Source organism: Pseudorasbora parva, chromosome 4 (genome assembly GCF_024679245.1).
Source record: "Pseudorasbora parva isolate DD20220531a chromosome 4, ASM2467924v1, whole genome shotgun sequence".
Lineage (NCBI taxonomy): Eukaryota > Metazoa > Chordata > Actinopteri > Cypriniformes > Gobionidae > Pseudorasbora > Pseudorasbora parva.
Genome location: NC_090175.1, coordinates 4,795,920 through 4,914,040, shown reverse-complemented (window position 1 = coordinate 4,914,040; position 118,121 = coordinate 4,795,920). Strand labels below are relative to the sequence as shown.

Here is a 118,121-nt window from a genome sequence, read left to right as displayed (position 1 = left end):
CTAAAATATAAAGCTTTTGCAACATTATAAAGTTATTTCTCAAAAAAAAAAAAAAACTTTCTATTCATCAAATAATTCTAAAAAAATGTTTTATACAACTGCTTTCAACATTGATAATAATCATTTATGCTTCTTGAGCAGTGAATCCTCAAATGAGAATGATTAGTGAAGGATCATGTGACTGAAGACTGGACCCTTACGAAACAAAAATATATTGCAATATATTCACATATATGGGATTTAATATTTATATTTTCCAATATATTGCAATATATTGAAAGCGGCAATCATTTGTATATTTTGCAATATATTGCTTGAATATATAATATATTTTATAATACCATCAATATATTATTCCATATATTAAAATATATTTCAAGAAAATATATTGGTAAATATATTTTCCTTTCGTAAGGGGAGTAATGATGATAAATGCAGCTTTGAGCACAGGAATAAATAACACTTTACTATATATTCACATAGAGAAGTTATTTTACATTTGAATAATGATGCGCAATATTACAGCTTTTGATTGTATTTTAATAACATAAATGCAGCATTGGTGAGCAAAAAAAATGTCTTTATTTTATTTTTTTAAATCATAACGTTCTCAAACTTTTGTTTGAGTATATCAACCTGGTCTCACAGAATTCCATAAAATGAACACGGACCCTTAACTCAAAAATCTGTGGTAGCTTCAAGGAATCGCCGAAAATTCTGTGATGGGTTCACGGAAGTGATGCCCATATAAGTCAATGACAGGCAGCATCCGTGGTCCACACACGGATTCCGAACACACATTTAATTATTTTCATTTGTAAAAGTAGACATGATTTTATGAATATTTATAGCTTACTTTTATATTTTGGAGCAACTTACTGCACTCCTACCATAAACCTACCCACTCTCAACAATATAAAACACGTAACAGGCAAATAAATGTACAGTCAAAGTTATTTTTTGCAAAAACGGACCAGAAACAGTATAGAAGTATTAACTCATGTTGCATTCCAAGTCTTCTGAAGTAATACGATATCTTCAAGTAGTTGATCTTAATGTTTTAATCGTTGAAATGAGGATTGTACTCCACACACGCACATGTTCATGATTCAAATGATACAAACAATTCATCAGCATGACGCGATCGGTCACGAGACACGAGAGCCAATGGCATTTTACAATCAAAGCTGACATAATGACGCAATTGGTTATGTGACACACGACAGCCAATGCTGTCAAAGCTGATGTGACGTTTCTTCCGGCGGCAATATTTGAAATGTATTAATATTCGGTGGATGGACTCGACGTTACTGATCGCTTTTGGGGATTTTCTTCACAGAAATCAATCGTTTGGCCTCGGAACACTTGGAATATTTGTAGTTTCTGAATAAATTGTGCCTGCAGTATCTGTGTATCTGCCTGTTATATCCTGTTTTTTTATAATACACAAATGGGTAGGTTTAGGGAAGGGATTGAGTTACGTGTTCAAAACGTGTATGAATAAAAAGAAAAAGAAATGTAAATAAATTATGCTGACTGAATCAAACTGATGAATATAAGGTGTTGGAACAGGGAATCCATGTGTGGACCACAGATGCTGCCTGTCATTGACTTACATAGGCATCACTTGCGTGAACCCATCACTGAATTTTCGGCGATTCCGTGAACCTACCACGGATTTTTTAGTTAAGGGTCCGTGATCATTTCACGGAAATCTGTGAGATCAGGTTGGTATATATAATTAAATGCTGACAACGAGTTTGGATCGCTATAGGTTGGCCTGTATGTTTGGGTACTATAGGGGGCCCAAGATCATATTCTTTCATAGGGCCCAAAATTGCTATTTTGCCTATTGCTAAATTGCCCCTGATTGAAAGTACAATGTTTTATATGCAATTAACTCATCTTCTGATAAAATTATATGTTAATTGTCTATATGCTATTTTATCAATTGTGAGGACTTGTTTCGTTTGTTCTATGGATGTATTTATGTGTTTGTTCCTAATCTATGTATTTATTCACTAACATAAATAATCTCTTCACTACAAAATAGTGTATTATATAGCAGGTATAGGATGAAACTATAATTTCTGGAACACCTTACATTTTGACCACATCCCGGGTATTCTGGGAGCTCATCTTGAGATTAACTAGTAAACTGCTTGAATATAGTTCCTGGTTCTGTGGTTTCAGATTAACCATCTACTGGTGCATGCATAAATAACACCCTTCTACAATCATTCTCCTCAGACTCAGGTGGAGGAACAGATAAGTTATTCATGATGCTGTCAATGGGAAAAATGTTTTTATGTCTTGAAAATTCACAATTATTCTATTTTCAAATAGGAAAGAGAAAACAACATAGTCCTATAGTGCATACCATGCCTTAGTTCCAGCTATGAAGATGCCTTCTTTATCAAGATAACTCAACATCCAACTTAAAAATGTGCAGGGACAATTAGCATAGATATCATGTTAGCTAAAATTCCATAGTAATGTAGAATGTAGAAATTCTCCCACAAAGGGAAACTCCCACTGCTAACCCGCAGGGTCAGACAGTGAAAAAAAAAAAATCAGCCCAGTCCTTGTGCATGTTCCTGAGCACCTGGACTTAAAGGATGGCGACCTGACCTGTAGCTCTGTGAACAAGATCTGCCAGGCACTGGACGGGTGCTTTGGGTCACCATGCCAGATGGAGGCGCTCTGAGGACACAGTTGCATTGCAACAGACCCCACTGAACCTTTTGGCCACCGCGCCATCGAGGGCAGAGAAGACAGAGGAAGTAACGGAGTGTCTGCGAAAAGTCAAGGGAGACTTCCATGAGCTGGTACCTTCCTAATGCAGCTCCAAGAAGGAAGGAACTGGAGGCAGGTGCTGATGGCTGTCCTCCCCCGGGAACTAACTGCCCTGCCTTGAACATTTGGGGCACAGTGGCGGATGCCAGTCGAGCCTCATGCTGCCCAGGAAAGCAATTCTGTCAGCTCTGGATCAGACCCAGGCAATGCTGCTACTCCAGAAGGAGGCAACACAGCTGAATCCTTATCTTCAGAGGACTCAAGCCCCAAATAAAAGCTCCACAGCTGTTTTTATATTTGAATATAAAGGGTGCAGCCCAAGTGTAACTCCTCCTGTTCGAAAATGGCCACTCCAAGACTCGAACCTGAGTCCGCCGGCATGAGAGCAGGACACTCTAAAAAGGAGGCTAAGGAGCTGGAGCTGTGGAGGGGGAGGAGCTGTGGAGAGGGATGAGCTGTGATGGGAAGGAGCTGTGGAGGGGGCGGTGCTGTGATGAGGAGGAGCTGTGATGGGGGATGAGCTCTGGAGGAGGAGCTGTGATGGGAGGAGCTGTGGTGGGGAGGAGCTGTGATGGGGAATATCTGTGGAGGGGGAGGAGCAGTGATGGGGAATGATCTGTGATGGGGAGGAGCTGTGATGGGGAATGATCTGTGATGGGGAGGAGCTGTGGAGGAGGAGCTGTGATGGGGGGTGAGCTGTGATGGGGAGGAGCTGTGGAGGGAGGGCTGTAGCACTGCAGAGATCATTGGGGAGTGACCTATGAGTTGTGCTTGTTCAAATTTTCAGGCTAAGTCAACGTTTTCTAAATACTCCCTACTATAGACAAAAGAGAACTGGAGCGCTGCTGGAATCCCTTTCACCCTCTGGTGCTCTTGGAAGGGTTAAATGTTGAAAACAAATTTGGAAAAAATCCAAGTCCAGGCACTCAATAGGATGCAAAAAGTAAAAAAGCCTTTAATGGTAGGGCTAAAACATTAAAACACCAACGCGTATCGGCCCATAGGCCTTCATCAGGGTGTTGGTAACAAACAGACAGGATCAAGCACTACTTAAAGTTGCATTGGTTTCAGGTGTGCTACTCTGGCACTTGCAACACAACTTTTTGCCACTAGAGGCAATAGTTCGGATACTGGCTAATGTCAAAAGTTAAACCATACAAATACAAGGAAAAATAAGAGATCTCCAAGTGGTAAAAATAGGAATGACACCAATACAAACATCTTGTGTACTCTATTCTCCCTACTATAGCTTTAAGTGAACCACAACATTACCACTTTATAATTCATGAAAACCAAGGAGTGGATTAGTTGCAAGATAGAATGAGATTTATCATTCTATTAGACATATGGCAATAAACTAGACTGACATTTGCAAGCAGCCATATCACCCTTTAGCTCAAGACTGGTTTCCCAATGAAGCTAAGCAGGGCTGAGTCTGGTCAGTACCTGGATGAGAGACCAACTGGGAAAACTACTACTAAGCTTCCACTGGTAGAGGTGTTAGTGAGGCCAGCAGGGGGCGCACACCCTGTGGTCTGTATGGGTCCTAACACCCCAGTATAGTGATGGGGACACTATACTGTCAAAGAGTACCGTCCTTCAGATGAGACGTTAAACTGAGATCCTGACTCTCGGTGGTCATTAAAAATCCCAGGATGTTCTTAGATAAAGAGTAGGGGTGTAACCCTGGCATCCTGGCCAAATTTGCCCATTGGCCCCTGTCCATCATGGCCTCCTAATAATCCCCCTATCCTGATTGGCTTCATCACTCTGTCTCCTCTCCACCATAAGCTTGTGTGTGGTGGGCGTTCTGGTTCAATATGGCTGCCGTCGCATCATCCAGGTGGATGCTGCACATTGGTGGTGGTTGAGGAGATTCCCCCCTTCTACAACCCCAAATCAGAAAAAGTTGGGACAGTATGGAATGTGCAAATAAAATAAAAAAGAAGTGATTTCTAAAATTACTTTGACTTGTATTTCATTGCAGACAATATGAATACAAAATATTTCATGTTTTGTCTGGTCAACTTCATGTCATTTGTAAATATGCATCCTTTCCTGTCATACAGACCTGCAACACATTTCAAAAAAAGTTGGGACAGTAAAGCATTTACCACTTTGTAATGTTGCCATTCCTTTTTACAACACTTAAAAGTCGTTTAGGGACTAAAGACACCAAGTGATGAAGTGTTTCAGGTGTAATTTTGTCCCATTCTTCCTGCAAACAAGTCTTAAGGTGGGCAACAGTACGGGGTCTTCGTTGTCGCATTTTGCACTTCAAAATGCACCACACATTCTCTATTGGAGACAGGTCGGGACTACAGGCAGGCCAGTCAAGTACCCGTACCCTCTTCCTCCGCAGCCAGGACTTTGTAATGTGTGCAGAATGTGGTTTTGCATTGTCTTGTTGAAATATGCATGGTCGTCCCTGGAAAAGATATCTTCTTGAAGGCAGCATATTATGCTACAAAATCTCTATGTAATTTTCAGCATTAATGGTGCCTTCACAGAAGTGCAAGTTACCTTTGCAAAGGGCACTGACACAACCCCATACCATGACAGACCCTGGCTTTTGGACTTGTTGCTGGTAACAGTCTGGATGATCCTTTTCTTCTTTGGTCTGGAGCACACGGCGTCCATTCCTCCCAAAAAATACCTGAAATACTGATTCATCTGACCACAGTACACATTTCCACTGTGTGATGGTCCATCCCAGATGCCTCCGAGCCCAGAGAAGTCGACAGCGCTTCTGGACACTGTTAACATAAGGCTTCCTTTTGGCACAGTACAGTTTTAACTGGCATTTGTGGATGTAACTACGTATTGTGGTACTTGACAAAGGTTTGCCAAAGTAGTCCTGAGCCCATGTGGTGATATCGCTTATAGATGAATGACGATTCTTGATGCAGTGCCGCCTGAGGGATCGGAGATCACGGTTGTTCAGCTTAGGCTTGCGGCCTTGTCCTTTACGCACTGAAATTCCTCCAGATTCCTTGAATCTTGTAATTATGTTATGCACTGTTGAATGTGAAATATCCAAATCTCTTCCTATCTTTCTTTGAGGAACATTGTTTTTAAACATTTCAATAATTTTCTCACGTATTTGTTGGCAAACTGGCGATCCTCGGCCCATCTTTGCTCCTAAAGGATTAGATCTTTCTTGGATGCTGCTTTTGTACCAAATCTGCTTTTGTTCCAAACCTGTTTCAAATCACATCATTATTTAACCCTTTTACCTCATTACTAGCCCTAAATTGCTCCTGTCCCAACTTTTTTTGAAATGTGTTGCAGGTCTGAATGACAGGAAAGGATGCATATTTACAAATGACATGAAGTTGACCAGACAAAACATGAAATATTTTGTGTTCATATTGTCTGCAATGAAATACAAGTCAAAGTACATTTAGAAATCACTACTTTCTTTTTTTATTTGCGTTTTCCAAACTGTCCCAACTTTTTCTGATTTTGGATTGTACATGTAAAGCGCTTTGAGTGTCTAGAAAAGCTCTATATAAATATAACAAATTATTATAATTAATTATATGAAACCTTACATTACCTTACATATGTGAATGTACTCAGTTACTAACGTAACATCGGTTTACTGCACAGTGTGATACTGTGATACTGCACAACCATAATAGTGGTGAGGCTTAAGACCCTGACATACTCCACAAGTATTAATGTCGTTCCACACCCGTAAGACCTCCATATGTGACATCAGTGGGTTAATTAGAATCTCTTGAAGCATCGAAAATACATTTTGGTCCAAAAATAACAAAAACTACGACTTTATTCAGCATTGTCTTCTCTTCTGGGTTTGTTTTCAATCCTCAAATAAAGATTCAAATGGTTATGAATCAGCGTATCGATTCATGATTTGAATCACCAATGTCACGTGATCCAAATCATGGATCAATACGCTTAAAATATCTTACACTGTGTCTGAAGATGAACGGAGGTCTTACGGGTGAGGAATGACATTAGGGTGAGGAGTTAATGACATAAATTTCCTTTTTGGGTGAACTAACCCTTTAAGGTCACTCCTGGTTTACCAATCAATTTGTCTTTATCAGTGATAAATCTGAAATAGTACTCATGTGAATCCTTCAGTGTCACATGTCTCAGTCTCTTTCTTGATCTGATGTTCAGTACGGTATGTATAAGTGCCTCTCATTATCACTGTGCCTCTCATTATCACTGTGCCTCTCATTATCACTGAGTCCTTTAGTGCACAGATGTGTGAAGGACTGTAAACACCAGAAACAGAATCACCAGCTGATGTCAGTGAGACAGTGACAGTTACACAGTTAACAGTGAAAAAAAAACCTCTATATTATATAAATAGAAATGTATTTTATTCTAAAATGTATAATGCCCATGGTTCACTCGTATCACTATGAATGGGCGTGGCCTTTGAATTGGGACACAGCTTTAACCTGAAATGCTATTCAAGCGTAAAAATACAACATTCAAAGGATAGGTTTCAGTTGACAGTATGTCAGTGTTATTGTAACAAACTTGGCTTGCAACTTTAGTAAACCAGTAGTCACTTAAAAGTTCAGGGAACTCTCAAGGCATGAATGAATAAGGGGAAAACTTTATCAATTATTGAAAGGAGACAGAGATAGCAATTAGCAGGTAACCCAACAAAGTATATTTATAACACTATTGTCAAATCAGAAAAATCAACACTTATCCGAGGGACCATGATCATTTAATCCATGCGTGAGAAGCATTGTCCATATGTGTGAGTCCTTAGTCCTTGAGCCCCAAAAATGAATCAAGATGTTTAGGAATAATGGTAATAATCCACCAAAAGTGTTTTTTTTTTGTTTATTTGTTTTTGCCAGCCCCAGAATGTCTCTACACCAAGCATAAAAGTCCCACATACAAAAGACAGAGAACTTCCATTTGAATCATACCTATACATTTTTTTTACAGTATTTCATTCTCCTTCACCTTTGTATAATAAAGTATGGGAACACCTAATATAGCAGTGTCACATTATTCAAATGTGACTTTGGCCACTCGTACCTTTTCCATGACTTAAACCAGTCTAAACGAGCAGGGGAATAAAACCACTGATTCACGCAACATAAGCTTAATACGTCAAAAACATAAGCTTGTTGGATAAACTTGCAAACTACTTTAATCACTATATTAACTATTTCCCGGCCAAAAGCGGAATTTTCCAGGTTTCCATGTTTTCACTGTCAGACACTAGGGGGTGCTGTTACGCATCTTCTGAATAAATACTGAATCTCCTGATCAAAACACACTGTTGTTTAAAAGAAGAGGGTCAGCTTTATTGCATGCTCAGATATTCATAAATACTAAATATTATATGGGCTATAACATTTTTCAAAAATCTTGGCGGTGGCTGGCAACAAAAAATAAAAAAATAAAAGCACTGGCAGGGAAAGATTTAATAGTTCTATTATGTTTTTTTTTGTTTGTTTTTTTTTTTTTAATGCAGGGCATATCATTTTCTTTTTTTACCCAAAAAAGTATCATGTAAGTTGCTCTATATTAAGGACTTATTTATTGAAATGTTCTTCAGAAAAACAGTAAGATTGCGAGATCCAAGTAATTTTCTGTAGTATTATGATCATTATATTAATGATATTTTCTCTAGCAATCTCTTATTGTAATGCTCTTTAATATTTATGCTTCTATGCTGATGTTCTGAATGTCAGAAAAGTGTAAAACTGAACAACTACAGCTTTGTTTGTCTGCCTTTTATTGGAAACAATACTGGTACTGTACATCATATAAATGTTTTTTTTTCTCCAAAATTTACTACGTTTATACAGTGAGCGAGTACATCATGAATCCATCTTCCAAAATGTGCTTTTGTTTAAGTTACATTGTGCACCTATTAAAAAAGTCTAAATGAAATAAACTTTATAAATGATATAAAGAAAAAAACACTTCACTGATTACACAATGTTACATCAATTCATTAACCTTTTTCATCTTTGTTAATTCATCTACAAAATGATCTTCACACGACGTCATTAACTGTCAATCATCCAGGGCCCCCCGCCCACAAAGAGATCCATAAAGGCTGCCATACATTTAATGTGTTTCCAAAACACTATGGCCTCTTCTTGTTAGCCTGATTAAAAGAAAAAAAAAGAAAGTTAAATCAGTTATGAAATATGTCAATAAAAATCATCAAGAACACACATGAGGAAAAGACAGATAGGTGAGTTTTTCTCTCTATCTAGTGAGTATTCTTACGTGCTGGAAGATTTTCATACACAGATGAGTCCAGTTCAGGTTTATTACCATCAGAGCCGAGTTGAGCAGCCTAGGGACAATAACAAATAAAAATAAATAGGAGTGTGTTATTTATATTCCCATATACTGACATTGAGGAGTGTTTAATTTCTTCTAAATATGTAGGAAATCCTCAGTTAAAACACTTACTAGGGGTGTAACGATATATTGTGATATAGAAAATGTGATGATGTGTATCATTGATGGAAACAATATGATTTGCGATATAGAGTTGTTTTATTCAAAGCTCAACTTGCTATAGTAGGCCTATTTATAAGGTATAAAACAACCAAATACAAATTTACAAATTTGCCACAAATGTAAACTCTGTCATCATGTACTCACCATCATATTGCTTTTCGTTTAGCTTCCAAACACAAATGAAGATATTGAGGGATTTATGTCCCTTCATTTAAAGTCCATTATTCCTCTCAAACGGAAAATACTGCGTAAGTAAAGTTCATTTAAAGCTTAACTTTCAGTAATTATAGACAGTGTAACTATAAAGTAAGTATAACTACATGCGTGATGCGCGGAAACCACATGAGTGAGTAAATGCAGAATTAAAATTTTTGGATGTGCTCCACATTTACAGTTTGAGAGCGGTCATTTTGACACGCTTTCTTGCGATCAGAACTGTGACGGAGTACATTGATCATCTGAAGCGCACGCGGTGCAGGAGTCTAAGCGAAAACATCATTTAAAGCAGCACTCCTTGGTGAAAGTGCAAACATTATTTAAATCACCAGATCACGTTTAGTTTTAGTAGTATGATTGTTCAAAGCATTTTAGATGGTTTATTCTTATACTGTATGTATAGAGCATTAATAGTGGGGCAGGCAGGGCGAGATGAGCTTCAGGAATGAATGATTCCTTCATTGAAAGCGTGAGTAATGAGTGAGGGGGAATTTTTATTTTATTTTACATGTGATTATTACATTGAACGACTATATATAATGTTGAATATAATGTACTATATAATGCAATGGCGGGATATTTGTAAGTCATAATAATAATAATAATAATAATAATAATAATAAAAGAGTAAAAAAAAAAAAAAAAAAAAAAACGTCATGTTGGCTAACTCTTACCGTTAAATTCTCATACACAGATTCATTCAATTCAACATCACAAGCTTGGCGTCTGTCATGATGAGGAACCATCTTTGCCATTTAAGAAAAACAGAATAGAGAGAAAATTAATAATGTCTGTAAACAACTCACTAAATACAGTCACAACTATATTCAGCCTATTTAATCTTTTAGATACCAGTTCATTTACCTGATCAGTAAACTACTGAAAACAACATTACTTTTCTCACCTGAGTCTCCCGTGTGTTATTTCTCTTTTTCATCCACATGCTTCCCCTTTAAAGACAATGATTTGACACAATTACAACCAATCAGAATGTATTTGATGTTTCATACACAGTTACAGTCTTGTTCAAAATAATAGCAGTACAATGTGACTAACCAGAATAATCAAGGTTTTTAGTATATTTTTTATTGCTACGTGGCAAACAAGTTACCAGTAGGTTCAGTAGATTGTCAGAAAACAAACAAGACCCAGCATTCATGATATGCACGCTCTTAAGGCTGTGCAATTGGGCAATTAGTTGAAAGGGGTGTGTTCAAAAAAATAGCAGTGTCTACCTTTGACTGTACAAACTCAAAACTATTTTGTACAAACATTTTTTTTTTTTTTTTCTGGGATTTAGCAATCCTGTGAATCACTAAACTAATATTTAGTTGTATGACCACAGTTTTTTAAAACTGCTTGACATCTGTGTGGCATGGAGTCAACCAACTTGTGGCACTCCATGATTTTTTAACAACATTCCACAATTCATTCACATTTCTTGGTTTTGCTTCAGAAACAGCGTTTTTGATATCACCCCACAAGTTCTCAATTGGATTAAGGTCTGGAGATTGGGCTGGCCACTCCATAACATTAATTTTGTTGGTTTGGAACCAAGACTTTGCCCGTTTACTAGTGTGATTTGGGTCATTGTCTTGTTGAAACAACAGTTTCAAGGGCATGTCCTCTTCAGCATAGGGCAACATGACCTCTTCAAGTATTTTAACATATGCAAACTGATCCATGATCCCTGGTATGCGATAAATAGGCCCAACACCATAGTAGGAGAAACATGCCCATATCATGATGCTTGCACCTCCATGCTTCACTGTCTTCACTGTGTACTGTGGCTTGAATTCAGAGTTTGGGGGTCGTCTCACAAACTGCCTGTGGCCCTTGGACCCAAAAAGAACAATTTTACTCTCATCAGTCCACAAAATGTTCCTCCATTTCTCTTTAGGCCAGTTGATGTGTTCTTTGGCAAATTGTAACCTCTTCTGCACATGCCTTTTTTTTAACAGAGGGACTTTGCGGGGGATTCTTGAAAATAGATTAGCTTCACACAGACGTCTTCTAACGGTCACAGTACTTACAGGTAACTCCAGACTGTCTTTGATCATCCTGGAGGTGATCATTGGCTGAGCCTTTGCCATTCTGGTTATTCTTCTATCCATTTTGATGGTTGTCTTCCGTTTTCTTCCACGTCTCTCTGGTTTTGCTCTCCATTTTAAGGCATTGGAGATAATTTTAGCTGAACAGCCTATCATTTTTTACACCTCTTTATAGGTTTTCCCCTCTCTAATCAACTTTTTAATCAGAGTACGCTGTTCTTCTGAACAATGTCTTGAACGACCCATTTTCCTCAGCTTTCAAATGCATGTTCAACAAGTGTTGGCTTCATCCTTAAATAGGGGCCACCTGATTCACACCTGTTTCTTCACAAAATTGATGACCTCAGTGATTGAATGCCACACTGCTATTTTTTTTTAACACACCCCTTTCAACTAATTCAACTAATTGCCCAATTGCACAGCCTTAAGAGCGTGCATATCATGAATGCTGGGTCTCATTTGTTTTCTGAGAATCTACTGAACCTACTGGTAACTTGTTTGCCACGTAGCAATAAAAAATATACTAAAAACCTTGATTATTCTGGTTACATTGTACTGCTATTATTTTGAACAAGACTGTATGATTTCGAACCAATGAGATTTCCTCTCAAGGGAACTCGCGCTGCGCCGATTGGCACTGTGGGAACGCTCTGCATGATTCTGGCGTTAAGCATGCGTGAAATCAGACCAATGGTGAGATGAGACGTCAGAGGCAGGTAATGCCATGAGCCAGGAGCTTTAAAGCCAGTCAAACAGACCAGCGCTAGCTTCTGTGCCTTTAGCAAGCGCTCTGTGGATGTTTTTGACTTAGATTGTGGATTACCCTCAAACATGGATCCAGCGGAAGAGATCAAGGTATCTGTAGTATTGAGGATTACACCTCTCAGTTTTGTGCTCTGGCCAATCGAGTAAATTGGAAGGATACTGTTTTAAAGGACTTTTATGCTCATAAATTAAATTAACCCATGAACTCATTCATGCCACAAGGTCAAAATGACCTGACTTTAGAACAATTTATAGATCATGCTGTATTATTGTCTTGTTCCTCCTACACAGTTGGTGAAGTAGAGGAAGATTCTACCCCCGAGCCTGTGTCCTCGGACAAGATGGCTGCTCAGCCTGTGTCTTTGGAAAAGATGTCTCCTGTCCCGAGTCCAGAGATGAATCCGTCCCCTGTCCCGAGTCCAGAGAGGACTCCGTCTTCTGTCCCGAGTCCAGAGAGGACTTTGTCTCCTGTCCTGAGTCCAGAGAGGAATCCGTCTCCTGTCCAGAGTCCAGAGAGGACTCCATCTTCTGTCCAGAGTCCAAAGAGGACTCCGTCTTCTGTCCAGAGTCCAGAGAGGACTCTGTCTTCTGTCCCGAGTCCAGAGAGGACTCCGTCCACTGTCCCGATTCTAGAGAGGACTCTGTCTCCTGTCCCGAGTCCAGAGATGAATCCATCCCCTGTCCCGAGTCCAGAGAGGACACCGTCTCCTGTCCCGAGTCCAGAGAGTACTCCGTTTCCTGTCCCGAGTCCAGAGAGGACTCCATCCCCTGCCCCGAGTCCAGAGAGGACTCAGTTTCCTGTCCCGAGTCCAGAGAGTACTCCGTTTCCTGTCCCGAGTCCAGAGAGGACTCCATCCCCTGCCCCGAGTCCAGAGAGGACACCGTCTCCTGTCCCGAGTCCAGAGAGTACTCCGTTTCCTGTCCCGAGTCCAGAGAGGACTCCATCCCCTGCCCCGAGTCCAGAGAGGACTCCATCCCCTGCCCCGAGTCCAGAGAGGACACCGTCTCCTGTTCCGAGTCCAGAGAGTACTCCGTTTCCTGTCCAGAGTCCAGAGAGGACTCCATCCCCTGCCCCGAGTCCAGAGAGGACTCCATCCCCTGCCCCGAGTCCAGAGAGGACACCGTCTCCTGTTCCGAGTCCAGAGAGTACTCCGTTTCCTGTCCAGAGTCCAGAGAGGACTCCATCCCCTGCCCCGAGTCCAGAGAGGACACCGTCTCCTGTCCCGAGTCCAGAGAGGACTCTGTTTCCTGTCCCGAGTCCAGAGAGGACTCCATCCCCTGTCCTGAGTCCTGAGAGGACTCCGTCTCCTGTCCCGAATACTTGAATACTTTTGCACGCAAAAACAAACAAAAATAACTTTATTCAATTATTTTGTTCTAGCCTGTGAAGGTTACCTACACAGTTTACGCAACAGTGTAGCAGAGCATTTTCTACGGCAGCCGATGCTGTTCATGTGAGCACCACGAAGCATGTGTGTTATGAAGACAGAGCTGGCCAATGTAAACTGTGTAGGAGACTGGAACAGGCTACAGCAAAATTGTTGAATACAGTTGCAATTGTTTTTTGTTTTTTCGCTCAAAAAGTTGCTTTGTAACATTATTTGTAATCACATGGACTATTTTAACAATGTCTTCACTACCTTTCTGGGCATTGAAAGTAATTTATTTGCTATCTATAGGGGGGTCAGAAAGCTCTCTAACTCTGCATTCTCTAATGGCGACGATAAATCTACCTCAACAAAAAGCTGATAACGGTAGGCCTATAATCAACATAATATCTTAAATGGAAAACGTAATATTTTTCGTGTAGAGATTAATGACAATGAAAAAAATAAGAATTAATAGGCTATATTGCTTTTTAACACATTGTGTTTAAAGCCAGTATTTGATGTTCACAGATTACTGATTTGTACTGTGTTCGGACCTAAGACAGTTATTGGGCCTATGTAATCTTATTGATAGTATTATTATAATTATGGCTTAAACAACAACTGTATAAGAATGATGCATCTTTTTTATAACAGGCTTTGAAAATTTGTGAATATATTAGTGTGGCAATCAGGCGATGGACTGTGAGAGCGGGCCAGTGGCGAGTGATCATGAGCACCAGCTGCGTGCCACACCGGTCTAGTCTCACGGCAGAGTGACGGGAACATAAAAGGAGAAGCGAGGGCAGTGTAAGACGAGAGAGGACCAGGCCTGGACTATACGTTGAGTTTTGTTTGTGCTTAGTTATGTGTGTGCAGGCAGTCGTCCGTGAGGGGCTGCCCGCGTTTTACTTTCGTTTTGTGTATTTATTTGATTAAAAGTTGTTGAATGTTCACCGGTTCCCACCTCCTTGCTTCCCAAATTTATGAACTTTTTTACAATTACCTTGAAATTTAATTTTGATGTGGTATGAAGTTTATTAGTAGCCTAATTTTCAAAAACATTTTCATTGGGTTCTCAATCCTCATACGCTCGTCAGTGATGTCACACGTGTGGTGATGTGGTTATTTCATTATGATATTATAGGGAATTACATTTGTTGTAGGTCCTGATATTAATTTAATAATAATACTAGCCCTCAAATAACAATAATAATTAAATTGATTAAATGGCAAAATGAGCCGATTATCGTCTTGATAATATCGTCGCCATCGATACACGATACTATCGTCTATCGGCACAACCCTACTGCCAGTTCTTAAATACGCACTTTAATGATGAGCTTGCTTACTCAACCATTGATATGCTTTTTTTAGATTAAGTTATTATAGACAACTAATCTATTAGCACAAATTCACAACCTTCAAAGTCACTCATTCAACTATATAGTGCTATAGACACATATCCTACCAAATCAGCATCATGATGATCACTGCAGCTCCACAAACCACTCCAATGGATATGTATAATATCACCAGACGTCCTAAAACCAAGATAAACAAATAAAACATCAGAAAAAATTAGTTGCTTCACTGTAATAAGTAGTAATATAAATATATGAGCTGTTCTACCTTTAACAGTCACAGTTACAGCATCTGATCTCTGAGATCCATGTTGATTGTGAGCCTGACAGTAGAAGCGTCCACTCTGTAGTGCACTGAAACTCTGTCCAGATCCAACAGCTGAGGCTTCATTCTCCTTAAACCAGCTGAAGTTCAGAGCAGGAGGGTTTGAATCACTGCTGCAGCTCAGAGTCACTGAATCTCCCTCCACTATTACACCAGATCCACTCATCAACACTGAGACGCTCCTGGGAGGGTCTAAAAACAATCACCAAATTATTTCACTTAATTTATTTTTAAAATTACTAATATGAACTGAAATGTTCAAAACAGAGAATTAGCATCTAGTTTTATAATAAAACTCACACATGACGTTTAGAGTCACAGCATCAGAGTATTTCTCTCCATGTTCATTGATGGACTTGCACTTGTATTCTCCACTGTCGTCAGAGCTGATCTTTGAGATGCTGTAGATTCTTCCAGACCCTACAATCGTTCCTCCTTTAAACCAGCTGAAGTTCTGAGCAGGAGGGTTTGAATCACTGCTGCAGCTCAGAGTCACTGAATCTCCCTCCACTATTACACCAGATGGACTGATGGACACTGAGACGCTCCTGGGTGGGTCTAAAAAGGACAAATAAACCTTAAATCATCTTATTCAAACACAATCTCTTTTTTTTATATAAAGAAAAAATTAATCTGTACTCACACATGACATTGAGATGAACACCAGGCGATGTGTGAGTGTGTCCGTGTACAGCACAGCTATATCTGCCTGCATCCTCTCTTCTGACTGACTGCAGCAGGAGTTCATTGTTTCCGTCTCTTCTCTCAGTTAATGGCTGTGAGTTTCTGGACCAGATGAATGTTGCTCTGTCAGTCAGAGTGCAGCTGCTTTTACATGTCAGACGGACTGAATCTCCCTCTGTCACTCTCTCAGGAGACTCCACCTGAAGATCTGAACACAACACACACATTATATCTAGTGCTGCTGTCATACACTGATTATTATTCAACATAATGCACAGAAGAAGAGATAAACCTCATCAAACTCACCTGTGACAGTAAGAGTCACTCCTGGAATACCAATCCATTTATCTTCATCAGTGATGAATCTGAAATAGTACTTGTGTGAATCCTTCAGTGTCACATGACTCAGTCTGACGGTGCAGTTCTGCTGTTTATCTCCCAGATACTGAAGCCTCTGACTGTATTCAGGGTCCTCAGACAGATCTGGAAACTCGTCATTATATTTTACCAGTTTGTTTGTCCAGAACACTTTCATGATCTGATGTCCAGTAGGGTATGTATTAGAGCATCTCATTATCACTGTTGAGTCCTTTAGTGCACATATGTGTGAAGGACTGTAACTCACACCCCAACCAGCACTAGAAACCCCTGAAACACAGAATTCATCAAACTTTAAATGTTTTTGTGGCGAGTGGGCTCGGTCTAGCAAGGTCTGTGATGGGAGAGAGAACTGGAGAATGAGCTGTAAGTGGGTCAAGTGCAAATAATAAACACGTCTCTCATTGCAGTAATTGGCATGGGGAGACATAATAAAGCCACCAGGAACTGAGGGCCAGGGAGAGATACATACACATAGTAAGATATTTTGCTAAATATAAAGATCCTGCCAGAAGAATTGTGTGATAACTTTATGACGTTGTAAACTCCACCTGTTTGGCCCAACGTAGGAATCCAAAAGCTGGTCGAAGGAACAATGCGTGTTCGTCTTTTCAGGCGCTTCTATAAAGGACAATATGTAATTTATTAAAGTGTGAAGATCCAATTTTAAATCTGACTCCATGTTTTAATTTAATCTGACTCTAATTGTATGTAGTTTCCTTGAGTTTGTTACGTTTATAAATTACGGCTGATCGTATGATTAGTTGTGATTTAATTTAGATCTTTGATCTCTCTGAGTATCTCTACTTCTCACTATCTTCGTTCATCAAGGGACCCGATATCTCTTAGAGATATGTTTCGCGAATTACATTCTCAAACACAGACGGGCCAGTTCTGATATTAGTCAGAGGATTGTAGAGTGAATATTTTACCTTTAAGTGGTTGGGCCTGCTTACTCATCTTAAAGCGTATGGGGAATAATAATCACAGGAACTGCAACTTACTAATACAGTAATAGTTAGAAATCAGAATATCCCTAATGCTGTGCGCTATGCTCCAGTCATTGAGTCCTACGGTTTGATCTATCCCGAGACAACGCCTGCGGAAATACCAGACTCCGATTGATCCATACTAAAAGAAGCGGCCTTAGAATAATACAAGATTAATCAAAGTTAATGTTTATTTAGCCAGGCAAAATCATCAAAATATAGTCAAATTAAAAGACAATTATACACAACTGATCAGCGTACAATATTACTCAAGTATGAAATAGTATAAACATAGTTTCAAAGAGTCATCATTTTACCTGGCTTATAGAAACACACGGGAACAGTGTGGGAAGATCTGGATACAGATGCTTCCCTGAGCGGTTTGCTCCTTTCCCTTAAATACTCCCCCAGATCAAAGAACACTAAACATTTAGCACCCAAATATTTATGCAGATCTTGGTTCTTTCCTCAGACCCAAATGGTCCCACCTGTCCTTGAGGCCTGACAGCAAATGTTTTTTAAAAGATCTTTATGAGCATCTCCTACACCAGAGGAACAAACCCGGTTGTCCTTCTTTTACGACCTGTTTTACTAGAGCTGGAATGTCACCAGTTCCACTGATGTGAGAATGAAACCTGTTTACCAATCACACCAAAAGTATTTATATTGACCATACAGAAACAGCTTGTGGCAGTATCTGTGATATTTGCATGTGACCCAGAGGGTGAGAGGGTCATATCTCGGCAGGGGTGAGGAAATAGGATTGGGCCAGGTGCAGTCTTGTTTTCTCTTGTATTTAGAGAGTGAAGTTTTATTGTCTTTATTACAGCTTTAATCCCTTGAGTTTGTTCTCAGGTGAAATCCATTCTTACAATGTCTTTATCATCTCAGTGAGCTATTATGAGCTTTTACGTGTCCTAGTTTATTGCGTGAGTAAATAAAACACACAAACGCCTGTAGACTCTCAATACAGCCTTGCATTTATTCCATAACTCACAATGCCCCCTTGTGGGTGGAAACAGTATCTAGGGTTCAAACTATGTAAAACATTGTTATGTGATTTCACTACATAATTATCCCACATTACACATGTCCAATAAGTTTAATTTGGCTTTTACTGATGTTTCAGTGTGGATGAGAAACTTTTGGAAACGTTAGTGTGGACGGAGAGAAAACATTTAAAATCTATCCAGATTAATGTAGACGTAGCCTGGGACTCTAATGACACAAACACAGAGAGGAACTGCTAATTAAACCGATGAGTTTGCAAAGAGAGTTTGATTATTGCTTTATGTTTTGTGTGATGTGAACACAGTTTGTTTAATGACTTAAAGATAAATAAAAGAGCACTTATGAGTCCCAGAAAGCCGACCCGTGTCTTGCTCCCCAGATAACAATTTCTGGTTCTCAGAACATTCCCAGAACAGACAACCTAACGTTTTCTATTAGTTAGCTAGGAAAGTTTTATTTACGTAAATAGAACGTTCCCTGTTGGATGGAGAACGTTCCCCTAACCTCTTAACTCTGATATAATTTACGCTGCTGTACGTTAGTAATCGCCCAGCAATTCCCGTATCCCATATGGTATAAGCGGCATATGAAGACCAATATATGGATGCTTACAATCAGTAGCCTATTAAAAACCATGTATTGTTTTGAACTTATTTAATCAATAGAAATAATACAAGCACATAAACCTTCATATGGATGACTAAATAAGATTGAATTTATGCATTATGTAAAATTTCGTAACTTCTATCACTGACACTGTACCACAACCAGGTCTTACGTTTAAGTGCAAAATAACAATGACATCAACACAATATGGGGTTTTAAAATAATTATTACTGTAACTGGGATAACACTGCATTCTTTTCTTACCACTGAATTAATGGGACATACCCTTCTCTCTTTTGGTCAATAAACAATAACTTCTTGGTTAACATCATGTTGTCTTCAATTAATGAGTCAAATCTCTCTGAAATCATGATTTACAGTCATATATTTATTAATTATAACTAGGGCCGGGACTCGATTAAAAAAAAAATCTAATTAATTAGTGGCTTTGTAATTAATTAATCGAAATTAATCGCATTTTAATTGCATATAAATATTTGACCTGGAACAATGAGAAGTAATTTTTCACATGGATTTTTAGTATTCCATTGAATAATTACTCAATACATAAGCTTAATCAACAAAATATTGTTTATTTATTTCAGTCCAGCAGACCAGTGCATGTTTGCCAGTTTAGCAAAAGCATATTTGTGATATTTGAGGCTCGATGTGCCGCGGTGATACGCAAATTCCTTGTTATATAGCTTGCACACACCCATGCTCTTGACGACACTTCCATCCTTTCGTTTTTTTAAACAAAATTTCCCATCCACGGGGCCAAGCAAAGTGGTCTCATCAGCTTCTTCGTTCATGTGTTGTTGTCGTGACTCGTGAGGTGAGCGCTAGTTGGTGTTCCAGTATAATCGGTCCGTCGAAACTCATTCATTGAAAAACGTTCCGCGGTGCAAAAATAAGTGTGGTTAAAATTATGTTAGTTATTTTTTTGCGTAATTAATTAACGCGTTAAAGTCCCGTAGTTAATTAATCTTAATTAACGCGTTAAAGTCCCGGCCCTAATTATAACATATTCAATAAAGATCGGTAAACTATAATGCAATTCAGTTGGCAAAAACAAAATGACTTTAAATTATGCGAGTGCGGGTCTTTCTGTGGAAGTCAGAAGAAAGCACGTGCTGGAGAAGCGAGTGCAGACCAGAAGTGTGCAGTAACAAAATATACAAATAACCCCAAAATAACCTGCAGAGAACGTTTTTTTGTTCCCCGCAAAAATAACTAAACAGGAACCATGTGGGAATATTAGGGGAATTTTATGTGTTTACTGGGTCATCTCGCATTGAACATTTTTACAGTTGTTTTATTAGTTACTGACTATTGAAAACATATTTTTACAGCAACTCATTACGGGAAATACAGGTCCTTTTTAGAAAATTAGCATATCATGATAAAGTTCATTATTTTCCATAATATAATGATAAAAATTAAACTTTCATATATTTTAGATTCATTGCACACCAACTGAAATATTTCAGGTCTTTTATTGTTTTAATACTGATGATTTTGGCATACAGCTCACGAAAACCCCAAAATCTAAAAAAAATAGCATATTTCATCCGACCAATAAAAGAAAAGTGTTTTTAATACAAAAAAGTCAACCTTCAAATAATTATGTTCAGTTCTGCACTCAATACTTGGTCGGGAATGACTGCTTCAATGCGGCGTGGCATGGAGGCGATCAGCCTGTGGCTCTGCTGAGGTGTTCTGGAGGCCCAGGATGCTTCGATAGCGGCCTTAAGCTCATTCAGACTGTTGGGTCTTGCGTCTCTCAACTTTCTCTTCACAATATCCCACAGATTCTCTATGAGGTTCAGGTCAGGAGAGTTGGCAGGCCAATTGAGCACAGTAATACCATGGTCAGTAAACCATTTACCAGTGGTTTTGGCACTGTGAGCAGGTGCCAGGTCGTGCTGAAAAACCAAATCTTCATCTTCATAAAGCTTTTCAGCAGATGGAAGCATGAAGTGCTCCAAAATCTCCTGATAGCTAGCATTGACCCTGCCCTTGATAAAACACAATGGACCAACACCAGCAGCTGACATGGCACCGCAGACCGTCACTGACTGTGGGTACTTGACACTGGACTTCAGGCATTTTGGCATTTCCTTCTCCCCAGTCTTCCTCCAGACTCTGGCACCTTGATTTCCGAATGACATGCAAAATTTGCTTTCATCCGAAAAAAGTACTATGGACCACTGAGCAACAGTCCAGTGCTGCTTCTCTGAAGCCCAAAAGTGGCTTGACCTGGGGAATGCGGCACCTGTAGCCCATTCCCTGCACATGCCTGTGCACTGTAGCTCTGGATGTTTCTAATCCAGACTCAGTCAACTGCTTCCACAGGTCCCCCAAAGTCTGGTCCAGTCACCTCTTCTCGTTGTACAGCGTTTTTTGCCACACTTTTTTTTCTTCCCACAGACTTCCCACTGAGGTACCTTGATACAGCACTCTGGGAACAGCCTATTCGTTCAGAAATGTCTTTCTGTGTCTCACCCTCTCGCTTGAGGGTGTCAGTGATGGCCTTCTGGACAGCAGTCAGGTCGGCAGTCTTACCCATGATTGCGGTTTTGAGTAATGAACCAGGCTGGGAGTTTTTAAAAGCCTCAGGAATCTTTTGCAGGTGTTTAGAGTTAATTAGTTGATTCAGATGATTCGGTTAATAGCTCATTTAGAGAACCTTTTCATGATATGCTAATTTTTTTAGACTTTTTTTGAGATTTTTGAGAAAATTTGGGGTGTTCGTGAGCTGTATGCCAAAATCATCAGTATTAAAACAATAAAAGACCTAAAATATTTCAGTTGGTGTGCAATGAATCTAAAATATATGAAAGTTTAATTTTTATCATTACATTATAGAAAATAATTAACTTAATCACAATATGCTATTTTTTTTAGAAGGACCTGTATAAGCTCATCTTTTCAGACTCTATTGAGTGATAAATGATCTCAGTGTAAATTACTTCATTAACTTTGATGGCTTCATTAACTTTGATGGAGGATGTTGCAGAAATAAACACAGAAACACTAACTCACATCCTCATTCAGACTATAAACCCCTGAAAAGTTCACACTAGTCAAATTAGCATGTGCTTAAATGCTCTTCCTGAGCATTTCTGACTCGCATTGACTCACCGTGAATCATGAGCAGAACGATCAGAGGAAGAGGAGGAGCCATTCTGATCACTATTCGTCACTATCAACACCTACAACAAATGTACAGTGGATTATTTTTCAGTTTTAATGTTGGATGAAACATAATAAACACTACTTTATTTATTCAAGAAAATAACAGCAATAGTCATGTTTTCACTGCATGAGTTTGTAACTGTCCAACATCTTTGCTCATCCCCTTATGATTGACAGCACATTATAGACAGTAAAACGGTGCCAGAATGATGGATTTTATTTTCACGCTGAAAAAATAGTATATAGTAAAACAGTAAAACAGTAAATACTTTGAGGCTAGTTGTCACTCTCTGGTGAATATTGGGTGGCACGCACATGAGCTGTGTGTCAGCCTGGCCTGCAGCACCACCCGAATGGATATTGCGCACGATATTACAGGGCTATCGTCTGCAGCTTGCTATGAGCCCCCCACGTTTCAGTAGCGTTCTCTTTTCTGACACAGAGGAAAGCATGGCCCACGTCCTGAAGGAGAAAATCTCCTCTCTTCTAAACAAAGGTTCGATTCAGGTGGTACTCCACAATCTGATAAACCAGGGTTTCCATTCGTGTTATTTCCTGGTCCCAAAGAAGGATGGTTCCCTCCAACTTATTCTGGACCTCAGGGTATTGAACAAACATTTGAGGAAATACATATTCAGAATGTTAACCCGTGGTTTGCTCGCCCATGTCAAAACGGAACGACTGGTTCACAACGGTCGTTCTGAAAGGTGCTTTTTTCCACATAAGCATTTATCCACCACACTTGAAGTTTCTTCGTTTCGCCTATCTAGGCATTTGTTATGAATTCATGGTGCTTCCATTTGGGCAAAAATGAAGCCCCTAAACTTTCTGTTTGCGTTTGGAAGCAGGCTTCACTCCCCTGAGAATGTCTGGTCTACGGATCCTTACATACATAGACGAATGGCTCATCATAGCCGATTAGAGGGAAAAGGTGTTGCAGGACACCTCCCATGTGCTTGCGCACATCCCATATCTGGGCTTCGAGGTGAATGTGAAAAACGTCTCAGGTTACGTATGTAACCCTAGTTCCCTGAGGGAACGAGACGCTGCGTCGAAACGCTATGAGAACGCCTCTGCGTTAATGCGTCGTGAAGCGCCTGTAGAACCATTCCATCGGAAAAAAGATCGATCGTCGGCGTGATGACGTCATCGACCGGAAGCTATAAAACGTCCGTGAAAACAAACAGGAACTAACTTCTGATAAAGCCTGAAGTAAGTGATCACGGACACGCCGGGAGTATGGCAAAGCGACGCAGCGTCTCGTTCCCTCAGGGAACTAGGGTTACATACGTAACCTGAGACGTTCCCTTTCGGGGAACTCGAGCTGCGTCGAAACGCTGTGAGAACGCTTATACCCACATCGCCATAGGACCAAGTGTCTCGTATGTGTGAAGCCGAAGCGCACACGGTTACGAGAGTACCTGTGCCCCTACTGTAGATGCCAGGTCTAGTTCATAGAACCTGACGAAGGTAGAAGGAGACGACCATCCGGCCGCGTTGCAAATATCGTGGAGGGAAGCCCCCGACAAGAGTGCTTTAGAAGCAGCCATACCCCTGGTTGAGTGCGCCCGGACAGCCAGAGGAGATGGCTGCCCGGTAGCTTCATAAGCAAGTGAGATGGCCTCGACCACCCACTTGCTCATCCTCTGCTTGGATACTGGAGCCCCCTTCTTAGGGGGTCCAAAGCAAACAAACAATTGTTCTGATTTTCTCCACAGGGCAGCTCTGTGGACATAAGTATCCAGTGCCCTCACAGGGCACAGCAGATTTAACCTTTCCTGGTCTGACGTCATAAATGGAGGAGGACAGAAGGCTTGTAGAGTGATGGGGCCCCGTGGGCTCGTAGGAACCTTGGGGACATAACCCGGCCTGGGATGCAGAAATGCTTTCACCATCCCTGGCGCAAACTCTAGACATGAGGGCCCTACTGACAGGGACTGAATATCTCCTATCCTTTTAAGAGATGAAATGGCCAAAAGGAAGATAGTTTTTAAGGTGAGGAACTTATCCGAAACCTCCTCCAGAGGTTCGAACGGAGGTCCGGACAAGCCCCTCAAAACAATGGCCAAGTCCCATGCTGGGACCCTCGAGTGCATAACTGGCCTCAACCTTAATGTGCCACGAAGGAAGCGTGTAATTAGAGGGTGTCTTCCCAAAGACACTCCACTGCAAGGGACGTGGAAGGCACCCAAGGCCGCCACGTACACCTTAAGTGTGGAGGGGGTCAACCCTGCAGAGAACCTCTCCTGCAGGAACTCCAGCACTGTACCAACCGGGCAGTTAACTGGATCCCACTGGCGTTCTCTGCACCAAGCTGAGAAAAGTCTCCATTTCAAAGCGTACAGCTTCCTTGTGGACGGAGCTCTGGAGTGTAGGATGGTCTCCACGACCTCGGTCGAGAGACCTTCCTCTATGAGCCTAGCCCCCTCAGAGGCCAGGCCCACAGTTTCCACATCTCCGGGCGTGGGTGCAGGAATCTCCCGCCCGCCTGAGAGAGTAGATCCCTCCTGATCGGAATCTCCATTGGAGAGCCTACCAGGAGAGATATTAGGTCCGAAAACCATACTCGGGTCGGCCAGTTCGGAGCCACTAGAAGTACCTGGGCCCCGTCCCGGCGTACCCTCTCCAGAACTCCTGGAAGCAAGACAATCGGGGGGAAGGCGTACAGAGGCAGCCTCGGCCACTCCTGTACCATGGCATCCAGCCCCAGCGGGGCCGGATGGGTCAGAGAAAACCACTGCGGGCAGTGAGAATTCTCCGCCGAAGCGAACAGGTCTATCTCTGCCTTCCCATAAACCTTCCAAAGGAGCTCCACCACCTCTGGGTGGAGTCTCCAGTCCCCGGGCCTCGGCCCCTGCTTTGACAGGCTGTCTGCTTCCTGATTCAGGGCCCCCGGGATATATACTGCCCTGATTGACAGCAATTTCCCTTGGGCCCACAGGAGGATCCGATGTGCCAATTTGTCCAACGGACGAGACCTCAGACCCCCCTGGTGATTTATATAGGCCACCACGGACGTGTTGTCTGTTCTGACTAGTACATGGTGGCCCCTGAGGTCGGGCAGGAACTGTTTCAATGCAAGAAACACTGCGAGCATCTCTAGCCGATTTATGTGCCAGTGCCGCTGATGTTCCTGCCATAGACCCTGGGATGAGCGACCACTCATGGTCGCCCCCCAGCCCGTGAGAGAGGCGTCTGTCGTTAGCGTTACGCGACGAACATGAGCCCCCAACACGGGACCCTGAGATAAAAACCCCGGGTTTTTCCACATGACCAGAGCACGTAGGCATCGCCGCGTGACTTTGATCGTGCGGAGCGGATTTCCCCTCGGGGAGAACCCTTTTGTTTTGAGCCACCACTGCAGTGGCCTCATGTACAGTAGGCCAAAAGGTATCACGTTGGACGCTGCTGCCATGAGACCTAACAGTTTCTGGAACCGTTTCACAGTGACGGCTCGGCCTAGCTTCTGTTCTTTGGCGGCTGCCAGGATCGATGCTATGCGTGTTGGCGATAATTGCGCCCGCATAATTACCGAATCCCAGTTCACACCTAGAAAAGTGGTTCTCTGAGCCGGAGAAAGCACACTCTTCTTGGCGTTCAGCCTCAACCCCAGCTTCGACATATGGGCGAGAACAGCATCTCGATGCTGAACCGCCATCTGCTCTGTATTCGCTAGAATCAGCCAGTCGTCGATATAGTTCAGTATGCGGATGCCCTGTAGACGCAGCGGCGCCAGAGCTGCATCCACACACTTGGTGAACGTGCGGGGTGACAGTGCTAGACCGAAGGGAAGTACACGATATTGGTATGCCTCTCCCCCGAAGGCAAACCTCAGGAACTTCCTGTGATGTGGAAGGATGGAGACATGAAAATACGCATCTTTGAGGTCTATGGTGACAAACCAATCCTCCGATCTGACCTGCGCTACAATCTGTCTGAGTGTAAGCATCTTGAATTTGAGCTTGGCCACCGAGCGATTCAATAGCCGCAGATCTAATATCGGGCGTAAGCCCCCATCCTTCTTCGGCACGATGAAGTAACGGCTGTAAAAGCCAGACTCCCTGCTGGGAGGGGAAACCCTCTCTATAGCCCCTTTTTGCAGGAGTGTCTCTACTTCCTGTGCCATTACCAGAGCCTGCTCCGGGCCCACCTCTGTAGGTAGGACACCGCAGAAAGGAGGTGGCCGACTCTTGAATTGAATGGCGTACCCCCTTTCTACTATCTGCAGGACCCAACGAGATATATTTGATAGACGTTTCCATTCGTCTAGAAAATCTACTAAGGGAACCAGCCTCTCGAGGCTGGCCTCTGGTGTATTTTGAGCAGCAAATACAGTGCCCTGAAGCGGCGGACCGGCAGGGAACGACTGACTTGACTGCTCGGGGACCCCCCGGAGGGGGTGCGGACCACCCTCGGGTGGCCCGCGGAGACCGACTGCGCCCCGGCATTGCGGCGGGGTTGGCAGCGCGGCCCCCCGAGGGTGCCGTAGGGAAGCGGGTACCGTTAGCAGGGGTAAACACCGCTTCCCTATGGGGGGAACCACCCTCAGCGTCCTGACGCTTCTGGCGTCAGGAACGCTTCGACGAGGCCTTCTTGGCGATCAGGACTGTCCGCAGATCAGCCCTGCCCCTCGAAGGCCTCGCCTGAGAGCGCCGCCCCTCGTCCCCGCGCTGAGGGGGAGCGGCGACGCTCTGCTTTTGTTGTGACCTGTGAGCGGAGCTCGTACTCGGCTTGGGCTGCCTGATGTCAGCGGCAGCCCCAGGGACCTGGACCCGGAGAGGGAGAAACTGCTTTAGCGCCGCAGCTTGTTTCTTTGACTCCTGGAACCTCTCGGTGACAGTATGTACTGCGTCACCGAAGAGGCCACCAGGAGACAGCGGCGCGTCGAGCAGGAAGCTTTTCTCCCTCTCCTTGATTTCAGTGGGGTTGAGCCATAAATGTCTCTCCGTAGCCACCAATGCTGCCATAGAGCGGCCAACACATCTGGCCGTCTCTTTGGTGGCCCGGAGAGTTAGATCAGCTGCTGTTCTTAGCTCATTTATGACATCACCCCCCACTTCATCACGTCCATCTAAGTCCCTGAGCAGGTCAGCCTGATAAGCCTGCATTATAGCCATGGTATGCAGGCATGCAGCAGCCTGACCTGCCGCCGAGTACGCTTTGCCCACCATTGCCGACGTTGTCTTTAATGGTCTGGTGGGCAAAGTCGGGGCCTTAAGGGACGATGCCGAGGAAGGCGAGAGATGGCTCACGAGCGTCTCTTCTACCTTTGGCATCGCCCCATAACCGTAGTGCTTCAGCCCCATGATGTTACTGTAGACCGAAGTCTGTGGGCTGAACACACGGTATGATGCCGGTCTCCTCCATGATGTTGCCACCTCGGTGTGCAAATCATGGAAGAATGGCAGGCCCCGCCGCTGAGGTTCTGAAGCGCGAGCGGGCAGGAATCTTTCATCTAACTTGCTAGATCTTTTTCTTCCTGCCTCAGATCTCTCTACGGGCCAGTCAATATTTAATCTGGCCACGGCTCGCGTTAGAACCTCAACGAGCTCCTCACTCGCAGGGGACTGAAGTGGCGAATCTTCAGTCGCGATGCTCTCAACGTCCACCTCCTCGGAGCTGGATAGTTGGAGCACCGGCGGCTCTCTCGGGGGGGAAGAAACCGCAATGCGTGCTTCCAAGCCCCGAGAAGAACCGCTGGATGGAGCAGGTGAGGGCAGAGATAAGGCAGCGCCCGTCTCAAACCCCTCTGCAACATCCAATTGTGAACCCCACGACTGCAGCCTCCGCTCTGCCTCGGCAGCAGCGGGACCAGAGCCGCGGGGAACACGAGCCGAGGCACCCTCCTCGAAGAGTGCCCGGCGGGAGCGCAGCGTTCTCAGTGGCATACGCTCACAGTGCTCGCAAGCAGCCCCCTCGAGGGCTGCCTGGGCATGCTGCGCTCCCAAGCAGGCAACACAAAGAGAGTGTGTATCCCCACTCGTGATGTAGCGTGGGCAGGGATGAACACACCTCTTAAAGTTACTGCTTTCACTCGCCATTTCTCTATCTATTTATTTTCTCTTTTTTGTAAATATAAGGAATATTTAACAAAGGGTGGAAAAACTCTTTCAATAGACAGACAAAAACACCAAATAGACAGACAGGTTCACACAGATCGCTTGCTGAAGGCTCAGAAGCTAGTTCCTGTTTGTTTTCACGGACGTTTTATAGCTTCCGGTCGATGACGTCATCACGCCGACGATCGATCTTTTTTCCGATGGAATGGTTCTACAGGCGCTTCACGACGCATTAACGCAGAGGCGTTCTCACAGCGTTTCGACGCAGCTCGAGTTCCCCGAAAGGGAAAGCAATTTTACACCCAGTCAGAGGGTGATCTTCCTGGGCACGGAGCTGAACTCTCATGGAGCTGAACTCTCTCTCAAGAGCGCATTCTCTCTCTGATGAACTGTCTGTCACAGTTCAGAGAGGGGGGAGAGGGTGCAATATCACACGTCTCAGGCTACAGGGTCTAATGGCTTTAGCTATCCAGTTTTTGCTACTAGGACTCCTGAGGATGAGGGCGTTCATGAAATAGGTTTTGTCACTACATTTCAGCCCGTTACATGATCTTTGCCACTCTGTAACAGTGATGCGCACCTGCACTGCCGCTCTACGTCACTGGAAGAGCGCAGACTTTTGCGCACAGGGTACCCCCTTGGGGACTGAAAGAATCCAAAATAATCAAAGATATTTTGATATTTTTCTTTGAACAAAGACATTTGTTTTACTGTCTTCCACCCCCCTCTCTCTTATCAGTGGGGCTGTTTGGGATTCCTAAAGACAAAGAGATGTTGAGGGCCTGTAGGCCAAATGGTCCCACACCTGTAGTACAGTGGGGGAAGTCTGGTCTGACTGGTCAGTTTGAATGTCTCAGGGTTTCAGTCACATGGTCAAGGGATGTATAAAAGAAGATTGCAACAGTTGCTCGGGGGTCTTTTTTCTGGGTCTTCTTCCTCTGAAGGTCTTTTCTTTTTCTCTGGCTGTCTCTTCTAGGGCCTTCTTTGGCTCTTCTCTTGACTCTCTCTTTCTATCTTTCTATCTCTATTTATCTCTCTCTATCTCTCAGGTAACATTCTATACATGCTGGGTACGATTAATGGTATAAGTTTTATCATCTCATTCATCTATTTTGTAACTATTTTAAGTGTAACCATAACCGGATTTTGTCATTAAATTCTTTCAATTATAAATGATTTGCTAACTAGTTTTGGTTTGGTATTGACTTTGAAGTGCTCCCTATTGCAATACAATATAGTCACATTAAAGCAACGCTCTCCCACATATTTTGCTATTGTAACTGCGCTTATTTCCGTCGTTGGTATAAGTTGCAGTGGGTGGTTATAGACAAGAAATGTACAGTTTTCTACCATCACGCTGATAACGTTTCTTTAGTCGTTCGGCAACCCTGCAGTCAGAACCACCGTAGGCGATCCACCCTTACAGATGGTGCCGAAACCCGGGATCCCTTGCAGTGAATTTTCTGAAATTCATCAGAATGAGGACATTTTTCCACAATTGATCTTGTGTTTGGATTAAAGCTGGCCTTCTGACTAAGGATTGGGTAAGTCTGTTTTCATTGTTTATGAATTGCATGAAACAGAACTTCATCCAAGAAGAAGGTTTTAAACAGCTTCAATAGTCCCATTACTGTACAATCCGAGAATATTCAGAATATCACCTCGGGATGGAAGGGAACATTTTTGATAAAAGTGAGATATTGTTTGCTATATGGAGTGAAAAAGTTGAGCCTACCTTGTCCAAACTTAAGAAAGAGGATATTGGAATCAACAGTTCAGATGATGAAATGCTTAGATGGTGGGACATAATTGGCAAACACAAAAAGAAATCAAAATATGGTGAAATAATTGAGGCTTTAAACTTCATAAGTTGTAAAAGGCTACATAATGTTGTGACACCATTTCTATTATCAAGTCTAGAGGCTAAATGTAAAGCAATTGATTCTAAAAATGCTGAAGCAGAAAAGTCTGAGGCAAAGATTCAATATCTTCAAGCACAGCTTGATAAATTACTAGCTGATCAGTTAGCCCTGACTGAGAAGTGTAAAAATCACAAGGAGACCATTGCAGATCTCAAGGCTAAGCTAATAGCTAAAAAGTCCATCTCCAAAACGCTTAACAGCGATGGGACTAAAACGCATGTTCGATCTAATGAATCTGAAACGTTTAGTTCAGAAAATGCATGTGCAACTCAAGGAAGTTTGCCTATTTCAGTTCTTAAGGTGATGCAGCACTGCAATAGCGCAGAGTCATGTACCAGTACGCTTCGTGTTCAAGCATTAGAGAGTCATAAAAATCCTCCAACTCCAGGAGAACATAGCAGACAAACCTATGGCAAAGAGAACAGGTTTTGCAGTTCCTGTCAGAAAATAGGCCATTCAGAGGTAAAATGCTGGTCACTGGGCCGAGGTCGACCTCCACCTTACTTTCAGAAAGATAGGAAATTCCTTTCTAAGGGCAAAGATCATCGCTCATTTGCAGGTAAAACTCTCAGTGAGTTAACCGCATTGTTCATGCAAGGGCTTCAACTATTAACCTCACTGGCTAGTGGGCTAGCAGCCTAAAAGCAGTGAGTTTAATAGTTAAACATCCAAATTGCAATGATCCTGTTTGTATTTTCAAATTTGTAATTGTATTAACGCATTGTGCGCATTGAAAACACATTATAGTTGTTTGTGTTAATAAATACACATAGACTGGTTAAGTTTATTCTTTAAAACACATGATTGCTTTACTGTAAGTGTTCTATGAAACACTTAGGATAAAGGTTGTAGATGCTATGCATTCTAGGCCACGTATCTTGTGAAAATTGGAATAACTTTAGTACTTGAATTGTAAAGCAATTTTAAGTTTCATGTGTTTCTATGTTGAATTTGTTTGTCTCCTAAGTGGAAAACTCTGCTATTTTTCATATAGCTGAAGTAAAACCATGTACAGGAGCATAGAATTGCCATTTTGGCTACAGTGTAATTTACAATTGCATTAACCATGAAAATGTTTTCATCACAGCAGGATTCAGTCACTCTGACGTTTGCACTTTATCATGCTCCTTAACACAAACAGTGGTGGGGGATATGTTGAGCCAACCACACCTCACTCACATTCTCAGCTGGCTGCCTGTTCAACAGGACCAAATTTACATCACAATTGTGAACCCTCCTCACCATGTTTGGGGCATGATTCACACATAGCCACAGCTAAATGCATTCACATAGATTTGATCTTCACACACAAAGTCAAATCTATATCTGCCTCATAAAAAATGATTTACATCTAGACTGTATTATAACTGTGAATTTCTTCCAGTTATTGTTTGTTTTGTTTTTCTTTGATTTACTAATTCAGTTCGTTTTTTTGTCTCACCAAGTTAAATATCAAAATTTACGTTAGTATTTCTCATTCTTACCTAAGTGCAAGCATTTATTTTATCATTGTATTGTAACAATGAATTGGATTTGAAACATTTCTGAAACTTATATGATTATGTGTATTTTGTCCATTTGACTTGCAACAATGTTTTTGATTTTGAACTTTTTTGATTATTTGAATTTTGTCCACTTGATTTGGAACAATGTTTTAGGACATCCATTCAACTGAATCTCTGTATTTGGTTACACTGAATACTTTGTTGATACTCTTCATGAAAAAAGGGTTTAAAACCAGCAATGATTGTTGTTTTGTTATAATGCAATTTATTTTTAATGTTTCCAGAAACAATGTAAGAGCTTGTGAGATCTTCTTTTATTCTCAACCTTGACCACTTTATTAAGTATATTGATTTAATGGCTTATTGCCAGAGACCATTTGAATCTGACCATATCAAACTTCTGACCAATGACAAATGCCATGTATGCTTTTGCTCTTTGTTGTGCTATATGTTCTTTTAATCACAGGATCCCTGCTGGACAAGTTCACATCCTGTGTCCTCAGGAAGAGGGACAAGCGTTTGCTCTAACCTTCAGTGACTGTTCTCTCGAGGTGTGAGGTATTCAATGGACGTTTTGCATATCAAAGAAGGATGCAACACCATTTGATGGAGCCTTCCCTTTGCAGGACTGCAATGAGAACAAAGACCGAACTGGCAAACTGCTTTTGGAACATTTCTGGACGACAAGTCTGAAGATGACATCTACACACAACTGGAAGAATGTCTTTGTGTTCTGTGTCACCTCTGGACACTTTATGAGCGTGGCCAAAGGTGCCATGGGAGGACTGAAAGAATCCAAAATAATCAAAGATATTTTGATATTTTTCTTTGAACAAAGACATTTGTTTTACTGTCTTCCACCCCCCTCTCTCTTATCAGTGGGGCTGTTTGGGATTCCTAAAGACAAAGAGATGTTGAGGGCCTGTAGGCCAAATGGTCCCACACCTGTAGTACAGTGGGGGAAGTCTGGTCTGACTGGTCAGTTTGAATGTCTCAGGGTTTCAGTCACATGGTCAAGGGATGTATAAAAGAAGATTGCAACAGTTGCTCGGGGGTCTTTTTTCTGGGTCTTCTTCCTCTGAAGGTCTTTTCTTTTTCTCTGGCTGTCTCTTCTAGGGCCTTCTTTGGCTCTTCTCTTGACTCTCTCTTTCTATCTTTCTATCTCTATTTATCTCTCTCTATCTCTCAGGTAACATTCTATACATGCTGGGTACGATTAATGGTATAAGTTTTATCATCTCATTCATCTATTTTGTAACTATTTTAAGTGTAACCATAACCGGATTTTGTCATTAAATTCTTTCAATTATAAATGATTTGCTAACTAGTTTTGGTTTGGTATTGACTTTGAAGTGCTCCCTATTGCAATACAATATAGTCACATTAAAGCAACGCTCTCCCACATATTTTGCTATTGTAACTGCGCTTATTTCCGTCGTTGGTATAAGTTGCAGTGGGTGGTTATAGACAAGAAATGTACAGTTTTCTACCATCACGCTGATAACGTTTCTTTAGTCGTTCGGCAACCCTGCAGTCAGAACCACCGTAGGCGATCCACCCTTACAGGACTGTTATGTTGCGTAAAGTTGTGACGACGGACGCGTCCCTGCCACCCACGAGGGCAGAACTGTGAAAGGTTGTGACCAAGCAAACTACATTCAGAACACATCAATTATTTGGGGCTACTGACCATTTGGAAGGCTCTGAATCATTTTCTGCCTCGTCTGCAGGGACATCATGTGATCATACGCTGCGACAATACCATGGCAGTGGCTCATATCAGTCATCAAAGCAGCGTGCGCTAGCAGAAGTGTCATGTCCTAGCTTACAAGCTTTTAGTATGGACTGAGGATTCTGACCAGAGTCGTGGATCTTCTATCGAGGGGGAACCTGCTCTTCGGAGATTGGTGCCTCCACCCTCAGATAGTAGACATGATATGGATGAGACTCAGACTGGCGTCCGTAGATCTGTTCGCCTCATGCAAAAACAGAAAACAGCCATTGTCCTATGTTCTTCTCACTAATGGACTTGGACGTGTCCCTTGAGGTGGACACACTGGCCCACCCGTGTCCCAGAGTGCTGCTGTATGCCTTTCCTCCCCTGTGCCTGATAATTCTCACACTGGCCAGGGTGAGAGAGGGGGGCCTTTCTCTCATCCTGATAGCACCTAGTTGGCCCAAAACCGTGGCTGGCAGAAATAATCCCTCTGTTATATGTCCAGCCGTGATTCCTCCCCCTCCGCACAGACCTATTGTCTTAAGCGACCGGGGAGATTTATCACCCACACCAGGACAGGGTACCTAAGCATGTTATGGCTTCCCCATGTGCGTGGTCATATCAGTGCTCAGTTGCTGATATCTTGTGTTTCCTCCAAGACCTTATGGATAAGGTCAGGCGCCCATCGCTCGTTGCCAGTCATTAGGAGAACGGAGAAGCACATCAGTCAGAGAAGGAGCTCGAATCGCAAGTAAGTCTTTCCGAAATACTCTGTATTTGCTGTATTGCTTGGTGTATTAATTACTAGAAGGAAGATACATTTCGATTTTGCACTTATTTCTTCTATTCATAACTTTATTCCAGGAACTATTTACAATTGCACTTTAACCAGGGCAGTTGGAAGCGTGCTGTACTCAATTGTCAGCCGTTATCAAATAATGATTGGTGGCTTTTAGCACAGGTAGTGAGTGATAGTTTGGTTTCGATTTGAGTCATTGGCAGCCTGTTGCGTTGATTAATCTTTGGGATAATTATAAACGCGTCCACACCTGTTCTCACTCAATAGTGATCAGTGTGTATTTAATAAGCGTGTCAGCGCTGTCGCGGTAGCGTCAGCGGGAGCGTTCAGCCCTTGTGTTCAGCCGCCTTGTGTAACGAACACCGAGAACGCACTTAAGTATTTATTTCTCTATCCTCTTTTTCCTTCTCTCCAATCTCACAATGTGCTTTCAACACATACCCGCTATCTCTAACCCACGCTCCACTATCAGACACAGACAGCAGCGCAACACTGCTAATCTGCGTCCAATTCCTTCCTCTACTAATATCCCTCCCTCCTTTTCTCTGGGTCTATGGAATTGTCAGTCAGCTGTAAACAAAGCTGACTTCATTCCAGCCTTTGCCACTCATTCCAATCTGAATATCTTGGCCTTGACTGAGACCTGGATCCGTCCAGAAGACTCAGCAACTCCTGCTGCTCTCTCTAATAATTTATCTTTCTCACACACCCCTCGCCACACTGGCAGAGGTGGAGGCACAGGTTTTCTTATCACAAACAATTGGAAATACTCAACCCACACCTCTCTCTGTAATAACAACTCATTTGAATACCATGCTATTACAGTTACAGCTCCTGCTAAAATCCATCTTGTAGTCATCTACCCCAGGTCAATTGGGCACCTTTGTTGAGGAACTAGATGTGCTGCTATCCTCATTCCATGAGAGTAAGTATCAATCTCTGCTCATTTCCTTCTCACATGATGTCCACACAGCTAAATCCTCATATTTCCACAACAAAATCAACAGCACCTAAGACTCTCGCACGCTTTTCAGAACTTTCAACTCTCTCCTCTGTCCCCCTCCACCACCTCTCTCTCTGCAGACGACCTTGCCCATTTTTACACAGATAAAACCACACTCATCAGCAGTCAGTTCACACCTCCACACACACACAATTTTGAATCAGCCACATCCACAGCTAAACATCTTCTCTCCTCCTTCTCTACACTCACTGAGGATGAAGTATCTAAACTTCTCCTCTCCAGCCATGACACTACCTGCCCTCTAGATCCCATCCCCTCACATCTCCTACAAGCCATCTCCCCTACACTCTTACCAACACTTACACACATCATCAACACATCTCTCTGCACCGGCATCTTCCCTACCACATTCAAGCAGGCTCGGGTAACCCCACTGCTTAAAAAACCCACATTAGACACATCACTTGTAGAGAACTACAGACCTGTTTCTCTCCTACCATTCATTGCAAAAACACTTGAAAGAGTTGTGTTCAACCAGGTCTCATCTTTCCTCTCACAGTCTAATCAACTGGACGTAAACCAGTCAGGTTTCAAAAAGGGCCACTCAACTAAGACAGCATTATTGTCAGTTACTGAAGCCCTGCGGCTGGCTAAAGCTGCATCCAAATCATCAGTCCTCATCCTCCTTGATCTGTCTGCTGCCTTTGACACTGTGAATCATCAGATTCTTCTGTCCACCCTCTCATCACTGGGCATCACAGGGACTCCGCTCCACTGGTTTGAGTCCTATCTCACAGGTAGGTCTTTTAAGGTTTCCTGTAGAGGAGAGGTATCCAAAACACATCAACTGACCACGGGGGTTCCTCAGGACTCAGTGCTTGGACCTCTCCTCTTCTCCATTTACACCACATCATTGGGACCCATCATTCAGGCACATGGCCTCTCATATCATTGCTATGCTGATGACACACAGCTTTACCTCTCATTTCAACCAGATGATCCTACAGTAGCTGCACGAATCTCAAGCTGTCTGGTGGACATCTCGGCATGGATGAAAAAACATCACTTGCAGCTCAATCTAGCAAAGACTGAGCTACTCGTCGTCTTCCCTGCTTATCCCACCATACAACACGATTTTACCATCCAGCTAGGTTCATCTTTGATTACTCCTTCAGGGTCGGTCAGAAATCTTGGAGTAATCTTTGATGACCAGCTGTCCTTCAAAGACCACATCTCAAAGACAGCTCGGTCATGCAGGTTTGCATTGCACAACATCAGGAAAATCAGACCGTTCCTTACGGAGCATGCAACACAGCTTCTTGTCCAAGCCCTGGTCATTTCTAGACTTGACTATTGCAATGCGCTTCTGGCTGGACTTCCATCTTGTGCAATCAAACCGCTGCAAATGATCCAGAATGCTGCGGCACATCTTGTATTCAATGAGCCCAACATGGCTCATGTCACACCTCTATTCATCTCTCTGCATTGGCTACCACTCGCTGCCCGAATCAAATTCAAAGCTCTGACTCTTGCTTATGGATCTTCCACAAGCTCAGCACCCGCATACCTCGACTCACTCCTACGAGTCTACACCCCCACCAGAAGCCTTCGCTCAGCTTATGAGCGAAGGTTTGTGGTACCATCACAGAGAGGCATGAAATCCCTCTCTAGAACTTTTTCTTTCATTGTTCCTGGTTGGTGGATCGATCTTCCATCCTCCATACGCATGACAGAATCACTCGCTTCATTCAAAAGACAGGTAAATACTCATCTCTTCCATGAGCACTTAATCTTACATTAAAAAAAAAACCTCTTCCTCCTCTATTTCTCCATTCTTCTTCCCTTTTCTGGTTTTTGCTACTCTGAGCAGTATTCAAATCTTGAATTTGGGAAAAATTCTTATTTGATACTCAACAGATGTTACAATATACTATGACACTGAATTATTTTAATCTAAGGCAGATTTAACTATTTGTAACCAGGATACGAAACCACTTTAACTTTTGACCTTAAACCTCATAATCTATTTGTGACAACTAGCCCCTTTCTCCCCATTACACATTTGAATCTAAAGATCGATCAGTAAACGATGCTCTTACCTGTTTCTCCAACACTCATACCAGTGACAAATGAACAGAATGAAACCAGCAGTGGGCTCAATGTGGTTAACAGCTTATATTTAACAAAAGGAAATGACACCTCACCTAGTGCTCATATAGCAGAATCACAGTTTAAACAAGGCAACATCAGAGATGACATTAGACTAAAGTAATACAAGTTAAACTGGTGAAAATGAAATCTAGGGTCAAGAAAATAATTGCTTGTGCATTTGATAAACCACAACTTAGAGATCTTCTAAGATTTGTATTCTCACAGTGGCCTTGTGTCTCATCTCTAATGTCTCTTCAGTCAACACGTGAGATCATGTGACATACCACCATTTTCATACAATCTGACACTTGTCTCTACGGTGACCCCTGCTGGTCACAACAGTGTAAATGCAACAAAACCCCAGGCCAAACATGCATAAAATGCCTTTTACAAATATATTGCAAATGTTTTATTGAAAGCAGGGGTGTACCTAAGGGGGGAAAAGTTAGGACGATTCTAAGGACCCATGAACTTTTGGGACCCCCAGAGGTCGGTTTTATTAGTAGTAACAGTACTAATGAAATATAAATTGTAAATGTATTATCTACCAGAGTAACAAATAAAACAAAATGATGTCTTATTTCTGCATTTCTGGCAAAAATATATTTCCCCCCCATTTACTGAATGGTTCCGTCCTGTTATGCGTAGCCACAATCACTGAGTGAGCTCAGATGGTAAACTGTCAAATTAGAGATGTCTCCAGTCATCAAAAGGCTATAGCGACAGCTATTCTATGGGTTACGTTTTTCACCACTGAAAATAAAAAGAATGTAATTTTGTTTTTTGTAAATTTTACTCATTTTTACTCATATCACAGCTGCTGTGCGTGAATTCCAGCGCAACACTTCAGTTAACAGACACAAAGTGCAAGATGAGATGTGTAAGTTAGTTAACTAAACAGCTGTGTTACTATAGAAGTTAAACGAGTGACAGAAACAATCAAATTGCAAAGCCTGTATCAACCAAAGCTCAGCTTTGAGAAGGGGAATATGCAGGTCAGGAAGAAGGAGAAGGTGATGGAGATGAGAAGCAGCTATTGTGATATTTAACACGGATAGGCATACTACCGGTCAAAGGTTTGAGAACGGTATTGTAAAATGTTTTGTAAGAAGTATCTTCTGCTCACCAAGGCTACATTTATTTGATCAAAAATACAGCAAAAATGATATTCTTGAGTTATATATATATATATATATATATATATATATATATATATATATATATATATATTCTATTTGAATACATTTAAAAAATATATTTTATTCCTGTGTTCAAAGCTGATTTTATCCTCATTGCTCCCGTCTCAAGAGTCACATACTCCTTCAGAAATCATTCTAATATGAGGATTTGATGATCAACAAACATTTATGATTATTATCCGTGTTGAAAACAGTTTTCTCAGGATCATTTAATGAACAGAAAGTTCAAAATAACAGCATCTATCTGAAATATAAAGCTTTTGCAACATTATAAAGTTCTTTCTCAAAAAAAAAAAAAACATTCTATTCATCAAATAATCCTAAAATCTAAATCTTTGGTTTTAATGAGAAAATAATTATACACAGCGGATCTATGTATTTATTCACTAACATAAATACTCTCTGCGCTACAAAATAGTGTATTATATAACAGGTATAGGATGAAACTATCATTTCTGGAACACCTTACATTTTGACCACATGCCGGGTATTCTGGGAGCTCATGTTGAGATTAACTAGTAAGCTGCTTGAATATAGTTCCTGGTTCTGTTGTCTCCGATGAACAATCTACTGTTGCACGCGTAAATAACACCCGTCTACAATCATTCTCCTCAGGTGGAGGAACAGATAAGTTAATCATGATGCTTCCAATGGGAAAAATGTTTTCATGTCCTGAAAATTCACAATTATTCTGTTTTCAAATAGGAAAGAGAAAACAACATAGTCCTATAGTGCAAACCATGCCTTAGTTCCAGCTATGAAGATGCCCTCTTTATCAAGATAACTCAACATCCAACTTAAAAATGTGCAGGTACAATTAGCATGGATATCATGTTAGCTAAAATTCCATAGTAATGTAGAATGTAGAAATTATCCCACAAAGGGAAACCCCCACTGCTAACCCGCAGGGTCAGACAGTGAAAAAAAATCAGCCCAGTCCTTGTGCATTTCCAAGCCAGGCATTGGACGGGTGCTTTGGGTCACCATGCCAGATGGAGGCGCTCTGAGGACACAGTTGCATTGCAACAGACCCCACTGAACCTTTTGGCCACCGCTCCATCGAGGGCAGAGAAGGCAGAGGAAGTCACAGAGTGTCTACAAAAGTCAAGGGGTACTTCTGGTACCTTCCTAATGCAGCTCCAGGAAGGAAAGAAATGGAGGCAGGTGCTGATGGCTGTCCTCCCCCAGGAACTAATTGCCCCGCCTTGAACATTTGGGGCACAGTGGCGGATGCCAGTCGAGCCTCATGCTCTCAGCTGCCCAGGAAAGCAAGTCTGTCAGCTCTGGATCAGACCCAGGCAATGCTGCTACTCCAGAAGGAGGCAGCACAGCCGAATCCTTATCTCCAGAGGACTCGAGCCCCCAAATAAAAGCGCCACAGCTGTTTTAATATTTGAATATAAAGGGTTCAGCCCAAGTGTAACTCCACCTGTTTGAAATGGCCACTCCAAGCTAGACTCGAACCTGGGTCCGCCGGCATGAGAGCAGGACACTCTAAAAAGGAGGCTAAGGAGCTGGAGCTGTGGTGAGGGATGAGCTGTGATGGGGAGGAGCTGTGGATGGGGAGGGGCTGTGGAGGGGGAGGAGCTGTGATGGGGAGGAGCTGTGATGGGGGAATAGCTGTGGAGGGGGAGGAGCAGTGTTGGGGGAGGAGCTGTGATGGAGTAATATCTGTGGAGGGGGAGGAGCAGGGATGGGGGATGAGCTGTGATGGGGAAGATCAGTGTTGGGGAGGAGCTTTGGAGGGGGAGGTGCTGTGGAGGGGGAGGGGCTGTGGAGGAGGAGCTGTGATGGGGAGGAGCTGTGGAGGGGTAGGGACTGTGGAGGGGGAGCTGTGGAGGGGGAGGTGCTGTGGATGGGGAGGGGCTGTGGAGGGGTAGGGACTGTGGAGGGGGAGCTGTGGAGGGGGAGGTGCTGTGGATGGGGAGGAGCTGTGGAGGGGTAGGGACTGTGGAGGGGGAGCTGTGGAGGGGGAGGTGCTGTGGATGGGGAGGAGCTGTGGAGGGGTAGGGACTGTGGAGGGGGAGCTGTGGAGGGGGAGGTGCTGTGGATGGGGAGGGGCTGTGGAGGAGGAGCTGTGATGGGGAGGAGCTGTGGAGGGGAAGGGACTGTGGAGGGGGAGCTGTGGAGGAGGAGCTGTAATGGGGAGGACCTGTGGGGGGGTGGAGCTGTGATGGGGAGGGGCTGTGGAGGGAGGGCTGTAGCACTGCAGAGAGCATGGGGGAGTGACCTGTGAGTTGAGCTTGTTCAAATTTTCAGGCTAAATCAACGTTTTATAAAAACTCCCTACTATAGCTTTAAGTGAACCACAACATTACCACTTTATAACTCATGAAAACCAAGGAGTGGATTAGTTGCAAGATGGAATTGGATTTATCATTCTATTAGACATATGGCAATAAACTAGACTGACATTTGCAAGCAGCCATATCACCCTTTAGCCCAAGACTGGTTTCCCAATGAAGCTAAGCAGGGCTGAGTTTGGTCAGTACCTGGATGAGAGTCCAACTGGGAAAACTACTCAAAGCTTCTGCTGGTAGAGGTGTTCGTGAGGCCAGCAGGGGGCGCTCACCCCGTGGTCTGTATGGGTCCTAACACGCCAGTATAGTGATGGGGACACTATACTGTCAAAGAGCACCGTCCTTCAGATGAGATGTTAAACTGAGGTCCTGACTCTCGGTGGTCATTAAAAATCCCAGGATTTTCTCCGATAAAGAGTAGCCGGTGTAACCCCGGAATCCTGGCAAAATTTGCCCACTGGCCCCTGTCTATCATGGCCTCCTAATCATTCCCATATAATGATTGGCTTTATCATTTCTCCTCTCCACCAATCAGCTGGTGTGTGGTGGGCGTTCTGGCGCAATATGGCTGCCGTCGCATCATCCAGGTGGATGCTGCACACTGGTGGTGGCTGAGGAGATTCCCCCCTTCTATATGTAAAGCGCTTTGAGTGTCTAGAAAAGCGCTATATAAATGTAACAAATTATTATAATTAATTATATGAAACCTTACATTACCTATCATATGTGAATGTACTCAGTTACTAACGTAACATCGGTTTACTGCACAGTGTGATACTGTGATACTGCACAGCCATAATAGTGGTGAGGCTTAAGACCCTGACATACTCCACAAGTATTAATGTCGTTCCACACCCGTAAGACCTCCATATGTGACATCAGTGGGTTAATTAGAATCTCTTGAAGCATCGAAAATACATTTTGGTCCAAAAATAACAAAAACTACGACTTTATTCAGCATTGTCTTCTCTTCTGGGTTTGTTTTCAATCCTCAAATAAAGATTCAAATGGTTATGAATCAGCGTATCGATTCATGATTTGAATCACCAATGTCACGTGATCCAAATCATGGATCAATACGCTTAAAATATCTTACACTGTGTCTGAAGATGATTTAATGGCATAAATTTCCTTTTTGGGTGAACTAACCCTTTAAGGTCACTCCTGGTTTACCAATCAATTTGTCTTTATCAGTGATAAATCTGAAATAGTGCTCATGTGAATCCTTCAGTGTCACATGACTCAGTCAGACGGAAAACTTTATCAATTATTGAAAGGAGACAGAGATAGCCATTAGCAGGTAACCCAACAAAGTTTATTGATAACACTATTGTCAAATCAGAAAAATCAACACTTATCCGAGGGTCCATGATCATTTAATCCATGCGTGAGAAGCATTGTCCATATGTGTGAGTCCTTAGTCCTTGAGCCTTAAAAATGAATCAAGATGTTTAGGAATAATGGTAATCATCCACCAAAAGTTTTTTTTTTTTTTTTGCCAACCCCAGGATGTCTCTACACCAAGCATAAAAGTCCCACATTCAAAAAAAGACAGAGAACTATCCATTGAATCACACCTATACATTTTGTCCAGTATTTCATTCTCCTTCACCTTTGTACAATAAAGGATGGGAATACCTAATATAGCAGTGTCACATTTTTCAAATGTGACTTTGGCCAGTCATACCTTTTCCATGAATTAAACGAGCAGGGGAATAAAACCACTGATTCACGCAACATTACAAGCTTATTACGTCAAAAACATTTGTATTTATTTTTTATTTTACCTTTATTTTACCAGGAAAGTCCCATTGAGTTACAATAACTCTTCTTCCAGGGAGTCCTGGCCAAGGCTAGCGGCCAAAAGTTTCAAGAACATAAAATATACAAAAAAGACAAGACATAAATTACACAATACATAATACATAATACACAATACACAATACATCACTGATCTCATGCACTACACAACATAAGCTTGTTGGATAAACTTGCGAACTACTTTAATAACTATATTAACTATTTCCCGGCCAAAAGCAGAATTTTCCAGGTTTCTATGTTTTCACTGTCAGACACTAGGGGGTGCTGTTACGCATCTTCTGAATAAATACTGAATCTCATGATCAAAACACACTGTTGTTTAAAAGAAGAAGGTCAGCTCTATTGCATGCTCAGATATTCATAAATACAAAATATTATATGGGCTATAACATTTTTCAAAAATCCTGGCGGTGGCTGGCAATAAAAAAGAAAAGAAAAAAAAAAAGCCCTGGCAAGAGTTAATAGTTCAATTTTTATGATTTTAAAAAAAAATGCAGGGCATATAATTTTTCTTTTTTACCCAAAAAATGATCATGTAAGTTACTCTATATTAAGGACTTATTTATTGAAATGTTCTTCAGAAAAACAGGAAGATTGCGAGATGCAAGTAATTTTCTGTAGTATTATGATCATTATATTAATGATATTTTCTCTAGCAACCTCTTAATGCAATGCTCTTTACTATTTATGCTGCTATGCTGATGTTTTGAATGTCAGAAAAGTGTAAAACTGAACAACTAGAGCTTTGTCTGCCTTTCATTGGAAACATTACTGGTACTGTACATCTTTTTTTTCTCTCCAAAATTTACTAAATTTATACAATGAGCGAGTACATCATGAATCCATCTTCCAAAATGTGTTTTTGTTTAAGTTACATAGTGCACCTATTAAAAAAATCGAAATGAAATAAGCTTTATAAATGATATAAAGCATAAAGAAAAAACACTTCAGTGATTACACAATGTTACATCAATTCATTAAAGGGATAGTTCACTTTGAAATATTTTTTTTATATGTTTTAGCTTACCTCATGGGCATCCGAGATGTAGGAGAATTTGTTTCCCCAGTATTTTCAATTTTGAACATTTTAGGTCAAACCGTTCTTGTCTGTGCCTCACATAATACAGGTCTATGGTCACCACCTCAAAGAGCATACACAGAGAAGTCCAAATTAAACAATCCCCCATCGTAAGTACACACTGATGTTTACACAAAACAGTTGTCTGTTAATATATCGAAATCTTCTTCCATTGCAATGTTCTGTACGTCTAAATATGTTTAGATCTTCACAGTGAAAGGTAACACTTCCCAAATTTCTGTGTAAACAATGAGAGACGTACACGTGCGAGAGATCCACTTCCGGCGCTTTCCGCGCTTGCGCAGACTAAAGCCAGAACGCGTGAATGTCACAACAGGAAACACGCATGCGCGCCCTCGGATCAGTCGGACGTAGTGGTGTACAGGAGGTAAAAATGATATAAAGACTGTTCTTTTTCTCACACAAACTGCTCGTTTCGTGTCTTAAGCCATCAGTGTGTACTTACGGTGGGGGATAGTTTAATTTGGACTTCTCTGTGTATGCTCTTTGAGGTGGTGACCATAGACCTGCATTATGTGAGGCACAGACAAGAACGGTTTGACCTAAAATGTTCAAAATTGAAATTACTGGGGAAACAAATACTCCTACATCTCGGGTGCCCATGAGGTAAGCTAAAACATATAAAAAATTAATTTCAAAGTGAACTATCCCTTTAACCTTTTGCATCTTTGTTAATTCATCTAGAAAATGATCTTCACATGACTTCAGTCATAAACTGTCAGTCATCCAGGGCTCTGCCCACAAAGAGATCCATAAAGGCTGCCATCCAAAGAGATCTGTTAGCCTGATTTAAAAAAAAAGAAAGTTAAATCAGTTATGAAATATGTCTATAAAAGCATCAAGAACACACATGAGGAAAATACAGATAGGTGGGTTTTTAGTGAGTATCTAGTGAGTATTCTTACGTGCTGGAAGATTTTCATACACAGACGAGTCCAGTACAGGTTTATTACCATAAGAGCAGAGTTGAGCAGCCTAGGTTCAAAAAAAAATTAAAATTAAACAAACTGATTTTCATTTTCATTTTCCCTCCATTTAAAGTCCATTATTCCTCTCAAACGGAAAGTACTGCGTAAGTAAAGTTAATTTACAGCTTAACTTTCAGTAATTATAGTGTAACTATAAAGTAAGTATGTGTAGGTATAAGGGAACAATAATGTCTACTCCAAATCCAAGTCTTCTGAAGAGACACGAACGATGGCTTATGATGAACAGATTTACGACACACATACTGTAGGAAACACAAACGTTCAGATGATGGCGTGATGCGTGGAAACCACATGAGTGAGTAAATGCAGAATTAAAATATTTGGATGTGCTCCACATTTCCAGTTTGAGAGTTTTGGTCTTTCTTGCGATCAGAACTGTGACAGAGTACATTGATCATCTGAAGCGCGCGCGGTGCCGGAATGACAATCCCCAAAGGCTAAGCGAAAGCATCATTTAAGTCAGCACTCCTTGGTGAAAGCGCAAACATTATTTAAATCACCAGATCACGTTTAGTTTTAGTGGTATGATTGTTCAAAGCATTTTAGATGGTTTATTCGTATACTGTATGTAGAGAGCATTAATAGTGGGGCAGGCAGGGCGAGATGAGCTTCAGGAATGAATGCTGCCTACATTGAAAGCGTGAGTAATGGGTGAGGGAGGAAATTTTTAATTTTACAGTGATTATTATATTGAACGACTATATATATAATGTTGAATATAATGTACAATGATGCAATGTGGGGATATTTTTAAGTCCTAATAATAATAATAATAATAATAATAATAATAATAATAATAATATTTTAATAAAAATAAAAGAGTAAAAAAAAAAAAAAAACCATGTTGGCTAACTCTTACCGTTAAATTCTCATACACAGATTCATTCAATTCAACATCACAAGCTTGGCGTCTGTCATGATGAGGAACCATCTTTGCCATTTAAGAAAAAACAGAATAGAGAGAAAATTAATAATGTCTGTAAACAACTCACTAAATACAGTCACAACTATATTCAGCCTATTTAATCTTTTAGATACCAGTTCATTTACCTGATCAGTAAAGTACTGAAAACAACATTATTTTTCTCACCTGAGTCTCCCGTGTGTTATTTCTCTTTTTCATCCACCTGCTTCCGCTTTAAAGACAATGATTTGACACAATTACAACCTATCAGAATGTATTTGATGTTTCATACACAGTTATGATTTCGAACCAATCAGATTACTTTTCAAGGGAACTCGCGCTGCGCCGATTGGTACTGTGGGAACGCTCTGCATGATTGTGGCCTGAAGCACGTGTGAAATCAGACCAATGGTGAGATGAGACGTCAGAGGCAGGTAATGCCATGAGCCAGGAGCTTTAAAGCCAGTCAAACAGACCAGCGCTAGCTTCTGTGCCTTTAGCAAGCGCTCTGTGGATGTTTTTGACTTAGATTGTGGATTACCCTCAAACATGGATCCAGCGGAAGAGATCAAGGTATCTGTAGTATTGAGGATTACACCTCTCAGTTTTGTGCTCTGGCCAATCGAGTAAATTGGAAGGATACTGTTTTAAAGGACTTTTATACTCATAAATTAAATCAACCCATGAACTCATTCATGCCACAAGGTCAAAATGACCTGCCTTTAGAACAATTTATAGATCATGCTGTATTATTGTCTGGTTCCTCCTACACAGTTGGTGAAGTAGAGGAAGATTCTACCCCCGAGCCTGTGTCCTCGGACAAGATGGCTGCTGAGCCTGTGTCTTTGGAAAAGAGGGCTGCCATTCCAGAGTCCTCTGCCAAGATGGCCACCGCCACGCTGAGTCCTCTGCCAAGATGGCTGCCGCCATGCCAGAGCCTGTCCCCAAGAGAGAATTTCCCTTTCTCGTACCTGAACCTGTGTCTGTTGACTCAGTCTCCAGCCCGAATACTTTTAATTTTTTTAAAATACAAGAATAATTTTTGCACTCAAAAACAAACAAAAATAACTTTATTCAATAATTTTGTTCTAGCCTGTGAAGGTTACCTACACAGTTTACGCAAAACAGTGTATCAGAGTATTTTCTACGGCAGCCGATGCTGTTCATGTGAGCACCACGACGCATGCGTGTTATGATGGAGCTGGCCAATGTAAACTGTGTAGGAGACTGGAACAGGCTACAGCAAAATTGTTGAATAAAGTAGTATTTTTTTTTTTTTTTTCGCACAAAAAGTTGCTTTGTAACATTATTTGTAATCACATGGACTATTTTAACAATGTCTTTACTACCTTTCTGGGCATTGAAAGTAATTTATTTGTAATCTATAGAGGGGTCAGAGAGCTCCTAAGTCTGCATTCTCTAATGGCGACGATAAATCTACCTCAACAAAAAGCTGATAACAGTAGGCCTATAATCAACATAATATCTTAAATGGAAAACGTAATATTTTTCGTGTAGATATTAATGACAGTGAAAAAAATAAGAATCAATAGACTATATTGCTTGTTAAACACATTGTGTTTAAAGTCAGTATTTGAAGCTCCTGTTGATGTTCACAGATTACTGATTTGTACTGTGTTCGGACCTAAGGCAGTTATTGGGCCTATGTAATCTTATTGATAGTATTATTATAATTATGGCTTAAACAACAACTGTATAAGAATGATGCATCTTTTTTTATAATAAGCTTTGAAAATTTGAGAATAGATTACTGTGGCAATCAGGCGATGGACCGTGAGAGCGGGCCAGTGGCGAGTGATCATGAGCACCAGCTGCGTGCCACACCGGTCTAGTCTCACGGCAGAGTGACGAGAACATAAAAGGAGGAGCGAAGGCAGTGTAAGACGAGAGAGGACCAGGCCTGGACTATACGTTGAGTTTTGTTTGTGCTTAGTTATGTGTGTGCAGGCAGTCGTCCGTGAAGGGTTGCCCGCGTTTTACTTTCGTTTTGTGTATTTATTTGATTAAAAGTTGGTGAATGTTCACCGGTTCCCGCCTCCTTGCTTCCCAAATTTATGAACTTTATTACAATTACCTTGCAATTTAATTCTGATGTGGTATGTAGTTTATTAGTAGCCTAATTTTCAAAAACATTTTCATTGGGTCCTCAATCCTCATACGCTCGTCAGTGATGTCACACGTGTGGTTATTTCGTTATGAGATTGTAGGTCCTAATATTAATTTAATAATAATACTAGCCTTAAAATAACAATAATAATTAAATCAATTAAATGGCAAAATGAGCCAATTATCGTCTTGATAATATCGTCGCCATTGATACACGATACTATCGTCTATCGGCACAACCCTACTGCCAGTTCTCAAATACGCACTTTAATGATGAGCTTGCTTACTCAACCATTGATATGCTTTTTTTAGATTAAATGATTATAGACAACTAATCTATTAGCACAAATTCACAACCTTCTAAGTCACTCATTCAACCATATAGTACTATAGACACATATCCTACCAAATCAGCATCATGATGATCACTGCAGCTCCACAAACCACTCCAATGGATATGTATAATATCACCAGACGTCCTAAAAGACAAATGAATAAAACGTCAGAAACGTCAGAGAGTTGCTTCACTTTAATAAGTAGTAATATAAATATATGAGCTGCTCTACCTTTCACAGTCACAGTTACAGCGTCTGATCTCTGAGATCCATGTTGATTGTGAGCCTGACAGTAGAAGCGTCCACTCTGTAGTGCACTGAAACTCTGTCCAGATCCAACAGCTGAGGTTTCATTCTCCTTAAACCAGCTGAAGTTCAGAGCAGGAGGGTTTGAATCACTGCTGCAGCTCAGAGTCACTGAATCTCCCTCCACTATTACACCAGATCCATTCATCAACACTGAGACGCTCCTGGGAGGGTCTAATAACAATCACCAAATTATTTAAGAACTTTTACTATTTTTTTTTTTATTAATTACTAATATGAACATAATTTATCAAAACAGGTAATTAGCATATTATGTGTTTTAATAAACTCACACATGACGTTTAAAGTCACAGTATCAGAGTATTTCTCTCCATGTTCATTGATGGACTTGCACTTGTATTCTCCACTGTCATCAGAGATGATGCTTGAGATGCTGTAGATTCTTCCAGATCCTGCAATCGTTCCTCCTTTAAACCAGCTGAAGTTCAGAGCAGGAGGGTTTGAATCACTGCTGCAGCTCAGAGTCACTGAATCTCCCTCCACTATTACACCAGATGGACCGATGGACACTGAGACGCTCCTGGGAGGGTCTAATAACAATCACCAAATTATTTCACTTAATTTATTTTAAAAATTACTAATATGAACTGAAATGTTCAAAACAGGTAATTAGCATATTATGTGTTTTAATAAACTCACACATGACGTTTAAAGTCACAGTATCAGAGTATTTCTCTCCATGTTCATTGATGGACTTGCACTTGTAGTCTCCACTGTCATCAGAGCTGATCTTTGAGATGCTGTAGATTCTTCCAGACCCTACAATCGTTCCTCCTTTAAACCAGCTGAAGTTCAGAGCAGGAGGGTTTGAATCACTGCTGCAGCTCAGAGTCACTGAATCTCCCTCCACTATTACACCAGATGGACTGATGGACACTGAGACGCTCCTGGGAGGGTCTAAAAAAAGAAAGAAAAAAACAAACAAACCGTTAAATCATCTCATTCAAGATCAAGGTTCAAGACTATTTTAACAATGTCTACCTTTCTGGGCCTCGAAAGTGGTAATTTATTTGCTGTCTATAGAGGGGTCAGAAAGCTCTCTAACTCTGCATTCTCTCATGAAGACAATAAATCTACCTCAACAAAAGCTGAGAAAGGTAGGCCTATAATCAACAAAATATCGTAATTATGTGTCGCAAATGAGAGTATGGCCACACTGTGTCAGCCCTGTGTGACAGAGCTTATGTGAGCATCAAGTTGAGAAGCATTGGATTAAAGGCAGTAGGGGTGTAATGATATATATCGTTTAAACAATGTATCGCGATATAAAAATGTGATGATGTGTATCGCTGATGGAAACAATATGATTTGCGATATAGAGTTGTTTTATTCAAAGCTCAACTTGCTATAGTAGACCTTTTTATAAGGTATAACTCAACCAAATACAAATTTACATGTAGGCTACCACAAATGTAAACTATGTCATCATGTACTCACCATCATGTCGTTTTTCGTTAAACTTCCAAACACAAATTCCTCTCAAACTTAAAAGATCCCCCCTCCCCCCCAAAAAATGTCATAAAGGCATTGTCAAAATAACTAATCGAGTGTCTAATCCAAATCCAAGTCTTCTGAAGAGACACAAAGGATGGCTTATGATGAACAGATTTGCAACGACACACATACTGTAGTAGACACAAACGTTCAGATGATGGCGTGATGCACAGAAACAACACGTGAGAGAGTAAATGCAGACTTAAAATTTTTGTATGAGCTAAACATTTACAGTTTGAGAGCGGTCATTTTGACACGCTTTCTTGCGATTAGAACTGAGACAGATTGCGGTCCCGGTGACGGAATGATAAAGCATTTTAGGTTTATTTTTATATGTATAGTGCATTAATAGCGGGAGAGATAATGCCTGTATTGAAAGCACAAATAATGGGTGAGGAAAAAAATAAATAATAATAATAATCATAATAATAATCATAATCATAATACACAAATAAAAATAAAATGTAAAAAAATAAAATAATTTTTTTTGAATAAAATATTGGGATACATATCATATCATGAGTTCAGATAGTAATATATACCGAATCGTCACACAAGTGTATCGTTACACCCCTAAAAGACGATTATCGTTATTAAGTGATTATCAGCGGGTTCCAACTAGTGGCTGATCATTTGGCGCAATATTCGCTGTTGGTTGTATTGCCATAATTTTAGTGATTTAGCCTCACTATACGTGCATTCAGTTTACCAGCAAGTATATTTATTGTTCATCACCATGGCAACTGTGTGCGCATCCATTATGAACACACTTCTCCTGTGTGAAAAGTATCACACATTGAGGAGGCATGACTGCAAGAAAAGCTTGATGTGTGCTGGTAACAATGCATTATTTAATATAATTTCCAGAGACAGAAATTGTTGTTAACTTTTTCTGCTGTAATTCTCTGCAGTGTGCAATCTTTACACTGTCCGAGCGCTGCTCATGCAGTTGACTCGTCACTGTTCCTAAAACACCACATTATTGAGATACCTATGGTTGAGAACATCTTTTTGTGTGTGTGTGTGTGTGTGTGTGTGTGTGTGTGTGTGTGTGTGTGTGTGTGTGTGTGTGTGCATGTGCGTGGTGTGTGTATCGTTAGACAGAATCGCAGCAAAATCCCAATTGCACTTCGGGAAAAGCAGAAAATATTTTACCATGATGTTGAGGAGATATTATTTGGAAATATGCAAATAAAAGCAGCTAGAAAGGGGCTATTAGGTAGCTTAGAATATGGTAAGGAAAATATTTTAGCATTGTAGAATTGCTTCGAGCAGCGTGTGGAGCCGTGTTTACAGCGTGAGTTGGCAGGGCGAACTGCCAGAACTGCCAGAATGCTGATAAACTGTCAATGACCAGAGGTCTGCTGCATATAAACCTATTTTTGCTGATTAGCTGAGTATCTTCACTTGTGTCCATTATCTCAATGAGATACTCCTGATCCTTGTTAATAAAACATAATTTAAAAAGAACTAATTAATCTGTACTCACACATGACATTGAGATGAACACCAGGCGATGTGTGAGTGTGTCCGTGTACAGCACAGCTATATCTGCCTGCATCCTCTCTTCTGACTGACTGCAGCAGGAGTTCATTGTTTCCGTCTCTTCTCTCAGTTAATGGCTGTGAGTTTCTGGACCAGATGAATGTTGCTCTGTCAGTCAGAGTGCAGCTGCTTTTACATGTCAGACGGACTGAATCTCCCTCTGTCACTCTCTCAGGAGACTCCACCTGAAGATCTGAACACAACACACACATTATATCTAGTGCTGCTGTCATACACTGATTATTATTCAACATAATGCACAGAAGAAGAGATAAACCTCATCAAACTCACCTGTTACAGTAAGAGTCACTCCTGGATAACCAATCCATTTTCCATCTGTTATATTAGTGATGAATCTGAAATAGTACTCGTGTGAATCCTTCAGTGTCACATGACTCAGTCTGACGGTGCAGTTCTGCTGTTTATCTCCCAGATACTGAAGCCTCTGACTGTATTCAGGGTCCTCAGACAGATCTGGAGGCTCTTCACCCCATTCAATAGGGCCTTTGGTCCAGAACACTTTCATGATCTGATGTCCAGTAGGGTATGTATAAGAGCATCTCATTATCACTGTTGAGTCCTTTAGTGCACAGATGTGTGAAGGACTGTAACTCACACCCCAACCAGCACTAGAAACCCCTGAAACACAGAATTCATCAAACTTTAAATGTTTTTGTGGCGAGTGGGCTCGGTCTAGCAAGGTCTGTGATGGGAGAGAGAACTGGAGAATGAGCTGTAAGTGGGTCAAGTGCAAATGATAAACACGTCTCTCATTGCAGTAATTGGCATGGGGAGACATAATAAAGCCACCAGGAACTGAGGGCCAGGGAGAGATACATACACATAGTGAGATATTTTGCTAAATAAAATGATCCTGCCAGAAGAATTGTGTGATAACTTTATGACGTCTTTTTCATATCAGTGAGCTTTTATGAGCTTTTACGTGTCGTGTGTCCTAGTTTATTGCAGTAAACAAAACACACAAACGCCTGTAGACTCTCAATACAGCCTTGCAGGGTCTCCATCCCTGATGAAGACCAATTTGGGTCGAAACATGTTGGCTCTTGTATTTTAAAATGACTTAAGCCATACCAAATAAAGGCTTTTTAATTATTTCCTTATCCTTCACTTAACTGAGTGCCTTGGACCTGCCTTTTTTGCCATTTGACTTTTCCCTTTCCCAAGAGCACAGATTATAGACTATTTAACTCCACCAGAGCGCCGGGTTGAATCTGTTACAGCCTTGCATTTATTCCATGACTCACAATTCCGATCACATAAATGCGTATAAATAGTACGACTGTGCAATGCCGTGGAATGTATACACCAAAACTCATTTTGGCATGCATACGATACGCTGTTTTTCGAGTGCATATGATACGCACTTTATAGCGTATATATGACACGCTCTCTTGGGTAGGTTTAGGGTAGTGGGGTGGGGGGTTCGTATGTATAATACGCCATTGAGTCATATCATATGCACGCCAAAATGAGTTTTTCCGTATACATTCCACGACATTGCACACTCGTACTATTTATACGCATTTTTCGTGAGATCCGGCTGGTGGAAACAGTATCCAGGGTTCAAACTATGTAAAGCATTGTTATGAATTTCACTACATAATTATCCCACATTACACATGCGCAATAAGTTTAATTTGGCTTTTACTGATGTTTCAGTGTGGATGATAAACTTTTGGAAACGTTAGTGTGGACAAAGAGAAAACATTTCAAATCTATCCAGATTAATGTAGATGTAGCCTGGAACTATAATGACACAAACACAGAGAGGAACTGCTAATTAAACCGATGAGTTTGCAAAGAGAGTTTGATTATTGCTTTATGTTTTGTGTGATGTGAACACAGTTTGTTTAATGACTTAAAGATAAATAAAAGAGCACTTATGAGTCCCAGAAAGCCGACCCCATGTCTTGCTCCCCAGTTAACAATTTCTGGTTCTCAGAACGTTCCCAGAACAGACAACCTAACGTTTTCTATTAGTTAGCTAGGAAAGTTTTATTTACGTAAATAGAACATTCCCTGTTGGATGGAGAACGCTCCTCTAACCTCTTAACTCTGATATCATTTACGCTGCTGTACGTTAGTAATCGCCCAGCAATTCCCGTATCCCATATGGTATAAGCGGCATATGAAGACCAATATATGGATGCTTATAATCAGTTGCCTACTACAAACCATGTCTTGTTTTGAACTTATTTAATCAATAGAAATAATACAAGCACATAAACCTTCATATGGATGATTAAATAAGATTAATGCATAAAGAATTTATGCATTAATATGTACGATTTTGTAACTTCTATTACTGACACTGTACCACAACCAGGTCTTACATTTAAGTGCCAAATAACAAGGACATCAACACAGTATGGGGTTTTAAAATAATTATTACTGTAACTGGGATAACACGGCATTAATGTCTTACCACTGAATTAATGGGACATACCCTTCTCTCTTTTGGTCAGTAAACAATAACTTATTGGTTAACATCATGTAGTCTTCAATTAATGAGTCAAATATCTCTGAATTTTTTTTGAATTATAACATATTCAAAAAAGATCGATAGACTATAATGTAATTCAGTCAGTAAAAACAAAATGACAATTAATTTTTAAATTATGCGAGTGCGGGTCTTTCTGTGGAAGTCAGAAGAAAGCACGTGCTGGAGAAGTGAGTGCAGACCAGAAGTGTGCAGTAACGAATTATACAAATAACCCCAAAATAACCTGCAGGGAACGTTTTTATTTGTTTCCCCAGAAAAATAACTAAACAGGAACCATATGGGAATATTAGGGCAATTTTCTGTGTTTACTGGATCATCTCACATTGAACATTGTTACAGTTGTTTTATTATAGTTACTGACTATTGAAAACTTCATATTTTTACAGCGACTCATTACGGGAAATATAAGGTCATCTTTTCAGAATCTATTGAGTGATAAATGATCTCAGTGTAAATGACTTCATTAACTTTGATGGAGGATGTTACAGAAATATACACAGAAACACTAACTCACATCTTCATTCTGACTATAACCCCTAAAAAGTTCACACTAGTCAAATTAGCATGTGCTTAAATGCTCTACGCAAAACTTCCTGAGCATTACTGACTCGCATTGACTCACCGTGAATCATGAGCAGAATGATCAGAGGAAGAGGAGGAGCCATTCTGACGTCACTATCAACACCTACAACAAATGTACAGTGGATTATTTTTCAGTTTTAACGTTGGATAAAACATAATAAACACTACTTTATTTATTCAAGAAAATTGCAGCAATAGTCATGTTTTCACTGCATGAGATTGTAACTGTCCAACATCTTTGCTCATCCCCTTATGATTGACAGCACATTATAGACAGTAAAATGCTGCCAGAATGATGGCTTTTATTTTCACACTGAAAAAATAGTATATAGTAAAACAGTAAATACTTTGAGGCTAGTTGTCACTCTCTGGTGAGTATTTCTAATGGCAGGTTAATTTTTTTAAGCCACTTCCTGTATAGAGACACTTTAATATACATTTTGCATAAGTGGATTTTTATCGTTCGTGACCACCATACAAAAGACTGCAAGAGAAAACATATTTGTGCCTATTATACTTCTGATTTTCAACCATATAGTTACTGAGACACAGCCCTGTGACAACTATACCTAACCAATCTCCCATAAATCCTGTGTTCCCCTCACTCATAATAAATGCCTCGGCCCCAGTGTTTCCCAGAAAACAAAACACACACAAAAACATATCACATATCAAAAACAATATATCTAAAAAATCAAAAGAATTTGTCACAGAGAGATACCCTCTCTCTGCAGGGAAATAACTTTTCTTTGCAAAGAGTGGACGTAGTTGTGACCTGCGCGTCGTCCCTAGTTTCCCCACTAGAGGGCGCTATTGCATCACAAATATGTGGTATTTGTGCCGCGGGCAGCAGTGGCTCAATGGTTCATGTAGGTTGTCTACAAACCAGAAGGTTGGTGGTTCAATCCCCGGTTCCACCTGACCAAGTGTCGAAGTGTCCATGAGCAAGACACCTAACCCCAGCTGCTCCCGACGAGCTGGATGGCACCTTACATGGCTGACATCGCCGTCGGTGTATGAATGGGTGAATGTGAGGCAAAATGTAAAGCGCTTTGGATAAAAGCGCTATATAAATGCAGTCCATTTACAAATAAGCCAGTTAGGCATGCTCGAAGCCAGCACGGCTCGGGTGGGCATGAGCTGTGTGTCAGCCTGGCTTACTGCAGCACCACCCGAATGGATATTGCGCATGATATTACAGGGCTATCGTCTGCAGCTTGCTATGATACCCCCACGTTTCAGCAGCGTTCTCTTTTCTGACAGAGGATTCAGAGAATTTAGGTTGTACTCCACAATTGGATAAACCAGGGTTTCCATTACCGTTCTGAACACATCGGTCGTTCTGAAAGATTCTTTTTTCCACATAAGCATTTATACATCACACCGGAAGTTTCTTCGTTTCGCCTATCGAGGCATTTGTTACGGATTCACGGTGCTTCCGTTCGGGCAAAAATTAAGCCCCCAAACTTTCTGCTTGCATGTGGAAGCGGGCTTCACTCCCCTGAGAATGTCTGGTCTACGGGTCCTGACATACATAGATGATTGGCTCATCATAGCCGATTCGAGGGAAAAGGTGTTGCTTGCGCACATCCCATCTCTGGGCTTCGGGGTGAGTGTGAAAAAAAGCTATTTTACACCCAGTCAGAAGGTGATCTTCCTGGGCATGGAGCTGAGTCTCCATGCGAGCGTGTCTCTCTCAAGAGCGCGTTCTCTCTCTGATGAACTGTCTGTCACAGTTCAGAGGGGGGGGGCGAGGGTGCGATATCCCACATGTCTCAGGCTACAGGATCTTATGGCTTTAGCTATCCAGTTTTTGCCACTAGGACTCCTGAGGATGAGGGTGTTCATGAAATGGGTTTTGTCACTACATTTCAGCCCGTAACACGATCTTTGCCGCTCTGTAAAAGTAATGTGCACCTGCGCTGCAGATCTACGTCACTGGAAGAGCGCAGAATTTTACGCACAGGGTACCCCCTTGGGGCCTGTTATGTTGCAGAAAGTCATGACGATGGACGCGTCCCTAACAGGCTGGGGATTGGCAGGCAACGGTTGTGACCAAGCAAACTACGTTCAGAGCACATAAATTATTTAGGACTTCTGACCATTTGGAAGGCTCTGAATCATTTTCATTTTCAATGAATTTCAAATGAATTCATTTTCAGCGTCATGTCCTACTTACAAGCTTTTAGTATGGACTGAGGATTCTGACCAGAGTCGTGGATCTTCTATCGAGGGGGAACCTGCTCTTCGGAGATTGGCACCTCCACCCTCAGATAGTAGACATAATGACTTGGACTTTACAAAGTCAAAGTCATTATGTCTACTATCTGAGGGTGGAGGTGCCAATCTCCGAAGAGCAGGTTCCCCCTCGATAGAAGATCCTTTCCTCCCCTGTGCCTGATAATTCTCACGCTGGCCAGGGTGAGAGAGGGGGGCCTTTCTCTCATCCTGATAACACCTAGGTGGCCCAAAACACTGTGGCTGGCAGAAATAATCCCTCTGTTATATGCTTAGCCGTGATGCCTCCCCCTCCGCACAGACCTACTGTCTTAAGCGAACGGGGAGATTTATCACCCACACCCGGACAGGGTAGCTCTTGGCCTGTGAGAAGATGAACCTAAGCGTGTGTATAGTGTGGTGGCTACTATACAGAATGCCAGGGCTGTTTCTACATGGTCCTTGTATGGCTGTAAGTGGCAGATGTTTGATGAGTGGTGTGATTGGGCGGGGTCTCACTTCATATCAGTGCTCAGTTGCTGATATCTTGTGTTTCCTCCAAGACTTTATGGATAAGGGCAGGTCTTTTTCCACTATTAAGGTCTATCTGGCAGCTATCTCTGCTTATCATGTGGGTTTTGAGGGCTCAATGATTGGGCAGCATTCTCTAATCCGCAGATTTATGAAGGGCGGCCGTCACTTGTTGCCAGTCATTAGGAGAGCGGTCCCTGAATGGGACCTCTCCATGGTGCTGGAAGCTCTGTCTCAATTCCCTTTTGAGCCACTGGGGAATATTCCCTTTAAGTCGCTGTCCTTCAAAACAGCCTTGCTCTTGGCCTTGGCGTCAGCCAAACGTGTCAAAATCTCTCTGTCCACCCCTTGTGCATCAAATTTTCTGTGGGTGGAGATAAGGTTTTTTCCAAGCCTAATCCAGCCTTTATGCCGAAATGTTTCCCTGTGTTCACATCGGAGGTGTTGGAGCTGTCCGCTTTTCACCCTCCGCCCTTTTCCTCCACGGAGGATTATCCATATATGAAGCATTGTCCATATGAGTCCTTAGTCCTTGAGCCCCAAAAATGAATCAAAATGTTCAGGAATAATGGTAATAATCCACCATGCTCCCTTCCCAAAACCTGGCTTCGCCATTTCTACAACAGAAGGCCGTCCTGTTCCAAGGGGCTCTCCTGTCAAAATAGAAGTCAATTTTCCCAACCCCAGGATGTTTTTACACCGAGCATAAAAGTCCCACATACAAAAGACAGAGAACTTCCAATTGAATCATACCCATACATTTTTTACAGTATTTCATTTTCCTTCACATTTGTATAATAAAGTATGGGAATACCTAATATAGCAGTGTCACATTATTCAAATGTGACTTTGGCCAGTCGTACCTTTTCCATGACTTAAACCACCCAGATAGCATGGTGACATTGATTCAATGTTGAAATTCCATCAGAATCATCATTTTGGTTGAGGTTGAAATTTCAATGCTAAGTAACATTGGATCAATGTTGAAAATTCAATGCTAACACCATACTGGACCAATGTTGAAAATTCACTGCTAAATAATATTGGATCAATGTTGATAATTCCATGCTTTTCAGTGTTGAAAAGACAAACATTGAATCAATGCTGATGTTTGGTCATCTTAATTCTCCACCGGTGAGGCTTACGGTCAATCTATCTGTCACATTATTCAACATGTTAAGGCAAGTCCAAATCAATTGGGTACATTTGTGTGAATGTGAGCACATTTATTATCCTCAAAGGATACGATGAGTACACCAACGAGTATGTGGATTAACAAAGAATACATAAATGTAAATTTTGTAATTGTAAGCCTTTCTTTAACCTTTTTCTGGAAGAGTTCAAATTGTACGTGTGTTTGATGTCTGACTCTTCCAATAAGAAAGCTGTAAAAACTGAATCTTTTTAAAAGGTATATTATTTTCCTGCTTACTGGCATGTTGTCATTCTGTGTTTCATGTTATTATAATAAAAAATGCAAAAAACAAATAAAAACAAAGAACTTCTACCATAAATTTAGTCTATCAGTTTTAAATAAATAAAAATGTAGCCTATTATTATTATTTAAATCATGTAGAATGTACATGTATGTAACCCAGGTGGGTTATTAATATTCCGTATAGGTTTATTAATATCTTATTTCTGAGAATATTACAGAAATAGTTAATTCTAAGTGAGAGGAATTATTATTGATTAAACTATATTCTTATTTATTCAGAGAGTTCAATTATAGGATTTATAAGTAATATAGTGTGTTGAATGTGAAGAAGAATATAACTGGGTTATGTTGCTTTAAGAATAATGAGGGAGATTAAAGTTTGTCTGTAATGTACTTTGGTGAAAACGTGCTTTTGCCTAGCAAGCTTCTACTTCTTTATTTTCATTGGCTGTTGCTCTGTGTTTATCCCGCCGCCTTAGACAGAGGGGATTCTGATTGGACGAGAGCAGGTTAGAGGGGGAGAGGGAGGTTATTCTGGAGGAGAAAAAGAACGAGAGCTAGGCGGATCGCGGCTGACGAGTGTGTTCTGATCGCTGAAGTGGAAAATGTAATATTATATAAGTGCTGCATAAGTGTTTAATCTGTGCATTTATTCATCTCAGACTTTCAAACAAGCGATTGTGAAGTGTTTACAAGTTACTCCGTACAGGAGTTCGTGCAGGTGTTCATTTAGTAGTGATGACCGTAGCGTTATGTAAATGCGTCGGACTCGCTGTCAGTTTTATGTGATGGTACTGCACGTTTAGTTGTATCTGACCAGAGTGAAGAGGACACTGATTTCGCTGGACTGAGTGTGAGCGTTCTAGATCGGCTGAGATCTGGATTTCATCTGCTGCTGTCAAAGGAAAACAATGGTGAGCTGATGCGTCATGTAGGAGCCAGTGTGTTCATGTGTGCTCGCGCGGGGAGGAAGAGCTGCTAATCTGTGGAGTTCGCTGACTGAGGAATTCAGGTGATCTTATTTTATTTTATTTGCTCTGTAATAGAGTGAAGAGGCCATTTGTTGTTTCTAGGCCACAGCGCACTCAAGCAACGGTACAGGCCTGCAACGAGGGGTTGGGTGGTGACTAGAACATAGTGTGTGTGTGTGTGTGTGTGTGTGTGGGTAAGTGCGCGCGCGCGTGTATACAAGTGTTCACTAAAAAGGTAGCTTACAGTGTGTTATTTCTACCAAAAAGTTAAAATGAGTATTGAGAAGTGTTATTTCTGATTTAAGTGAGGTAACTAAAAAACGTTATTCTGTTATTTTATCTATTTCATTCTATTTGAATAATAAAGAGTGATTTAATTCACTTAAAGTTACAGAGTAAAATTGAATGGGATTTTGGTGTTTTGTCTGAAAGAGAAAATAAGTACTAAACGACCAGAGGTGATTTACCACTAAAGTTTATTAATCGTTGAAGATTCAATACCAGTGATTTCCTTTATTTAACATTTCTTTTATTGTGTGTGAATAAATATTATTGTTTTGATTATACTTAAACAATTTGTGTTGCTTGAAGTCATTAGGAGAGACACAGTCTTAGACTAAAGGGAAAGAATAACATTATTGCATAGTTGCACGTCGAGAGACACATTTAAAGGATCCGGAGCGTCGCTTGGGTTACACTCAGAGCATAGGGGGCGCTACACATTTTGGGGGCTCGTCCGGGATAGATTATTCTTTTCCTGAGATCCTGTTGAAGATTTTAGAGGACTAAAGAAGTTGTTACTTACTTTTTTCAAGCTTGAAAATGGATTTCAAGGATGATGCACTTTTGGCTGCTGAACTTACAGAGTGGGGTAAGGAAGCTTTGATTGATGAGAATCATGCTATCATGTTAATGGGAGTACCAGCAACAACGGATGTGGCATGTATTGAAACCGCAGTCCAAACCATAAAAGCTGTTGGCAGAGTTAGAGTAAGAGATTCCAAAAAGGGGAAAACTCCAGGTACTGTGATGGTATTATGTGAATGCCGTGAAGTAATTGATTCATCTCGCATACCAGCTGAGTTGCTGAGACCTGATGGTGAAGATCCATGGAGAGTTGTTGTAGCATCGGCTGATGTTCATGCTTCTGATTTCGCAGAGAAGTTGGAAAAATTTCTTCGTGAGGAAGGAAAATCCATGAGTGATTTGGGATCATTGTTCCGTTCGTCTGGGTCGAATGCTTCGTCGCCTGAGTCTATCATTCGTGCTGTTGGTGATCTGCTGGAGAAGACTAAACCTTCTGGAGATTCAAATGCTTACAGAAGATTGAGGATGTTCTCTGGTATCATTCCTATTCCAAATGGAGAAGAGAGTTTTGAGAATTGGTTGGAACAGGCCAGAATGATGACATCTGAATGTGAGTGTTCAGAGAAAGAAAAGAGAAGAAGAATTCTGGAGAGTCTGAAAGGTCCTGCTTTTGATATTGTGAAAGTGGTGAGATTTTCAAGTCCTGAGGCTAGTGCTGAAGAGTTCTTGGAGGCACTGGATAATACTTTTGGATCATCTGAATCAGGTGAAGACCTTTACTTTGCATTCAGATTGCTGAGACAATTCCCTAAAGAAATGCTGTCTGATTTCCTGACACGATTGGAGAAGTCGTTGACGAAAGTTGTGCAGAAAGGAGGATTGATGTCACAGTCAATGGATAAAGTGAGACTTGAACAACTTATTAGAGGGGCTTCTACTGATTCTGACCTGATGTTGTTACAACTGCGCCTAAGAGAAAGGAAAGCTAGACCTCCTGGTTTCTTGGAGTTGTTGAATGAGATAAAGACAGCTGAAGAGAATGAGTTTGCAAGACGTAGGATTGGAATGCCAGTGAAATCATTGAATCTGAAAACTGATTGTGAGGTGGATTCAGAAGTGGTGAAGAAGTTAAGAGCTGAACTTCACGATCTGAAATCGAAAATGAGAAAAGATTCTTCTAAAGGGCCTGCTGATTCCATGAGGACTGATTCTGTTGCAGAGAAGCAGGAGAAGAAAAGAGAGAATACTCATGAAGACACTGAGGTGGAAGAGTTGAAGATGCAGATTCAAAAGTTAAACAAACGTCTGGAAGTAATGAGCATAACCACAACTGCTGAGCAGATGCAGACAAAGAGGCTGAATTATAGAGAAGTGCCTTTGCGAAGAAATACTGAGAAAAGGTTGCAGCCTAAGGAGGATTTCTTCTGTTACCGTTGTGGTGAAGACGGCCATATTGCCACTAAGTGCAGAGCACCAGAGAATACTGGAAAAGTGATTCAAAAGCTGGTGAGATCACTCCATAGAGCTAAAGCTGAAGTGAGCAAAACAAAGGATGATTCCACTGTTTCCAGGGGCCCAGATTGTTTCTCAAAGAAGGGAACTACTGAAGGCAGTGAGAAGTATTGTGTGCCGAGAGGTCTTGTGGGTCCAGTTTCCACAATTTCAGTTGAAGTGAATGGATGTTCATGCAGAGCCCTGCTTGACAGTGGGTCGCAAGTTACCATTGTCTTTGAGTATTTTCATGAGAAACATTTGTCAAATGTTCCAATTCAACCATTGAGTGGATTGTCGATTTGGGGATTGAGTGCTAGTACTTATCCATACAAGGGATATATTCTGTTGGATGTGTCATTTCCTGAGTCGTTCACAGGAGTGAAGGAAACCGTGCCTGTATTAGCGCTGGTGTGTCCAGAACCTAAGGGTCCGAAACAGGTTCCTGTTATCATCGGAACTAATGCAAGTTTCTTCCAAAGACTAATTTCATTGGGACAGGAGTCAGAAGTTTCTGATACTGTACAGTCCTTGAGGATACAGTCAAAAGTTTCCATACCTTGTATTGAAAAGCTGCCGAGGAAGGAAGAAGTGACTGACTGTGTGGAAGGGAGTGTAACGTGGATGTCCTGGAGAGCTGAAGATACCTCAGAATGGTGAAAAGTATGCTGAGTGTAAAGTGGAACTGAAGAAACAGACTAGAGAAGACATTCTGATTGTGGAAGCCACTGAGGAGAACCAGTTACCTGCTGGAGTGTTTGTTCCTTCGTCTGTCTTGCATTCATCTGATGTGGATGTGGATAGTTTCAAGTTGCTGGTGTGTAATGAGACTGGGAAAGATATAGCTATTTCTGAAGGAACAGTGATGGCGAATGTGTTTCATACGGATACTGTAACTGTGATGCAAAGAGAACAGAACTCTGTGACAAAGTTGGATCCAAATATCTTTAACTTTGGTGATTCTCCAATACCGAGTAACTGGGAAGGAAGATTGAGAAAGAGGTTGTCTGAGCGTGGGAATGTGTTTTCCATATCTGAGTGGGACGTGGGGAAAGCGAAGGATGTTACTCATACTATCAGACTGAAAGATAGTACCCCTTTCCGAGAGAGGTCGAGGCGGATTGCTACAGCTGACATAGATGATGTGCGTCGTCATCTGAAGGATCTGTTGGCTGCAGGAGTTATTAAGGAGTCAAGGAGTCCTTATGCCTCGCCCATAGTCATAGCGCGAAAGAAGAATGGAGCTATCAGAATGTGCATTGACTATAGAACTCTGAACTCCAGAACTGTACCTGACCAGTACACAACGCCGAGGATAGAAGATGCTTTGGATTGTCTGACAGGAAGTAGGTGGTTTTCAGTGTTGGATTTGAGAAGTGGATACTATCAAATTGAAATGGCTTCTGAGGATAAGGAGAAGACCGCATTCATTTGTCCTCTTGGATTCTACCAATTTGAACGTATGCCTCAGGGGATATCTGGAGCTCCTGCGACGTTTCAGAGATTGATGGAGAGAGCAGTTGGAGACATGAACTTACTACAAGTGATTGTGTACTTGGATGATCTGATTGTTTTCGGAAGAACATTGGAGGAACATGAAGAGAGACTGATGAAAGTGCTTGATAGATTGGAGGAGTTTGGGCTAAAATTATCAGTTGATAAGTGTCAATTCTGTCAACCGTCTGTCAAGTATGTGGGACATATTGTGAGTGCGGAAGGTGTAACACCAGATCCAGAGAAGGTGAAGGCTGTGAAGGAGTGGAAGATACCTCATGATCTGAAGTCCTTGAGATCATTTCTTGGATTTTGCGGATTTTATCGCAGATTTGTCAAGAATTACTCCAAGATCGTAAGGCCTTTAACAGAATTAACCAAAGGGTATGCACCTGTGAGGGGTAAAAAGAAGGTGGAGAAGAAAGGGAAATACTTCCAAGAGAAGGAATCTTTTGGAGAGAGGTGGACTGATGAATGCACGGAAGCATTTCATTCTATTATCAAGTGTTTGACTCATGCACCTGTACTGGCATATGCTGATCCATCTAAGCCGTATATACTGCATGTGGATGCTAGCCTAAAAGGGCTGGGAGCAGTCTTGAATCAAGAGTACCCAGAGGGGTTGAGACCAATTGCATTCGCAAGTAGGAAGCTGAGTGAGACAGAACAACGATATCCCATTCATCAGTTGGAGTTCCTGGCGCTGAAATGGTCGATTGTTGACAAATTCCACGACTACTTGTATGGAATGAAATTCACCGTAAGGACTGACAACAATCCCCTTACATATGTTCTAACAAGTGCAAAACTTAATGCAACTGGACATAGATGGTTGAGTGCATTAGCCACGTATGATTTTAACCTACAGTATAAGGCTGGAAGTCAGAACGTGGATGCAGATGTACTGTCGCGTTATCCTGTGGATAAATGTGGAACTGCCAACTGGATGGATATTCCTAGATCAGGGGTTAAAGCTATTTGTGGACGTGTGAAGAGTAATTACTGGTCTGAAGAAGGGGATGACAGACTGGTAGATCAGTTGGGTGTTGGAGTTGAAAGTGTTCCAGAACTGTATGTTTGCCCAATTCGTTTGAACACTAATGAGGGAGATTCTTTGACTAACCAGGAGTTGAGATTGGCACAGGTGGAAGATCCGGTCATTGGTCCAGTGATGGAAGATGTGGAGTGTGGAAAGTGTCTGAAAACAACAAAGAGTTCAGACGTGTTGGAGACTTTGTTGAGGAAACAAGGGAAGAAGTTGGTTATTCGTAATCATCTGTTGTGCAGAGTGACACAGAATTCTCTTGGAGGAGAGAAAGTACAGTTGGTGTTGCCTGGAAAGTACAGACAGGAAGTCTTGAATTCTTTACATGATGAGTCGGGTCATCTGGGTATTGAGAGAACGACGGAGCTGTGCAAGGACAGATTCTACTGGCCGCATATGTCCGTGGAAGTGGAAAGATATGTGAAGAATTGTGGGAGGTGTATTGTGAGGAAGACATTGCCGCAAAGATCTGCATACTTGAATCATATTTCAAGCAGTGGACCGATGGATCTTGTTTGCATTGATTTCCTATCAATTGAGCCAGATGTGAGAGGAGTATCAAATGTTCTTGTAGTAACTGATCACTTTTCACGTTATGCCCAAGCGTATCCTGCAAGAGATCAGAAGGCACTGACAGTTGCAAAGATTCTAGTGGAGAAGTTTTTCGTTCATTACGGATTACCTGCTAGGATACACTCAGACCAGGGTCGAGACTTTGAGAGCCGACTGATCAAAGAGTTGCTTGGAATTCTGGGGATAAGAAAGTCTCGTACATCACCATATCATCCTCAGGGAGATCCGCAACCGGAACGTTTTAATAGAACGTTGTTATCCATGCTGGGGACCCTTGATGCTTCTAAGAAGGAGAGATGGAGTCAGAGTGTGAGTCAGATGGTGCATGCGTATAACTGCACGAAGAGTGAAGTTACTGGATTTTCTCCTTACTATCTCATGTTTGGGAGGGAGGCTCGTCTTCCAATTGATGTACGCTTTGGGAATGCTGGAGATGGAACGAGAGGAGAAAAGCATGTGAAGTATGTAGAGAGAATGAAAGAGGATTTGAGAAATGCCTTTGATTTATCATTGCAGAATGCACAGAAAACGGAGCAGAGGAACAAAAGACTCTATGATCAGAGAGTGAAGTTCCGTGAGCTTGACGAAGGAGACTGTGTGCTGGTGAAGAATCTTGCTACAACTGGGAAGCAAAAGTTGAGAGATAAGTGGGGTTCAGTACCTTACCTTGTTCTGGAGAAGCTGGAGAACTTGCCTGTGTACAGGGTGAAGCCGAAGACTGGAACAGGAGGGGTGAGAACTTTGCACAGAGATCATTTGTTGCCGATTGGTGAGGGAGTGAGAATTAACTTACCTTCTGAGAGGGAGGACAGTTCACGCCGTGTGGTGACCAGATCTAAAACTGTGGAAAGAAGACAGAAGAAAGTAGTGAATCATGAAAGAGAGAATCGTGAATCAGTGGACTTGCATTCTGAGAGTGATGACAGTAGTGATTGTGTGTATTATCCAGTGGGAAGGACTGTGAACCTTGAAAGACTGTCTTTTCCATCAACTGAGAGGGAAAACATACAGAGTCCTACTAGGTCTCGAGAGGATGCTGATCAGGTGGACGTGATTGGAGGAGAGGAGTCTGAGGCTCAAATGGAGGAGAACATTGAGGATTCAGTTTCTGAAGAGGAAAGAATGGAAACTGTGAATGCTGCGAGGGGAGAAGAGGAACTTGAAAGAGTGAGGAATTATCCGAAGAGGATGATTAAACCAGTTCAGAAGTTGAGTTATGATGAACTTGGAAAGTCTTCTGACAGGCCTTTGACTATCGTGTATAGAGGGATGGTTGTGAGGATTCAAGAGCCTTCTAAGAAGAAGAGTGCTTGCAGAACATTGTGGTGTCATCCAATGGCCGCATGTGAACGCTGTGTTCAGCAGAAGATGTATCCAAAGTCTGAAGTATTACTACATTTTTAGTAAAAGACTCATGAGGACATGAGTAATTTAGTAGGGGGAGAGTGTAACCCAGGTGGGTTATTAATATTCCGTATAGGTTTATTAATATCTTATTTCTGAGAATATTACAGAAATAGTTAATTCTAAGTGAGAGGAATTATTATTGATTAAACTATATTCTTATTTATTCAGAGAGTTCAATTATAGGATTTATAAGTAATATAGTGTGTTGAATGTGAAGAAGAATATAACTGGGTTATGTTGCTTTAAGAATAATGAGGGAGATTAAAGTTTGTCTGTAATGTACTTTGGTGAAAACGTGCTTTTGCCTAGCAAGCTTCTACTTCTTTATTTTCATTGGCTGTTGCTCTGTGTTTATCCCGCCGCCTTAGACAGAGGGGATTCTGATTGGACGAGAGCAGGTTAGAGGGGGAGAGGGAGGTTATTCTGGAGGAGAAAAAGAACGAGAGCTAGGCGGATCGCGGCTGACGAGTGTGTTCTGATCGCTGAAGTGGAAAATGTAATATTATATAAGTGCTGCATAAGTGTTTAATCTGTGCATTTATTCATCTCAGACTTTCAAACAAGCGATTGTGAAGTGTTTACAAGTTACTCCGTACAGGAGTTCGTGCAGGTGTTCATTTAGTAGTGATGACCGTAGCGTTATGTAAATGCGTCGGACTCGCTGTCAGTTTTATGTGATGGTACTGCACGTTTAGTTGTATCTGACCAGAGTGAAGAGGACACTGATTTCGCTGGACTGAGTGTGAGCGTTCTAGATCGGCTGAGATCTGGATTTCATCTGCTGCTGTCAAAGGAAAACAATGGTGAGCTGATGCGTCATGTAGGAGCCAGTGTGTTCATGTGTGCTCGCGCGGGGAGGAAGAGCTGCTAATCTGTGGAGTTCGCTGACTGAGGAATTCAGGTGATCTTATTTTATTTTATTTGCTCTGTAATAGAGTGAAGAGGCCATTTGTTGTTTCTAGGCCACAGCGCACTCAAGCAACGGTACAGGCCTGCAACGAGGGGTTGGGTGGTGACTAGAACATAGTGTGTGTGTGTGTGGGTAAGTGCGCGCGCGCGTGTATACAAGTGTTCACTAAAAAGGTAGCTTACAGTGTGTTATTTCTACCAAAAAGTTAAAATGAGTATTGAGAAGTGTTATTTCTGATTTAAGTGAGGTAACTAAAAAACGTTATTCTGTTATTTTATCTATTTCATTCTATTTGAATAATAAAGAGTGATTTAATTCACTTAAAGTTACAGAGTAAAATTGAATGGGATTTTGGTGTTTTGTCTGAAAGAGAAAATAAGTACTAAACGACCAGAGGTGATTTACCACTAAAGTTTATTAATCGTTGAAGATTCAATACCAGTGATTTCCTTTATTTAACATTTCTTTTATTGTGTGTGAATAAATATTATTGTTTTGATTATACTTAAACAATTTGTGTTGCTTGAAGTCATTAGGAGAGACACAGTCTTAGACTAAAGGGAAAGAATAACATTATTGCATAGTTGCACGTCGAGAGACACATTTAAAGGATCCGGAGCGTCGCTTGGGTTACACTCAGAGCATAGGGGGCGCTACATGTATTTCATTATTTATCTAAAGAATACAGAGTTAATAAAGAATTTAGAATATGTCCCTACCTATCGAATGCGCCACAATCCAATCCAGCAGGTGGCGGTAATGCACCTTCAAGACATCCACCAATCAGATCAAAGCAAGCGCAGCTGAACAGACTTCAATCGCGAAAAAGAGACACAGGACGACCATGCTTTTTAGAGGTAAGTAGGCCTACAAAAATATATTTATACAATTCATCTCAATTTTATTATTTTATTTTATTTATATTATTTTATTATTTAGTATTTTTATTCATCTTTATGTTTTACAACTTGTGTGCTTCTGAGAGTTTTAGTGAACTGCAATGTTAATAATAGTCACATGAGCGCCCTCGTAAGTTACACAACCAACGGCCAGGATAATATTAATACATTGAGTTTCAGTTTGTTTTTCACCAAACCATATCATATTTGTATTCATTTTTTTTCTTAAGATTGGCATACACTATGAATTGCGTCCGAATTCTGACTCGTGCAACTCTTTTTTTTTTTTGGTCGTGCATCGTTTGTTGTGAGGTGTTCATCTATTTTATGAGATGATTTTTGTATTAAGATGATTCATCTGTGCGTGCAACGAGTAAAATTAATGTGCGGCGCGGATCCACAAACGTATCTTACTCGGTGCACGCACAGATGAATCATTTTGAATCATCCCATATTCGTCCAGTGTATAAACGAGAGGCGATCGGAAGGTTAGATGGATTTCTGGCTTGTCAGTAATTGTGTTCACCACTCGTGAGAGTATCTCACAGCTGAAGCAGAACTAGAACTGATTGACCTGTTAGCGCGGTGAGGGGAAATACAATCAGTTCATAACTGCTTCAGCTGTACGATATCATCACGAGAGCAGATCACAATGGCTGTGTCCCAATTCAGGGGCTGCATCCTCCTAAGGCCGCATTTGAAGGCCGATTGCGTCACCGCAGAGCGACGAGGCTGTCCCAATTCGAAGGAGCCTTCTAATGCGGCCTGCCGTCAGTGTTGCCAAGTCCGCGGTTTTCACGCCGAATTGGGCTACTTTTATGTTGTTGTTGCGGGTAAAAAAATATTTCCACGGGTTGATTTTTAACCCTGTAAGTACGATTTCGTCGCTCCACCATCCCCAAACGCACATATTCAGGGGAGAATTTGGCCGTTCAATGGAGAAAATTGCATTGGGAGTTTTGGGTTAGTTTTGTTGCAGAGACCTGGCAACCCTATCTCCCCGGAACGCAAAGGATAGAACGGATTCTTCGCAGCCTAGCCCATCCCACGGCAGAGGAATACAAATATAAATGTAAGTATTGTGTTTTAATTTACTTAAATAACCAACCAAACGTGTTAAAAACCTGGGGTCTTTATTTCTTAACGTCAACTTGAAGCCTGCGTTACCACTGAGGCTTTATCCTTAGGTGATCTGATGTAACGTTAATATTTTGTTTTGTTTTATGGAGCAGTTAGCAGACAGCTTTATTAAAATAAGGGCAGCAAATTAGTATTTATTTACCCGGCCGAAAAACTCGGCCAGTGTGGATTGACACTGATCACTGATCACTCTGTCGGGGTTAATTCTGCGATAACAACAGGCTGGGTGTACATTATCCTTTACTTATAGCCCTCCTTATCCAGTTGATAACAATAGTCTATCATTAAAGCTTTGTCTACAAATGTTTTAACCAAATTTGAGTATCTAGAAATATGATTTCTGGAGTATTTTGTATACATGTATAATACATGTATACAAAATGTATAGCTGCATCATATATTTAAAATTCCACCCCTGCCTTGCAGGTATACAAAAAAAATTGGGACAACTAAAATAAAAATACATGTATGCAAGTTAATAGACACATCTTTGCTGACATATATTGCTGTTGTGTTTGTTGTTTTTAACAGGAATGTTTATTTTCTCTGCATTAGGATTGCAAGTGTCCTGGGACAGGTGAGGGAGTGAAAAACTTGGCCATGGTTTGTCCTCATTAATGACGTGTTGGGACAGGCATTCTAACCCTCCTGTCCTCATGGCCTTCACCCCTGAGGACCACGGGCGTCGCTAGGCCCATTTCAGAGGGACTTCATTTTTTATTTGTAAATAAAAAGTTATTTCTCTGCATTGTTTATTTTTGTAATGCAATTTTTTTTTTAATGAAACCAATAAATTGTTTACATATTTGTCATGCAAGTTTTTTAAATGAAATAAATTATTCTGTTGGCTACATTTTTGTCATGTCAATTAATTTGTAAATGAAACAAATTGTTCTAAAAAAAATATTTACAGTACTTGTTTACAAGTATTTACAAGATAAGTTACGTTTAAGATGGGAAAAACTAAATAAAATGTTAAATGAACTGTACATAAAAAATAATGGAAGAAAGGGTTTTATGTAGACTTTTATTGAGCAGGGTGGAGACCCTGGATGGGCTGCACAATAGAGACCCTGGTATAGCAGCGGGACATCATCTTGGATCAGCGGATATTTCCACCTGTCCAACAGGTTTGCAGTGCTGACTCAGTCGACTGCTGCCATGTCGCTTAGATGTTTTCAGAAAGAGTGATGAATAAATTAAATGAACTTACATCCTCAAAATCAAACCATAACATATTTTAACATGCATAACTGTTCTATGAGCTGAACTCTGCAGAACAGCGGCCCTCCAGGACCAATGGTTCCTATCCCGGATCTTGAGACTATTTTAGTGTATTTTATTTTTGGATTCTATAATGTTCATATTTTTTAAACAATATCAAAATCTTATATCCATGTATATAAAGTCAGTTTTTCATTGAACTACAATATTTGCCGCTGAGATGAAGTTTAAACTCAAATACAGAGTAAATACATTTTTTGTTGCAGCATTTGTAATGTTTAGCAACTGTGACAGCTGCCGTTGAAGAGTAGCAGTAACAAACTGAACTGCCTAACAACAAAACAACTAAAGATGTTCACTTCCGTCCATTTATGTACATAATAAAGAGTATAAACTATATAAACTCGCATGTTGGTTACATATTAGTCGACATTTGAATATTTATTGCATTTTTTATTTATTTATCATTAGATAAGGCTACTGGAGTAAATTGAATCCCAATGCTTACGTTCCATTTATGTGTAATCTGGCTTTCTTTAAAAAAAAAAATCTGACGTCGCGGCGCGCAATGAATTCTGGGGTTGGCAAGGCTGCGAAGCATCCATCCGAGTATCCTTCGTTTCACGGGAAAAGAAGGACGCATTTGCAGGCGTTATTTTGAAGGAGCCTTCGAAGGACCTTTGAATTGGGACAGCCTTCGTCGCGCCGCGGTGACGCAATCCGCTATACCTTCCACTGTAAACAAGTCTCGGTGCGTCCTTTGAAGGCCGCGTCGGCCGCGCACTTCGAAGGACACAGCCTTCAGAGGACGCAGCCCTTGAATTGGGACACAGCTAATTAGATCCTTACAGTTTAATCTTTAATGCAGCAAGAAAAAAGAAAAGAGTGAGATCTTTAAGTTCTGTAGGCAGCTATATCATTATCAAACTACAGAAATTTAGTTAACAGTTGTGCCTCCAATTCGTGTTGTAAAATGGAAAAAAAATCTCTTCCAAACCACCATGTAGCCTATCCAGCTCCTCTTTTATTTTCTTAATTTAACTACTTGGTCATTCATTTACTTGTTTCATTTTCACACTTTATTTATTTACTATTAAATACAATAATATTATTAGATAAAACACCGGATATAGTCACTTTGCTCTTTCATTCATTGTGTGACTGCTGGTCCTTTAAAGTCTATACTAAAATGCATTAAATAGTCCTGAATTTAATGTTACTGTGTTTTAACTGGGATATCAAGATTTTGATAAAATTTAAAGTTTCACTTCATTTTGTAGTAGGCTATATTTGTAATGTATAATTAATCACATTTCCAAATATTTACTAACTTCTTGTTGTTTTAGATGCTGTGAATGCTGATAATAAGAGGCATCAGGGTTTATCTTTGCTGGGACGGTGCAGAACTGGCTCCATTACAACCTGAAAGGCTTCGGGGCATTGCTCCTGGTGGAACCCCCTGAGTTTGGAGTATTTTATTCTTTCTTCTACCTTCTTTCTTTCAGTAGTACTGTGTCATTTCTGTATTTATTGGCAAGTTTACATTTGTATTTACTTCCATTTTGCAGATGCACGTTGTCATGTTTTTCCAGGCTCTTCTCATTTGTGTTATAAATTCAGATGTAATTGTTTTAAGTCAATGTAAGATTTCCTGTTGTAACTGTGGGGGCATAAATAAATACATTTGCATGTAAACTGAAGGATGGTGTTTACTTTGAGTGACTTTTTGATGCAAAATCATATCAACTGCAGCCACACATGGTCTCTGATTAAAATGAATAAAATAAAGAGACAAATTAACTGGCATAGAATCCTGCTGTACATAAAGCAAGATTGATCTATTTTTCATTGTTGAAATAACATTATTTCACGGTGCAAACCTGATGAAAAATCAACATTCTCAACATTGAGATCTCAACATTGATTCAATGATATTTTAGTTGATGCATTAACATTGATTCAACGCTGATTCACTGTTTGTCTGCTATCTGGGCAGTCTAAACGAGCAGGGGAAAAAAAACACTGATTCAGGCAACATACGTTTAATACGTCAAAAACATAAGCTTTTTGGATAAACTTGCAAACTACTTTAATCACTTTATTAACTCTTTCCCGGCCAAAAAACTGAATTTTCCAGTTCCCTCTCTGGGAACTCGAGCTGCGTCGAAACGCTGTGAGAATGCCTCTGCGTGATTGCGTCGTGAAGCGTGTGTCGAACCAGTCCAATCGGAAGACGGAATGTCATAGGTGGGTGACGTCATAGACCGGAAACTATAAAGCATCCGCGAACACAAACAGAAACTAGCTTCTGTGCCTTCAGCAAGCGATCTGTGTGAATCTGTCTGTCTATTTGGTGTTTTTGTCTGTCTATTGAGAGAAATTTTCCACCTTTGTTAAATAGATATACACATATATTAGAACATAAAAGAAAAAAGAGAAAATGGCGAGTGTGTTCATCCCTGCCCTCGCTACATCACGGGTGGGGATAAACACTTGATGTGTGTTGTATGTTTGGGAGCGCAGCACGCTCAGGCAGCCCTCGAGGGGGCTGCTTGCGAGCACTGTGAGCGGCTACCGTTGAGAACGCTTCGCTCCCGCCTGGCACTCTTTGAGGAGGGTGCCTCGGCTCGTGTTCCTCGCGGCTCAGGTCCTGCTGTTGCTGAGGCAGAGCAGCGGCTTCAGTCATGGGGTTCACATATGGACCTTACAGAGGGGTTTGAGACGGGCACAGCCTTTTCTCAGCCCTCACCTGTAAGATCCAGTGCCTCGTCTCGGGGTTTGCAAGCCCGCCCTGCGGTTTCTTCCTCCCCGTGCAGGGCACCGGTGCTCCAACTATCCAGCTCTGAGGACGTGGACGTTGAGAGCATCGCGACTGAAGACTCGCCACTTCAGTCACCCGCTGGTGAGGAGCTAGTTGAGGTGCTCATGAGAGCAGTGGCCAGGTTAAAAATCGACTGGCCGGCAGAAAGATCAGAATCCCATCATAAGCGCAGCAAATTAGATGAGTGATTCCTGCCCTCTCGTGCAGCAGAGCCTCAACGTCGGGGCTTGCCGTTCTTCCCCGATCTGCACACCGAGGTGTCTAGATCATGGAAGAAGCCGGCATCACCACCATTACCGCACTTCCCTACAGAGAGACTGGGAGGCGGGGCGGCGCTGGCAGACGAGGCCTTCGAGGGGAAGGGCTGATCTGAGGACAGTCCTTATCGCCAAGAAGGCCTCGTCGAAAAAGTCCTGACGCCAGACGGGTCAGGACGCTGAGGGTGATCCCCTCCGTAGGAAGACGGTGCTTACCTCTGCACATGGTACCCGTCTTCCTTCGGTGCCCTCAGGGGACCACGCTGCCAACCCTGCCGCAATGCCGGGGTGCAGACGGTCTCCGCGGGCCAGCCAAGGGTGGTCCGCTCCCTCTTCGGGGGGCTTCCGAGCAGTCAAGTCAGGCGTTCAAGTCAGACACGCATAGCATCAATCCTATTGGCGGTGAAAGAACCGAAGCTAGACCGACCTGTCACTGTGAAGCAGTTCCAGAAACTGTTAGTCCTCATGGCAGCTGCGTCCATCGTAATACCTTTTAGCCTGCTGAATATGAGGCCGCTGCAGTGGTGGCTCAGAACCAAGGGGTTCTCCCCGAGAGGGGAATCCACTCCGCACGATCAAAGTCACGCGGCGATGCCTTCGTGCTCTGGTCATGTGGAAAGATCCTGGGTTTCTGTCCCAGGGACCTGTGTTAGGGGCTCATGTTCGTCGCGTCACGCTAACAACAGATGCATCTCTCACGGGGTGGGGGGCGACCATGAATGGTCACTCGTCCCAAGGTCTATGGCAGGAACATCAGCGGCTATAGCACATAAATCGGCTAGAGATGCTGGCTATGTTTCTTGCATTGAAACATTTCCTGCCAGACCTCAGGGGCCATCATGTGTTGGTAAGATCAGACAACACTTCGGTGGTCACCTATATAAACCATCAGGGGGTCTGAGGTCTCGCCCCTTGTACAAGTTGGCACGTCAGACGTTGGCACGTCAAATCACGTCAGATTTGGGGCACTTTTTGCGTTTCTTTACCTCTTCTTGACGGATAGCTTCCTGTACTCCTAAGTTGCTTTGGATAAAACATCTGCTAAATGCATAAATGTAAATGTAAGGACTTATTTACTGAAATATTGTTCAGAAAAACAGTAAGATTGCAAGTGTAATTTTATGTAGTATTATAATCATTATAATAATAATCTTTTCTCTAGCAATCTCTTAATGTAATGCTCTTTAATATTTATGCTGCTATGCTGATGTTTTGAATGTCAGAAAAGTGTAAAACTGAACAACTAGAGCTTTATTTGTCTGCCTTTAATTCCACCATGTAACTTTTTTTGTTGAAAATTTACTACATTTATACAATGAGCAAGTACATCATGAATCCATCTTCCAAAATGTGTTTTAAGTTACATAGTGCACCTGTAAAAATAATCAAAAATCTAAATGAAATAAGCTTCATACGTGATATAAAGCATAAAGAAATATACACTTCAGTGATTACACAATGCTACATCAATTCATTAACCTTTTGCATCTTTGTTCATTCATCTTTAAAATTATGTTCAAATGACTTCAGTCATAAACCGTCAATCATCCAGGGCTCCGCCCACAAAGAGATGCATAAAGGCTGCCATATATTCCATTTGGCTCCGGAAAACGGTCTCCGAAAAATTACCTGATCTGTGACTCATGATCCGTAATGTGATCCGAACCGAGTTTTGTGATCCGTTACACCCCTAACTAAAACACACCTTAAAGTTTTGTCTATCAAAAACCAATGAACATCATCATTATTACTCAGGGAAAAACGTGTGACATGTGCCCCAAACCTTGAGTTCACAATTCAAGTTCTCAATTCAGATCTACTTCATTACATACATAATTTGTGTGTCCTAATGTATGTCTCTGTGGTGTTACTGTTTATTTGATACTCAACAGATGTTACAATATACAATGACACTGAATTATTTTAATCTAAGGCAGATTGTAACCAGGATACGAAACCACTAAATTTTGACCTTAAGCCTCATAGTCTATTTGCGACAACTAGCCCCTTTCTCCCCATTACACATTTGAATCAAAAGATCGATCAGTAAACGATGCTCTTACCTGTTTCTCCAACACTCATACCAGTGATAAATGAACAGGATGAAACCAGCAGTGGGTTTAATGTGGTCAACAGCTTATATTTAACAAAAGGAAATGACACCTCACCTAGTGCTCATATAGCAGAAGCACCGTTTAAACAAGACAACATCAGAGATGACATTAGACTAAAGTAATACAAGTTAAACTGGTGAAACTTTATGTCAGTCTGTAGAGATGCTCATGAGCATGCATATATTAACCTGTTCCTATACGGCCAAGAAAATAATTGCTCATGCATTTGATAAACCACAACTAAGGTTTTATTTAAAATATACATGTGATTATACGGTATGAGGTCCAACAGTGTCATAATCATTTACGAAGGATTTTAAATGTATGATAAGACATAAACATTTTGAACTGCACTGTCATTCAGACACAAAGGGGCATCAAGATTCAGAGTATGAATCTCAACAATGATGACAATCAAAAGCTTCATGCTGCAATGCATGCTGGTTACCTAGTCTCTGTGCAGTGAGTGCACTTTGACTTCACATTGTGGCCATAGTATGAGCTCACAGTGAGCGTTTTAGCTCGCTCTGACCTTATATTGTGACCACATCCCGAGTATCCTGAGAGCTAATTTTGAAAAAGAAAAAAGAGAAAATGGCGAGTGTGTTCATCCCTGCCCTCGCTACATCACGGGTGGGGATACACACTTGATGTGTGTTGTATGTTTGGGAGCGCAGCACGCTCAGGCAGCCCTCGAGGGGGCTGCTTGCGAGCACTGTGAGCGGCTACCGTTGAGAACGCTTCGCTCCCGCCTGGCACTCTTTGAGGAGGGTGCCTCGGCTCGTGTTCCTCGCGGCTCAGGTCCTGCTGTTGCTGAGGCAGAGCGGCGGCTTCAGTCATGGGGTTCACATATGGACCTTACAGAGGGGTTTGAGACGGGCACAGCCTTTTCTCAGCCCTCACCTGTAAGATCCAGTGCCTCGTCTCGGGGTTTGCAAGCCCGCCCTGCGGTTTCTTCCTCCCCGTGCAGGGCACCGGTGCTCCAACTATCCAGCTCTGAGGAGGTGGACGTTGAGAGCATCGCGACTGAAGACTCGCCACTTCAGTCACCCGCTGGTGAGGAGCTAGTTGAGGTGCTCATGAGAGCAGTGGCCAGGTTAAAAATCGACTGGCCGGCAGAAAGATCAGAATCCCATCATAAGCGCAGCAAATTAGATGAGCGATTCCTGCCCTCTCGTGCAGCAGAGCCTCAACGTCGGGGCTTGCCGTTCTTCCCCGATCTGCACACCGAGGTGTCTAGATCATGGAAGAAGCCGGCATCACCACCATTACCGCACTTCCCTACAGAGAGACTGGGAGGCGGGGCGGCGCTGGCAGACGAGGCCTTCGAGGGGAAGGGCTGATCTGAGGACAGTCCTTATCGCCAAGAAGGCCTCGTCGAAAAAGTCCTGACGCCAGACGGGTCAGGACGCTGAGGGTGATCCCCTCCGTAGGAAGACGGTGCTTACCTCTGCACATGGTACCCGTCTTTCTTCGGTGCCCTCAGGGGACCACGCTGCCAACCCTGCCGCAATGCCGGGGTGCAGACGGTCTCCGCGGGCCAGCCAAGGGTGGTCCGCTCCCTCTTCGGGGGGCTTCCGAGCAGTCAAGTCAGGCGTTCCCTGCCAGTTTCGCCACTTCAGGGCACTGCACTTGCTGTTCAAAGTACACCAGAGGCCAGCCTCGATAGAGGAAACGTCTATTGAATATATCTCATTGGGTCCTGCAGATAGTAGAAAGGGGGTACGCGATTCAGTTCAGAAGGCGGTCACCTCCTTTCAGCAGTGTCTTATCTACAGAGGTGGGCTCGGAGCAGGCTCTGGTTATGGCACAAGTAGTCTTCTGCAAAAGGGGGCTATAGAAAGGGTTCCTCCTCCCAGCAGGGAGTCTGGGTTTTACAGCCGTTACTTCATTGTACCAAAGAAGGATGGAGGGTTGCGCCCGATACTAGATCTGCATCTCTTAAATCGCTCTGTAGCAAAGCTCAAGTTCAAGATGCTTACACTCAGACAGATCGTGTCACAGATCAGATCCGAGGATTGGTTTGTGACCATAGATCTCAAAGACGCGTATTTCCATGTTTCCATCCTTCCACATCACAGGAAGTTTCTGAGGTTTGCTTTCGGGGGAGAGGCATACCAATATCGAGTACTTCCCTTTGGTCTAGCACTGTCACCCCGCACCTTCACGAAGTGTGTGGATGCAGCTCTGACGCCGTTGCGTCTGCAGGGCATCCGCATACTCAATTACATCGACGATTGGTTGATTTTGGCTCAATCAGAGCAGATGGCGGTTCAGCATTGAGATGCTGTTCTCGCACACATGTCGAGGTTGGGGTTGAGACTAAACGCAAAGAAAAGTGTGATTTCTCCGGCTCAGAGAACCACCTTTCTAGGCGGGATATGGGATTCTGTAATTATGCGGGTGCAATTATCGCCGACACGCATAGCATCAATCCTATTGGCGGTGAAAGAACCGAAGCTAGACCGACCTGTCACTGTGAAGCAGTTCCAGAAACTGTTAGTCCTCATGGCAGCTGCGTCCATCGTAATACCTTTTAGCCTGCTGAATATGAGGCCGCTGCAGTGGTGGCTCAGAACCAAGGGGTTCTCCCCGAGAGGGGAATCCACTCCGCACGATCAAAGTCACGCGGCGATGCCTTCGTGCTCTGGTCATGTGGAAAGATCCTGGGTTTCTGTCCCAGGGACCTGTGTTAGGGGCTCATGTTCGTCGCGTCACGCTAACAACAGATGCATCTCTCACGGGGTGGGGGGCGACCATGAATGGTCACTCGTCCCAAGGTCTATGGCAGGAACATCAGCGGCTATAGCACATAAATCGGCTAGAGATGCTGGCTATGTTTCTTGCATTGAAACATTTCCTGCCAGACCTCAGGGGCCATCATGTGTTGGTAAGATCAGACAACACTTCGGTGGTCACCTATATAAACCATCAGGGGGTCTGAGGTCTCGCCCCTTGTACAAGTTGGCACGTCAGACGTTGGCACGTCAAATCACGTCAGATTTGGGGCACTTTTTGCGTTTCTTTACCTCTTCTTGACGGATAGCTTCCTGTACTCCTAAGTTGCTTTGGATAAAACATCTGCTAAATGCATAAATGTAAATGTAAGGACTTATTTACTGAAATATTGTTCAGAAAAACAGTAAGATTGCGAGTGTAATTTTATGTAGTATTATAATCATTATAATAATAATCTTTTCTCTAGCAATCTCTTAATGTAATGCTCTTTAATATTTATGCTGCTATGCTGATGTTTTGAATGTCAGAAAAGTGTAAAACTGAACAACTAGAGCTTTATTTGTCTGCCTTTAATTCCACCATGTAACTTTTTTTGTTGAAAATTTACTACATTTATACAATGAGCAAGTACATCATGAATCCATCTTCCAAAATGTGTTTTAAGTTACATAGTGCACCTGTAAAAATAATCAAAAATCTAAATGAAATAAGCTTCATACGTGATATAAAGCATAAAGAAATATACACTTCAGTGATTACACAATGCTACATCAATTCATTAACCTTTTGCATCTTTGTTCATTCATCTTTAAAATTATGTTCAAATGACTTCAGTCATAAACCGTCAATCATCCAGGGCTCCGCCCACAAAGAGATGCATAAAGGCTGCCATATATTCCATTTGGCTCCGGAAAACGGTCTCCGAAAAATTACCTGATCTGTGACTCATGATCCGTAATGTGATCCGAACCGAGTTTTGTGATCCGTTACACCCCTAACTAAAACACACCTTAAAGTTTTGTCTATCAAAAACCAATGAACATCATCATTATTACTCAGGGAAAAACGTGTGACACGTGCCCCAAACCTTGAGTTCACAATTCAAGTTCTCAATTCAGATCTACTTCATTACATACATAATTTGTGTGTCCTAATGTATGTCTCTGTGGTGTTACTGTTTATTTGATACTCAACAGATGTTACAATATACAATGACACTGAATTATTTTAATCTAAGGCAGATTGTAACCAGGATACGAAACCACTAACTTTTGACCTTAAGCCTCATAGTCTATTTGCGACAACTAGCCCCTTTCTCCCCATTACACATTTGAATCTAAAGATCGATCAGTAAACGATGCTCTTACCTGTTTCTCCAACACTCATACCAGTGACAAATGAACAGGATGAAACCAGCAGTGGGTTTAATGTGGTCAACAGCTTATATTTAACAAAAGGAAATGACACCACACCTAGTGCTCATATAGCAGAAGCACCGTTTAAACAAGACAACATCAGAGATGACATTAGACTAAAGTAATACTTAAAAGTTAAACTGGTGAAACTTTATGTCAGTCTGTAGAGATGCTCATGAGCATGCATATATTAACCTGTTCCTATACGGCCAAGAAAATAATTGCTCATGCATTTGATAAACCACCAGTGTTATGACCAGTGTCATAATCATTTACGAAGGATTTTAAATGTATGATAAGACATAAACATTTTGAACTGCACTGTCATTCAGACACAAAGGGGCATCAAGATTCAGAGTATGAATCTCAACAATGATGACAATCAAAAACTTCATGCTGCAATGCATGCTGGTTACCTAGTCTCTGTGCAGTGAGTGCACTTTGACTTCACATTGTGGCCATAGTATGAGCTCACAGTGAGCGTTTTAGCTTGCTCTGACCTTATATTGTGACCACATCCCGAGTATCCTGAGAGCTAATTTTGAGATCAAATTGTTGACTGGGTAAGCTGCTTGATTATAGTTCCTGGTTCTGTTGTCTCAGATGAGCCATCTGCTGGTGCACAAGTAAATAACACCCGTCTACAATCATTCTCTTCAGACACAGGTTTAGACACAGATAAGTTATTAATCACAATGCTTCCCAGGGGGAAAATGTTTTCATATCTGGAAAATTCACAGTTATTTCATTTTCAAAGAGGAAAGAGGAAACTACATAATTGTATAGAGCAAACAATGCCTTAGTTCCATCTTCAAAGGACTCAACAGCCACACTTAAAAATGTGCAGGTACAAGTATAGCATGGACTTCATGTTAGCTTAAATCCCACATATCTGCAATGTGTCGTTCCTGGTCGTGCCGGTTCCTGGACCACACATGTGGACATTCCCTAATCTAGGGAACGCACAGTGACCATTGCCCATATAGCGAGGTCGGTGGCAGTGTGCAACTTTTACCGAAAATGCTTATAGTTCCCCTACCCTCGTGATGGAATCAAGCGCAGTCAGGAATTTAAGCTCAGTTGACTGCAGTGGTTCGAAGGGGGCTCTATGCAATACTGTTTGCACCAATGAGAGATCCCAAGAGGGTACAGGGTGAGGGCAAGGAGGATTAGCTTCTCCAGGATTTAGCGTTTAGTCAAGATCCTCTGAATGTCTCAAATGTACCTGCAGTGGGGCAGCAAGGAGGAGGGCAAGAACCTGACCTGGAAGGCACAGTGTCCTGGAGTGGGGTCTAAGTATGTGGTGCAACACTTACCTGGCTCCACGGTTGGGAAGGTGGTGTGTGAGAAAGCATATTGCCCTCAAACAGCATACTGCTGCTGCTGGCGATAGAAGAGAGGGATGAGAGTTTTAAGGCATAACGTTACACACTGCCATCCACGTTGTCTTGGGACCCAGAGACATAGCAAACTGGTCTTTTATTGATAATTTGGGTACGATCGCCTGTCTCAGGGATGCTTGCTCCTGAGTTTTCCACCTGATTTGGTGGGGGCCATGATGGCCTGCACTGCACCCCTTGGCGGCCCCACCACCAAGAGTAGTGAGGTGGAAGCAGGCATCAGACCTGTTTCAGGCAGAAACATGATCTGCTAACCTCTTCTGGGAAGAACAGCACTGGGACAGGGTGCTGAGAACTGAGATATCAATTATCCATTGGATATGGAACTGTAATGCAGCCAAGATCTGCTGGAACTGCTTTAGCCATGTGATTCCCTGAAAATAATTGCACACCTGAGAACATTCGTCAACCAATCGGATTCAAGCATTCAACAGCCCTGTGGTATAAACCAATTTATTTATTCAAAAATTAATTTATTTGTATATCTACACTGAGCATAGGTTTACACTGACACAAACAACAACAACAATCAATTAAAGGGGGGGGTGAAATGCTGTTTCATGCATACTGAGCTTTTTACACTGTTAAAGACTTGGATTCCCATCCTAAACATAGACAAAGTTTCAAAAACTAATGTTGGACGTTTGATGGAGTATTTCTGTGTCAAAAATACTCCTTCCGGTTTCTCACAAGTTTCGGCGAGTTTTTTTCGAATATGGGTCTACTTGACGTTAATAAGAGCGGAAGGTCCTTGTATGGGCTGTACGGGCTCTTCTCCCGGTAGGGTGCGCGCGCGCGTGACTAGAGCACGCTGTAAACAGTCTCTCAGGTGCAGATCCAGTCGTCCGTGAACACTTATGTGGCGCCGCGCTTATCTTTATTCCTATGGGTGACGTCGAGCGACTTCAACGCTTCAGCACAGCATTCCGGGAAGGCAGCGCCGCATTTGAACCGATTTGAACGCAGAAATGATGGGAAGCTTCACAACATCGTTTCAGTTGCGTCTCAAAATGTATTTACACGCCACTGCTGTCAGGACTTTACCAAATCATACCAAAGAAGTGTGTTTTTGACGGAGCAGTCCCAGCGAAGCTTCGGTCCTGCTTTGGAAGCAGCAGGTGAGTTAACTTAAACTGCTTCAAATGTCTCTGCTTTTGGCTACAGACGCATGAGTAAACATCAGTAAACGACACGATCGCGTGCTTCGTCATTCAAATGCGCTAACTGTTAACGGTTACTCCATTGTTGTTCTCTGTATAACGTTACAGTATTCTGACGTGCAAAACCGTTTTGCTTGCTACTTCTAAGGTCTAGTCCCATACAATAGTCCATAAACCCAATCATGTCCTCATACACTGCGAGTAAACACACAGAAATGTGGAGAGGCCATTAAATACAGTAACTTACATACCACAGAGACGGACGTCCTGATGTTGCCGTTTCTCCTGTTCAATTTATTTCTCCCTCAGATTTGATTGTGGATCATTATCTGTATTAGCTGAGATAGATGGATTTCTCCACGCTTGAGGACGTCACCGCTTTGTGCGCTTGTCATTCTTTAGCTCCGCCCACACGATACGCCTCCAGGCGCTCGGTTTTTTCCGGAAAGACTCGGTACAGCCTATATTTCTTTTATAAATATGATAAAACTAAAGACTTTTCGGAGATATGAAGGATGCAATACTACTCTATAGGTACTCAAGATTGACATGAGATTGACTGAAACTGAGTGTTTCACCCCCCCTTTAAATTAATAAACAATAAGCTTTAACTATAAGAAATTACAATCAAACAAGTCAAAAATATAATATTCAAGATGGAATTATTTGCCAGCCACAAGCCTTTGACTGCTACTTATCCATTGTCACATTTGTTCAGTCTTTTCAAAATCCTCCAAAAAATCCTCATCAGACTCTCTTGTCAATCATCCAAGGCTCCACTCATTTGAAGACTCTAAAATATTTTAGAGTGCTATCCTCCACTACAGCCTATTTCTGTTTGCCTGAGACAAAAATTTGATGCATTTACGAAGTTTAGCCATTTTGAAATGTTAAAAAGGCACATATCATAGTCTTTAGTGATGAGAGAAGACTGACAAAGTAGGACATTTAATAGCACAAGACTATCTTTCAATGAGAAGAGCTGGGTACTTACGGGTAAATTCTCATAAATTGTAACATTCTCATACAGAGGGATGTCCATTTCAAGAGCATTCATGTATGGATGAAAGGCCTTAATGGAAGAACGATAGAAGAAAACATGAGAACCAAGATAAAAAATAAAAAATAAAAAAAACTAGCTTTGGAATTATTGTAGGCTAGAAGAAAATAAGGAACACTTACCACATTATCATGCCCATGTGAGATCTGCCTATTATCAGAGTTCATATTTATGCCATTAGAATTGTTTGTGGGAGACTGAGAGGAAGAAAAATATGAGAAATCCATGAGTGCTGTGATCATTTTAGTTCATGTTCAGTGTGGCAAACCTGTATTTGCATCCATACTGTAGCAAAACTGACTGACCTTGGACTGCAGTCTATCTCTCTTCATATAGCTGCGTAAAAATAAAACATATTCCATTAAAACAACATACTATTAAACTACATAACTAAATACAAAAAGTCACTTTAGACTCTTACCAGGTTAGTAGCACAATGATGACAGCAGCTACAACTCCACAAAGAGATACTACAACCACTGTGTGATATGTCTTCCAATATTGTACTGGGACAAGAGAAAAAAAGATAAAGATAAATTCATAAGTTTACTTAAATTTCAAAAGAGGAATACAAGCACATGAGCCGCTCTACCTTTAACAGTCACAGTTACAGCGTCTGATCTCTGAGATCCATGTTGATTGTGAGCCTGACAGTAGAAGCGTCCACTCTGTAGAGCTCTGAAACTCTGTCCAGATCCAACAGCTGAGGCTTCATTCTCCTTAAACCAGCTGAAGTTCAGAGCAGGAGGGTTTGAATCACTGCTGCAGCTCAGAGTCACTGAATCTCCCTCCACTATTACACCAGATCCACTCATCAACACTGAGACGCTCCTGGGAGGATCTAATAACAATCACCAAATTATTTAAGAACTCTTACTCATTTTATTAAATTACTAGTATGAACATATTGTATCAAAACAGAGAATTTGCATCTTATGTTTTATAATAAACTCACACATGACGTTTAGAGTCACAGCACCAGAGTATTTAACTCCATGTTCATTGATGGACTTGCACTTGTATTCTCCACTGTAGTCAGAGCTGATCTTTGAGATGCTGTAGATTCTTCCAGATCCTACAAACTTTCTTCCTTTATACCAGCTGAAGTTCTGAGCAGGAGGGTTTGAATCACTGCTGCAGCTCAGAGTCACTGAATCTCCCTCCACTATTACACCAGATGGACTGATGGACACTGAGACGCTCCTGGGTGGGTCTAAAGGTTCAGTATATACAATTAAAATAATTGATGAAAACAATCATATTTGTCTTTGAAACTTTTACAAAATCGAATTCTCCATTGTGATACGTGATATATGATATTAAATGATACATTTTTTGTCGTTTTTCCCTTTTCCATTGTTGCACTTTGAGAGTCTTCAAAATGAAAAGTGCGTTATAAATAAAATCAATTATTATTATTATTATATGATATGATATACGTGAATACACTGACTCGAGAGGTCAAAATATGAATGAATCTGTACTCACACGTGACATTGAGATAAACATCAGGCGATGTGTGAGTGTGTCCGTGTACAGCACAGCTATATCTGCCTGCATCCTCTCTTCTGACTGACTGCAGCAGGAGTTCATTGTTTCCGTCTCTTCTCTCAGGTAATGGCTGTGAGTTTCTGGACCAGATGAATGTTGCTCTGTCAGTCAGAGTGCAGCTGCTTTTACATGTCAGACGGACTGAATCTCCCTCTGTCACTCTCTCAGGAGACTCCACCTGAAGATCTGAACACAACACACACATTATATCTAGTGCTGCTGTCATACACTGATTATTATTCAACATAATGCACAGAAGAAGAGATAAACCTCATGAAACTCACCTGTGACAGTAAGAGTCACTCCTGGTTTACCAATCCATTTATCTCTATCAGTGATGACTCTGAAATAGTACTTGTGTGAATCCTTCAGTGTCACATGACTCAGTCTGACGGTGCTGCTCTTCTGTTTATCTTCCAGATACTGAAGCCTCTGACTGTATTCAGGGTCCTCAGACAGATCTGGAAACACTTTACCCTTTAATATAGGGCCTTTAGTCCAGAACACGTTCATGATCTGATGTCCAGTAGGGTATGTATAAGAGCATCTCATTATCACTGTTGAGTCCTTTAGTGCACAGATGTGTGAAGGACTGTAACTCACACGCCAACCATCATCATCATCATCAACCTCATCATCACTGAAAACTCCTGAAACACAGAATTCATCATGAGCACAATATCTCATCAAAATACATTATATACTTTGATAGGTATTTTATCCTCAACTCTATGGAATGCTAGACAAATTATAGGTGCCCTAGAATGAGTTCTCTGATATCTACATATAGGGTATGTGACTTATTTAAGGGTTGCAATTGTCCAGATATGGTTTTACAGGTCCATTTACAACCCCAGAAATTGTCCCTAGGATGTAATGGTCAGTTTTTGCCTTTTTGGAAGGGTCATCAATATTAATGTGGAGGCCGGCTCTGATTGGCTGTTTCACTGCGCAGCTCAGTGACAGAAACGCATCTACCGTATTCTGTCAATCATGGAGAGATTATGCATCCAACCTTATGTTTGATCCTGTTTCTGACGAAGACAAAGATTTTGAGGAACAACCAATTGTTTTGGAATTGGAAATAGACGCTTTTGAGTGGTAAGTTTAGTCTATATTTTTAGTAAGACCTGCAAAACGTAACGTCTGTACTTCAGCCTACATGTGAACTAGCATACAACATTAACTTTATACGTTAACTCATATCGTCAGCAGTCACAACTTTGTTTTTAGCATTTTAATTTTAATCACTGTAATGCATCACCGTTTGATTTTACAATGATAGCTTCTTCACTTTGAATCACAAACTCTAAACAGCGAACTGAGTAACGTTAGCGTACAAATATGTTGTTTGTACAGTACAGTAGCCTACAGTTTTTTTTTTTTTTTTTTTTTAACAAACGATGCCTTGTCAAAAACTACCGTTTCAACTTAAGTGGTAATGCTAGAAGGATCGAGTAAGCGATCTGTAAGCAACTACATAGTTAGCTCCTGAGTTAACGTATGTGTTGTTGATGAAAATAGCCTATAGGGTAAGTCATAATTTCCAACAAAAAATCCGGATTATTCTATCCAACAAAAGGGATTGCCATATGGATCTACGGTTGTATTTTGTAGATTTGTATGACAACACTGGTAGGAAATAATATTAACTTTGACAATCGTCATACAGATGTATAACGTTACTACCTGGAGTTTCCTATTGTTACTGTACTAGCATCTTGCGTTGGATCTAGACAACAAAGGGGATATGATCGTTAATGTTGTCTCACTTAGAAACTTCCAGTTTACTCAGAAATTTAGACAGTCAATAAGTGGAAAAAAAATCCCTACTTACTGCTTGCAGGGATATAGTTTGAATTACCGCTCCTCCAGTATCAGATGCTGAGTGAAGCCTGCTATTGTCCAGGTTAGAAAAACTGTCCGTGGTGAAATGGGCCGAGCAAACCAACAACTTTTACTTAAATTGTTGCGGTATCCGGTTATAGATAAACATGTCTGTTGACAGTTTTGTTCAGGAAGGCTATGAAAAGTCCCCACATCCCCTGGACATCATGGAACATAACCTCCATTTTCATGATCTGCCTTTTTCACTATCCTCTCGTGACGCATGCGCTGCCGTATACAAATGTTGGGGGCCATACATATTAATGATCCCCAGCAATTACGTCACAGTTGGGGTTCGCCTGAAAATCGCCTGTTTTTCTGTGGTGTTTTTTAAAAACAAGATTTACATATGAAGGAGTAAATAATGGTGTTTGAGACTCACCGCATGTGATGTCCATGTACTGAACTCTTGATATTCAACTATGCCATGGTTCAATTTTTCATTCTAGGGCACCATTAAATACATACAACAAATCTACTGAGTGTATCTACAGAGTGAACAGTTGCAGTGACTCACCGTGAATCATAAACAGGAAGATCAGAATAAGAGGAGCCATTCTGACTGCTGTCACCATAGCAACACCTACATCAAATGTACAGAAGTTTTTCAAAATTATATTTTTGATATTTACAACGCCTCCTACAAGTGGATACAACCCCTGTAAGATCAGCAGAGGAGCTTCCCACCAAATTGGCTGGCCTCCTATAATAGTTTTTTAGCTTTGAGTCAATTCTCAAATTCTCTGAAGTTTTTTTTTTTTTTTTCTAGTCTCAAAACAATAAGTCTTGTTCACACCATATTTGAATTTATTATTGATATAAGTAAATTGCATGTGTTTAAGTACAACTGTCTTCCATTAGCAGAGTAACTAAATGCACATGGCTTGTTCTCAGACGATTGTAAACATCATACCATCATTTCAGTTATCAAAACTATGCCGGGCATGCATGTATGTTCCGTAAATACATATGACATAGAATACGTCCACCAAATTCACAGCAAAAACTCCAGTGTTTAATTAACACACTCAAGAGTAGGGTTGGATATCGTTTGGGTTTTTTACGATACTGGTGCCAAACCGGTACTTTTAAAATGGTACCGGTGCCTAAACGGTGCCTGAACAAAAAAAAAAAAAAAAGAGAGAGCCACAAAACGACGATGGATGACATTATAGAATGCTTTTTATTTTATTGTTTTACCATCTTCAAGGTTTAACTTTATTTTGCTGAAATATGACCATATTCTCTGACTAAATATTTTAGAACGAGTTGCCCTATTGTTTCCATGGCGACGAGTCGTGACTCTCACTAGACACACAGCAGCTGCGATAGCGCTGTATCTCAGATGTATTTTTTCTGCTGCTTCTATACAAATCAGTGTGTGTGTTTTGCTAGTGCTTAAGTGCATTTAAATGTCTGGAACCTAAATAAACATGATGTGGTTGAAAACACTGAATAGTTGTGATATGTGACGATCACATCTGTCTCTTGCCCGGCGCCAGCCAAAGCGTGGAAGCACGTTTGAACTTAAGTGGGGGGCACCGAAATGAGGAGCCGAAATCTGCATTCTGATTCTGTCCAGGGGTGCCAGTACCCAACCCTACTCAAGAGTGTTCAATTTAACTCAGAATTAAGTTAATAAGAGAATTAAGTGATTCATTGACTGATGGTTGACCAATAGTAATGAACACCTGCTATTAACAAGCAGAATTACTGGAGGAAAGAGTTGCCGGTTTCAAGTCACCATTATGGTGATCAGTACTTGCTTTAGTTGGGCTCTTGACTTTGACTTTTTAACATTAGATTTTGTTTGGCTGCTGTAACAGAGTTATAATGACCCGAGGAGTCAAGAGAAAATGTGATCAGGTGTTGTTGATTATGTTTTGACCTGAATCATTGATCTCATTTAGAGCTTAATCTCTGAGTTAGGTTAACTTTATTGATTACAGCATATAAGATCTGACATTTTCAATATAATCAGGGGAATTTTTAAAAGTTGTTCTGATAAAAAAAACATTGAACTACTCTATCACTTAGACATCAAGAATCAACGCCATCAGTGCAAAACCTCATGTTGAAATGTCACAGGGCTTCTGTAATGCAATTCTTTATACATCAGCCATAGGATCAGAGATTGGGCTCAGAATGATCTCAGTTCATGTCACAACATGATGACTATACTACAATCAAAAAATAATCAACACCTGAAGAGTTTTTTTTTCCGTGCCATAACAAATGTGTTTTATAAACAAAGTTATTACACGGCTCTGTGAAATACTTGATTCTGATTGGTCAATCGCGCATTCTAGCGGTATGTTATTTCCAGATAACACCCGCTCATACGGGTACTACGAGTTATCTTGACCGGTACTACTTCTATGCTTAACGCTGGTGCCATCTTGTGGCTTAAACAGCCTTGGGTTACAATGGAAGACTTCAAGGCAGGTTTCCTTTATAACGTTTTAAAATGGATATTTTTCTCACACAAGCGCATCGATTGGAATCAGAAGGCTCTATTAACCCATCGGAGCCGTGTGGAGCACGTAATTTGATGGACAGCTGCATTTTTTTATGGACTTCAAACACAACTACAACTAACGTTACTGCTTGGATTAACGTTAGCCTGGGCTTTTTAAATATAACTCCGAGTGTATTTGTCTGAAAGAAGAATGTCATATGATATACTCCTATAAACTTGAGGGTGAGTAAATCATAGGCTTGGTTTCATTTTTGGGTGAACTAACCCTTTCAGCATTCATTTTCAACATTTAGCAGCAATAGATAAAGGCTTAAAGCACTGTTTTTCTTTGTGGAAGCTTTGCGTAAGAGCTAATAAAATATTTAATCTCAAGACAGTATTTTGTGTCTAATAATAATTTATTTGAGACTAGTAGCCGTGTAATAAGCGGGATAATGTCCACCCAGCCGGTTGTTACCGCAGAATAAACCCTCCGCTTCGCGTCGGGGTCCTGATCACTCTGTCGGGGTTTATTCTGCGGTAACAACCGGCTGGGTGGACATTATCCCTTACTTAAAGCAGCCATAAGACAATTAAAAAGCCAAGAGACAAACTAAAGCAAACATTGATCATTAATTGACTTAAAACCGACGACTCTTTCCCTCAGTGATTCTGCTTGTTATCATCAGGTGTTTTTCACTAATGGTCAATCATAACTCAATATAACTTCAACACTGCTTCGGTGTTAATTTGACACTTCAAATAAACTCTGGAGAGAGTTAATTTAACTTTTTTGTTTTGTTGTGTTGGCAAATTACCTGCTAGAGTAATGCAATAGGATTCACAATTTTACCAATAAACCAATAAAGTTAAAGTAGGATATATGGAATAAGCAACAGCAGTTTATTTTTGTAGAAATGTGTCACATGTAAACAGAAAAATCACAGTTATGGTGGGGGTGTTAAGGAAATTCACAAGAGAATGTGTCCAATTTCTTTTTTGTCTACTACATTATTGACTTTTTCCAATAAATTTGGCCCACTGTTGAAATCTGTATCTAAAAAACTCGACAGATGGACAGCTAGACAGAATTGATATTATTGTATAATATAAAAAGCAGTCCGTTTCAACAACAACAAAAAAAACATGATATTTGAATAACACATTGGTAAAAAAAAAAAAAAAAAAAAAAAAAAAATCGACACATTTTGCCCAGTGTGACTCACACAATGACAAAACACACTTTATTTTGGTGGCATTGACCAACTTACTGACGCAATAACTAGGTTTTGAAACATGAATGAAATTTCTGGGTAAGTTACAATACAATAGAATTCTGATGGTAACACTTTAGAATAATGGTCCGTTATTAATAGATAACTATGCAGGAGGTGATGCAGCACTAAAGGTAACACTTAAAGTAATTAGTGATGCATTTTATGACCACACTGAGAGTTAAGAAAGACACTTTCTCACATCTCAGACATATTAATGTTGTGATTAGTAATTAATTATATATTTTTCCTTGTTACCTATTAGTTATTAGTGACGCCATTCTCATTCAGTAACTATTAATGACCTAATGAGTAACTCATTAGTCATGAGGGAAATCTTAGTCCTGAATTCAATATTACTTACCGATTAGTTGAGCTTGTTTCTATATTAGTTAATAGTAGTAGCTGAAGTGTTAATGCAGTGCTACTTATTAGTCCCGCATTACCTCCTGCATAGTTATCTATTAATAACGGACCATTATTCTAAAGTGTTACCATTCTGGTTTTACAGCAGTTGCGACAATTGAACATGCAGTTCAGAGAATGTTAAGACTGTTTCAGAAAATGTGCCAAAGCGATCAAGAAAAAACAGCAAACGTCAGACAACATAATTTATACTTCAATGAAAAAAAATGACTTTGTGGTATGGTAACATCTATTGCATTATTTCATGTAATTATTACATTGTAAAATCAAGATTAAGTTGGAATTATATATCTTAATCTTATAAGTAAAATTTACACAGTCTGTTCATGTAATAACTTAACTGAGAAAAAAGTACATTTTATCATATATTTACAAATAATATTTAATGTTTTAAAGTCACAGCACATTCACCTAAAATATTAAGTAAATTTTAATCTGAAAAGCAAAGTGCATTTGAAAATGCGCACAGATTTAAAAAAAAAAAAAATAAAATAACAAAAATATCCCATTTGTTCAGTGGTGGCAGAGACCGTCATTTTGGGAAGTTGCTTTTATGTGGCTAACTTACTCTCAATAAGTTTTGACTTTTAACTGAACGTGAGTTTTAATCACAATAACGGTAGCTAAAGCTACATAAGCTCTTATTGAGAATTAATAGAGTATTTTTATGTCAGCATTATGGTGATCAGTGTTTTCTTTAGTTGGGCAGTTTGATGACTTTTTAATGTTAGTGTTTCTCTGGCTGCTGTAATTGAGTTTGCTATGGCAAGAAAAGCAGAGAACACACAATCAGATGCTGTCGGCTGCTTGATGATCAGAATATGATCATTGTGTAGTGGCTTAATTAGCTGATCTTATGACTGAGTGTGAGCAATATATTATTAACCTTGTTTTATTCTAGAAAAGATCCAGCACGGTTTTAACCAGAAACATATGAAAAATATGTTTTATAACAGACTGTACACTGAGCACTTTAAACTCCTGCAAGCATTACTCACACACAGATATCAAGATTCAGCCTATGAATCTCAACAATGGTGACATGCTTCCTGCCACAATGCATTCTGGGTGCAAAACTCAGAAATATCAGCAATGTTCACCTGGGTTTTGTAATTGGATGCAATGGTAATCTGAGTGAAAGTTACAATCTATAGATGAGAATTGCCAGTGCAATTTACTTGTGTATTTTACTTAAAAGATAAGTGGTTCTAGTAAGTAAATATTACTTAGAATAGTCAGAGTAAAGATTGCAAGCACTTTCTGTGTGGAAAAAGTTGCCTAGCTTTTTTTAAGTAAATGTCACTCCAATTTTTTTCAGTGTTGTTTCTTTAGTAAAAATAGAGATTTCAAATTTATTTAAAGCATTTTTTTTTTTTTTTTCTTAATCTAATGTTTCATCATAGACAGTGGAAATCCACCCTAAAAATATAAATTATTGTATGATTAAAACATTGATAATCTATAAGTGATGCAAATATAATCCATTATGAAAGGCAGCAAGAAGTGAACAATGCTTTCAGGAAAGCTACAGTAATATACATGTTTTTTTGGGGGTTTTTTTTTATCATTACAGCTGACAGGAGATATTCTTAAATACAGTCTCATTTTTTTCTTATTGAAAAATTTTACTTAAGTAAAAGATGGCTCAGCTTACCCCAATGTTGTCACTAGATGTAGTTTGAATGATTGTATATCACCAACTGATGTGGTGATACAACCTCTAAACCGCAGTGACGGTAGGCTTAGGGGTTTGAGGTTGGGTCATTTGTACGAAATCATACGAATTGGGCAACTCGTCAAATATGTACAAATCAGGTAGCTTACAAATACTAAAAGAAAAAACTAGGGGAGGATATAGATGTCTAATCCTCTGGCCACAGATTGATTGCTTTAAAAACTGGGACCGAATCTTTGACCACAGCTGGAGTTAGTTTGTTTATCATTATTCCCCTGTAATTGTACTTTTTGTTCTAGACACTGTTGTCTATGTAAAAAAAACATCCAAAACTAATAAACAAACAATATAATAATAAAAAAAAAAAAAACTAAAAGATGAGGGAAATATGAAAGTCTGTCTTACCTTAAAGTAGAGACCAAATGACAAATGATGAGATCAGGGCCAACGTGGAGCTCTTAACAAGCATCATGATTTAACTTCCTCTTCCTTTGGTTTGAGGCAAAAAAAGACACAAAAAAAGACAAACACATTTGGGGAACTTCTTTCCTTTCAGACAGGGCAGACATTAGACATAGATAGATAGATAGATAGATAGATAGATAGATAGATAGATAGATAGATAGATAGATAGATAGATAGATAGATAGATAGATAGATAGATAGATAGATAGATAGATAGATAGATAGATAGATAGATAGATAGATAGATAGATAGATAGATAGATAGATAGATAGATAGATAGATAGATAGATAGAGGTCAACGAAGGACTGATGACAGATTATTGACAATAGTTGTTTTAATTTCAATGACTAACTGGCCTTAATCACATAAGCACAATATCATCTGTGAAAGTAAACAGCTTTTTTTGTTGTTGTTGTTTGTTTCCTGTGGCCTACTGAAGTTCTTTTGCACTTCAGACTGTACATGGTCTATTTCAACACATATATAAAAGTAAAATGTCCCTGTATCATCAGCTGACTTCCATAAAAGCTTCATCCATAAGGAAGTCTTTCTGGAAAAAACATGAGGTGTTCGTGTTTAAGCCCCGCCCTCAGCAGATACTTCAGTCTGGACTTGTGTGCGGCTTCAGATTCGTCCCACACACCTGAGAGCATCATCGTTCACCTGCGGACAGGTAAGACTGCTTTCCTCAGTGCTTTCACATAACGGAGATATCATGAGACAGAGCAAACAGTGATGAGGTTTTCAGGGGCAACACATGAAATATTGGTAACACTTTAGTATGGGGAACACATATTCACTATTAACTACGACTTTTGCCTCAATAAACTCCTTATTAATAGTTAGTAAGGCAGGTTTTAGAGCATTTAAGTTTAGGTATTGGGTCGGATTAAGAGATGAAGAATAAGGTCATGCACAATAAGGCATTAATATGTGCTTTATATGTACTAATAAACAGTCAATATCCTAGTAATATGCATGCTAATATACAACAAGTTAATAGTTAATAACTGAACCTTAAAATAAAGTGTTACCGAAATATTTTGTCTTTTCTAATGAATTTATAGGTTCTTTAGCTCAGCTGTAGATTTACAAGAAGGGGAACATGCTTGTGTTTTGTCATGCCATTTTACACATTTGTGTCCTCATACAGCTCTGGAAAAAATGAAGAGACCACTTAACAAGGATTTCTCAATGATAAGTGGTCTCTTTTTTTTTTTCCAGAGCTGTATATACACACAAGAAAACACACACATTGTTTCACCATGTTTAATGGGGACTTTCCATAGGCGTAATGGTTTTTATACAGTATAAACTGTATATTTTATCCCCCTACACTGCCCCTAAACCTACCCATCACAGGAAACATTCAGCATTTTTACATTTTCAAAAAACATCCATTAGTGTGATTTATAAGATGTTTTTCATCATGGGGACCAAAAAATATCCCCACAAGGACAAGAATTTCAGATATTGCCATCTTTGTGGGGACATTTTGTCCCCCTCCACCACCACACATACGCACGCACACGCACACGCACACACACGAGTCATAAACCGCTGGGTTATTATAGAGAATACCATCACAGTGACTGTGACCTCCAGCTTCACCACATTAGAGGAAGCAAATCACACAGAGTTCTTCAGAATCCCCTGCATTAGTCAAATATTTTCCAGAAGCCGATAAAGTAGTGTTTACTCACACACTGTAGCACTAACTGTAGGAAGTACAGCAGGTGTGTAGAGCTCACCAGAGGCTCTTCAGGCACAGGTTTCTACTATCCCTGAGTTCTGGCGCTTGGCCTTGCTTTTTTAGACTCTTAGTCTTTTAATGGTTGACTTCTTTACAGCTCTGACATCATTTCACACACTGCTACCGCTCTGAAGACCGAAGTACAAGTGTTGATTACATTATTAACCAGGTCACATTCCTCCCCGCTATTACACTCATACATTTGCGTTGGTAAATATTTGTATGAAGCTCAACAACGCTACATTTATGATCAAGAACACTGTAAAATTGTAATATTGTGAAATATTATTCCTGTGAAAATCAGCTGTTTTTATGTGAATAGAAGTTAAAATGTAACATATTTCTGTGATCAGAGCTGAATTTATCATCTTGACTCCGGTCTTCAGTGTCACACAGTCCTTAATAAATCATTCTCATATAAATATTTGATGATCAACAAATATTTATGATTATTATCAATGTTGAAAACAGTCATATTTTTGTTCTCATGGCTTCTCCTGTACACCCACTGGCTCTCTAAAGACACTTGATGAGTGCTAATATTGTTAAAACTTACTACTTTTCTTTGTCTTTTAGGAATATCAAAAATCTGCCAAAATGTGCTGTAAGGGATTCCTCAAAATCATGATGTTTGTCTTCAATGGCATCATCTTTGTGAGTAAATGTCCTTTGTTGAGCACTTACATTTCCAATTTTTCATCATCCAACAATATTTATGACAGTGACTAACACATCTATTTGAATAATAGTAATAAAAGGCTTCAGAGCTCTCATATCTTAACTACATCTCTGACGTCACTAAATGACTTTCTAAAACTGAGCTACCATAATTCTTATCAAACAAGGAACATGACAAACGCAGCTTCGCCCATGTTTCCTCACGGCTATCATTAAACCTGCTCTTCCTCATTGCAGCTGGCGGGTGCTGCCATACTGGCGGTGGGCATCTGGGTGGTGGTGGACAGAGTCTCTCTTCTAAGGATTTTTGATAACATTGATGGCGCACCACCTGAACTGGCGCAGCTGGCAAACCTCGGCTATCTGCTGATCGGAGTGGGAGCGTTCCTGACACTCATGGGCTTCCTGGGATGCTGTGGAGCCATGAAGGAAAGCAAATGCATGCTGCTCTCGGTGAGTGAGCCGGTTCCCATCAAATGTGTCCGGCTACACTCCCAAAGTCCCAGATGCAAAAATAACAGTCAATGTCTTGATTTTCTCCCCAGTTCTTCATCATCGTGCTCATCATCTTCCTCGTGGAGGTGGCAGCGGCAGTAGTGATCATTGTCTTTGAGCCTGTGGTGAGAGCTCATGCACTCCATACGCTGAAAAAAATCACTCAATTCACTCAAAAATTGCTAGCAAAATTCACAAATAATAAATAAAAAGCAAGTAACACATTGAGTTAACATGATATTTACAGGTATAAAGACTGAATTAGTACTTTCTAGTAAAATTTTATAGGCTTCACACACCTTCTGACCAGTGCATTTCCAATGGAATGTTTTTCATTATTATTGGATAATGATTGGATAAGGATTTATGGGGATTGCTAGCCTGACAAGCCAGACCCACATCAAGATGTTTGGTCTGGAAACTCACCATTGACAGCTCAATCTGAGTGGCGGATAAACGGTTGTCTTTCAAACTCCCTCTGCACGCGATAGGATAGCGCTACAACCAACCAGAGCAACGAAGGTGAAACAGAGCTCGTTGACAGATTAAACATTCGCCGTATCCGGTCAGCAAAACTCAGAACACATCTTCCCTTTTTAAGAATGACTTCAGTGCCATTCTTTGTTCTTTTCTCAGAGAAAAGCTTAACTCCAAGTCTTCCAGAGTCGCGGTCAAAGCTGATTCGAAAGACCGCCGTTCGCCAGTTTCTGTGTTTACTAGAAGCACGCAAACGCAACTCGGCCATTGTCATTATGGCCCCGCCCGCCGACTCTATACACGATGTGATTGGCCCGTCCAGATTGTAAGGAATACAGCTCAGAAGGGTATTGAGAGTTCCTAGACGACACTTGCGGGCAGATTAAATTTGCTGCCGCTAGGGTGCGTCTAGATTTCTAAGCTAGGGGATTGCACGCACAAAGGACAAATTCAAACATATGTAGACAAACTTGTGGAAATATCCATATTTCAAAGCTTTTCATAATTGTGGGATTGTAAAGAATGGGCTTTTAAAAGTTTTAAAATAGCCCATTTAATCGCAAATTTTTACAGACATGAACATATCGAAATGATGTGTCATTAGTAACCTCTACTTTTTTATGGAAAAGTGTGTGGAAAATTATATTTTATGCAGTCATCAAAATAGCCCAGTTATTAACACATTTTAAACTCGATTTCATCTCATTTTCGCATGGGCATCGGAACCAATGTATTTTCACTTTTTAAGACCAATGATATTGGACCCACTCACTTTTATCATCTCTCATTGGGCACGTCTGTTTACCTACCCCTAACCGATAAACTCTTTATAAGCAACATTTAATTTTGACTTTTCTAATATTTTCTTCCTTTTTATTAAAAAAATGAATGCCATTCTGTTCTGATATGTGATGGGAAAAGGGAGTAGAGCGAGTTTGGAAAAAGGTGGATTCAAACCTCGGGTCGATTTGTGTTAAAACTTTATACCATGCGTCTTACCCCTAGACTATTGACACTGCTAATGATTCAGTGTTTTCCGTCATTTTGCCTGTCCCAACCAGACGTTTAGTAAACAAGGATATATTTTTGTATTGAATGCCTAAATGGCATCTACTCTAGTAAAATTGTTCCTTGAGAGGACCCACCAACGTTTATTTTGCTTCGACGTCAATGCGTTCTTGGATTACTATTATACTGTAAAATCCAACAACTCTTTTTAGATAACTTTACTTAATTGTAAAACTCTAGTAATATGTACTATTCTCATACTATGCCTTTTTCCTCAGAAAACTCAAGTTAAGATTAATTGATTGGATTGAGTGCCATTTTGACAACAACAACAACAACAACAAAAAAACACTAAAAGTTTGAGGCGGGTCAATTCTTAACAGACTTTTAACTCATGTCCTAACTTCTGCATTTTTCTTCCTCTGTTTGCATTCAGTCATTTTCCAAAATCATTTTGAATCTTGAATTATTACAAGTGAAGGGTTTGAGAGCACATCACATCTGACTTAATAAACTGATGTTGATTTGCAAACTGATGCAAACTGATCAAATGTTTTGGTTTGAGATCACCCTAACGGTGATCATTGTTCCCTTTGGTTGGGCATTTTAAACTTCATTCATATTATTGTTATTCTCATCCTATTGATACAGTGATGCAACAGTATCACAGTTTTTAGATTTCAAAAGAAGGGGAGTAAAACAAATGCACTTAAAGTCAATTATCAAGTACTCAAGTACTGTTATCATGTACTGTTCTTATTTAGTTACTAGAACTCTGTAATTGAACTATACCAACTAAGCTTTTATCACACGACTATTCCTGTTTGACTTGTATTTTTAAGGCAATTGGTTTGTATGTCTTTTTTTAAAAGTAAGTCTAACTAATTAGATAAACAGTGTACAACACTGATAGGAATACTGAGATTAAAAAATGCAAACAATATATTTTTAAAATTGTGACTGTGTACGTAATCACATTGATATATTAGTGCAATCAGTATTAAAACAGATATTGTACCTTATTTGTAACAATTATTTTTTTTAATATAGTGCATTATTCACTGTAATGTTGTGATTGCAACATTTTAGTGAAACCATCTCTAAAAACTGACCAATTGGGTGGTTCATTGTAAGTATATGCATACCTAAATGCACTGTGTTATCCCAGTGGTCACTATTGTTGCCATCAACATGTTTACTCATTCTTTTACCACACTCAACAAAACTGAATAATTGTGAATTCATATATTAATACTAGACACCTTAAATATAATGTGTACCCAAAAACAAAAGGTCATATCTTTATGTTAACATATCTTTACTAACCTTTTCTAATGGATCTTCTCATGGCGCAAACAGGAAGTAAACTGCTCTGGTCATGTGACAATTTGCACTAACCATGTGACACTGCACATATTTAATTGTCCCATATTTGCAGGAAATGCACTAACACATCAGTCAATAACATTTTCAGAGCTTTATAACTAAAAACATTCTTAAAACTTTCTTTACGGTTACTATTGTGAATGGTTGGATTAAGTGGGTGTATTTGAATATATGCATTTACCATGACCAAACTCATATTGACAATACAAAATACAGCACAATGGCTTATTAAGTCTGTACAAAAATACATTTAACACCCCAATGCAGCTCATTATATGATCTGTTTATGATTCATATATGGTGGAAGTCTTTACAAGCATTAAAGAACATGACTGTTAAAGGCGACATTTAACTGTATTTCAGGTTCAGAAATTTCTGGATGAAATTGGACAGGATGTTACTAAAACCATTAAGGAAAACTATGGAAAGGATGATGACTTCACTTCAGTCTGGAATTCCACTATGAATGAGGTACGACACCAGCCATCAAGTGTTGAATGATCGCTCTAGCAGCCATTTGTAACTATGTCGTCTGACATTACAATGCCTATTAATGCAAACTCTTGTTTTTTTCTAGCTGAAATGCTGCGGATATAAGAACTACACCGACTTCATGGACTCTCAGTCTGTAAATAGAACATTATTATATCCTGACACGTGTTGCATCAGCAGTTCATCACCCTGTATTGAAAATACAGCACAGACGGCGGTATGTTACAGAACACTTTCTGTTGAATCTTACTAGCAAAGCTGAAATTGATAAGATTAATGTGATGTAAGAATGCCTATATATCCTCACTGCATTTATTTCGATGCTTTGGTTTAGCCCAGTGGGAAATAATAAATGCCTATAATGAAATATATAATTGAGCATTAAAAGAGTAGTTCACTTTAAAATAAAAATTAGCCCATTCATTTCTCCCCATCAAGTCATCCTGGCTGTATATGACTTCCTTCTTTCAGATGAATACAATCAGAGTTATATTAATAAATATCCTGGCTAATCCAAGCTTTGTAATGGCAGTGTTTGGGGTCCATTGAGTTTGAAGCTCAAAAAAGGGCATCCATCATTATAAATGAACACAACATGGCCCCGGGGGTTAATAAAGGCCCTTTGAAGTGAATTGATCCATTAAGAAAAATATCTATATTTAACACATTATAAAGTAAAATATCTAGCTTCAGCCAGACCGCCTTCTTTATTCAACTTATGGAAAAAGCATAACTGGCGTGAAGATGACTGTGCAAGCGTTTTGAACTGTGAGAGGCATGACACTTTCTGCAAAAGCTGAAAACGAAAGGCAGTCTGCTTGAAGCTAGATATTGTATTGTGTTAAATATGGACATTTTTCTTACAAAAACCCATCGATTCGCTTCAAAAGGCCTTTATTAACCCCAAAGTGAAAATTATTAACACAGTATAGCCAAATGAATTGAGATCTGTTTACAGTAAGTAAACGCAGGCATTGCATTAATGTGTGTGTGTTTTGCGGTTGTTGCAGAGGGTCAGAGGCTGCTTCAGCGCATTTGTCGAGCTGATCAAGGATAATGTATTTCTGCTGGCTGGTGTGGCTCTGGGAATTGCTGCTTTAGAGGTATTTACTTCATTCTTACTTTTACCTTGAGGAATTCAGCACATGGGTGATTCTGTAATTGGAGATACATTTTTGCATTTCAAAAAGTTAAGGGAACAAATTTGTTCACTAACAGAAATTATTTTAATCATTCGGTTACCTGTCAAACACAAGTTACTTCCTTTTTTAATTATTTTTAATGAGAAAGTAATTGATAGTTTTGTTTGTCCACTCTGTTCCAATAAATATAGATTTATTTTGAATGGGGGTTTTAATGTTGTTGTTGTCTGGGTCATATTTCATAAAATTGGAGAGTTTTTGTTCCAAAGACCAACCAAAATCATCTGCATAACCAAAATTGGCCACAAATTTTGCAATTCCAATAGATAATTACACAAATTAAAAATATCAAGTAACCAACTCATCCATATTCTACTGTAAAGTGGCGACCAAACTATTTTATACAATATTTCACCTGATTTGTTTCCTCACAGATTGCAGCGATGGTCGTTTCCATGATCCTCTATAAGAACGTCGGAAAATGAGACCAGGACTGACTACAGACATTTCGGTTTACATCTGTAACATTTTACTATTCAATATTTTAACTGGAGTTATGTAAATATCACTATATATGCTGCAGTATGAATGACATTGGCACTAAAATCTGTGATAGTTTGTGTTCTCTGTAAAATAATTTTTATATTTTTAACCTCAAGTAAACAATTTTTATTTGCTGTGCTCAAGTACTAAGATCTTCAAAGCTTTAATAATTCATGTCATGTTGAATACTACAGCTCATTAAAGATCACAGCAATGTTTTCATCATTATTCACCTATGATTCAAATAATCTGCACCCTGTAATATTTTCATGTATTTATATCAATAAAATAACCAGATGTTTTTAAAGCTCTGTCCCTTTGAAACACACTCTCACTGAAAGAAGCCTATGAAACATATTGAAACATGCTCTAATCAAAATGACAGGGTTATATTTTGTTTAAAATAAACTTTTTGCTCACCTTGGAGGTTTAATTTGTATATCTTAAAAATGAGGCATAAGGCAGCAAAACACTGGCGGAAAAGTACTTTGAGGTTGAAACGATGGCCATGAAGGTGTCACATCTCAGCCACTGTACTTGGAGAAAATCTGTTTTGTCTGTTTTTTTGGGTTTTTTTTTTAAATCGGCCATCATTATATAAGTCATTATTTAGTTTTTGTTGTTGTTTTTTTTGCACACAAAAACTAATCTCATCGCTTCATAAAATGATTGTAGAGCCGCTGTAGTGAGATGGGCTTTGTAACGACGTCTTTAGTGCCTTTATGGGTCTTGAGAGAGGAAATGACATTGGTGTCAATGAAGGCCTTTCTGAGCCATCGGATTTCAACACTAATATCTTCATCTGTGTCTGAAGATGAATGGAGGTCTGACGGCTGTCAAACAACATGACGGTAAGTAATTAATGGCAGAATTTTCCTTTTTGGGTGAAGTAACCTTTGTCCATAATAAGTCCATAATCACTTTAATCTTTCCAACTGCAATCGAGGTCAATTTAAAAATGATGTGTTTGTATGCTGCTCTAGGTTTGATGTCATCAACACTAAAAGCCAACAGTTCCTGCTTTTAAAAAGCTTTTAAAAAAGTGACAAATTGGCTTTCAGATTAAAACAAGATTATCAGTCAACAATCTCTCTGTAGTTGAAGTCTTTAAATAATGCTCATCAATTGTACGGACTGTTTTATGACACTTTCTGTAGCTTCGTATTTAAATTCACAGATCCTCTACTATATGTAGAACTCAGAAACCCTTGTTATTAGCGACCGCAGTGGCCATTGAGTCAACTGCTGCCCTTGCTCGCACTCATCATACTAGAACCTGAACATGATTTAGTGCCCATATACCTAGGTTAATTTTCTGTTCTTTGCTTAGAAGCAGATTTGTCTGTTCAAATCAAAAGAAGCCATAAACAAAAGTGATCATGAAGAAATTTTTTTGACTAAAACATACGACTGATGTAATGACTGAGACAAATCAGACACATAATTACTTGTTACATTTAACAAATATGCTTTAAATGCTTTATGCTTAGTAACAGACCTTCCCTCAAAAGAGCAGGAAAGGTCTCCATTACCAGGTCTGCCATCAGATAAGACGTTATGCCTTGAAAGAATGTGAAAACGGATAGCTAATGCCCTTGAAAAGACTTTCCTGCATTCATTTATAGAAAAACTGTTCTATAAACGAACATGCATCCGAGGACATTGTGCGTATGATTATAACTATCTTGTATATGCGTATCTTGTATGGCATTTTGTTTTATGCAAATCTTATGAATAAACCACTAGTTAATGTAAAATCACCTATAACTTGTTTAATGTCTACGAAGTTGTAATTTAAATATCTGAATGATTGTATTTATGATATGTTGATACCTGCACGACTTATTAGTATTACAATAATCTTTAATACGTGCACGTGCCGAAAAAAATCTGGTCATGTGGATGTCAGATGCTGTTGGTTTTTATTTTGTTTAATGTTCACAACTGTATGCAAACAATAACATAATATATGATAATAGCAATTAGCAACAAACAAGAATAAAAGACAAGAGTTCCCTTATACCTGCAAACACAGTTCTCGCGTGTTTCACAGATTAAACGTGCATGAGAACGTCATGAAAGATTGAAGCGTCTCATGCACGCGCTGGTAACAGCTGATCGGATATGAAACGATTACTAAATTATGACAGCATTTCTTGGTGTACTACTTTTTCTTTTAATAAATAATAATACAATATTTCAAAAGTGATTCCTCTTAAGATCCATCAATGGAAATAAAGAAAAAGAAGAAGAGGAACAAGAAAAGAAAAAAAGAAATAGAAATGGACAAACGTTCCTCTTTCTGTCAGGACGTTATCATTTGAAATTAAAAGTTTTTTTTGTTTGTTTTTTTTTAAGAAGAAGAAGTGTCATAAATCTGTTTTGAATTAAGTAGTTTTAAAAAATAAAAAATATTTCTGAGTGATATCAGATATGTGTTTTCATTGTACTTACCCCGTAACTACATGGATAATTACCACTTAATTAAAAAATACTTACAGTATAAATAATTTGTTAATTTTCCGGATAGCTACCCCTTTATTCCCCAAATATTACATATTGTCCCCTTATACCTACAAGTACTTACTTTATAGTTACACTATAATTACCGAAAGTTATGCTGTAAATTCACTTTAATTATGCAGTACTTTCTGGGCCGTAATCTAAAGTGGTACCCAAATGGTTATTTGGTAATATAATATTTGCAAGGTCCTTTAAGCAATAGCTCACAGTGGAAAACCTGTTTATTGATTACAAACCTGTCCATTCATTACACACTGAGATCACACATCAACATAATCCATCAGCAAAAACATCAACAAAAAGTGTCATTTACACATAAAGTCCCTCATTTTCATTAGGTGTGATCATGTGAGCGTGCCCAGTGGTGCCACAAAAGTTGGGTAAAGTCTGCTTCATTTTACCATGGTGTCTCGTTGTGTGGCTAAAACACAAATAAGATGAGAGAAACACATTTACACAACAGAATTTGTTTGCTGTTGGTGAAATTACTCTAGCTTGTAACTGAATGAAAGTGATGTTAAGTGTCTATTGATGAGTATATATTGAGAAGACCTGAGGATCTTCGTCATACTGATAGATTCTCATATTTAGAAGAGCCCGGCTGGAGAACAGCAGGTCTGGGATGGAGAGTCTATAGGAAAAACACATTCATAATTTATGAACGCTCAAACTCTTTTGCTAGTGTAGTTTTTGATATTTCACTTACTGTGAGTGTGTCGTAAAGGTCAGGTGATCTGGACTTGAGGTCAAGAGCTGTATATGTTCCTGCTCTGGGACCATCATTCTACAGGGATACATATATTATACAAACAAACATCTCTGCATGGATGAGTAATCTAATTTAATTTCATTATTTTATCTCACCTCATACTCATGTACTGCAGATCTTCTTTTTATAATTTTCCTCTGACTGTCAAAAAGGAAAAAAATATTTGATTGTTTCATATATAATTATTAATCAAATATCTGTATGCATTAGTTTGAAAGTAGTAGTTTGACATCTATACAAATTACTGTATATTGTATTTACATAATAAATAGTATGATGATGATGATGATAATGATTATGATGATGATGATGAGTAATCCTCCAGATGCCACTGTGATCACGATCACATTACTACCAGCACCATGATGAACTGAAAGAGGAAGATCCTCATGATTAACTCTCCAAACTGATGAATGATGTGAAGATACAGGAGTGTGTTAATAAAAGCTTCACCTGTGACAGTTACAGCGTCTGATCTCTGAGATCCATGTTGATTGTAAGCCTGACAGTAGAAGCGTCCACTCTGTAGTGCACTGAAACTCTGTCCAGATCCAACAGCTGAGACTTCATTCTCCTTAAACCAGCTGAAGTTCAGAGCAGGAGGGTTTGAATCACTGCTGCAGCTCAGAGTCACTGAATCTCCCTCCACTATTACACCAGATCCACTCATCAACACTGAGACACTCCTGGGAGGGTCTGAAACAGAAACAAAAACCTCAACATTAATAAAAATCACAAACATTTGAAATCATAGACTATGTTTAAAGGCTTCAGTGTCACAGTTACTCACACATGACTTTTAGAGTCACAGCATCAGAGTATTTAAATCCATGTTCATTGATGGACTTGCACTTGTATTCTTCACTGTCATCAGAGCTGATCTTTGAGATGCTGTAGATTCTTCCAGATCCTACAAAAAATGCTCCTTTAAACCAGCTGAAGTTCAGAGCAGGAGGGTTTGAATCACTGCTGCAGCTCAGAGTCACTGAATCTCCCTCCACTATTACACCAGATGGACTGATGGACACTGAGACGTTCTTTGGTGGGTCTGAAACAGAAAACACATATCATTAACTTCACAACATCACAATAAAGCTGCCACACATATTCATGAAAAAAACACTTAAATAATCAGTTATCTTATAACTTTGATATGTAATCAGTAAATCACACCACTTCAGTTTTTTCCACCACCAGTAATATCATCTGATCTTATCTTTGCCACAGCAAATGTGTTTTTCATAAACAGATAATTATAATAACTGAGAAAGACATAATTAAGTCTCAAGGGTCAGCAGCCAAACTAAAGGAAACACTGCTCACCATAAAGGTCAAGAAACATTTTCAGGAAAAAATCAACATCTAAACATCTGTTAATTCTCAAGAAGAGCTTATGTAGACATCTGACAGAATTAAAGTCAATCTGGTTAGTAATGCGTGAAGCTGGAAATTCTGCTTGTAGAATTGTTTAATCCTCCTCTGTTGAGATTTTCAGAGATTTCATGTCTTCGTTTATCTTCAGTTGATTTCATCTAAGGCTGTGGCTGAAGTCAGTTGTAGTTCTTGTGATTCTATTTCCTTCATTGATTATGTTTGTTAACAGCAGGTGTTCATCACCAATGCTCAATCATCAATGTATAGTTACAGATCTGCCAGGTTCCTGCACCAGCCACCCACACCACACTCCCTCACTGGAATACTAATCACTCACACATGCACCTTGTTTGCATACTCATCACTCAACTACTTAAGCATGCACCTTACCTCAGTAAGTTGCCTGGTCTCGTTTATGTGAAGTGATACTTACCTTACTCTCCAGACGATTGTCCAAGTGACCAAACTGTGTGCAGCCTGAGTTTACCTCCAGTGATCTCCCTTCTCCAGACTGATTGAGTGTTCCATCAAGTTCCAACACAGTGTTTGGTTTCGGACTAATTCCTCACCATCCACACTCTCCCGTATCTGTAAGATTCCAAAGATTGGACTGAATATTCCTTCCTCACTCCAACTGTTTGCAAGATTTAACCTACCTGAATTCATCTGATTTACTTGTGTGTTGACAATAAATTACCTTTGCACTGCATTCTCTCTGTGTCTGAAGTTTGCTTTCATAACAGAAGACCAGACCTAGACAGTTTGACGACACAATGAGCAAGCCAGATCCTTTCCAGGGGAGCATGGATGCATTTTCTCCAAAAAACACAGATCCACCGCCACCTCTACAACTACTTCCATTACCAACGCTGTCACTCCTTCACTGTCCGTAGTTGCCAGTCCAATGGCTAAACCAGCACCCTTCTCTGGCTTAGCGGAGGAATGCAACAGATTTCTGCTTCTATTTTCATTGCCCTTGGAAATGCACACATTTCTAGACCACAGATGACTCATCGCTAATTACAGCACCATTACCAGTCCCCTAACCAGTCTACTACGCAACAAGCCCAACTTTCTGTCCTGGTCGCCATCTGCCAACTAAGCTTTCCAGCATCTCAAGAAGGGCTTCACCTGTTCACCACTCCTCATCCATTAAGATCCAAGTAAGCCATTTGTCGTAAAGGGTGGATGCATCTACTTCTGGAGTAGGACCAGTGCAGCAGTCTCAGCAGCAGGGGACACCAGCCAATCTTCATCCATGTGCCTTTTTTTCTAGAAAGTCGGGAACTGATGGCCCTTAAACTTGCCCTAGAAGAGTGAAGGCACTGATTGGAGGGTTCACAACATCTGTTTCAATGTCTCCACCACCGTTCTGCCAAGCATTCCACCAGATCGACAATATGTCACCCATACACATTTCACCCCACTCATCCCATCAGTACACACTCCTCTGGGCACTGCCCCCCAGGGGCCAATAGCACCATCTTGCTGCTAAAAGAATGGTTCTGGCGGCCTAACATGGCCCAGGATTTAAGAAGGTTCATTCGAGGTTGTGCAGATTGTGCCACTGCGAAAAGTGTGCACCATCTACCATCTAGCAAACTCCACCCACTGCCCACTCCCAACCAACCATGGTCACATCTAGGAGTAAACTTCATGATGGATCTTCCATCTATAGATGGTAATACCTGTGTGCTGGTGGTCATTGATCGGATTTTTCAAATCTTGCAATCTTCTCTCTCTCAAGGGGTTACCAACTGCTATGGAGACAACAGAACTCATCTTCAACCAGGTGTTCCGGCATTACAGGATTCCAGAGGACATAGTATCCAACCGTGGACCTCAATTAATCTCCAAGGTGTGGAAAGCCTTCTTCAGACTTCTAGCTGTGACCTTAAGTGTATTATCTTGATACTATCCCCAGTCTAACAGGCAGACAGATAGAAATATTCATGAGATCAGCCACTTCCTCTGAACCTTCTGTCACGGCCACCAGAACTCTTGGAACCAGTTCCTAGGCTGGACCCAGTATGCACAGATTTATCTTCGCCAACCAACCACTGGACTCACTCCCTTCCAGTGCGTTACCGGGGTACCAGCGACCCTTATTTCCCTTGACTTTAGACTTTAGGCCTTGCCTATCCCAGAATTCATTGTGCACCAGTACCAGTTGTAAACAAAATCTAAAATTGCTTGAACTGGCAATGTCAAAGGTGTCTTTTTTTTGACTGTACTAAAGTATGAAAATATATAATACAATTCCAGATATTTTGGAAACATGGTAAGTTTTCATACTAAAAGCAATGCTACAGCCACTTAATCTACTTTTAAATGTGCATTTCTTGTTGAAATGTGTTTTTTTTGTTTTGGACTGTGTGATCACACCTGCTGCCAATTTACCAGTTGTATTTTGAAACCCCAGGTTGCAAGTTGGGTGTTGTATCCTTGGAAGCCAGTAAACAAGGTGGGGCAGAGATCGTAGATTCTACCCAACCCAAAAAGCTTCCTCAAATGAAAAGTGTTTGCTTGTTGTGTTTAACAGTGTATTAATTACAAAGAAAATCCCACATACAAACTTCAAAGGAAAAAAAATAGGTACAAATAGTATAGATACTCACACATGACAATGAGATTAACATCATAAGAGATGAGATTGTGTCCGTAGGCAGCACAGCTATATCTGCCTGCATCCTCTCTTCTGACTGACTTGAGGAATAATTCATTACTGAATTTACTCTTAGTTGATATCTTCTGTGAGTTTCTGTACCAGATGAATGTTGCTCTGTCAGCCAGAGTGCAGCTGCTTTTACATGTCAGACGGACTGAATCTCCCTCTGTCACTCTCTCAGGAGACTCCACCTGAAGATCTAAACACAACACACACATTATATCTAGTGCTGCTGTCATACACTGATTATTATTCAACATAATGCACAGAAGAAGAGATAAACCTCATGAAACTTGCCTGTCACATTAAGAGTCACTCCTGGATAACCAATCCAAATGTCACCAACATTACTGAAGAATCTGCAATAGTATGTGTGGGAATCCTTCAGTGTCACATGACTCAGTGTGACAGCGCTGTACTGCTGTTTAACTCCCCAAACTTTAACCCGCTGACTGTATTCAGGATCCTCAGACAGATCTGGATATTTTACATAATCTGTTACAGTTGTGTTGGTCCATAACACATTCATGATAGAATGTCCAGGGTATGTATAAGTGCAGGTCATTGTGACTGTTGAGTCCTTTAGTGCACATATGTGTGTAGGACTGTAACTCAGATGCCACTTATACTGGCCATAAACTCCTGAAACACACATTAAATGGATAATCACCCCATATGATTCACACATAATGTCCTAATGTTGCCCCAAACATTTATGCTGTCATAAACCTGTACATTAATTCAACTTTAAACATTTTAGTGTGAGATATATTTAGGTAAAATTTAGTTTTTTCAACTTTAACAATTTAACTTAAAGAGTTTCAATCAGAATTGAGCATTCAGACAGACCATGGAATAAATAATATTGTATTTTTGATTAATACAACATTTATGGAATGGACTGCATTTATATAGCTCATCGTAAGCACTTTACATATTGCCTCACATTCACCCATTCATACGCCGACGGCGGTGTCAGCCATGTAAGGCACCATCCAGTTTGTGACTTGGTGGAATGGGGGATTGAACCACCAACCTTACGGTTTGTAGACAACCTACATGAACCACTGAGCCACTGCTGCCCAACAGGGCATTAAACATTGAGTCTAATGATTGGCAGACCCCCAGCTAAAGATTGTCATAAACAGGTTTATTTAATAAGTGTCTATGTAAATAATTAATTTTGTTAAATTCTCCAATCACTCACCGTGAATCATGAGCAGAATCACCAGAGGAAGAGGAGGAGCCATTTTGACTGATATCACTATAATTTAACACATATCATAGTCTTAAAAAATTTCCACAAATCAGATTTCAAAGAGAATAGTTCCCAGTGGTTTCTACACCAGTATCAGCTTAACTCTATTTCCAGCGTAACTCTTACCGTGTTTTGGTGAATCTGATCTCGGACAGGCGTTAAACTGATTTCACAGGATTAACACTGTTTTACAATCCCCATGCAGACAGAACATTTTACTTCCTCTTTCTTGGAACCTGCCCTTATGTGGGCAACTTTAGACAACTTTTAAAAATTGAGTAAGACTGGATGCTGTCACAGACCACATAGAGTTGCTTTTGAACAGACTTTTTTTATTTTCCCAATTTTAGTTTTGCCTTTAATTTAATGTCAAAAATAAAAATAAAAGAATTGACTAGGAAGTAGTGGACAGTAGAGATGGGTGGGACAGGAAATTACCCCAATCCCGCAACAAATCAGAGCCCACCGACAGTGTCTCAACATATGTCACTGAGCTAAATAATCATATGCCGGGGGGCGGGGATTATGCTATAAAGTTAATTTACAGCATAACTTTCTGTAATTATAGTGCAACTATAAATTAAAGGGTTACTTCAGCGATTAGCATATGGCTTTCTACCAGTAGAAACCCTGGAGTATTCGAATGATCGTTCAATAAGTTATTACATTTGGGATCAGTTTGATGAGATTTGGATTCCCCTTCTCCATTACCTTGATAGCGTAGCTTGGGTAACAGTGTAGCATTGACTGTCCCATTAATGTGGCATGACTGAAGTGGTATGTTTGGATTGTTTTTTATTGTATTGACTACTTTGACTGTGCACAGACTAGATGATGAAAGTTCTATGTTGACATCCTTGAGGGAATTTTTGCCTTCGGTTTATTGTCGAAAAATTATAGTAACGGAAAGTGGTGAGTAGTAGAGGTGGCTGGGACAGGAAATGACCTCATCCAGAATCAGTACACCCACACTCAAGTGCCAGCCTATAATGAAGACCACATGCACAGCCCACTGTCAGCCTCAATGTATGTCACCAATCAAAAGTATTTCTCAGCTAATGTTGCCTTATAAAAAGCCCACAAAAGGACATGTTGATTGAAAAAGAAAGAGATTGGAGGGGAATTATATGGAGACAGAGAGGTATGCATTGTGATAGTGTAGCGACTCAGGCGAATCAAACACACAATCGCCAGTTACATTTAACAAATATGTTTTGAAAGTTGTGCTCACTAGCATACCTTCCCCCAACACAGCAGAGGGAGATTCTTCAGTCACCCTGGAAACCATCTGATAAGGTGTTTTACGACCGGAAAGAATGTGGCCACAGGAAGTCTTATACACAAAGAGTTTAAGACACAGAGCTTTTGCCTCAAATTATAGACAAACCATCTATAAATGAACATGCACCCCAGGACATTATATGTAAACACATAACTGTCTTGTAAAATGTTTATTCTGTATGGTATTTTGCATCTTTTTGTCTTTGTCTTAACAAAGTACTAGTTCAGATAACCTCATATATGTCATGTCTCCTATCAAATTAATGCTCACTTCACGACTTACACTTCCATGTATATCACTTATTCAGAAAAGGCAGTGTGTGTTTGTTGCATTAATTATAGTATGAAGACTCAGAGACCCACTGAGTCGAACTTTCAAACAAAGGACAATAAAATCTGCTGAGGAATTTCCTGCCGGGAAATCCCAACACTCTCATTGGTTAAGTCTAACCCTGGAGGGTGGGACTATTTCCAGACCTTAAAAAGACCAGTGAAGACAGGCTCTGCCCTCTTCCTCTCCTCGCTCTTCTCTCTCTGGCTGAACCAACACGTCATCGTGGCTGGCCCTTGAGCCAGGCCACCAATGCAGGCCCTCCAAGCAGGCCCCAACTCTTCTCTTCTCCGAAACTCTCTGGCTTTTACTTCTTCAACTCTCTCCTGTGGGAGCCAACACCCACGGGGGGGGGGGGGGGGGGGGCTAGCACTTAAGCCATGCCACCAATGCAGGCCCTCCAAGCAGGCCTCATCTCTTCCAAAAATCTTCTCTTCTACAATCCGATCTTCAAGGACACGAAGCATCGCTAAAGCAAACAGCCGCTTCCCTCCCAACCTCGGAAAGGACCGCCGGACATGCAGGACATTTGAACACGCAGAGACACATACGCACACAAGCGAGAAGCCAAAACGAAACCAAAAAGAATGCAAGTATTCTTATTCTTACTGCTGTAAAGAGGATGTGTTATTCTCCCGTTGGGATAAATTAACTCCGTGAAGGTCGTATTTGGTTGAACTGAAGGAAAGCTGTTTCTTACCCTCCCCCACTCTCTTTGTCTCTCTCTCTCTCTTTTATCTCTCTCTAACTTCAGTCTATTCATTATTCTCTTTTATGTATTCTTTCGTTAATATCTATACTTCTACTCTCTTGATGCATATTTAGTATGTACTTTCTGTGTGAATTGTAGTGTTATTTTTAGTCTGTGTTTATTAAACCTTCAAAAGACATTTAATGAGTTGAATCTGTTATTCTGCCACATACACAAAGTCAATGAAACTTGCGATATAAACGTTACCTAACTGCTTATGCTACTATGTTAGTAAAGTAAACTGTATGACCATTTGAAATATTGAACTTATCCTGATCAGTAAAGTTAATGTTTCTTATGCGCTTGTAAAGCAGTAATCCCTTTATTGAGAATTGATTTGAAAAGTCTATAACTAATTTGCAGGACAAACTTAGTAGGATAATTTCAAGCAATTCCGTAAAGGGTTACTTGTATTTAATTAAACAATTTTCCCTATCGGAAAATTTTAATACGTAATGAACAACTGGCAAATCATATTCATAAATTCATGAATATTGAATATTAAATCCCTTTTGAGTTAATTATTCCCCGAGACATTAAACTCATAAGCTCGTTGTTGTTACATGTATTTGGTGGAGAAATATCGGGCAAGTTTCAAACGTTTGTGTATGTGTGAATGATATTCATATTCTATTCATTGTGTATTTTTGGAGTATTAATAACCTGCACGCGCGTTTTTGTTTCGTTTTGTTTTGGTGTTGTTTTGTGAATTGAACGGTACGCGCAAGGCGAACCCAAGCATAAACAGATGCTGAGAAATGTTGAAGTAGCCGGATTATATTAATAAAAATATGAACGGTACGAAAATCCGCGTGATCTCCGAAAAACTCTGCAGCCGTAGGCGCAATAGGTTTTATCCGCGTGATTTCCAAACAAATGTATTGTAGGAAACCCATACATTTGACTCGAGCAATATATTATGTGTTCCATCAAAATAATGAGATTTTGATGATGTCTGTAGACACGTACGTTGCGTTATCCCGCTTGATCTGAACTACAAAAAGTTTCTATCTGTGCGGAAGATTGGGACAGGACGAGACTCTCCTGTACAATATAAGGGGCCTCAGAATAATTATTATATCGTTAAGATAAACGATAACTCCTGGTTTAAGTCTGGCTTAGCTAACCAAAGACTTGAGACCTAAAACATTTGAATCAGAGATGCTGAAAACCGTCAGCCATATTGATAAATGTCTATTGGAGTCCATGTAAAATGCGTGAATAGGCAGAAGATAAATTCCTGTTTGTCACCCGTTTCGTTGCTCGTGCACATAAAGTGCAGTCATTTTTAAATGAGTGCAAAAGCCAGTAGAGTGTAGGGAACGCCGCTTGCAGAACGCGAGGGCGACTCAAGAATTGCAACGCCGCTTGCAAACCGCCAGAGGGCGACTCAAGAATTGCAACGCCGCTTGCAGAACGCGAGGGCGACTCAGAAATTGCAACGCCGCTTGCAAACCGCCAGAGGGCGACTCAAGAATTGCAACGCCGCTTGCAGCACGCCGGAGGGCGACTCTAGAACCAGACAAAGCCATCTGGTGAGCATTTCCGCCTAACTAACTGTAGTCTAGGGCGGGCGCAATAGCGCCATCGTGTGGATAAATTCGGATAGTTTCACTCTCCGTTATTTGATTTTGCCTTAACAAAATAAGTTTGAGCCTATAAATTGTTTATTGCTTACTGTTGTACACAGTTTCATTTATACAATTTTTCTAGCAACAACCAAGTCTCCTTTCTCGTTGATTAAACACCCTTATTCGAATTTGAAGTTTAAAAAGAAACATAACTTCCTCTAACTCAAAGTGAAATTAGGTTTAAGTCACAGACAGTCCAATTGGAAGGAAGGACGCCACCGTGTGGCTGTACCCTGTTAAGTCAGCGCAACACTAAATCCCTTCTCCCTTTCTGATTAATTCTTTTATTTGGATAACTCCCACTTAGAGATTAATCGTTATAGGATAAGATTTTTGATTGGCTTTCTTTTATTTGATTTTCCTTACAGGCTTATTTAAATTTCATTTAAACTTGCTTTGAATTTAATTTGAATTAAGTTGAGCTTCTAATTTTTTTATTTTATTTTATTTTATTTATAATTTTATTTTAATTTTTAATTTTAATTTTTAATTTTTAATTTTTAATTTTTAATTTTAATTTTAATTTTTAATTTTAATTAATTTTTTTAATTAAAAATTATTATTATTATTTTATTTTTATTTTATTTTATTTTTATTTTTTTTATTTTTCTCTCTGCAAAAGTTTTCTTTTCCCCTCCCATTGGGAATACAGCTCAGTCTGGTAATTACAAACGGTATCAAAAGTGCCTTTTGTTTTATCATTACTTGACAGAAACTTTTGCCTTTTTCTAAATTGCTCTTGATATTTAATCTTCCACTTAAGCGACCTCAATTCACCCCGGATGAGCTAAATGGGATAACCCATAGTACAAGCCGAATTTTAGTATATCTTGAGCATTAAGCCTATTAATTTTCCCTAACACTCCCGGCGCGCACGCTGACATTCCTTTCATTACAGACCAATTCATCTTGTGTTTGTTTCCACTGTGCTCTTTCCTATCCTCACTGTTGGACTATCACGATTGTGTTTCTTTCAGTTCACCAAGAGACCCCAAGGAGAATTAGATAGTCCCGGGACGACCGAGCAGCAGTTCACCAAGTGACCCCCCAGGGCTACCGCCCACCTAATTGTCTAAATTGTCTTATTATCTAACTGTCGACATCAGTTAGCCAAAATTCCCAGCTATCCGTACGATAGCTCGTTAGCTTAGAACAAGCTTGCATTGGCTCTCTCTGTGTGTGTGTGTGTGTGCTGTGTTTCTTTCGTCCGCAGTAATGTTCCGTGCACCCAGTTCCGCCGTCCCGTGGGACCGCCTAACGACATGGCTGGAAGCGCTAACGGCCACCAGTCAAGGAAGTCTGGGACAGCTGAACCAGGAACAACTGGACACCGAGCTAGACCAGCTGATGACACACGACCCCACGCACAGCTACTCCAACAAGGAAGTGGCCAAGATCCTCGGAAGCCTCGCCCACGTCCTCATCGCACAGGCACGTCTAAGCAAAGGGAGCTACGACAACCTGGAACAGGAGGCAGCAACGCTAAAGCTTCAAGCCAAGGAGGCCCGGAGAGACCAAGCCCTCACCCAGCTTCGTCTAGATCAGCTTCTAGACACAGAGAAAGAACAAAGACAAGAAATAGAAAGACTTCAGGAGACCCTGAAGGAGCTCCGTCGTGACACCGACCGACGAGTACAGTCAGAGAAAGACGCCAGGAAAAACCTCAACGAAAAGCTTCGGCGTGGCGAATCCCTCCTGGAGAGAGCCACTGATGAACTTAAAGACAGAGACATTAAAGCTAAAGTCTATGCAAAACATTTGCAGTCGGCACAAGCCGAGATCGACGAGCTCGTCCAGCAAAGACACGAGCTCAAAGATGAACTTGACATGGTGCAAAGAGAACTGAGACAATCATATATAGTGCAACGTTACCGGAAGGGGGAAACACACAACACACAGTTTCCCCTGACCAGTTACTCCGCACATTTTAGCCACGAAGCAAGAGCTACGAAGGGGAATGACAGCCCCCTGTTTAAAAGAGCACCCGCCAGTCTCCACGAATCCCCGTCAGCAGCAAAGGAAAGGACGCCCTTCCAGGAAGTCAAGGTCAACAGCCACGAAGCTTCAAAGAACCTTGACAAGCTGGCCAGAAATATTCCTACCTTCAGCCCAGACCCGGCAGGAGGACACGACGTCCACGCATACTTAAAAGACATAGACTTTTACTTGCAAACTGTCGCTCACGCGAACAACTGGGACAGACTGTACCTGCTCAGGGCCACGTCTAATCGTGACGTACGCAGCTTTCTGGATCGACAACCAGAGGCCATCAAAGCGGACTACTGGCATCTACGACAAGCTCTAATTCGTGAGTACTCCGACCCCGAGTCAGACCAGGGGTTCATCACTGCCATGGACCTCAAGCAAGCTCGACGTGAGACCTCACAGAACTTTTATAACAGACTGCGACGTGCTTACTTCGGGGCACGTAACGACCCAGGCATGGAGGAGGACATCAACTTCAAAACTCTTTTCCTCCGAAACCTGCACCCTACCATCAGTTACCACCTGGGGGTGCTGGCGTGCCCGCGCAGCATGGGCACGCAACAGTTAAGAGACTTGGCTCACAAAGCTTACGTCAAACAGAAAACCATTTCTGAAAAGACTGTAAAACAGCCCACCATCTGCCCTGTCTCTGTGCACCACCCAGAGCTAACCCTAGAGGGCGCCAAACAGAACCACAGTTACCGACCCGTCAACAGAGAGTCCAAACCACTCCAAGCCAGCAGAGGGCAGCGTGGTCATAATGGCGACCGTCCACGGTACCAGAGCGATCGCTCTGAAGGATCCTGGGACCCGCCTCGCCCAGAAAGCCAGCGAAGAGGCCACTCTCGACGGGACAATGGTAGGCCCAGACCTGAACCCACGTCTGGCAAAGAAAGTGTAGCTGCTTCTGAAGTTACAGAGCTTATAAAGATCCTGAAAGAGCTCCTCCGACAGAAACCTCACAAGGAAGACAAGAAGGACGGACCAGGTACAGCACGACTAGACATGATACCTGAAATCAACCTTCCCGCCCTTCCTGCAACTGAATCATCCACCCTGAACACTGTTCCCCAATCACGGACTAGTGTACTAACTGTTGCACCCCCACATGTCAGCAGCACACCCACACGACAGCTGACAGCAACAGCCTCTAATCAAGACAGTATCATGGCGCAGCCCAATGTACCAAAAAGCGCTGTTTTGATTGTTTGCACGCATAATGAGACACTTGACACATATCCAGACGGCTTATCAAGCAACACACAGGTCCCCACACCAAGACTCCTGGGAAACCTAATCGAGAAGGGGATGGCTCGAAAACTCTATCTGGCTATCACTATGGAAAGGGAATTTAAGCTCGAAGCCCTAGTTGACACTGGCTCCGACCTCACGCTTATATCCGCCCAACTATTTGAAAGACTCAGATTCGAAGCACAGAGGAAAAATCGCACCCTTAACCTTCACACTTGTAAGCTAAATGTGCAGTCGTATAGCCAAAACGACATCCAGCTCAAGCACGTAGCTTCCATCCACCTGACAATTGGACCTATGAGGCTGATACACCCAGTCTATATCTCCCCTATGAACACTTATCCGTTTCTCATCGGAAAAGACCTGCTGGACCGCTTCGAACCCGTACTGGACTTCAAACAGCTGAAAGTCTGGGCTCACGTGCGTGACCCTCTGCCCCTTCAGACACACACATCGTCTGAGCAAGACTGTCAAGTCACAGAGGTCACGGGAACTCCCGCAGAGCCAGACTGCCAGGTCACAAAGGCCACGGGACCCCCTGCAGCACACTGTGACAACACAGCCTCAGCCCCAAAGCCAAGTTCAAGTTCGCAACTTTGCACATTTCAGCTATCCAAAGACTCTGATGCCATCTGCCCCCAGGTCATGAATGACCTACAGCTGAATGACATTATCACAACGAACAGTATCCCTGCACTGTGGGCAGACAACTCAACCAAAAGTCTACCACTGTGCAATGCAATCAGTAAAAACACAACACACGGCGACATGTGGGCACCCCCAAACCCCACATCCAGCCCCATTGTTGCAGTGCTAACCCACAGCAAGCGATCGACACCGGCTACAATGTCTCCCTTGCAGCTGCTACCGCTAA

At 40.8% G+C, this 118,121-nt stretch overlaps 4 protein-coding genes across 4 annotated transcripts; 1 reads left to right on the top strand and 3 right to left on the bottom strand.

The window, feature by feature from the left end:
* Positions 1 to 8,535: 8,535 nt before the first annotated feature.
* Positions 8,536 to 33,539, bottom strand: LOC137073732 (B-cell receptor CD22-like). Its single transcript, XM_067442438.1, has 11 exons — positions 33,413 to 33,539; positions 22,183 to 22,233; positions 16,361 to 16,702; positions 16,014 to 16,262; positions 15,671 to 15,928; positions 15,314 to 15,562; positions 15,153 to 15,225; positions 10,403 to 10,448; positions 10,173 to 10,244; positions 9,043 to 9,112; positions 8,536 to 8,917 (listed from the first exon to the last, which is right to left on the bottom strand). Exons 1-11 carry the CDS (start codon positions 33,537 to 33,539, stop codon positions 8,913 to 8,915), a joined length of 1,542 nt encoding a protein of 513 aa, XP_067298539.1. The 3' UTR covers positions 8,536 to 8,912.
* Positions 33,540 to 44,347: 10,808 nt separating this feature from the next.
* LOC137072729 (B-cell receptor CD22-like) lies at positions 44,348 to 83,924 on the bottom strand. Its single transcript, XM_067440655.1, has 13 exons — positions 83,835 to 83,924; positions 83,647 to 83,724; positions 54,640 to 54,702; positions 51,785 to 52,132; positions 51,438 to 51,686; positions 49,094 to 49,351; positions 48,727 to 48,984; positions 48,359 to 48,607; positions 48,199 to 48,271; positions 45,852 to 45,897; positions 45,621 to 45,692; positions 44,678 to 44,747; positions 44,348 to 44,556 (listed from the first exon to the last, which is right to left on the bottom strand). The coding sequence occupies exons 3-13, from the start codon at positions 54,680 to 54,682 to the stop codon at positions 44,552 to 44,554; spliced, it is 1,671 nt and encodes a 556-aa protein (XP_067296756.1). The 5' UTR covers positions 54,683 to 54,702; positions 83,647 to 83,724; positions 83,835 to 83,924; the 3' UTR covers positions 44,348 to 44,551.
* Positions 83,925 to 93,964: 10,040 nt separating this feature from the next.
* On the top strand, positions 93,965 to 101,677 carry tspan34a (tetraspanin 34a). Its single transcript, XM_067440656.1, has 8 exons — positions 93,965 to 94,123; positions 95,780 to 95,857; positions 96,119 to 96,334; positions 96,427 to 96,501; positions 99,611 to 99,718; positions 99,825 to 99,956; positions 100,750 to 100,842; positions 101,316 to 101,677. The coding sequence occupies exons 2-8, from the start codon at positions 95,801 to 95,803 to the stop codon at positions 101,364 to 101,366; spliced, it is 732 nt and encodes a 243-aa protein (XP_067296757.1). The 5' UTR covers positions 93,965 to 94,123; positions 95,780 to 95,800; the 3' UTR covers positions 101,367 to 101,677.
* A 2,593-nt stretch (positions 101,678 to 104,270) lies between these two features.
* LOC137073731 (B-cell receptor CD22-like) lies at positions 104,271 to 111,852 on the bottom strand. The gene is made up of 11 exons (XM_067442437.1): positions 111,846 to 111,852; positions 109,966 to 110,022; positions 109,056 to 109,400; positions 108,709 to 108,957; positions 105,507 to 105,764; positions 105,170 to 105,412; positions 104,978 to 105,086; positions 104,812 to 104,857; positions 104,654 to 104,731; positions 104,500 to 104,578; positions 104,271 to 104,368 (listed from the first exon to the last, which is right to left on the bottom strand). The coding sequence occupies exons 1-10, from the start codon at positions 111,850 to 111,852 to the stop codon at positions 104,513 to 104,515; spliced, it is 1,458 nt and encodes a 485-aa protein (XP_067298538.1). The 3' UTR covers positions 104,271 to 104,368; positions 104,500 to 104,512.
* Positions 111,853 to 118,121: the final 6,269 nt, after the last annotated feature.

Bases quoted from the DNA above. Each gene is read 5' to 3' on its own strand.
- LOC137073732 (XM_067442438.1), bottom strand. From the start codon at position 33,539: ATGACACTTCTGCTAGCGCACGCTGCTTTGATGACTGATATGAGCCAC. The intron at 22,234-33,412 runs GTCAGTAGCCCC...AGTGACGAATAG, and splicing joins GATTCAGAGCCTTCCAAATG to TGATCAGAATGGCTCCTCCT. The intron at 10,449-15,152 runs GTAGGATATGTG...TTGTCTTTAAAG, and splicing joins ATCATCATGATGCTGATTTG to GGGAAGCATGTGGATGAAAA.
- LOC137072729 (XM_067440655.1), bottom strand. From the start codon at position 54,682: ATGGCTCCTCCTCTTCCTCTGATCATTCTGCTCATGATTCACG. The intron at 52,133-54,639 runs GTGAGTCAATGC...TCTGTGTTTCAG, and splicing joins CATTCTGCTCATGATTCACG to GGGTTTCTAGTGCTGGTTGG. The intron at 45,693-45,851 runs GTGAGAAAAATA...TAAATGGCAAAG, and splicing joins ATAACACACGGGAGACTCAG to ATGGTTCCTCATCATGACAG.
- tspan34a (XM_067440656.1), top strand. From the start codon at position 95,801: ATGTGCTGTAAGGGATTCCTCAAAATCATGATGTTTGTCTTCAATGGC. The intron at 96,502-99,610 runs GTGAGAGCTCAT...ACTGTATTTCAG, and splicing joins TCATTGTCTTTGAGCCTGTG to GTTCAGAAATTTCTGGATGA. The intron at 99,719-99,824 runs GTACGACACCAG...GTTTTTTTCTAG, and splicing joins GGAATTCCACTATGAATGAG to CTGAAATGCTGCGGATATAA.
- LOC137073731 (XM_067442437.1), bottom strand. The intron at 105,413-105,506 runs GTGAGTAACTGT...TTTCTGTTTCAG, and splicing joins TGTGACTCTAAAAGTCATGT to ACCCTCCCAGGAGTGTCTCA. The intron at 104,732-104,811 runs GTGAGATAAAAT...GTATCCCTGTAG, and splicing joins CTGCAGTACATGAGTATGAG to AATGATGGTCCCAGAGCAGG.